Source organism: Phacochoerus africanus, chromosome 9, assembly GCF_016906955.1.
Source record: "Phacochoerus africanus isolate WHEZ1 chromosome 9, ROS_Pafr_v1, whole genome shotgun sequence".
NCBI classification, from domain to species: Eukaryota; Metazoa; Chordata; class Mammalia; order Artiodactyla; family Suidae; genus Phacochoerus; species Phacochoerus africanus.
Window position 1 is genome coordinate 107,698,977 of NC_062552.1, and position 144,179 is coordinate 107,843,155.

Genomic DNA, 144,179 nt, shown 5'->3' on the forward strand with positions numbered 1-144,179 from the left:
TGAACTCAATCCTGTGTTCCTCCCAGGTGGAAAAATCACAGCCTACTAGCTGAATTCAGTCTGGGGCCTATTTTTATATAGCCTGTGACTTCAGAATTTTTTTACATTATTAAAGAGTTGTTAAAATAAATAACAGACTGCATGTGTCCTATAAAGCAAAAAAAAAAAAATCTCTGGTTCTTCACAGAAAAACTTTACTGACTCACAGATTATAAAGACTTCTTCCTTTGTTGTATAACCACAGGGTTTGAGATGCTCAACCAAAGTCTATTTTGCTAACAGAGATGCAAGGAAAATATAATCTTTGATTATTGAAAGCAGATTCTAGAAACGACTATCATTTTTTTACACTGTTAGTATTTTAATATTCTACAGAAAAGGGAAATCAGTGGAGCATAAATGACAGTATTTTGTTTAAAAAAATTGATTTTAACTGTAGTTTAACAATGGTGACCAAAATATAGTGTTTGTGTATAAGTAGCAAATTGTTTCCTAGCATATGTAGATGGTATCCCCAACTCTGCTATCAATGATTAGTTTAAGCCAGTAAAGCTTGCCTGATCCAGGGATAACATGTGTATTAATTTAGTTCAATCAGACCAAAGTAAGTAATTTACATTCCATGGACCTTAACAAAATGTACTGTACCTGCAATTTGGACTTTGTTTGTAATATTATAAATCAACTATATGTCAATTAAAAAAATCTGAAATTCATTATAATAGTCATTAACAGGTTTATTAGATACTTATTTGTAACCATGCCTTTTGTTCCAATCAATAGGCTTTGGAAAAGCCCTAGAAATTTCCTGATTAAATCACCTCATGATTGTCTAAACCTGATTATATAAGTTAGTGCTCCAGGTCCAATGGCTGTAGTTGTAGAGATCTTTTAGAAGTTTCCCAGTTAGTAGTTTTCATCCTATGCTAGGCCTGGCCTTCACTGACAAGCATATGAACTAGTTGGTATAAATCAGAGAAACTAGGTTCATAAATTTGAGTGGCTACATGAAATTCTTCAGCAAATCTGGGAGGATACTCAGTTTCTGTGGGAAAATTTTTGATGATGGTTTTATTCAGCTTTGTTCCAGAAATACAGGGACATTAAGAGTTTAGCCTCTGCATCCTTGGAAGTCTTAATTTTAAAGGGGTAGGTTCGGAATTCCAGAGGAAAAGATTGGGGTGAGTTTTAGAGAAAATGACAAGAGCAGTGAGAATTAACATGGGGGATGTGAGGGTATAGAAGAGGTGTAGATGCATAGAAGGGAGAGAGGAAGATGGTTCTAGGTAGAAGCATGAGACAAGCCAAGGAAGTGGAGTTTGAGGCTTTAGGAATCATTTTATTTTTGTTTGCCTCAGTTTATCTTAAAATGCTATGTTGCAGAGGCAATTTTGGAATTCTAATAACATTTATAAGCCTCAAAATATCAACCAAAATAGAAATTTTTGAGATATTGTAGTCCAATTCAGTTTTAAGGAAACTGAGTTTGGGGATTTCAAAGGTTCCTCTAAGAGCCATTGATAGTCTGAATTGCCTTCGGTATGGTCAGTCCATTTAGTTAGAAATGCACATGAAGAAGGACATACTTTTAAAACATAAAATTGGCTGGAGTCTCTGTAAAGGTGCCCTCTAAATATTTATATAACTGGAATCCCATTTCTCAGAGGTTTTCTCTAGAGTAAAAGAGTGATTTTCAAACAATTTAAACAGCTTACAGCTCAACTCAATTCAAACAGCTTGCAAGCTAATCTCAGCCAATTCTAAGGAAACAGATTGGTCCCAGAGGAACCAGGCATAAGGCTTTTCAGCCATTTTCCAGAGAAGAACCCCTTCCAAAAGAATAGGCTAAAGGCTGAAAAGCTGCCAGTTTCAATGAAGCAGTCTCTCTTCTGGAAAAAATGGGCTGAAGGTGTTTTTAGCCAGCCTAGGTTGAAATAGTCTGATCTTAAAATCAGACAAACATGCCAAATGAGTACTCATATATAGAAATGGGCCTTTATCCAAAAGAAAAAGCCTTTAAAATAGTACTTGAATAAAAGTTAGAGAGCTTCAAATGTAGAGAGGGTGTGATTCTGCATCTGGGAGGAAGATGTACCTTCAAACTCCAAGGTCGGTAAGAAGGCAGTGTGTGAGGATGAACTCAGTTCTGGTTACTGCGCCTGTTTGTTCACTACTCCTGAAGGCTTCAAGGTCTCCTCTGATCCCCATACAGGCCACTAAAGAATTGACTTGAAGTAAATAAATTGCCAGATATTTCTGAAGGAAGGAAAAAAGAAAGAAATAGACTTATTGAGATCAGCAGAGAATTTCAGTTCAGCATCTACAATCATGATGAGCCACATGCAAGTCCTTATATGGCAAGGGAAAAAGGACTCCTTTATAGAAGTGAAAAAGAAGTTGGGAGGGCTATAGAGAACATAGTCCATGGCTATTCATTGGTTGAGTTGTTGCCAGGGCAAAAAAAAAAAGGGGGGGAAGGAATCTTACTGCCAGGCTCTAGTGGGAGAACTTCTCCTTCTGGTCTCATTTCTGTTTAATTTTTTATAGTTTTATTCTGAGACTGATAGCATTTCTTTGAATAGGAATGGTTGTAAATAATAGAAATGTGAAGGTTTATTTTGTTTATTGCTCTTTGAAATAGAGACAGCTTATCTCCATTTCTTTAGAATGTCCTTTGCTGACATTGTCATGAGGCCTTGTTCTTGACAATGGTCAATATCCAGGACAGTCATGGGTGAGAGAGATTTCCTTTTCTATTTCTTAAAATTTTCAGAATTAAAAATGGCATTATAAGAACCTGCTTTAATACAGGGGCTGTTAACCAGTGGTCAGTTGATTCCCAGTGAATTCACAAATAGCATTTAAGGAATATCTTGAAACTATATGCACTGAATATGTATATGTTGGGTAGTGAGCATTACATTTTGGCATTTTCAGAGAGAGGCTTGCAAACAGTAATACAAAATGATTCTAACTATTCATTGTACAGATGGACAAAAGGTGGCACCAGTGATGATGGGACTGACTGATCACCTAACTAAAGTTCTGTGTTAGGACCACAATGAAGGACATGTGCCTTCCAGTCTAAGTTTCTTGTTAAATGAGGAAAATTTATGAGGGAAGAAGGGCGAAAGAAAAGGAATGGGGTTCTTAGACATATTAATTCCCCAACTCCATGAGAGTCTCTGTGTAGGGTAGGCTTTCCAGAAACGTGACTGATTTTTACATGCGGCTTGGGAAACCTGCTTTGTTGTTCCATATGCCCAACCCTGATATTTGACAGGGTTGAGCCCATTATTGTAGTGAGTACATTAACAGATGATGTCATAGCTTTAAACATTTAAATTTAAACCTACAAAACTTAAAATTGAACTTAAAAATTAACTATCATTTAAGTTGCCATCTGTAGATAAGTTAAAACCTGTGCCAGTCTAATTAGCAATCAGGAATATGGTAATTGCTTTTGGCACATGAATGTGAATGTGTAAAATAATGCCAAGTTGTGCATTTCTGAGTCTTTTTTCTTTCAAATCAACAGTGTCATGTTAATATTCTAATAATATATTCCTTGGCATTCTGAGTCATTTTTTGTTTACATTTTTAACAGAAGAATATTATCATTACCATCATCATCATCTACCTATCTCCTTAAGTCTAGAGATAAATTTCTTGAGTGGGCACTGTTAGCATTTTGAAAAAGGTAATTCTTTGTTATGGGGAACTGTCTTATACATTATAGCATGCGTAGCAGCAGCTCTTGCCAACATCCACTAGATGCTAGAACCCTTTCCTTCCATAATCATGACACCAAAAATATCTTTAGTTGTTCCTGGATAGGAATGCAGCATAGAGAATTTATTCTATATTCTTTAATTTCTTGACCATATAGAACACATGATTAATGCTGCTGAGAAAATGGCTTTCTCGAGTTAACAGAAAAAAATGTTAGGCCTTAGACCCACTACAGATATCAAGTTGTCTCAGGAAATCACATTTTATTTTTTTTTGATATATACATGCATCATGTTTCCTATCTAAAGGGTCAATAATTATAGTTTATATTATTATTGTTTTACTGTAGGCATTTGACTTTTACGAGATTCATATTATTCACACTGTATTTTCACAACTAAAATTCCTTTCACAGAGTAAAATTATATGATTTTTAAAGATTAGCAGAATAATCATGATTGTGAATATTGCACAATTGCACAGGGTGAGTCTTTACTGAAGTAGGGGCTATTTGTGGTTAGGTTGATGCCCTTAGCTATTAGAATGGCCACCCCACAGGTAACACTTTAGATGTTTACCTGGGTGAGGACCTTGACCTTTGCAGAGATTCTTTTCTATATGCCAGGTTGCTAGGAAACAAGAAGGGATAGATTCCCAGGAGAAATGAATATGTATTTTGTTACACCAATAGGCAATCTTAGAAAAGAGCCTCCATTTCTACCACCCATCTCCTTTTAAATGTATATTTCCATTTAACCGTCAGAGACACTTTCAAGGGCTTTTTCAGGAAAATGTTTTGTAAGAAAGTAGAGAATGGCTCTTTCTTTATATTATATAAATTACTGAGCAGATTTAAATCTTTTTCCCCCAGTGTCCCTTATGGTCAGGCCTTTGTGATGTCTATGTTTTCTTCTGGACTCTTCCTTGATATTATGGTACTTAATCTGAGAGTGATTTCTCAAGTAGCAGTTCTTAGCTATTTGGCTATGAACATTCCCCACACACCCCCCACTTTGGAAAGCAATTTCATCTTTCTTTGTTTCTTTGTGTCACCTTCTTTGAGGAGCAATGAAATCCAATTATCCTTTACAATGATTTGTGAAGTAGCAAATGGAGTTGACATCTGTTCAGCAAATTCTAAAGACAGTCTATTTTTATTTTCCCCCCTGCGGAGCTAAAGTCATCACAGATTTTGTCCTTTGGCCTTCTTTTAGTCCCTTGTTAAAGCCTTGTGCTAGTCTATACAAGGGTGATTTTTAAAATGAGAGTTATATATACACATGTACAACAGAATCAGTCTGTTGTACAGCAGAAATTAATAACATGGTAAATCAAGTATATTTCAATAAAACTTTAAAAATGAAAAAAATGAAAGAGAAACACAGAATAAGAAAGAAATTCCTTTACGTTATTCAATGGTAGGGGCAGTATTTGGCCTTAAGCATTTGAGAGGTCAGGATAATTAAGCAATAGAAGTAAACCTTGTGGAAATTTATTATTTAACTCTATTTATTGAACTGCTATAGAGTTCCAAGAATTTTTCTAGGTATGGAAGACAGGGCCATGAGTAAAATATACAATTTCTCTATTCTCACGGAGCATATACACAATAAAGAACTAAATCCATGATAAAGGTAATTACTGATATTAAAAATTGCAATGAAGAAAGTAAGAAACACTGAGACAGTCTGGAAGGTGGGACCATTTGCTACAATGCCTCTGCATGGACAAACTGCTTCTGGGGCAACAAAATACAAAGATACTATATGGGACTAAAAATAACTCTTATTCATGTGCAGCTGGGGAATATTATGTACAACAAGATACAAAAAGACCAGTAGAACCCAACTGCCATTTTGAAGAGCCAGGAGCAAAAAAAGTAGGATACTGTGCGTGCACCCTGCACACACCACCACCAAAGGTGGGGTGGAGGGACAAACAACCTAAGCCATCTCTCTTGCCTGACCCCTGGACCTGCCCCTACACTTAACCCATACAAGGAACCAGTTCGTGCCCCACCTCAGTGAGTGAGCAAGGGAATTTTTTTTTTCATTATTGCTCCCCCTGCTGCAGCAAGATCACCCAATAAAGCCTTGACTGAATTTCTTATCTGGCCTTTATCAATTTCTATCTATCTATTTTACTTTATTTTTATTTTTTGCTTTTTAGGGCCACATCTGCAGCATATGGAAGTTCCCAGGCTTAAATCAGAGCTGCAGCTGCCAGCCCACATGCCACAGAAACACAAGATCCCAGCCACATCTGTGACTTACACCATTGCTCATGGTAAAGCCAGATCCTTAACCCACTGAGCAAGTTCAGGGATCAAACCTGCATCGTTAAGGATATTTCTGCTGAGCCACAACAGGAACTCCATCAATTTCTATTGAGTAAGGAAGACCAAGAACCCTGGTCAGTAACAGATTTATAGTGCCCAACATGAAACAGTTGTCCCCCTTCTGGGAGAGGATCTAGGTGGCTCTGGGACCACTGAATGCAGCTTCCCTGTGGGTAGCAATTGGCCACCTGAACCTCTTGTTTCATCATTACCCCATTTGTAATGTCTGTCTTTCTGGCCCTTGGGGGCCTCAGTACCTTCATCTGGGCAATACTTTCCCCCTCCTGATCTCTCTCTTGTTCTCCTTTCTCTGTCCTCTGCTATTTCTCTGTTCTGTCCTTCCAAGTGGATGGCAGGCAGCTACAGTATCACTCCTCTCAGCTTGTGAGACCATGCTCTCCCTCTGGCTGGCAACTGTTCACCGTAATGGGTGACAGGTAGAGGTGGGAGAAGCTCACTGCACACTATGTCGATCCTGGTCCAGCACACTCTCCCTGATGGGAGATTTATAAGAGTGATAGAATTTCAAACCTCATATCATATGGTGGCTGTAAATCTGATCATCTCAATAGTCTCACCTTAATTTTACTGCTGTGTCTCTCTTCTTTTTCAGGCTTTTCTGTACTTCCTCCCTTTACCTCTCCTTTGATCCTTACACCTGCACTCTTATCCCCCTTATCCTGAAAACTTCTTGTTTTTGATTTTAGGTTTGTCATTGGTATCTGTTTTGGGTAGTTTTCTCTGTCCAACTGTTCCTGCAAGTCTCTGCCAAATTGTGGGCATAAAACTGAAAGACCAACACAACTCACATTGCCTGAGACTTCAGCCTTGGGTGGAATTTTAAAGAACAAAAAAGGGAAAAAAGAGGAGCTTGCATTTTTCTTTTCTGCCTCTTCAATTTAACTATTTTGCCTGGGCTCTCAGAAACTCTCTAATCCATTTGTGGTCCCTCAGACTGAGGGGAAAAAAAGGGAGATCTTTTTAAATTCAAGCTGAAAAATCATGAGATCTCTGGTTCTGCCTGTTTTTAGGTAAAAATTAACTTGTAAATGAGCTATAATTAAATGGCTTAAAGGAAAGTGAGAACTTTTATATATATAATCTCAGAAATATAAAACTCACCAGAATACATTTCATGTAATTTGGAAAATATTCAATATTGAATTAATATCTGATATTAAAACTAGCTTAAGCTTGTGGATTTGATTAATGCAGACTTATCCGTAGAGTATTCAACATTAAAGACTTTTATTGTTCCTAAGGTTACTGGAGGTCAGTAAGTACATATTTCTTCAGCTGTAAAATCTATCAACAAGGTAAATACCTGGATATAATTAAATTTTTTAAGTAAATATAATTGAGATAAGAACTTTTTGGTAGACTCTGTAGGAATAATTATGTTCTGGAAACGTCCAATGAAAGTAATCCCTTCAAATTTTGGTAACTTGAAACTAAATTAAGTTAAATGATAGGAATTCATTGAACATTCAGGTCATGTCAAATAAGATAACATATTAACCATTAATTGATGAACTGGTCTATATGTACCAACATTTGTCTTCCTATGAGAGAGAAACTAAAGATGTATGGTGCCACTAAAGATATTCTCTACTTAATAGTATGTTAATGTAAAATATGGTTCATATTTGCTTAAGAAAGGTAGGATGTGTGTTTTCAGTAAAGAAGATATAAGAAATGGAAATATGTTTTGTTAAAGGAAAGAGGTGATTTTGTCCTAAAGCTGTTTGTTTCTGAATGGGAAAAGAATAGGACCAAAATAATATGGGTACAGAAAGTTGCAGAAGGTTTGCAGAACGGAAATGTTGGGAAAGCAATTTTGTATGTGGTCAGGATTTTCCAAGGTTTGATTAAATTTATTAGATAAATGGATTTTGAAATAGGCTGATGCAAGCCTGGATTTGCCTTCTCCCTCTCATAAGAGAACAAAGTTTTCCTGGAATGCTGCTTTTGATAACAGATCATGTGAGTGAGTTTCTCTGACCTCCCTATGTCCCTTTTTATCATCCATTGTCCAAGGAAGGACAATGGTCCCTCTGAGTTAACTCATAGTGGAAATTCCTATTACCCAGGATCAGTGAAAAAATATATTTTAAAGAGAATAAACAAAGAGAAGAGGCAAATGATGAAGGGACACTTAGTGTTCATGTGCCCTTCTCTTTAACTGACTTAGTCCCAGGAGAGTAAAGACTGGGCTGATTTTCTCAAGACCCTCGTAAATTTGCTAAAGGGTTTCAGGCCCTAACTCTGGCCTTTGATTTAAATTGGAAGGATGTCCAAATAGTCAATCATTGCTGTACCCTGGAGAAAAAAAAAAAAAAAAGAATTTGGACTGCCATCTAGGGCATGGTGACCAGCTTGCCATGGACTAAACTCTTTTTCTTTTTGCTTTGTAGAGCCGTATCTGTGGCATGGGGTTGTTCCCAGGCGAGGGCTCAAATCAGAGCTACAGCTACCAGCCTACAACACAGCCATAGCAATGTGGGATCCGAGCTGCATCTGTGACCTACACCACAGCTCATGGCATGCCAGATCCTTAACCCTCTGAGCAAAACCAGAGGTGAAACGCTCATCCTCATGGATACTAGTCAGGCTCGTTACCACTGAGCCACAGCGGGAACTTCCTAAACTCAATGTTTTGTTATAGGTGGAGGCGCAGTACCACATCAGGAGCCCTGTCGGGATTGTAATTTCTCAGAGGGAACAGAAGCCAGAAACCACATGATCCAATATGTATTAAAAGGGATTGGGAAGTGTTATCAAAAAGCCAGGTAAATATGAAAAGGTTAAAGGAGCGACTCAAGAAGGAAGAAGAAACTCCAGCCCTCTTTCAGAGAGGGTTTGTGGAGGATTTTAAAAAATTTACTAATATTGATCCCTCTACCCCCAGGAGTCAGTCCCTACTGGGACAACATTTTATCAATAAGTCTATTCTGATATTGGGCAGAAATTCCAAAAGTTACAATTAGACCCACAAACCCCTATGCTCAACTCCTAGAGGTGGTCTTTGGGGTATTTAATAATCAAGATCAAGTTGAGGAGGAAGAGAGAACCCAACATGCAGAATAGTCAGGCTAGGGCTCATGCTAAACTGCTGAGGATGTTATAACCCAAGGGAGCAAAGGAAGCTTATCCATCTACTTGGAGGTAAAACCAACAAGGAAAGATACCTCAATCCACCTTCCAATGGGCCTAGAAGTGCCAGAAAGAGCCTCCATGGTCCATGCCCAGTCTGAAAATAAATAGGTCATTGGAAATGAGACAGTTCCTAGTCCCAAAGGGGAAGAGGGATTCCTGTTCCTGAGATGGCTAATGCTGGATGACTGAGGTGGCCCAGTGATTCTGGTGGCTCCCCCTACCCCAATGAGATGTCTATATCCATTGAGGAGCCCTGGGTGGTCCTTGCTGTGGCAGATAAGAAAATCAACAATTTTAATTGATAGGGGAGCCGCTTACTTACCCTGTCCTGATTTCTTATGCTGGGCCCCTTTCCTCCAAAAGCTGCATAGTTACCAGATAGAAAGCCTCACACCCATTACTTCACCAAGCCCCTCACTTGTAAGTATGAACAGTGTTTGATTCTACATGGTTTCTTAGTTGTGCCTGAGTGTCCCACTCCACTACTAGGGAGATACCTCCTGGGTCCCCTTGGAACCATATTACAGTTAGGATGCTCTGAGCAGCCCCATTTCTTAACTCTAAGACAAAGCAACCAGAAAGAACAAGGGCCTTTTCCTAGCCATATTCATCAAGCAGTAAGCTGAAGTTTGGAACAAAGGAATCCCTGTGAAGGCTGTAAATGTTCAACATGTAAAAATTAGCCTTAAGCCAGAGGTCACTTGTCCTAACAAGAGAAAATATGGCATAAATTTGGAAGCAAAAAAGGTTTGATCCCTCATAGATAAACTCTTAAAATATGGCCTCTTAGTCCGCTGTCAGTCTCCATGCAATATTCTTATTCTGCCAGTTGGTTAAGCCAAATGGGGGATACCGAATAGCATGAGACCTTAGAGCAGTAAGTGATGCAGCTGTCTCTACAATCTCTTGTGGCTCATCCCTTTAACATATATCCCAGGTTCGCAGAGAGGCCAACTATTTACTGTGCTTGACCTCAAGGATGCCTTCCTTTGCATCCCAATTCATCCTTCATCACACTATCTATTTAGAGTGGACTAACCCCCACTCAGGCCAAATGCAACAATATAGCTGCATAGTATTGCTTCAGGAGTTTGGGGACAGCCCACACTTGTTTTTCCAGAAACTAGGAAAAGAACTAAAGGGAATACACCTAAAAGAAAGGGCTATTTTACAGTATGGTGATGATATATTAAGATGTGGCCCCACCACAGAGGTCTCAGATCAGAATACGATTGATGTCCTTAGTTCCTTGGGGCCAAGGGCTCCAGGATCTCCCAGAAAAGGGCACAAATCTCAAAGCAACAAGTTAACTATCAGAGATAAAGCAAGCTCTATTATGCCTAAGTACCCCAAAGGCAAAGAAATATCTCTGAATTCCAGGATTTGAGCTAATGGGTAAGCCTCTATCCAAAACCACTTAAGGCCCACATATGGAACAATTATGTTGGACTGGGGAATGAGAAAATGCTTTTAATGATATCAAAGCTCTTGCACTGGGTTTTCCCAATTTACAAAAGACCATTTATCTTCACAATTTTTTTTTAAAAAGGTACATAGCTGAAAAGCAGGGGCCAGCTCTGGAGGGTCCTTGTACCAAAGCTAGGAGAAGTTCCTCAGTTGACGAGATTCTGTGGCCTGAAGTTGTCCTGGCTGCCCCTGGGCAGTAGCTGCCACTACTTTATTAGTGGAAGAAGATAACAAGCTTACTACCTTCGGACAGTCACTGCAAGTCCTCATCAAATACAAGGGATTCTGGAAATTAAAAGCCATCATTAGCTAACTGGCGGTTACCTTACTAAGTACTATGCTTTACTGCTTGACTCCACAGGGTTAACACCTCAAATCCACACCCTCAATCCAACTACCCTGATGCCTACTGAAAGTCCAAAACTAACCCATTCCTTCCAAGAAACCCTTGACCAATGTTATGCCTGTAGGCTTGTCAGGCCATAAAAAACCCGAAGGAGGAATGGTTGACTGACGGCAGCAGTTTCATTAAAGACAGAGACAGGAGGGCAGGTATGCTATTGTGAGTGCTCAGTGTCATAGAAATAAAACCTTTGCCCCCCAACACTTCACCCCAGAGGTCTGAAATGATAGCCCTAACTTGAGGGGAAGGAAAATTTGTAAAGATAGACATAGACTCAAAATATGCTTGCCTTGTCTTACATGTCCATGAAGCTATTTGGAAAGGAGGAGGACTTTTAAATGCAAAAAAATTCCCCTGACATGTATGGGCCTTGAATTTTACATCTCATAGAAATGGCTCAAAAACCAAAACAAGTAGCAGTCATTCATTGCTTGGGTACCAAAAGGAAATTTCTCAAATACTCAAGGGAAGAATGGGGAAGATCTGGGACCAAAGAAAGCAGCCCTGATGCCCATAGCAGAAATTACTTTAATCCCATTCCTTACCCCTTCTAACGTTATAACCAGGTACTCAATTTGAGAAAGCCTGGACACAGGATGGAAGGGGGAGCTAAAGGAATAGATGACTAGTGGAACATAGATCAAAAATTTCTCATACTCCTTTTGATCAATGGAAAATTATTAAAGGCTTATATGATTTTCTTCATCTAGGGAGGGATGCAATGTATATACAATTGTTTTCTGATGTTTCACAGGAAAAGTACTTGCAGGCACAATCTACAGAGTTCATAGTCAACCAGATTGATAAATCTTTACTAATTTACAGAAGTCTCCAGATTCCTTGGCCAGGGTAATACTTGACAACCAACTGGCCCTGAATTACCTATTGGCAGAAAAAGGAGGAATATGTGTAATTGCTAATACCTCTTGTGGCACATGTGCCAAAATCTCTTCCCATGTAGAAACCAACATAGAGAAAATTCAACAAGTCACCTGGTTTTGGCAGAAAATTAACCACTAATCCTCATTATTCAACATGGGTGCAGAAATTGAAAACTGATTCTCTAGTTTGTTCTCTTGGATCCCACAAGGTATAAAAAACTTTTTGGCAGGAGGTTTTCATTTTATAATAACCCTTCTAGTCTCTACAGTGATTTATGCTATATTTTATCTAGTGCTACATTGTCTTCCCTACTGTTGTAAATCTGTGGCTAAGACTCTTCAGTCCAATAAGTAACCTGGGACCAATAGGTCCAGGCCTTCCATTCTAAAATAGAAAAACATTTTAAACCCTTAGATTAAAAATACATATATACGCCCACGCAGAATGGCTTCACAACTTTGACAGGGGCAATATTGCCTCCACTCTCTGTTCAAGAGTTTAGGAAGCCCTCTCAAAGTTAAACCAGTTTTGTCCCTTGTATGTTTATGTTTTGGATATTTTTGTGTCATTTAGGGTCCAACGTTTTGAAATAAGGCTCATGATGGCTCAAGGAATTCAACCCATTCCCACAGAAAGTAGCCCAGGTGCCTACAGGTCCTTAGATCAGTGAAGGACTTCTCCACCTCTAGGGTAGGCTAGGGTCTGTGCTGGCCCCTATACAACAAGAAGAAGTTTCAGAAGAAAAGACCTTCAGCCTTTTAAGAATCAGGGGTGTAAAATCTCTCAGGGAAGATTGAGAGAGGCTGGGATCTGAGATTCCTTGCTGCAGTGCTTACATCTGAACAAACCTCTCCTGGAGCAACAATACAAAGAAACCACAGAATTAAAAATAACTGTATGCATGTGTAGTTGGGGCACATTATGGACAATAAGATACAGAAAGACCGAGAAAACCCAACTGCCACTTCTGAAGAGCTGGGAGAAAAAGTAGGGTACTGTACATGCATCCTGCAGGGACACAACCAAAAGGGTGGGCCAGCAACCTAAGCGACCCCTCTGGCCTGACCCCTGGACCAGGCCCCTACCCTCACCCCATTTAATGAGCCTATTTACCCCACCACAAGTAACAAGTTGCTTGTTTTGGCTTCCTCTGCAGCAAAAGGAGCCCTTAATACCAGCCTTGCCTAAATTTCTTGTCTAGACTCTTAATCAATAGAAATTGATAAGGGCAATGAAGAACCCTGGTCAGTAACAAGACTCCCATGATAAAGATGGAAGCAACTGCTCCTTCTTCAGGGGAATCAGTAAACGATATATAAGTTGACTTCTGAATTGAAAGAAGTCAACCCTCCAAATTCTGGAGCAGATGAATGGGACAAGATTATATTACTCTAATATATACCATTTTGACATAGTATTATTTTAAGCTAAAGACAACTGAGAAAGGATAAGAGAACTCATGCCCTCCCCCCTTTCTGCCTAAAAAAAAATTCCTTTCTGTAAGGATAACAAATTTTCATTTTTAAATGGAAAAGGAGAAAAACTCAGAGAGGATTCTTAGACTTATTAATGCAGTCAGCACCAATAATCTCTGCATAACAAAACTTATTAAACAACCCTAACTTTCCGTACATTTCCTGGTCACTTGTTAACAATTTACCTTCTCTAGAAGGCCAACTTCTCTGTCTACTCACTTCTTCAAAATTTATTGCCCTTTGTTGAAATAATATATGTGTCTGGTTCTATTTAAAATTTTTGTTTCTGTGTGTCTTATGTAAATGTGAAATTTTAGGGAAGGATCAAGATGGCAGAGGAGTAAGACATGGTGCTCACTCTATCCCAAACACACACATGAAAAAAAAAACCTACATGTAGAAAGATTTGCACAGAACATCAGAGAGTGGGGTGCCTCTGGTGCAAGCTACTGGTGGCAAAGTGCCACTTGCAGGGGCTATGGGGGACAGAGCACCTCTTGCGTGAGCTAAGGGCAGTGGGGGGCCAAGTGTGGCATGGCACCTCTTGTGTTGTCTGCAGGCAGCAGGGGCAAACCACAGCAATCACCGCAGACATGAGAGGTGGGTGCTGCCTGCCACCACTAGGGGTCAGAACAGGCACCTCTGTGGCCACAGGCACCTCAGAGGTCAGCAAAGAAGAGGGCACTGCATCAAAGCACCATCACTGTTTTTCTCACTCGCATGGGAACACAACCACCCTGCTGCTGCTAAATGCTCTGGGCAGCACCTACACCTGACTGAACACTGTCACTCCCCAGGGCCCTGCAACTAGGAGCAGTATGTGCCACCTTCCCACAGGTCCTTGCTGCTGTCAAGGGTCCAGCAACTAGGAACTAGCTACTAGCCCTGCCCATTGCTACCATCTCCCTGGAAGTACACACAGGACCCTAAAAATAAAAAAGATCTCACAAAATACCCAGGTATACAGTCCTCCAAGACTACAGCAGTTGTTTTCCCTAAACTCACAGAATAAGAAAATTAAGAGCAAAATGAAGAAGACCAGGAACAATTCCCAGTTAAAAAACAGGAGAATTCACCTGAAGCAGCAAAAAAAGAAACAGACTTAGGTCTAACAGGCACCTAGTTAAAAAAAGGAGATGGTGAAAATACTGATGGAATTAAGAGTGGATATGAACACTAATGCAGATTACTTTAGAAAGAAACTAGAAAATACAAGGAGCCAAGAAAAATTAGAAAATTCATTTGCAGAGATGCAAGCTGAGTTACTGCACTGAAGAGCAGAATAAATAATGCAGAGGAACAAATTAGTGACTTAGATATAAGTCACATTATTAGATATAATAATGGAAATCACCCAGTCAGGACAGCAGACAGAAAACCAAATGAGAAAAAAAACAAAACAAAAAAAACAAAACATGAAAGCAATATAAGAGATCTATGGGATAATATAAAGCAGGCCAATCCACACATAATAGGGACTCCAGAAGAAGAAAAGGGAATTGAACATATATTTGAAGAAATTATGGCTGAAAACTTTCCACATCTAAAGGAAACAGATATCAAGATACAGGAAACAGGAGTTCCCGTCGTGGCGCAGTGGTTGACGAATCCGACTAGGAACCATGAGGTTGCGGGTTCGATCCCTGCCCTTGCTCAGTGGGTTAACAATCCGGCGTTGCCGTGAGCTGTGGTGTAGGTTGCAGACGCGCCTTGGATCTTGCGTTGCTGTGGCTCTAGCGTAGGCCGGTGGCTACAGCTCCGATTCGACCTATAGCCTGGGAACATCCATATGCCGTGGGAGCAGCCCAAGAAATGGCAAAAAGACAAAAAAAGACAAAAAAAAAAGAAGAAGATACAGGAAACACAGAGGGCCTCAAATAAGTTGAACCCAAATAGCCCCACACCAAGACAGATTATAATAAAAAGGGCAAAAGTTAAAGAGAGGATTCTAAAGGCAGCAAGAAAAATAACAACAACAACAACAAAGAGTTAATTATAAGAGGACCCCCATAAGGCTATCAGCTGATTTCTCTACAGAAAAACTACAGGCCAGTAGAGAGTGGCAAGATATATTCAAAGTTCTAAAAGGGAAAAATTTGCAGCCTAGAATACTCTATCCATCAAGGATATCATTTAAAATGGAGAATTGAAGATTTTCTCCAGCAAACAAAAACTAATAGAGTATAGCAACACTAAACCCATTCTAAAACAAATTCTGAAAGAGCTCCTCCATAAAAGAAGAAGAAATAGGATAAAGGGAATCACAATTGGAAAGCAATCAAATAAGTCAGTATACAGATTTAAAAAAACAAACTAATGTAAAAGCAATGATAAACACAAGCAACAGCAAAAGGATAAACATGTAGATGATAAAAAAGGACATAAAATTCATAAAATCATAAAATGTGGAAAAGAAAGGTAAGAAAATCTCGATTTTTTTTTTTTTTAGAGTATGTTTGAACCTATATGACTATCAGGCTGAAGCAAGCAGATAGCAGATATAGCAAGGTGTTAATGTACTTGAAAAACAGGGCAACCACAAATCGAAACCAAACATTACATTCACAAAAACTAAAAAGTACACAAGCACAAAATAAATGGAAATCAAACAAAAAAGGAACAAAGGAAAAATATAGAATCAACTGGGAAAAAAGGTTTAAAATGGAAATACATATTTATCAATAATTACCTTAAATGTCAATGGACTGAATGCTCCAATCAAAAGACCTAGAATGGAAGGTTGCATAAAAAAGCAAGAGCCTAAAATATGTTGTCTACTAAGAGACTCACTTTAGGGCAAAGGACACATATAAAATGAAAGTGAGGGGATGGAAAGAGATATTTCATGTGACTAGAACACACAAAAAAGCAGGAGTTGTAATAATCATATTAGACAAAATAGACTTTAAAATTAAGGCCATAAAGACAAAGAAAGGTGCTATATAATGATAAAAGGATCCATTCAAAAAGAAGATATTATAATCGTCAATATATATGCCCCTAACATAGGAGCACCCAGATACATACACAAAGACCAGAAGACATAAAAGGAGAAATTGATGAGAGTACAATAAGAGTAGGAGAATATAACACTCCACTCACATCAATGGTCAGATCCTCTAGACAGAAAATAAGGCAACAGAGAGCCTAGATGACACAATAGAAAAGTTAAACTTAATTGATATTTTCAGGATGTTACATCCAAAAAATTCAGAATATACATTCTTTTCAAGTGCACATGGAACATTCTTAAGGATTGACCATATACTGGGGCACAAAACTAACCTCAACAAATTTTATAGAAATTATTTCAAGCATCTTCTCTGACCAGAGTGGCATGAAACTAGAATTCAACCACAGGAATAGAAATGAGAAAAAACTGATAACATAGAGACTAAACAATGTGCTACTAAAAAAACAATAGGTTAAAAAGAAAATCAAAAGAGAAATTAAAAAATACCTCCTGAGACAAATGATAACAAAAACACAACCATTCAAAATCTATGGGATGCCACAAAACAGAGCTTAGAGGGAAGCTCATACTGATAAAAGCATTCATCAGAAAAGAAGAAAAAACTCTCAAATCAACAACTTAAACCACCACCTAAATGAATTGGAAAAAGAAGAGCAAACAAGACCTAAAACCAACAGAAGGAAGGAAATTACAAAAATTGGAGAGGAAATCAACAAAATAGAGATTCAAAAAACAATTGAAAAAATTTAAAAAACCAGGAGCTGGTTCTCTGAAAGGGTGAATAAAACTGACAACCCTATGGCCAGACTCACCAAGAAGAGGAGAGAAAGAACTCAAATGAACAAAATAAGAACTGAAAAAGGAGAAATCTCAATGGATACTGCAGAAATACAAAAAACCATAAGAAAATACAATGAACAATTATATGCCAACAAATTTGACAACTTAAGAGAAATGGACAACATTCTAAAGACTTAAAGCCTGCCAAAACTGAATCAAGAAGAAAGAAATCAATTGAACATAACAATCACTAAAAATGAAATTGAATATGTAATAAAAAACACTCCATGCAAACCAAAGTCGAGGACCAGATGGCTTCACAGGTGAATTCTACCAAATATACAAATAAGAACTTATACTGATCCCCCTTAAACTTTTCCAAAAGATTGAAGAAGAAACACTCCCAAAGACATTCAGGAAGCCACCCTCATACTAAAACCAGACAGATACTACCAAAAAAAAAATTATAGGCCAATATCTGATGAATATAGACACAAAAATTCCCAATGATATTTTAGCCAAACCGAATCCAGCAACATATCAAAAAGATCATACACCATGACCAAGAGGGATTCATCCCAAGTTCACAAGGATGGTTACACATATGTAAACCAATAAACATCATATACCATATTAACAAAAGAAAGGTCAGAAACCACATGATCATCTCAATAGATGCAGAAAAAACATTTCACAAAATCCAACACCCACTCATGGCAAAAATTCTTACCAAAGTGGGTATAGAGGGAACATAAACATAATCGAGGCCATTTATAACAAACCATAGCCAATATAATACTCAACAGAATAAAGTTGAAAGACTTCCCAGCAAAATATGGAACAAGACAAGGATGCCCACTCTCACTACTTTTATTCAAAATACTATTGGAAGTCCTAGCCATAGCAATCAGACAAACAAAAGAAATAAAATGTATCCAGATTGGAAGAGAAGAGGTAAAATCATCACTGTATGCAGATGATATGCTACTGTATATAGAAAACCCTAAGGACTCCACACAAAAGCTTGAACTGATCAATGCATTGAGCCAGGTAGCAGGTTACAAGATTAATTTTCAGAAATCGGTTGCATTTCTCCATGCTAATAATGAAATGTTAGAAAAAGAATATGAAAATATAATACCTCTTAAAATCACACACCCAAAAAATTTACATACCAAGGAGTAAACCTGAATAAGGGGGTACAAGCCTTATATGCTAAAACTATAAAATATTAAAAAAATTTAAAAGGATTCAAAAAAAAAAGGAAAGATACTCCACACTCTTGGATTGGAAGAATTAATATAAATGGCCATACTACCCAAAGCAACCTACAGATTTGACGTAATCCCTATCAAATTACCCATGACATTTTTCACAGAACTAGAAAAACCAACCCCAAAATTTATATGGAACCATAAAAGACCCAGAATTGCCAAAGCAATCCTAAGGAGCAAAAACCAAGCAGAAGTCATAACTCTCTCAGACTTCAGACAATTTTTCAAAGTTCCAGTAATCAAGACAGTGTGGTACTGGTACAAAAATAGACATACAGACCAATGGAACAGAATAGACAAAGTAGAAATAAATCCAGACACCTATGGCCAATTAATCTTTGACAAAGGAGGCAAGAATATAAAATGGAAAAAAGACAGTCCCTTCAACAAGCCATGCTGGGAAAACTGGACAGCTGCACGTAAATAAATGAAAATAGAACACACCCTCACACCATACACAAAAATAAACTCAAAATAGCTTAAATACTTAGGAAGAAGACAATACACAATAGAACTCTTAGAAGAAAACATAGATAAAGCATTCTCTGACATCAATTGTAGAAAAATTTTCTTAGGTCAGACTCCCAAAGCAATAGAAATAAAAAGAGTAATAAACAAATGGGACCTAATCATACTTAAAAGGTTTTGCACAGCAAATGAAATCATTACAAAAAAAAATACAAACTATAGCATGGGTGAAAATAGTTGCAAACGATGCAACTGACAAGGACTTAATCTCCAAAATATGCAATCAACCCATACAACTCAACAGCAAAAAACCCCAAACATCCCATTGAAAAATGGGCAGAAGACCTAAATAGACATTTCTCCAAAGAAGACATAAGGATGGCAAACAGGCAAATGAAAAAATGCTCAACATCACTAATTATTAGAGTAATGCAAACCAAAACTAAAATGAGGTAACACCTCACACTGGTCAGAATGGCCATCATTAAGTCAGCAACAAAAGCTGGAGAGGGTGTAGAGAAAAGGTAACTCTTTTACACTGTTGGTGGGAATGTAAATTGGTACAATCACTATGGAAAAGTGTATGGAGGTACCTCAGAAAACTAAAATATTGAACTATCATATGACCCAGCCATCCCACTCTTGGGCATGCATCCAGACAAATCTTTCATTGATGCATGCATCCGTATGTTCATTGCAACACTATTCACAATAGCCAAGACCTAAATATCCATCGACAGATGATTGGGTTGGGAAGATGTAGTATATATACACAGTGGAATACTACTCAGCCATAAAAAGAACAAAATAATGCCATTTGCAGCAAAATGCATGGAACTAGAGACTCTCATACTGAGTGAAGTCATAAAGAGAAAGACAAATACCATATATCTCTTATGTCCAAAATCTAATATTCAGTACAAATGAACCCATCTACAGAAAAGAAACAAACTCATGGACTTCAAGAACAGATTTATGGTTGCCGAGGTGGAGGGAGTGGGATGGACTGGGAGTTTGGACTTAATAGATGCAAACTATTACATTTGCAGTGGATAAGCAATTAGATTCTGCTGTGCAGCACAGGGAACTATATCTGGCCATTTGTGATGGATCATTACGAAGAATAATGTGAGGAAAAGAATGTCATATATATATGACTAGGTCACTTTGATGCATAGCAGAAATTGACAGAAGATTGTAAATCAAGTATAATAGAAAAAATGCAAATCTTAAATAAATGTAGAATTTAAAACATCAATTAAGTTTGTGTTCTTTTTCTTCTGTTAATCTCTTGTTTGCTTAATTCGTGGTTCCCAGGCACAGAGTTTAGGGAGGTGGAGGAAGGGTATTTTCCCTCTTCTACAGCAAAGGAACTTTTCCAAAAAGAGGGAAATCATGAGTGGAAAATATCTGAATCAAAATCTACCTTGATATGCTTAAAAAGAAGTTCAGTGGTGGGGGGGGTTAGAAATGTAGGAAGGGGCCAGAGTATGGATAGCTTTGTAATCTATGGAAAGACACTTGGGTATATATGTGTATATATGAATGTAAGTTTTTATCTAATTGTGAGAAGACCTGACTGGGGAAGCTAAGTAGGAGGATAAACATTTTTTTTTAAACATTACACTGGTTATTCTGAGAAGATTAACTGGAAGATGAAGGTATCTGGGAAAACAACAACAGTGTCAGATGAGGTTTTTCATCTCCACATTGCCTCATAAAAACAGAACAACCTGATATCAAAACAAAAGTCTGGACAACATTTAAAACAAAATCAGGAGTTCCTGTCGTGGTGCAGTGGTTAACGAATCCAACTGGGAAACATGAGGTTTCGGGTTTGATCCCTGGCCTTGCTCAGTGGGTTAAGGATCCGGCGTTGCCGTGTAGGTTGCAGACACGGCTCGGATCCCGCGTTGCTGTGGCTCTGGCGTAGGCCGGCGGCTACAGCTCCGATTGGACCCCTAGCCTGGGAATCTCCATTTGCCACGGGAGCGGCCCTAGAAAAGGCAAAAAGACAAAAAAAAATCATATTGAAAATTATTCCCAAGCATCTCCAGATACCAAAGGGTGTAAAGACAACCCACTTGCACACCAGTGGCATGTGCTTACATGAAGGAGTTGAGGAAAGCAGTGAAGTAGGTCAGTTGAGTTTACGGGACTGCATTAAGAAGGCTTGAACAGGTTGAACAGTCTAGTCCCTCTCAGTTGACTTGCTTGGTTCCTTCCTGGGACTGGTCCCCAACACTGGGGAGACACTGCTCCAGGTGTAGAATCAAAATCAAGCAGAGTAGAGACAACAGTGATGTAGGCAGGGGACAGTTTAGATCAAAATGAGGGAGAGGAACAGAGCTGTGACATCTCAGAAAACAGAAGAGGGAGGCCTGTGAAGCTTGAGAACCTACTTATTGCCTTTAAAAGTTCTGTAAAACTAATTTCAGATTCCAAATATTTATAGTGATAAAGCCTCATTGTTGCTTAAAGGGTAAGTAAATGTGGATAAAATATAGGTGGTGATGATGGAGCAGATGCTATAGGTGAGTTTTAAAAAATGCACTGGTTAACAGAGTCTAGAGACCAAATGCTTCTTTAGATAAATCCTATTTAATGCACTTAGAAAAATAATTTATTGATTTATTCACTTCAGCTCCTAGTAAGCTGTGATTTGGGAAAGCTGCCTCACGTAGATGGGTGCCTTTTGTAACCACTGCATATTCTTGCAGACTGTTTCATTTAACTGCAAATTTTGTTTTTGAATAGAAGTCTGGAGGTTATACAGCATTTGCATTCACCTTTCATTCAATCTCAGCAATTTTTCAGCCAAGGAAGTGTGCATCACAGGAATCCTTGGCAGTATAAGCTAAGGAAAGCAATGTTTTTCTATTTTAATGTTGTGTTAGACCTGAATTTTTGTCAAAGCTGAAATGTTACAGTTTAGGTATTGATTCCTACACTAAATGATCATCATTTGAATTTCCTTTTGAATGTTTTTTGTCCCTTTTTACCTAACTTGAACTAGCCAATTGTGGTTTTCTTTTATGTGCAGATGAACTTTTTAATACAAATTTTCTGTTACAAAGCCTGTAATGTGTTCTCCTTCAAAATGTTCTACCACACAATAAGCAGTTTCTAAGCTATTGGGCAGAATGGGCAAATTTAAGTGAGAAAAACATTAGCAAGATATAAAAAGAAATGCTAGAAGTTTTTACACTTAACAACTGATCTGTGAGTTATCTACTTATGTAGACAAACAACTGCTGCCCTTTTTGCACCTCACACAGATGTTCCCAAGTGTCTTTCAGTTTTTTTTGCACCTCACACAGATGTTCCCAAGTGTCTTTCAGTGAAGCCCCCACCACTGCTATCAAGGGACAAAGGGAGCTACTGGAATGGTACTCTCTGCCCAAGGAAGCCAATGGCTGTGAGGTCTGGGTACCAATACCTAAGAGGTTTTCCCCTCTGCTGGGAGACACAACCATCCTTTCCACCCTAGGGGCCAACCTTCCTCAAGCTCTACTAGTACGTGTTAGGGTCTTCTGACTTACCAATCTTTCTTATCCCATAGGAAGTAGCCCCTTCTGCATTTCCTCCCACTACTATCATTTTCCATCTCATGGCCTATCCTGGCACCTTTTCTGAAGATCTGTTGTAAGCAGAAACCATTTAATTTCAAATATTCTGTTCATTTACCATGTCATGGAGAATACCATGTATCCTGCCTTTTGATTCAGAAAATGTGCTTACTCCATCTATGATATCCACTCAATATGGATGAAGGGGAAAGTCTGTTCACACTGTGATGTATTGGTCCTTTTATGTTAGTGTAGGAGAGATACAGTACCTGAGATTTATTCCTGATATTCTCTGTTGGAACCTGGGTTGTATTTTCCCACAGAAATTATGATAGTTTTTTAGTTACATAGGGTTATAGTTCTTTCCTAAATAATTTCATTTATGCTATTATTTTAGGGACGAGTAAGTTTCAAAACTCAAGTAATAACCTGTCAAACACCATTTGGAAGATAGTCCAATCATTAGCTTCAAAGAGCTCTTCCTATGCCTCTTCCTTATGTTGATAATACAATCACCTATGTCATCATGCATGTAGCCTAAATATATACAGGGTAGAAGTTCAAAAAACATATTGTTTAAGTATTACCAAAGAATAATTTTGTAACCTTATCAGAGATATGTAAATGAATAAAGATTTTATGCTATCCTCAGAAAGCTCATTTTGGGGGGGACAAACTCGCATCAATAGGCAATAATAAAATAAAAGGAAAGTACCTTAAGTAAAATAATTTTTGCTATGGGAACATACTAAAAGATTAATTATGCCTTCTGGGATTGAGAAAAACTTCATAGAGGACTAATCATTTAAGTCAGGTGTCCAAGTATAAACGTGAGTCCACCAGAAGGAAGAAGGGGGACAGGGTATACCAGGCCTGAGCAAATACAGCAGATGTGTATTTTTTGAAATGTGACTCATCTTCTACTGATCATCTCCAATATTTTAGCTATTTCAGTCCAAAAACTGCTATACTTTTCGTTATTTTTTTCCCAGTTCCTTTACATGTTTCAAATAGCCAAAGACAGTATTATACTGTATCATAAGTGCTTACATCATTGATTAAAATTTTCCAGAGATAGCTTGATCCTAAAAGGCAATGGGGTCCTATTCTGCTTCTCCCCACTGTTCCCTACCAAAGCTTTCCAGGCATGTATCAAGATGGGGACAAAAAAGCTATCCTGGCTAAGTTTCTTTCAGCCATCCCTTGTGAACTGTTCTCTGGTATCAACATACACCTTGCTTTCTTTCCCCCAAAATTTTGCACACCTTGTTCCTTCTGCCTTGAGTATTTTCCATCACCATTTAGCTTAGCTTTTTCTCTGCTTATGGTACAAAATGTAATTTTGGAGTTCTCTACTTTGAGTAGCCTTCCTTGAATTTCCAAACCTAGCAGAATATTGTATATTAGGTATCTCTGCTTTCTGCATTCCTTATACATTTCTCCTATAAAATAACTCTGTATTATAACTGCTTGTTTAATTGTTGCTACAGGACTGCAGATTCCTTCAGTGTAAAAACTGTCCATCCTCTTTATTAAATTCCCAGCATCTACCTATGCCCCTATAAAATAACTGTTCACTAAGTATTTGTTGAACAGATTAATGGAATTGTGCAATACTACCAATATTTTTTATTTACTTACCATTTTTTTTACAGATAATGTTAAATGTATTTAATTTTCATACAATTTTTGAGAGCTATTATTATGCACATTTTTAGATAAGGAAACATACTTGGAGAGGAGACTCATCAGCAATTTCACTGTTTAAAATGGGGCCACTCTGGGTGTTCTACGAAGGTTCTATTTGTTCCCCCAAATATGCTTCTCTTTAAACATTCTTTAGCCTAATAATATCACATAGCTATAACTCTGTGATAACTCTTTATAAAATCTTTTTCTAGAAATAGAAAAGTACATTTGCCAAGAATCAATGAACAGGTATCTCAAGTGGTTCCAACTTGAAAGGTAGATATCAGAAGCTTTGAGATACATTTAACCTTGATATTCTTCCATCCTAATTGACAAGCCTGGTGTTGGTTACTTGCTGAGATGAGTGGGATTTTCAGTGTATAATATGCAGGTCATTGGTTTTAAGTTGGGTCCATTATAATTTATTGGAGTCCTGGCAGTTCTAGGTGATATAAAGAAGAAAGATTGGTTTTATTAGGTGATTTTACCATCTTCAGTAGTACTACTTTAATAGATAATAATGGTTAACAACTTGATGACATTTCCCTGATTTTATTTTAGCATTTGGAAGGTGATGAATTCTAGGACTCACTAATGTTAGAATGAGCTCATCATCCTAACAGAATAGTGAGCCTGGGAGTTACAAAAAGTCCATTTCCCCTAAACTTTAGCCCATGGCTTTAGCTCTGAGCCTCTCCAAGTACAGTCTGACATTTGGGTTTGATTGGTTGAGTGCTCTTAGTAGCAATTAAGAGTACACTTTAATACCTATCCAAATGTTCTAACTAAATATATTTCAACAGAAACATAAAGCCTAAGTGGTTTGCCAAGTATGGAAAGAAGGCTTTTGATACCAGTTCATATTTAGAACCAGCCCTATATTCAAGCTTGGTTACCTCCTTTCTGATTAAATTTCAATACAGGCAAGTGCCTTGTCTCTCAGTAGCTCCTCTAGTTTATTTCCAAATCCCAGGACTAGACCATGGTAAAAATTTTCCATGTCATGTTTATAGGTGAGGCTGCAAACAACCATAGAAATACCAACCCTTTGGCTTAGGTTTATTATTAGACATATGTAATCATGATAGATCTTCCCCTGCAAGATCTTTGATAGGGTAAGAAGAGTGAAGGAACATTAGAGTCTTGGTCAGATGAAATCAGAAAAGAGAAAGCTGTTTCACTGAAGACAAGATGGCCATTTTATATTTTTGCTAAGAGCTACCACTGTCCACTCCCATTCATTTCTATTCTTCCTTCCTTTCTTCTTTGGTCTTGACATCATCTCTCTTCCAACTTTCTCTGCAGCTTTTATGATACAGCTTGTTCTTCATTCGAAATGGCTGATATGGCAGGCAAAATTCAAAGCATGATCTGCCCAGAGACCCTTCCCTTTGAGTATAGGTGAAACTTGTGAATATGATGTACATTATCTTGTGATTATCCTGTGATTATATTATGACATATGGTAAGTTTTAGCCTAAACTAATCATGTGATTGCTTTAAAAGTAGTTTTCTCCAGCTTGTGGAAGACAGAAAGTGAGGTCAGAGTTTCAAAGTACAAGAGGGAAATAATGTCCTGAAGATGGAGGGGCCATATGATAAGGAATGCTGGTAGCCTTTTGGAGAAGGAAGTGGCTCAAGGCTGACTGCTAGAAAGGAAATGGGGTCCTCACTCCTACAACTGAAAGCAACCTGATTCTGCCAACAGCTGAGCAAACATGTGTGTGGATTCTTTCCAAATCCTTCAGAGAAGAGCCCAGTTCAGTCAACACTTTGATTTCAGCCTTGTGAGACCCTAATAAAAGAGCCCATTTGAACCTATCTAGACTCCTGACCCAGAGAACTATGAGGTAACAATTAGATATTATTTTAAACTGCCAAATTTGTGGTAATTGGTTATGCAGCAATAGAAAACTAACACAAGTGGTACTTTATTTCTTCCTCATCCATAGAAATGTTTGCCGATTTGTACTGTGATTCACAAATCCAAGTTCTCAGCTATTAAAAGACATTATATTGTCTATAATTTTTGATGAAGTGTTACTGTGTTATTTTCAGTTTTGGTTATAGATAACTTTTTTATGTAGTTAAAATTGTGGGTTTTTTTCCAAAGAACACTTCTGTATGTACATTTGTATCAATGAAAATGGTAAGCACTGAAATGCATGCTGATATGAAATTAGTACTATGTATCATCATAACCATCATTATCACTTTTTTGATACTAGCCTTTTTCAACTGTGGTGTAATTATGGGATCTTAGAATTGAGGGACTTAAAAGACATAGGATCCAGTGGATGCTCAGCCTGGGTAAAAAGAGAATTACCCCTACAATAGCATATCAGTGTCCTTTGTGAAGAATTACGTGAGAGGGGACTTTTAAACCTCAATTTTTATCATTTGTATCCTCTTGTGAAAAAACACCAAGTAGTCAGACATCTTTTATTTTTTAGAGATGAAACAAATCCAGAAAGGTAAAATAACCTGTACAAAACTGTACCATAGTTATAGGAGTAGAACCAATTTTAAGGGTCAGAGTTTCTTCTATATTGTGCTTTCCTATCTCTGTTTTTTTTCAGGCCTCCCAGATTATAAACTCAGTGTATCACATTCTCAATTCTTCCAGGGCAAAAGGGATTACCCAGAATTGAATCCATCTATGAGTTGCTTATGAAAACCATCAGTGTCAGCATCACTTCTTATCCCTGCAAAGTCAAGAAGTTCTGGATTATTTAGAACAGGTCCCATTTATGCCTTTAAAAGCAGAAAAATAACTCCTGGCTTCCTTCTTCATAAGAGTCACCAAAGACTTCTAATATTCTAATTCAGTTTTGTCTTTGAATAAAAAATATATTTAAAGACCACAGGAGAAATAAATTATGTTTCTAATAATAGAAAAAAAATATGTCCATGGAAAAAGTGTAGACAAGGGTTAATAAAATCACTGGTTGATGACCAAAGTAAAATAACATGTTTCCTTACATCTTCCCATCCAAAGAATTAAGTGTCAAGAATATATATTACAATGTTTGAACTTCAGTATACATTAGTATCACATGGAAGGCTTATTAAACTACAGCTTACTGTACCACACATCTAGAGTTCTTGGTTCAGTAGGCTTGGGGAAAGGCCTAACTTTGTAGTTCTATCAGTCTCCCAGGTGATGCTGCTGCTGATCAGGAAATCACACTTTGAAGAGGTGCTGGGGTACTGAAACCGCTCAGCTATTTCACAAGGACTAGCTCAACTCCAGATGGATTTAGAGCCTTTCAGAGCATGGTGAGAAGTTTGTAAATCCAAATATCTCTAGGAAAAGGGTGATGTGTTGTTGATTTTCCAAAACTTTACTCTCTTGCTAGCATCATGGATAAAGTCAGTATCCCAATCTGAGAAAGAGGAACACAGACAACAAAATATAATATAATGTGGTAACTCTAAAGATAGAAATGAGTACATTGTATTCTAGAATGAGAAAGTTGCAGCCACCCAAAGTATCAAGGAAAGAATGGGTCATGAGCTGATTATTAACTTGCAGTAAAGTAGCTGATACATAGAGAACTATGTACTTAGATGCTATTCTAAACATAATTAACATATTTGACATTCATGAGCACATGCATGTACACACACACACGACTTTAGAATTAAATATTATTAACCTTTGTTCTAGATTTTTCCCTTCTTGACTACTCAGGGACATGTCATAAATGTCCTTTCATTTCTGGTTCCATTATCAGATTATCTTTTTCTGTTAGATTACATCCAACAGCAGAGCTACCTGTTATTAATCCTCCCATATGAAAAAAAAAAAAAGAAAAAGAAACCTCTTTTGGCCAAATTTTATTCTCTAATGGTGATTCATGTCTCTCCTTTGCTCTCCAGAAACTACTTAAAAATCTATACTTGACAATCTCTCTTTTTGAACTTTTGCTAAAGATTGAAGACTACTACTCCACCTAAATTATTCTTACCATCAGTGATTTCTATTGTGCTGTATCTAATGTTTAGCTCTCAGTCACTAGAATTTGTCACAGTAGATCACCATCTTCTGTGACCTCAACTCTGAAATATTTTAATGTTTCAGATCTACCTTGAAACACTTCCTTTACTTGGTTCCTGGGCCACCGTAATTTCCTAATTATGATAATCTCTTACCTCATTGACTATTTCCTCTAAGTTTCTTTGCTAATTCTTCTTCATCTTTAAAACTCTTAAAATGTGAACTCTATTTCATTGAGAATTTTTAGAAAATATTTGTGCATAAAAATTATGTCTATTTTTACAAATGTATATACCTATAACCAACACCCAATGAAGGAGATATGTTTCTTTCACCTTTGGAATTTACTGCCTGTCACTGTCCTGACTTTTAAAATCATAGTTTTGCCTATTTTTGACCGTCATATCAATGGAAAATATGTAATCTGACTTCTTATTCCCAATATACACTTCTGAGGTCTCTCTGCATTGGTGCATGGTAATAGCAGTTTATTCTTATTGTTTAGTATTACATTGTATGTTGTTCTCTGTACATGGATAGGCATTCGAGTTGTTACCCAAATATGGCTCTTACAAATGGAGCAGATTAGGGAATTGTTCTCCAAGTGTTTTTGGAGAATTTCTGTATGGACATCTTTTTTTGTTTGTTTGTTTTGGTCTTTTGTCTTTTAGGGCCCAACTGTGGCACGTGGAGGTTCCCAGGCTCCCAGGCTGAGGGTCAAATTGGAGCTGCAGCTGCCAGCCTATGCTACAGCTACAGCAATGGAGGATCTGAGCTGTGTCTCTGACCTACACCACAGCTCACAGCAATTCTGGATCCTTAACCTACTGAGTGAGGCCAGGAATCAAACCCACCTCATGGTTACTAGCCAGGTTTGTTAACCACTGTGCCACAACAGGAACTCCGTGGACATCTGTTTTTAATTCAATTTATTTAACTTTATAAGAAGTTGACAGGGAGTTCTCTGATGACTTAGTGGGTTAAAGCTCCTGCATTTTCATTGCTATGGCTCTGGTCACTGCTGTGTGGCACAGGTTTGATCCCTGGCCTGTGAACGTCCACACACAGTCAGGCTGGCAAAAAAAAAAGAAAGAAAAGAAAAGGAAAAAAGAGAGAGAGAATCTGAAATACATGTTGCAACTCTCATTTAAAAAAAAAAAAAACAGGATTGATCACATTCTGGAGTACAAATAAAGCCTCGGTAACTTTAAGAAAATTGAAATCGCATCAACCATCTTTTCTGACCATAATGCTATACAACTAGAAATCAACAAGAAAAAAACTGCAAAAACTACAAACGCATGGAGACTACACAACATGATACTAAACAACCAATGGATCACTGAAGAAATCAAAGAGGAAATTAAAAATACCTAGAAGCAAATGACAACAAAGGTATGACACTCCAAAACCTATGGGATTCATCAAAAGCAGTTCTAAGAGGGAAGTTTATAGCAATACAAGCCTACCTCAGGAAACAAGAAAAAGCTCAAATAAACAACCTAACCTTACATCTAAAGCAGCTAGAGAGAGAATAACAGACAAGACCTAAAGTTAGCAGAAGAAAAGGAATCATAAAGATCAGAGCAGAAATAAATGAAATAGAAATGAAGAAAACAATAGAAAATATCAATGAAACTAAAAGCTGTTTCTTTGAAAAGATCAACAAAATTGATAAACCCTTAGCCAGACTTTTCAAAAAAAAGAATCCAAATCAATAAAATTAGAAATGAAAAATAAGAAGTTACCATGGACATTACAGAAATACAAAACGTCATAAGACACTACTACATACAACTATGCCAAAAAAAATGGACAACCTAGAAGAAATGGACAAATTCTTAGAAAAGTACAATCTTCTAAGACTAAGCCAAGATGAAATAGAAAAGATGAACAGATCAGTCACAAGTACTGAAATTGAAACTGTGATTTAAAAACTTCCAACAAACAAAAGTCCAGGACTAGATGGCTTCACAGGTGACTTCTACCCAAACATTTAGAGAATAGCATAACACCTATCCTTCTGAAACTATTCCAAAATATTACAGAGGAAGGAACACTCCCAAAATCATTCTAGGATGCCACCATCACCCTGATACCAAAACCAGAGAAAGATACTGCAAAGAAAGAAAATTATAGTCCAATTCACTAATGAACATAGATGCAAAAATCTTCAACAAAATACTAGCAAACCAAATCCAACAATACACTAAAAGGATTGTACATCATGATCAAGTGGGATTTATCCCAGGGATGCAAGGATTCTTCAATATTTGCAAATCCATCAGTGTGATACACCACATTAACAAACTGAAGAATACAAACCATATGATCCTCTCAATAGATGTGGAAAAAGCCTTTGACAAAATCCAACACCCATTTCTGATAAAAACCCTTCAGAAAGTGGGCATAGAGGGAAACTACCTCAACATAATAAAGGCCATATATGAAAAACCCAGACCTAGCATCATTCTCAATGGTGAAAAGAAAGAATTCCCACTGAGATTAGGAACAAGACAAGGATGTCTGCTCTCACGCACCTACAGTCAACTAATCTATAATGAAGGAGGCAAGAATATACAATGGAGAAGAGACAGTCCCTTCAATAAGCAGTGCTGGGAAAACTGGACAGCCACATGTAAAAGATGGAAATTAAAATATTTCCTAACACCATATGCAAAGATAAACTCAAAATGGATTAAAGACCTACATATAAAACTGGATACTCTTAAACTCTTAGAGGAAAACATAGGCTGAACACTCTCGGACATAAATCACAGCAATGTCTTCTCAGATCCACCTCCTAGAGTAATGACAATAAAAACATAAATAAACAAATGGGACTTAATTAAAGTTAAAAGTTTCTGCACAGCAAAGGAAACCCTAAACAAGACAAAAAGACAACCTTTAGAATGGGAGAAAATATTTTCAAATGAAGCAACTGACAAGAAATTAATCTCCAAAATTTATAAATATCTTCTGCAGATCAATACCAAAAAAAAAATAACCCCATTAAAAAATGGGCAGAATATCTAAACACAATTTTCCAAAGATGACATACAGATAGCCAAAAAACACATGAAAAGATGTTCAACATCACTCATTATTAGAGAAATGCAAATCAAAACCATTAGGTATCACCTTACACCAGTCAGAATGGCCATCATCAAAAAGTCTACAAACAATAAATGCTTGAGAGGGTGTGGGGAAAAGGGAACCCTATCCCACTGTTGGTAGGAATGTAAATTGGTGCAACTGCTGTGTAAAACAGTATGAAAATTCCTCAGAAAACTAAAAATAGAATTACCATTTGATCCAGCAATCCCACTCCTGGGCATCTAACCAGAGAAAACCATTACTCAAAAGGATACATGCACCACTATATACGATAGCCAAGACATGGAAACAACCTAAATGTCCATTGACAGAGGGGTGGATAAAGAAGATGTGGTACATATACACAATGGAATATTACTCAGCCATTAAAGGGAAAGCAATTACCACATTTGCAGCAATATGGATGGACCTAGAAATTATCATGCTAAGTGAAGTTAGCCAGATGGTGAGATAACCAACATCAAATGCTATCACGTACATGTGGAATCTTAAAAAAAAAAAGGTACAATGAACCTCTTTGCAGAACAGATACTGACTCACAGAATTTGAAAAACTTATGGTTTCCAGGAGTTCCCTGGTGGCTCAGTGGTTAACGAATCCGACTAGGAACCATGAGGTTGCAGGTTTGATCCCTGGCCTTGCTCAGTGGGTTAAGGATCCGGCATTGCTGTGAGCTCTGGTGTAGGTTGTAGATGCGACTTGGATCCCGCATTGCTGTGGCTCTGGCATGGGCTGGTGGCTACAGCTCCGATTGGACCCCTAACCTGGAAACCTTCATATGCCATGGGAGTGGCCCTAGAAAAGGCAAAAAGACCAAAAAAAAAGAAAGAGCAAAGAAAAAAAGGAAAACTTACCGTTTCCAAATGAGACAGGTTGGGGTGTGGGGGTATGCACTGGAGGTTTGGGATGGAAGTGCTATAAAATTGAGTTGTGATGATCATTGTACAACTGTAAGTGTAATAAAATTCATTGAGTAATTTAATAAAAATTAAAAATTAAAAAAACAAGTTGACAATTTTCCAAAGTGGATGCACCTTAGACTCCCATGTACAAGAGCTATTTTTTATCTCAAAACTACTCTGTCTGTATTTATATAGCCACACCAATTTTCTTTGATTTCTTTCTTTTAAATCTCTCCGTGATCTTATATTTAAAATTTCTCTCTTAAAAACATTTTATATTTATTTTTTTATTTTTGTCTGGTCTGATAATCTCTTTTAATTGGAGTACGTAAGCTATTTAGATTTAATATACTTACAAATTTGGTTAGCCTTTTAAGCCTACCATCTTGCTGTTGTTTTAATCCCATCTGTTTGTTGCTGTTTCTCTTTTTCTGTATATGTTTAAATTAATTTAGTATTCCATTTTATCTTTCCTGTTGCTCTTTAGCTATGTCTTTGTTTTATTTTCACTCCTGTGATTGCTAAAGGGAATAGAATATGCATTCTTAACTCATCATGGTTTACTTTAATACAATAAAACTTTACAAACAAGAAATGAGCATTGCAACAGTATAATTCCGTTTAACCCTAGTTTTGTCCCTTTCTCTCTTGTTGTTCTTCATTTTATTTTTACCTATTTTATAATTTCTTGGCTTCTAAATATTGGAGGTGCCTGGGAATAAATCCTTGTATCTTTGCATTTAAAAAAATGTATTCTGGTATAGTTAATTTACAATGTTGTATTAGTTCTAGGTTTACAGCAGAGTAAATCAGTTATACCTGTACATATACGTATTCTTTTTTCCCATATAGGTTATTACAGAACATTGAGTAGGCCTCCCTGTTCTATACAGAAGGTCCTTGTTATTTATCTACCCCATCCACCCAGTTTATACCTCCCCCCTATGGTTTCCCCCTTGATAACCCTAAGTTTGACCTCAAAAACTTTGAGTCTGTCTCTGTCCTATAAACAAGTTTTTTTGGTATCATTTTTATTAGATTCCACATATAAGTAATTTCATGATATTTGTCTTTCTCTGCCTGGCTTACTTAATATGATCATCTCTAGGTCCATCTTTGTTGCTGCAAATGGCAATATTTCATTATTTTTTATGGCTGAGTAATATTGTATGTATAAACACACACACACACAACTACACGTATTCTCCTAGTGGTCTGATGCAGACTCAAGTCTTCAAATATGCCGATGACCTCCAAGTATATATGAAAGTCTAACCTCTTCCATGAATTCCAGGCTTATGTATTGGGCCTACTACTGGACATATTAATTTTGATTTCTAATAGGAATGAAATATTTCCTAATAGTGCTGTTCTCACAATGTTCACAATTTCATGTAACTATAATTACGTTCTTACAGTTGCTCAGAACCAGAGCCTGTTGTCCTTGACTATTCTTTTTCTCTCATATCTACAACTACTCCCTCAACAAAGGAGATGTTTGATTTTCCCCATGTACTTGGAATCTGCCTACTTAAAAAATTTTTTTTCATTTTATGGCCACACCTGCAGCATACACAAGTTCCCAGGCCAGGGGTCAAATCAGAGCTGCAGCTGCTGGCCTACATCACAGTCATAGCAACTGGATCTGAGCCACATCTGTGACCGACACTGCAGCTTACAGCAACACTGGTTCCTTAACCCACTGAGCAAGGCCAGCCATTGAATTCGCATCCTCACAGACATGTCGGCTTCTTCACCTGCCGAGCCACCATGGGAACTCCCAGCCTCTGACTACTTTTAATCACCTCCACTACTATTTCCCTGACCCAAGTCACCATCATCAAACTCCTCATTATTGCAGTGGTCTCCAAAAGTGATCTTTTCCCTTATGCTCTTACCCTCCTTCAATTTAGAAGTCATAGAAAGGCTTTTAAAATTTTAGTTGGATCACAGCCTTCCAACAGAGCTTCATCTCAGTGTAAAATCCGAAGTCCTCATAGTGACCTCTGAGGTCCTACGTGATCTGATTCCTGTTACCTCTCTGTCCTTATGCTGCCTTCTGCATTACTCACTCTGCTCCTCCTGCACTAGCTGCCTCCCTCAGGGCACTTGCTCTTCACCATGCCTGAACTGCTTTTCCCAAGGTGTATTCATATAATTCACATTTCATCTCCTTTAGAGGTGACTTAAGGTATTTACTGGTGTGTACAGTCAACATGTTCTCTGATGATCCTCCCTAATACTTCTAGCTGCCTGTGTTGCATGATTTTATTTGGAAGTGCTTATCACTCCCTGACATACTTGTTTTTTCCTTGTTTGATTTATTTATTCATTCATTCATTTGGCTGATCCTGTAGCATGCAGAAGTTCCCAGGCCAGGGATCAAACCTGTACCACAGCAATGACAATGCTGAGTCCTTAACTGTTAGGCCTCCTCTAATTCTCTACTTGTATTATTAATTACATCTTCCACTAAGATAAAAACTCCATGAGGGCAGGCATGTTTGTCTGTTTTGTTCATTGCTGTAGAAGATCAGCAAATATTTTTGGATGCATAAATTAATAGAAGAGTGGATCCTCAATTTACATATGAACAAACTTGAGTCTTAGAGAGTTTAACTAACTTTCCAAAATCCATAAATTAGTAAGTATTGGAATCTAAATAAGCAGAATAACTAAATGAAGGACAGTTGCCAGTCCCTTATTAGTTGCAGCAGTGTCAACAATTCCAAGGAAACTGGGTAATGGATTATTCATGGGAGGTGGACAGAATACCTTCTAGGGAGCTTGGATTAAGATATGGCAGAGGATGTTAAGAAATGGAGTAAAATGATCCTGCTTTTACAGAGGAAAGAAAGCAACGAATTATGTTTTGAGCAACAAACTTACATAAGTCTGTTCAATAGGTTTTCTATTGTTGTTCAGGATAATGTTTGAAGAAGGACCACATAAATGTTTACATATCTATTATTAAATTGACTCTATACTTTAAATTAAAAATATAATAGTAATTTGTATATCTTGTAATAACATTGATTACAAGGAACTCAGACATTCCAAAATGTCCTCATTCTTACCTTGTCTGCTGATGTAATTTTCAAGAACTTTCCTTGGACAATGTGCTATAATCTGCAGAACCCTAGTGCCTTGGGGCTACAAACCATGACTCTTTCCAGCTCTGGTCACTCATTGCTGTCAAGCTTGAATCTTAGGTGCTGGCCTTTTTTTAGACAGATAGATACATAATGGGGGGGGGGGCAGGTTTAGACTCCCCCTGGACATTTGTAAAATGATACCCATATCCAAGTTTCAAGTTCTCCAGGATACTCTCTCACTGTTGCCCTAATCTTGTTCTAGGTATGGAACACATTTTGTTGACATGGATGATAATTTGAGTTCCCACAATGCTATTTAGTTCTATGCTACCATTATACTGGGTATAGTATGTAGAGTCCCTGACTTTCCCCACCCTTGAACTAAACATATGTTTTTTGTTTGTTTGTTTCTGTTTTTGTCCTACAGGCTGAAAGGAACAGAGAAATTCCCTCTTCCTCTCCTTCAAACCTCCACTCACCTTCTATCTACCTGTTATCCCTTCAACCATCCCAAACTCAGAAGAATCTCCATACTTTCTTTGCTACTTCTGAACTCCAACATAATTTTCCATTTAAGCCTGTCTAACTAAAATTCAACTATCCATATAAATAGCAAACACTGAACTATATCTGATTATTTTTAACCTGGCTATTTAGCATCATCCAAATACTCAACTATTCCTATATGACTGCCCCCCTTCATACCCCCATTCTGCTCCTTGGACATCATCTAAAAATTAATATAGAAAACATTAACTTGATACTAGGTATTCTACTAGACACTTAAAATACAAAACAAAACAAAAAACCCTAAAACTCTGGTATTCCTTTAATGAGATAATCTCTTACCAATTAACATTTAAATATATATGTATAACTTACAAATATTTTCATGTACATTATTTTTTTCAAAGAAGTGATCAGTACGGTAGATGCAGCAATGTTATCTGATGATCCCTGTTTTAAAGATAAGGAATCTGAATCTCAAGGTGGTGAAGGAACTCTTCCAGTGTCACAGGCTAATAAGCACAGAGCTGTCATAAACCAAAGGATGGTTTTCTTATGTAGCTCTGCCTCAGTATTGGAAGGTGTGGAAAGGAGATAATCAAGTGTTCTGTAATAGGGTTATTTTGATTTTTTGCAGAGGAAAGACTACAGCATCCACAGGAGTTGAATTCAGGATCTTGGATGACAACACAGCACCTCATTGCTTCCTTTATCATCAGTAGGTGCCTTGGCTGCCTGTGCCTGTGGTTTGGATGAGGTTTTTATGGCAGTGTGTACTCCATGACATGGGTATAACTTTTTAAGTGAGTCACTTACTTGTGTTTGGGGATTCAGTACTGCACAGTGTAGCTTACACACCTCAACTCCCCACGGCCATTTAGAGAAAACCTCAGCATGATGACAACCCTTCAACTCCCAGTAGTTTCACCTCCTAGACATAATGTCAATACATCAGAGGCTGATTGAGGACCATTTCCTGTTGCTACCTAACAGGGAAACCATTTATTTTCCAGGCAGGAGACATGAATATTCTGACAATATTCTATTATGATGTTATCTCAAATGAGATAATTCAATTTGATAAATTCAAAAGAAGAAGATTGGCAGTTGCTACATTTTTTTTCCCTTTCGAAAAGACTTGAACTTTTAAAGGGAATTCAGTTTATGTAAATAATGTCAGATCCCCAATCCCTTTAGCAGGAACAGTAACCTTGCCTGCAACCTTCTTGTTATCCTGAATCCTAGGAACTAGTCTTTATCCTTCATTTAACGAAGTCTTCTAAAACTTCATGTACCTCTCTGTGTAACACCTCACCCTCTACCCTCCCTTCCTCTGGCCTCCACCACCAAGTCAATGAACAGATGAAATAGAATTATTAAAACTGGATATGTGATATTATTTATAGTAAAAAAAAGTAACCATGTGATCAGCAATGGTTTCATTGTAGCTTTACTAGTTAGTACTATGATCATGAAGAAAGAAAAAAACTTTTACTATATATTCCTACCTCTTGGCTTTTAGATATCACAAAGCAAAGGTTTTAGCTTGAAGACTGGAATGGGGAATTGTCAATGAAATAGAAATATTATTTTGTCTCTGCACTTTTCATAGCATTTCACAAAAATATGTATTCAATGTGTTTGTTTAAATGATTTCCAGGATGAGATTAAAATGGCAGAGTGGAAGGACTGGAGCTCACTTCTCTCATAAAAGCAACAAAATTACAACCAACTGCTGAACAACCTTTAACCAAAATGACTGCAAACTATCAAAAAAAAAAAGGGATATTCTGCTCCAGAGGATAAAGAGGAGGCCACATCAAGATGACAGAGGGGCATTTATGTGACAGAAGCAATCCCATAACCACCAAGCGGACACAGACTGGAAAATAACTGTATTGCAGAGACTTATGCACAGGAGTGAGAGTTCTGAGCCCCATGTCAGGTTCCCACACCTGTGGATTTGGCATTGGAAGGAGGAGCCCCTGGAGCATTTGGCATTGAGGGCCAGAGGGACTTATGCACAGGAGCTTCATAGGACTGGGGTAAATGGAGATGTCATTCTTGAGAGTCGCAAACAGGATTTTATGTGCACTGGGTCCCAGGGCAAAGCAGAGACTCCATAGGAATCTGAGTCAGACCTGAGTGTGGTTCCTGGAGCATCTCCTGGAAAAAAAGGGGGTGAAGAAAGAGTACAGTAATACTAAACCCTTTCTAAAAGAAATACTGAAAGGGCTTCTCTAAATAAAAAAGAAGTAAGAAGAAACAGGATGAAGGAAATCACAATTGGAAAGCAATGACTTAAATAAGCCAGTATACAGATCTACAAGGAAAAAAAAAAAGCTATTGTAAAAGGGATGATAAACACAAGGAACAGCAAAGGGACAAACATGAAGATGTTAAAAAAGGACTTCAAAATAATAGAATGTGGGAAAGGAGAGTAAGAATATGTAGAATCTTTTTTTTTTTTTTTAGAATGTGTTTGAGCCAATATGAATATCAGGCTAAAGCAAGCAGATATATGAAGAGAATAACATACTTGAAAAACGGGACAAGTAGAAATCAAAACCAAATATTACATTCATAAAAACCCAAAAGAAAAGGACACAAGCATAAAAGGAAATCATCCAAAGAAGGAAAACAAAGGAGAAACATAGAATCAACTGGAAAACAAGGTTTGAAATGGCAATAAATACATATCTATCAATAATTACGTTAAGTGTCAATGGACTGAATGCTCTGCTCAAAAGACATGGAGTGGCAGATTTGGTAAAAAAGCAAGAGCCTAAAATATGCTGTCTATAAGAGACTCACATTAGGGCAAAGGACACATAAAGATTGAAAGTGAGGGGATGGGCAAAGATGTTTCCTGTTTCAACAGGAAAGCAGGAGTTGCAATACACATATCAGACAAAATAGATTTTAAAATGAAATCCATAAAGACAGACAAGGACACTATTTAATGATAAAAGATTCCATTCAAGAAGATGATATTATACTCATCAATATATATGCCCGTAATATAGAAGTATCCAGATACATACAACAAATATTAACAGACATAAAAGGAGAACTTAAAGGGAATACAATAATAGTAGGAGACTTTAACACCCCACTCATATTAATGGACATATCCTAGAGACAGAAAATCAGTAAGGCAGCAGAGATCCTAAATGATGCAATGGAAAAGTTAGAACTGCATTGATATTTTCAGGACACTACTTCCAAAAAAATCAGAATATACATTCTTTTCAAGTGCACATGGAACAATCTCAAAGACTGACCACATATTGGGACACAAAACTAATGTCAACAAATTTAAGTGTATGGAAATTATTTCAAGTATCTTGTCTGACGACAATGGATGAAACTAGAATTCAACCACAGGAAAAGAAATGAGAAAAAACTTACTACATGGCAACTAAAATACATGCTATGAAAAAATCAATGTGTCAATGAGGAAATCAAAAGGGAAATTAAAAAAAAAAATCTTGAGACAAAAGATAACGAAGACAAAACCATTCAAGAACTATGTGATGCTGCAACAGCAGTGCTTAGATGGAAGTTCATAGTGATGCAGGCATTCCTCAAAAAAGAAAAATCTCAAATTGACAATTTAACCCACCTCCTAAATGAGTGAGAAAAAGAAGAACAACAAAAATGACCAAAAAACAAAGCAGAAGGAAGGAAATCATAAAGATCAGAGAGGAAATCAACAAAACAGAGATTGCAAAAACAACAGGAAAAAAAAATCCAAGAGCTGATTCTTTGAAAAGGTGAACAAAACTGACAAAACTATGGCCAGACTCAACAAGAAGAGGTGAGAAAGAACCTAAATAAACAAAATAAGAAAAGAAAAAGAAGAACTCTCAACAGATACTGCAGAAATACAAAAAACTGTAAGAGAATATACTGAATAATTATATAACAACAACTTTGACAACCTAGAAGAATCGGACAACTTTCTAAAGACTTATAACCTGCCAAAACTGAATCAAGAAGAAACAGATGAATTGAATGGAATGATCACTAGAAATGAAATATGTAATAAAAACACTCCCTGCAAACAAAAGCCCAGAACCAGATGTATTCACAGCTGAATTCTACCAAACATAAAAAGAAGGACTTATAACCATCCTTCTTAAAATTTCTGAAAGGTTTAAGAAGGAACACTCCCAAAGACATTCTATGAAGCCACCTTCACCCTAATACTAAAACCAGTCAAAGATACTACCAAAGAGAAAATTACAGGCCAATATTTTTGATGACTAAAGATGCAAAAATTCACAACAAAACTTTAACCAATCAAATTCAACAACGTATCAAAAAGATCATTCACCACAACTAAGTGGGATTCATCCCAGGTTCACAAGGATGTTTCAACATACACAAATCAATCAACATCATATACCACATTAACAGAAGCAAAGTAAGAAACTACATGATCATCTCAATAGATGCAGAAAAAACATTTGACAAAATACAATATCCATTCATGATTAAAAACTCTTATCAAAGTGGATAGAGAGGCAACATATCTTAGCATAATCAAAGCCATTTATGACAAACCCAGAGCCAATATAATACTCAAGCCTTCCTGCTAAAATCTGGACAAGACAGGGATGCCCACTCTTACCCCTTTTCTCAACATAGTACTGGAAGTCCTAGCCTTAGCAATCAGACAAACAAAATAAGTAAAATGTATCCAAATTGGAAGAGAAGAGGTAACATTGTCACTGTATGCAGATGACATGATACTATATGTAGAAAACCCTAAGGACTCCACACAAAAACTGCTTACACTGATCAACGAATTCAGCCAAGTAGCAGGATACAAGATCAACTTTCAGAAATTGGTTACAATTCTCTAGGATGACAATGAAATATTAGAAAAGGAATAGAAAAATACAATAACTTTTAAAAATCACACTCAGAAAAGTTAAATACTTGACCAAGGAGGTAAAGGCCTTATATGTTGATAACTATAAAATATTAATCAAGGAAACTAAAAAGAATTCAAAGAAATGGAAAGATATTCCATGCTCCTGTGTTGGGAAAATTAAAATCATAAAAAATGGTGGAGTTCCCATCATGGTGCAGAGGAAACGAATCCGACTAGGAACCACGAGGTTGGGGGTTCTATCCCTGGCCTCGCTCAGTGGGTTAAGGGTCCGACGTTGCCATTAGCTATGGTGTAGGTCACAGATGCAGCTTGCATCTTGTGTTACTGTGGCATAGGCCAGCAGCTACAGCTCCAATTAGACCCCTGGCCTGGGAACCTCCATATGCCATGGGTGTGGCCCTAAAATGACAAAGGCCAAGAAAAAAAAAAAAAAAGACTATACTACCCAAAGCAATCTACAGATTCAATGCAATTCCTGTCAAATTACCCAAGACATTTTTCACCAAATTAGAACAACAATCCAAAAATTTATTTGGAAACATAAAAGACCCAGAATTGCCAAAGTCATCCTGAGGAACAAAAACCAAGCAGGAGACATAACTCTCCCAGATTTCGGGCAATATTACAAAGCCACAGTAATCAAGACAGTGTAGTACTGGTACCAAAACAGACATACAGACCAATGGAACAGAAAAGAGAACGCAGAAATAAACCCAGACACCTATGGTCAATTAATCTTTGACAAAGGAGTCAAGAATATAAAATGGGAAAAAGATAGTCTTTTCAGCAAGTGGTGCTGGGAAAACTGGGCAGCCACAAGTAAATCAATGAAACTGAAACAAACCTTCACACTATGCACAAAAATAAATGCAAAATGGCTTAACGATTTAAACATAAGAGAAGACACGAACATAAGGAAAACATTCTCTGATATCAACAGTAAAAATGTTTTCTTAGTCAGTTTCCCAAGGCAACAGAAATATAAGCAAAAATAAACAAATAGGGCCTAATCAAACTGACAAGATATTGCAAAGCAAAGGAAACCATGAAACAATAAAAAAAAAAGCCCTATGGAATGGGATAAAAAAGTTTTAAATGATGCAACTGACAAGGACTTAATCTCTAAAATATACAAGCAACTTATACAACTCAACAGCAAAAACTCAATTGAAAAATGGTCAAAACACCTAAATAGACATTTCTCCAAAGTTACACAGATGGCCTATAAGCACATGAAACAATGCTTATCATCACTGATTATTAGAGAAATGCAAATCAAAACGCCTGTCAGAATGACTATCATTAACAAGTAAACAAATAACAAATGCTGGAGAGGGTGTGAAGAAAAAGGTACCCTCCCCACACTCTTGATAGGAATGTAAATTGATACAACCACTATGGAAAACCATACGGGGGTACCTCAGAAAATTAAATATGATCCAGCAATCCAATTATTGGGCATATATCCAGACAAAACTTTCATTGAAAAAGATACATCCTGGAGTTCCCGTCGTGGCGCAGTGGTTAACGAATCCAACTAGGAACCATGAGGTTGCGGGTTTGGTCCCTGCCCTTGCTCAGTGGGTTAACGATCTGGCGTTGCCGTGAGCTGTGGTGTAGGTTGCAGACGCAGCTCGGATCCCACGTTGCTGTGGCTCTGGCATAGGCCAGCGGTTGCAGCTCTGATTCGACGCCTTATCTGGGAACCTCCATATGCCGCAGGAGCGGCCCAAAGAAATAGCAAAAAGGCAAAAAAAAAAAAATACATCCACCTGTATATTCATTGCAGCACTATTCACAATAGCCAAGACATGGAAACAACCTAAATGTATACCGACAGATGAATGGATTAAGAAGGTGTGGTGTATATACACAATGAATACTATTCAGCCATAAAAAGGAGCAAAATAATGCCATTTGCAGCAACATGGATGGAAATGGAAACACTCATACTAAGTGAAGTAAGCCAGAAAAAGAAAGACAAATACCATATGATATCATTTATATCTGGAATCTAATATAAGGTACAAATGAACCTTTCCACAGAAAAGAAGTGCACGGACTTGGAGAACACACTTGTGGTTGGCAAGGGGGAGAGGTAGGGAGTTGGATGGTCTGGGAGTTTGGGGTTAGTAGATGTGCACCATAGCATTTGGAATGGATAACAATGAGATCCTGCTGTATAGCACAGGGAACTTTATGAAGTCACTTGTGATAGAACATGATGGAGGATAACGTAAGGAAAATAATGTGTATATATATATGTGTGTGTGTGTGACTGCGTCACTTGAGAAAACTGCAGAACACTGTAAGCCATCTATAATGGAAAAATAAAAATCATTAAAAAAGTAAAATTCTTTTAAATTCAGCTGTCCAGTAAAAAAATAAAAAATAAACACCTCCTGCAGCTCAATACCAAAAAACAAACAACCACAGCAATAACTGGGCAGAATAGCTAAATAGTCATTTCTCCAAAGAAGACATACAGATGACCAAAAAAACACATGAAAAGATGTTCAACATCACTAATTATTAGAGAAATGAAAATAAAAAGTACTGTGCAAATCAAAACTACATTCTTGCACCAGTCAGAATCAAAAAGTCTACAAACAATAAATGCTTGAGAGGGTGTGGGGAAAAGGGAACCCCATCCCACTGTTGGTGGGAATGTAAATTGGTGCAACCACTATGGAAACAGGATGGAGATTCCTCAAAAACTAAAAATAGAATTACCATTGCTGATCCAGCAATCCCACTCCAGGCATCTATCCGGAGAAAACCATGTCTCGAAGAAATACATGTGCTCCAATGATCACTGCCTCACTATATACAATAGCCAAGATATGGAAGCAACATAATTGTCCATCAACAGAAGAGTGGATAAAGATGTGGTACATATATACACAATGGAATATTACTCAGCTATAAAAGGGATGAAATGATGGCATTTTTAGTAACAAGGATAGACCTAGAAATTATCATGCTAAGTGACGTTAGTCAGTGAGACACAAATGTCATATACTATCTTTTATATGTGGAATCTAAAAGGATACAGCGAATTTTGCAGAAGAGATACTGACTCACAGCTATTGAAAAACTTATCAAAGGAGACAGGTTGAGGGGGGAAGGATGGGATGGGCTGAGGTTTTGGGATGGAAATGCTATAAAAGTGGGTTGTGATGATCATTGTACAACTATAAATATAATAAAATTTGGAGTTCCCGTTGTGGCTCAGTGGTTAACGAATCTGACTAGGAACCATGAGGTTGCGGGTTTGATCCCTGGCCTTGCTCAGTGGGTTAAGGATCCGGCATTGCTGTGAGCTGTGGTGTAGGTTGCAGACGCGGCTCAGATCTTGCGTTGCTGTGGCTCTTGCGTAGGCCAGCAGCTACAGCTCCAATTCGACCCCTAGCCTGGGAACCTCCCTATGCCGCGGGAGCAGCTCAAGACATGGCAAAAAGACTATATATATATATAAAATAAAATTTATTGAGTTTAAATAAAATTTATTGAGTTTAAATAAAAATAAGAAAAGCAGAGCTGGCAACAATAAATTCAGGCAAAGTAGAATTCACGGCAAAAAGCATTATACAGAGAGAACAAAGATATAGCAACGATGAACCTTATATGCCAAATAACTTAGTGTTGATATTTATAAGGAAGAAACTGTCAGAAACTCATTGACAGGCTCACATTAATTTTATAGCTTTTTAGAGATGTTAATACACCTCTATCAGATAACACATATAAAAATAAGAGGGTGTATCTGATTTTAATAATATAATCAATAAAGTTAGGTTAATACAAATATATTGAACCTTAAAAAAAGAATTTCTCCATATTTTTCGTGATTAAAAAGCCTGTATGAGTAACTATCAAATGATAATATCAGTTGATGACAACTAGGGAACTTTATTTTATTCTGTCCCATTATTCAGATGAGAGAGCTGTGGCTCAGAGACATTACATGATTTGTCCAAAGTCATACAGCTTTTCAAAGACTGAGATGGGATTAGAAGTGTTCAGGCCAGAAATTTATGCGACTCTAAGACACTAAGGTAGACACTCGGTTCTTTATTAAATAATCAGTAATAGGTTATTAATATGCCATTTCTATAGATTTTTATGTTGAAACATTATCTATGTCTAATTCTTAGTTCTTAGAACTGAGACATAAAAGATTATCCTATCAGCAAGAAACAAAATCTCCATTTCTGGATTTATTACTAATCCTAAATTATTACATAGTTTTGGGTTTTTTAAGTTATATTAATATTTGTGAGAACAAAGTTTAATTCATGGTTCTCATTTTTCTCTTCCTACTCAATTCCTAAAGTTATTTTGTTTTATTAACTTTTGTATTTAGAGAATTTCTTTTTTACTAATAATACATATAAACACAATTAAGTGCTATTTATTTCTTTAAAGGAAGAAATCAAATCTTAAAGGAATACATTCTAACCATGAGGATACTGTTTCCTTACTAGAAATGGGAATGAAGTACAGTCAGCCATTCCTTGGAGGATGACCTGGGGGAAGGGATGGGTATTGTGAGAATTAGAGGCATCAGTGAAGCGAAATATCCCATTTTCCCCTTCGTACTAATGGCATAAATGTATCTGTGATTGTGGTGAAGGCCATTTCTCATAAGGCTAATAGCTGTGCTGTGTCTCCATAATGATTCACTACCATTTCTACTCACAGGCCAAATTACTCCTGAGTTTTAGATGATTCAGTTTCCTGAATGTGTAAATGTAGTCAGTTCTAGTCGGTGTAATATTAGGGAAAGTCAGCATTACCTGCCACTAAGCTATAATCATGTGATGACAGAAATAGTAAGCTGCTTCTCCATATTTTTAGATAAAATGCTTATCTACCTCCTTTCATGACACCCGGAGGAATTTTAAAATGTGACAAGTCATGGAATCAGCTGTTAAAGGAAGACCTGCTTCTGGCTTACGTATTGAGCCAATTTGCATTCTGACTCAAGAACAATATGGCCACAAATGCCAGTGCATAAATTAGACCTGGATGTAGGCGGAAACACTTTCTTGCAAGCTGACAGAGTATCACCCCAAAATATCTCTGATAGCTTATAAATAAAGAAGTCTGCTTTTCTGAACCAGTATAGGCAATCAAGTGCAACAGAAAAAGAAAAAAAAAAAAAAGGCACTTCTGAGTCTCTTAGTCCAAACTGGGGTTCATACCAGGTTTGCTATTTTTGTGTGTGATCTATTACAAGTCAGTTAACTCTGTAAACTTCAGTTTTTCTCATCTGAAATCTTAGGAGTTGGGTAAAATTAGTCACCATGTAGTACAATTGTGAAAAATGACTAAATGTTTATAAATATTCGTTGTTACCTAATGCTAGTTCCTCTCCCAACCTGTTCATATTGAAGGTTGTTTCTTGCAGAAGCCAGATTCTGATTTGGTAAAGATTGGTGTAAGAGAAATTTAAGGATTATTTCAAAAATATTGCTCTTATGACTATGCTATTTACCAACTGTTCAGTTTATGCTATGCAATAAGAAAAATTTCTAACATATACTGATCCCTCACAAAACCCTACTATACAGTATCCCTATTTTGCAGTAAAGAAGGCACAGGTGTAAGTGGGTACAGTTCGACTTACTGTCAATTAATAATTTAAAAGCTTATTCTATAGATATTTATGGAGCCTTCCATGCATCAGAATATATGATCCATGGTGAATACACTGGAAACACAACAAGGAAATGTCAGAGCTGTGCCATTTCCTATGCAGATGAGAAAGTACAAAGGAAGCGAAAAAATTGTGATCAAGCCTATGGAAGAAGCAGCAGGCTGCTATGGAAGTAGGTTACAAACATAGTAAGAGGGTAGAGAAGAATGATAGACACTGGAATGAGCCCCAGGCACACTAACCATGCTGCCTTCTCCCAGGAAGGAGCAAATGCAAGAAAGAAGCAAATGGCAATTCTGAAACCTACAGGGATCTTTCTTAAGGATATCCTGCCACTAGGGGAAGGAGTTTCTAGGAGAACACTGAATTCCCTGGATTCAATGCAAAGACTGAAGGAAAGAGTCAGAGATCATTCAAAAGGAAGAAGGACCTTTGTTAAGTCGTGATGACTCAGGGCTATCATAAAGGCATCTGATTGAAGAGGGAAAGAGGAGGCATTCTAGACCTGAATGGTTCTGCTTGGGTCCTAACTGGCTGGGGTTCAATGAAAAATGCCCTAAATTTACAGGCCGCCAGACTGTTACACGTAGGCAAAATGTCTTTGCTCTATTATGTGAAAGATATGATCATCAACAGGACACAGTTATAAAGACGATTCACAGTTCCTTTGGTGCTACTAAACCCCAAACATTCAACTCCCAAATCAATGTGCTCGTTTTCAAAGAGAGTGTGGATTGTAACTATTTCCATACAAAGTGCTTTTCACACAATATGTGGGAGTTTGCCAGTTGGCTTTACACATTTTAATCTTGGTACCTGCCCTCTGTCCTTCAGGTTTGTCATTTCTCTTTTGTCTGGGGAGCTGATCTTTAAAAAAAGGTCATTTTCTTTTTAGCAGACATACTGATCTGCCAGCAGATGCTGCCCTCCTGCACAAAACTGAGCAAATCCATTTATCTGGCAGCCTGAACTATCATCAGTTCCCAGCTAAGCCAGCTGTGGGGGATGACAAACACACTCAAGGGCACTTGAGGTTTTAAAGAGCAAAGTGCTACCAAAAGAGTCTTTCAATTTCTCAGATATATTTTGACTTACATGTCAGTCTCTTGCTGGGAAATATTAAGAGTGAATCTCCTGAGTTTATTAGAGAAAAGCTGGAGGAACATTATATTCTCAGGCAGGAGGTTGAAATGAAATATAAATAAAACAATGCATGATCAGTCAGGAGAAAAACTCCACATGCACAGAGTGTCAAGTGATCCAGAACCCAATTTCAAGGGACAGAGAGACCTGATTCTCCCAAAGTTGAGCTGTGTGTGACTTTGGGCAAGTTACTTCATGGTATGCAGCTTCATTCTTTGTATTTCTTTTGAGAGTAAAGTAAAATAACATATAAAATTGTTAGTATAGTGACAGATCAATAGTAATTACTCAACAATTTTAGTTTGTTTACATTGCCCTCAAATATAATTGTAATGATTACTGTTATCAAAGTGTCAAGTAACAAGAAAAATGATGTCTTGAGACAATCATGTGGTCTTTGGATTATCCATATGGAAAGATTTGAGTATGTGTTTAATTTTCTAAATAAAGCACCAGAAATTATGTGGGAAAAAGTCTGCTTACTGTGCGGTCAGTAATCATATGACCCCTTAATCTTCTTTCCAATCTTAGTTTGTTTTTTAGCACTATTTAGTGAATTTTAGATTTGCAAATAAAGAAGACCTGAATTCTGATAATGAGCTTCCTGCTAATCCTAAATAAACAATTGTGGTCTCATCTCACTCGGCCACTCTTTAGCAGGGTGGAAAACCAACCTCTTGGTTTCTCAATTTCTGAATATTTATTTCAGAAATAACAGTCTCTACCTATGGTTTGGAGATAGACAGTTTTTACGACACAATTAAAATGACAACAAAATCTGAACTTTGGCTAGACAAACATATTTTTAATAGTATAAGAGTGGGATTATTTGTTTTAATCCAAAAAAAAAGAATTACCTTCCTCGGGAATAAAAACAAAATATCTACGAAGATGCTTAATTCATTTGTGCATAATTGGCATATAAAAGACCACAAAAATATTACTTTGTAAATGGATGCTTTTACTTGGTGATGAGATCCTAAAAAGTGCTATTCTAGCATCTATAAATTTTAGTGATAAAAGTAGAGGTTAAAAGCAGAGGCTAAAAGCACATAAGACTGGTGAGAGGGTATGATTCATGTAGAGAAGATGGGTAGCATGGGAAGCCCTACAAAGAAAGAAACCAATATTTATAAAAATGTAAGATGTTATATATTATGTGTATATATATATAATGTAAGCATACATGTAAATTTTATGTATACTATATATATTATATAAAATATAAAATTTTACCTTAGAAAAATTTAAAGCCTGACTCTGGTGAACAGCAAATTCCTTTTCTAGAAGTAGCATTTTGATATGATATCCACTTACATTTGAGTGAGTCTCAGATTCTTTTACAACAGTTAAGTGCAGGTGTGCATTAACTTGAAGAAAAAAAGAGGAACGTCAAGAAATCTAGTCTTTGAAACAAAGCAAACCCTACCCAAATATTAGAGACATAACAAGTAATAGATTGTAATTTTGAATCAAAGGAAAAATATCAGTAAAAGGGAGCTAAAGGAAGGAAAATATTTGGAAATTAATTACATTATTTGGAGCCACAAAATTTGTCTACATAGATTTCCAAACTCATGTTTGAAAGGGAAAAACCATCATTTAAAATATAGTGCCTCCTAAATATAATTAAAAATCTATTTAAATGATTTTAATACAATTAAAAATCAACTTTAAAACAATATTACACTTAAACTTTTTATATTTAAAATCAATAGTACAAGTGCTAAACTTATATACTCCCACAATTGTCTGAGTAAGGAAAGAGAGAGAGAGAAAGTCATAGGAGTGTGTAAAACCACAGAATTTTTCCATGAGTAAAATGAATATAAATCTCTAGTCAAACACCTTTCAGGCTCTGAAGGTCCCATCTCCCGTATCTGTGGGGCAGTGATGGGTTGGGTGACTGCATTACTTTCTGCATCCCATGAATAATTATCTCTGTCCTGAGTGCTTGCCAGCATGACACATCTTCATTTCATTAAGAGAAAGAAGGACAGGCTGGAATTGGCAGTGGCAGAATTCATTTATCACATTTTAATGGAGAAGCAGCTCAGGAAGGGCGGGCCTAATGAGATATTTCTAAAGAAATTAGCTGGTTTCGATTAAAGGGCCATCTCCCCTCTGTCCGCGGTGGTGATGGACAGGAGGGGCACAGCGCAGGGAGACTTCCTGCTCTTCCTTCTGCTTTGTTTTCTGAGGCGCACGATTATTTTTGGATGATTCATCTTTCAAGTGCTTGAATTAATCATAATCACAAAATTGTACCAATTCTAATGTGGAAAAAAAGGTACTTGGTTTGATTTTCTGAATTTAATTTATGGAGAGAGACATATCTGTAGACCTGCATTTGTCCCAACACTAACACTGCTAAACTGCATGTCTCAAGCCTGCAAAATACAAATAGTTTTCTCGCTTTTTGTTATTTTACTCCTTATTTTGGAGTATACACAACTAAAATTATTCTGACAGAATCCCTTTCTGAAATTTCTGAAGATGACCAAAAAAATGCTTTAATTGCATTTTGATTCAAACTTAATTTCCCAAAGCATAATATGTGTGATACTTGTATCAGATGGTATCCTAAGCTTGCATGCTCTAATTCTCCCCATTATTGTTCCAAAGTGACTAGCAATAAGAAATCCTCAAGTATATCATATAAATGTGAATGAGTAATTGACTGTATGCCTGATTCACTACTGTTGTTCTTCTACTGGGAAAGAAGTTTTATTCTGAGATTCTTATGCAGTAATTTACATAAAATTGGTAATAAAGATCAAAAAGTTAATACAGATTCCTTTCACAAAGACTTAAGAAATATGATTGATTGTAGTCCGGGCTAAAAAGCGAGGGGGCCATACCTTTGGTGATTTATTTCCCCAACAAATATTTATTGAATGTTTACTTTAGGCCAGAGACTCCACTAGACAACAGGAAGATATTAGTGAATAAACAAAGACCCTGACCCTAAAAAACTTACATTCTCATGAAGAACACACACAGCAAACAAACCAAAATAAGCAAAGTGTTGGCTAACTCATGCTACACACTTCACTGGGTTGTTTACATATTAGTTGTGGGAATGCTTTAAAAATCAAACATTTATATTGGTATGAAATATTGTTAGTATGGCCAATAATGAATCAAAAGTTGGACATGGGTAGATTTTTTAGTACCTGAACTTGAAAAGAAAATTTAAAAAGTATATGAATTTATAGTGTATTTCAAAGTCAAAAAAGGCCCAACTTACCACTGGGAAGAGTTTCAAAGCCCCTTCCCCCTCCCCCACAAAAAAGGAAAGATAAAAAATGAGGACTATTTCATATTTAGGGGAAAAAAATATAAATAAGATCCTGGGGCAAGAAATCAGAGAGACAGACAAATTGGCAAGAAGGAGCAGTGATCTTGGCACAAATGTGTTGGATAGATTCAAATAAAATGTGAACACAGCTAGGAAACAGAAGGTTATAATAGGCAAAGCTGGAAATGTGTTGGGTATGAACTAATTGTTTGGCTTTCTGCCCTATCAGGTTTCCATCTGTTGTCCAAACTTTGCAGATTCTCAATAAACCCTATGTCTTGACATCTTTATCCTACAAAAATGCATATTTTTCTTGGGTCACCCCCGAGTCTTTAGGGGCTGTCCAATATGACAGTTCTCAGACACAGGTGGCTTTAAAAAAATTTATATGCAAATAAAAAGAATGCCTTAGTCACACTAGTCACATTTCCAGTGTCCAATAGCCGCAAGTGGCTTAGAAGCTGCATAGTGGACCAGGCAGAAATTATAGGCAGTTTCTACCATTATAGAAAATACTTTCAGACAGTGCTGCTTTGAGGGACTCAGACAATTTAGCATATCTTTCACAGAGTGGAGCTTAGTGGGCCTATTAAATGGGTACTGAATAAACATAATGCAAACTGCTAAAACATCATCTCAGAGGTCAGACTTGGAGCAGATTCTATGCAGCATGCTACTTTTGCCTGCTGTATTTCTCTATATTCTTTATAGAATATAATTAGTAATTATGCCATTAATATGTAATATCTGCCTCCCCCAAATAATTGCATAAATATGACAATAAAAGTCCATCTCCTCTTTTTTGTGCTCTTTCCTACCTCTTAACATTATGAACTGCAAGGTTGTGTTTTATTAATGAAGAAATTTAAAAGTGATACAGGGGAATTCCCATTGTGGCTCAGCACGTAAGAACCCGACTAGTATCCATGAGGATTGGGTTTGATCCCTGGCCTCACTCAGCGGGTTAAGGATCTGGCATTGATGTGAGCCATGGCATGAGTGATGGAGACAGTTGAGATCCTGAGTTGCTGCGGTTGTGGTGCAGGCCATCAGCTTAGCCTGGGAACTTCCATATGCTGTGGGTGTGGCCCAAAAAATCCAAAAAATTAAAAAAAAATGAAACAGGAAAGGATGGTATATTCTGAACCTGAACCATGGTGAAGAACAAGTAGCCACTGAGTAGAAGCCGAATGTACATTTTGCAGATGCTAATCTTCAGGAGACAAGTCTAAGGCAAGGGAAGTGTGCTCCCTGGTCTATGCAGTGACCACTGGGAAGTGCCAGGGAAGTACCATCCTACATAATGACTAATTATTCAAGAAAATACTGTCCCAACCTTGTGCTATATCAAGTAGAGAGTTTACAGTAACATTTTCCAGGGTTCTCTGAGTTCTGACATAATACGACATGTGGTCACAGGAAGCATTGAGGCCCTGGCTGGAAAAGGTCAGTACCACTGGGTTCTTGAACACTGCTTTGAAAAAGAGCATAAAGCTTCCACCTGTCAGGAAAAACAGAAGGAGCAAACTCTGTGAAAGAGCTGACAGAAAAAGATGCTACAGTATATGGGGAAGTGTGGTGCTGTGCTGGCAGCAGAGGCATATCCTGGCAATTTTTTAGAAATGCAGATTCTTATGACTCTGGGGATGTGGTCCAGTGATGTGTCTGAACAAGTTCCCATGTGGTTCTGAGGAGTCCTGAAGATTGAGGACCACTGGGTTAGAGGGCAATGAAATGCTGCTACATCCCTGCTCAAACAAGGGTTGGGGATCAGAGCCCAGTGTTGGAGGCTCTGTCCACTGCTGCTGCTCCTGCTCCCACAGCATGCTGAAGAATTCATTTTTTAGCATAGCCTTGAGGAAAGATCATTTCCTGGCATCGCATTCCAAAGATTTCCTTGATTGAGATTGGAGAAGGAGAGCTTCTGAAGATGTTTTCCCAGGTAGGGGCAAATTGATGCCAGGGCTTAAGCTGGTGCCAGGAGCACTGGGTCAGGATTTATTCTAGCACCTGGTATGCTGGGAACTGAGGAACACTACTTTTCCTGTTCCACAATAATCCTCTCCTTTTTGAGATAGAGTAGCTTCTGTTTTTCAAGTCCGTAACCCCAAATATATTTTAATATTGTCACTCTGTTCCTGAAAAATCTACTCTTCAACTTCTTTCAGTATTTCAAAATGGTATTTTGTCCCTGTCAATCCTATACAGTTAACTAGCTTGTCTTTCTGGAGTGAAAGAAGATGAAACACCAAAACCAAACCCAAACCAAAAAACCATCAATTTACTCTTGGGTGTGGGCTAATGTTCTTGTAGGAAAAAAAAAATTGAACTCAACAGAATCAATCTTTTTCTCCATCTTATTTCAGTGTGCTTGAAGATCTAGCTGTCACTTCCTCATGCCTATATCTATGAAATAAAATTTCAGAGCTTGGTTATATATCTCAGTCAGTAAATTAATCCAATCCAACCTAAAGTCCTGATCTGAATAATTTCTGCCTCTATCTTCACAGTCAGCACTTAGTGGAGAAAGGAAACAGCTGGATAGCATCTTATATGTGATTGCTCTAGGAACTGACTTACTTTTGGCAACAAAGTTGTTTAATCATTGGCTGTGGGAGAGGTTTTAGGGATGGACACTTGGAAAATGACACTGGATCTTAATCAAAAAACTTTCCTGGGAAATTTTGATCAGTTCCCTGATGGCGAGATGATTATAATCATTTGAGAATAAGAATCAAATGGAAAGGTGATCATGACCACATTCTCATGGTAAGCTCCATCTGGACATAAGTGATTCCTTTGAGAAAAACAAGTATGATAAACTCCATGGAGAGAACCTTACACACCATGGCAATTTCATTTCAGCTAACATAGAACATGATATCAAAACACTCCAGTTTTCAAAAAGTGATAACCTCTTACTATAATGCAAAGAACAGAAGACAATGGCTCTGTTTCTCTTTTGATATTCCTGTGATGTCATGGGTCTAATCCAATAGACATTTTTTAGAAATTATTGTAGGTTAGAGGAAAGGGTCATTGTGTCAAAGTCCCTTAAAACAGAATCCTTGTAACAGGATCTCTTAAGCATCTAAGTTTTCTTCTGTTACAGTATTAGCGTTCAAGGAAAATTAATATTCAAAAGATGACCCGAGATTTTATGAGACCCTTTAGTATCAAAGAAAGATTAAATTACTCTCATTGAACTATATCTGTAAAGGAAGAAAAAGGGGAATATGAAATTTTCAAGAAATTTGCAAAAAAAAAAAAGGTGGAGTAAAAATAAAGAGAATAGGATTATCAATGGTTGCTAAAAGTATTAGGTAAATATTAGAAGATGGGATTGTCACAGAATGTCAAAATATTATCCCATAGATATTTTGACAATTGTAAAAGGAAATGTATACCAGACATATCTGGCAATGGCCACCTTAACAACATCATCAAAGTTAGTCCTGCTGATAACAGAGCAACTTGATAGTCCACGTCTTCCAATGTGATTGAACTTGAAGTTTACAGCATTTCCATTAAAATTTTTGCCAAAAGTGCTTAGCCTAAATCTCACCAAACCTTAATGATACACTGACCTTAGTCCTTGAGATTAATTTTGGACTTCCGGTCTCACACTGTAAGAGAATAAATTTGTTTTTATTAAACCACTAAGTTTGTAATACTGTGTTATAGTGGCCATCAGAAATACATACAGAAGGAAAAAAAAAGATGTGTGGGGAGGTGGTCCTTTTCTGGTTTAAGAGGATAAAAAGATACTAGCAAATAAATATAGTTCCCAAATCCTGACTAGAGTCCTAATTTATCAAAAGCAGCTATAAAACATAATTTTTGAAATACTTGAGAATTCAAGTGTGAATTAGCCATTAAATGATTATATTAACATCATTGCCATTATTTTCCTATCTTAAGGGATAAATTCTGAAATATTTAGAGACAAAAACATCCTCATTTATGTATCTTATGTTTACATTTTTTAATTACATAAATATATACAGAGAGAAAAATTATAAAGCAAATGTGACATAATATTCAAAATTACTGAACCCAATTGATGGTGTGTGGATTTATTACACCATCTTTTGGTTTTATTGTATTTTGAAGCTTATTCTTAATTTTAGAAAATCTTCAATAAAAAATACACAGTAAATTCTTAAAAAGTTAATCACTTGAAAGTATTCATTAAACATAATGTCATCATATTACTTAGGGTATGCTAACTCAAAACATGGACATTTCAGCAGCTAAACAAAATGAAATTTCATTTCTCTATCATACAACAGTTCAAAGTGGATTTCTGGTCTGAAAAATCTCCTGGGCAATTTCTCTGAAAGTGATGTCACAGGGTTCCTGGCACTTTCCACTTTATACTCCCACCATTACCCAAAATCTTTTATAGCTAGTAGCAGGGGACAGAAGGAATCAAGGATTACACAGAAAGTTCTCCATCATCTGCCCTGGAAATGTGGCTCATTACTTCATCCTATATTCCATTAGCTATGACTTAGCTACACCATGAGCCACATATCCAATTGCACAGGAGTTCAACTTTGGTCTCCACTGGTATCTTCAGAAGAAGAAGAAAAAAAAAGCCCTTGTTAATATCTAGTAGTCATTGCTCAAATATCTTTTTTTCATATAAGAGTGTAGAATCTCCCAGGTGATTTCCTCCAAGGATGTAAGAAAAATCTAAACTGCCCACAGCCTTTTACTGACCACAAATCTAAAGTAAAATCATTGAGAATAGTCATTAAAATAAGCCTACTGGAAATTCTTTTTAGTGTTGCATCCTGTATTTCCTGAGAATGAAAGAGTTATTGAATTAGGTTACTATTGTGCATCACTTTATAGACATATGTATGACCACATACACACTCAAACAGCTGACAAAATGAAAATGCTTTTTGGGATATTACCGAAGTTTTTTCTGAAATCATGTTAAGTGTACCACATTTGACTAATGATTCATAGAACAACTGATAAGCTCTCTCGGTTCTGTGCTTCCCTTAGTTATATAGTCTTCCTGGCTTCCATTTTGCAGCTTGAGCTATAACCTCTGACATTTGTTCCACCTCCTTCAGTCTTACAAGTATTTCAGAATCTGCAGTTGAACGGTATGGTAGGAGCCCTGTTGAGAGTAGTAAAATTTCTATTTCCATTAAAAAAAAGTTGAAGGGAATTTGGGCTATAAAAGTAAAGTGACAAACATGATAGTATTTTAAGGTGTCTTCATAGCTACAGATGCAGAATGAAAATAAGAGTTGTCAATTCTATGGGAATGGACTGAAATCAAGAAACTTGCTCGTAGAGTTCCTTTGTGGTGCAGTAGGTTAAGGGTCTGGCATTGCCTGTGCAGTGGCTCAGGTTGCTGTGGTGGTGCAGGTTTGATCCCTTTCATCCCTGGCCCAGGAACTTCCACATGCCACAGGCACAGCCAAAAAAAAAAAATTCTAGAGACAGTGATGCTGAAAAGGAGTTTTTAAATAAGAATATGGTATTTTCTAGGCTAATCAATGAAAAAGTTATGAAGTTATTTGGGGTAAAATTTTACTTAGCATGTAAATGTCTTCTATAGAGTGATGCTAATATTCCCTTCTGGGTGATGAGATTTCTCTATACATCACTTCTTTTGGTAATTTTCTGAGCATTATCTGCGAGTATTTAGTATTACCTTTTTAAAGTAAGGAAAAATTAGACACAGAAGGTTAAGAAAACTGCTCAAGGGCAGGTAGCTATTAAATGTCAGAGATAAATTTTGAATCTAATCTCTTTCTAGAAATTTTGCCCTTTTTACCATACTTAACGGCATCTCCAATAATATACAAGTTTATTATGTTGATAAAAAGAGTATAGGATCATTTGTTTAATAAGTGACATGAGGCAAAACAGTTGTAACTTCACATGAATTGATTTATATTGTTTTGCAATTTATCTTACAAACATAATCCCTCATGGCAAGCTGCCTCTTTGCTTTAGCATTCCAATTTTGCAAATATACAGGAATAGACTAATAAATTGTACAGAAAATTATGAGTACATAGGGAAGGGGGTTCAATTTATTGTGTTAAGAGGAAATACAATCTTGGTCCACCCAAATTTTTTTGTTTTTAATAAAAAGGAGACAGATGTGGCATTGCAGAAACGAATCCGACTAGGAACCAAGAGTTTGTGAGTTCAATCCCTTGCCTCACTCAATGGGTTAAGGATCCTCTGTTGCCGTGAGCTGTGGTGTAGGTCGTGAACACAGCTCAGATCTGGCATTGCTGTGGCTGTGGTGGAGGGCTAGCATCTATAGCTCCGATTAGACCCCTAGCCTGGGAAACTCCATATGCCATAGGTGTGGCTCTAAAAAGCAAAAAAAATGGGGAGACAGTATACAGTTAGCAAAATTTTCCGACTTGTCTGAGTCCCTAGAAATAAGTCTGAAGACCATAAACATTCTTGCACATGAACCCATCTCTGATTTTTGCTTCCTATGATCCCACTTTTAGAAATGTAGCACAATCCATTAAACACCACCAGGTTGGGGAGTCAAAACTTAACACCTTTATCTGAGCATCTCGTCTCTACCAGGAGTTTACACCATTGCTTGTTTTACAGTTTATGGCATAGTATTTATAAATAAAAATATCTCTTTAATAAGGTTTTCTATTTTTATGAGGTTTATGGAAAAAGTTTTGTCTCTTACATTTTAGAACTTCTAGCCTTGCTATAGAAACTTGTCATAAAGGATGGCATGTCCAGATGAGGGTAATGAACCATAGTTAACAATTTCCACACTTGACTTGAGTCACCCTCAAGTACACTCAAGACTGAGGGATTGGCTTGGCTCAAATTCAGTCCTTTTGTTCCATGAAACTTTTCTCCCATGGTTTGTCTTTTTCTACATCATCTATGATCTTTGTAATTTACTCTTTAGATTTAACTAAAATATAGATGTACTAAAGAAGTGAAGTCAACATAAGCTCTGTGCAGAAGTCTCCTGATGGCAGCAGAGAATTGGGTGAATTTGACAACCACTGACACTTGTTTTTACAATGGTGATCACACTCACCAGGGCTGTGGGCCCAATTTCCAACCAAGAATAATGAACCAGGGACTCTTCAAACCCCGGATAGTCAATTTATGAAAGCGATAAAGTGAATCACAATTATTGTGAAAAATACAGCTTTCAAAAGTATCAAAATCAAGAATGGAAATTTTAGGAAACAACTAATAAAAATGTACAATGAACGTAAAAACTGAGATCTTTTAAAAATAATTTAACTTTCATGTATTTGTCAATATACTATAATAAAAGTTTTTGATGAGTTCATTCCTTCTGCAGAATTATGTTCCATCTAGGAATTATTCATTTAAAAGGCATGGGAATTTCTATAAGAGTCTTAAAACCAATTCTTTTTGTTTTTGGCTTGTGGTCAGAGAAAGTGTCAGTGAGGATGTAATGTGAATTAAAAGACTAACCTGAGATGTAATATAAATGATTGCACGTAGAAAATTGAAGAGAAAAAAGTCATTATCAACTTTTTGTATTAAAAATGTATAAATAAATGAGAAAATGAAGAATCCTGGGGAAGAACCATCAGTTGGCAAAACAATAAGTCAAAGTGTGTACCATGTATTTCGATAAAATCCATTTAAGGAACATATCACCCCATTTAGAGCCATTTACTTATCGATAGCTACTTGTAAAACAGACTATCTTCTTCTCTCATCCTTAATCTAAACTTGCAATTTAGAACAAGTTTATGTTCTGCCTTATTTTTTTTCTTGAATCATTCCCATCAGCAAGGGAGTGATCCCATACAAAGGCAGACAAAATCCACTGTTACTTGTTTTCAGGCTACATTGATCTCAGTTTGAAATAAATTGTTGATATCCTGTTTTGTGCTAGAGGAAGTTTATTTTTCTCTACAGCTGATTAGTGTCTCTTTTGTATTTATTTATCAAGGTTTACACTTTTTCCCAAAGTTTAGAAGTCACACTTGTCACACTGGTTTAGCAACACATTATTTTAAGACTCAAGGGAAAATTTCTTCTTCTACTGCCGTAACTGTAGGAAGCAGCTATTATTTACCAAATTTTTATGGATTAGAAAAAGCGTAGCAGTAATAATTTCCCCATAAGTAGTTCCTAATTTGGGGCACCTTTGGCCTGAAAATTATTGAAGAGAAATCTTTGCATTCATCTCTTTACCTGAATAAACATACAGGGCATTTGTTCAGTTATTAGAAATACTGATACCTCAGAGTAACAATGGCAGGGAAAAGGAATGTTTTCTTCCTTTAAAGCCACTTTTTTGAGCTGTTGTGAATTTTTTACACCATCTACTACAAATATGCATTGAAAACATGTAAGCAGAAAATTATGAAAATGACCTGTTCCATTTTTTTTTTCTATATAATTAAACACTTTTATTGTTCCATGTAATATTATGGAAAAGCCCTACCCTACAGTCAGGAAAAAAGTCTACAAATGACAAGATTTCTATAGTTTTAAAGAATAGCCTGCACTATTATAATGGATAAATAAATTTTGTGTGATATTCTCACAATAAAATACTATACAGCAATGAAAATAAACACTAAAACTATAACCCATGATACAGATGGATTCTCACAGACATAATATTGAACAAAAGCAGCTCCATCGAAAAGAAGATATATGCCCAACTCCAGTGGTATAAAGTATAACAACTAAAAATGCTTTTAGAAGTTGAGATAGTAGTTATTCTTGAGGAGTGGCTTATAACTTGAAAGGGGAAGAATAAAGTGGGACTCTGCAGTGCTGTTTATATTCTGTTTCCTAACCTTGGGTTGGGTTATTTAGATGTATCCAAGGTGTGAAAATGTGTCAGTTTTTTAACACTCATGTTATAGACACTTTTTTCATATAATAGATTAAAAATGGGCATAAATGCTTTATTACTTTTCTCATAGAGGGTTAGTATCTATTTTCACTCCTCTTGAAGGTGGGCTAGTGGACTTATTTAACCAAGAGAAGGCAGAATATGTGATATTCTGAGATATTTAAGACTAAATCACAAAAAGCCTTGCCGATTTTACCCAGGCTTGTTGGAAAACAATTTTTAGACTCCTGGGACATCCTATAGCTCTCATTACCTTAAGGCTGCCATGTTGTGAAGGTACCCATGTCACATGGAGAAGCCACAGGTAGGCTGCCTTGATGTCTTCCAGTCATTACCAGTAAGGCAAAGACATGTGAGCAAAGTTGTTTCAAATCCTCCAAATCCTCCATCTGTGCACTGATTATCACTGAGTGACTGAGTTGATGTCATTAAAAAAAAAAAAAAAAGAATCACTTAGTTGATTGCTAAGCAAAATCCTGTCCCTCAAAATCAAATGATACATGTTAAAATAGCTCTTGGTTTAAGCCAGGTTTTAAAGTAGGAGGTAGTTTGCAACATAGCAGTAGATAACTAAAACATATATTTTACTTTTAATAAAAAAGTTATTTTTTAATCTCAAGGAAGTAATTTAATATATTTTAAAATGTAAATTGCCCTTTGACCAACAGAAGGCTGCTAGTTTATAGGGTGCTAAAAAAGTTTTCAACTAAAAGTACATGCAATCCATTGAAATTACTTTGACACTACCATTTAGATCAAGAGATTGTTTTTCCATGTTATCACGATTGCAGAAATAAGTTATTTGATCAATATTTTTGACAAAAGTTATAGAAAAAGCCTAAATTCAATGCATACCAAATCACCTATGGCAAATTTCACCATTGATAATTAAATTACAGTTAACAATGGAGTTTTTTTGTTTTGTTGTGTTTTTTAGGGCTGCACCTGAGGCATATAGGAGTTCCCAGGCTAGGGTTCAAATTGGAGCTACAGCTGCCAGCCTATGCTACAGCAACCTGGGATCTGAGTTGCATCTGCAACTTAACACGACAGCTCACAGCAATGTTGGATCCTTAACTCACTGAGCAAGGCCAGGGATCAAACCTGCATCCTCATAGATGCTAGTCAGGTTCATTAACCATTAAGCCATGATGGGAACTCCAACAATGAAGTTTTTATCATCATATCAAGACCGCAAACTTCAGATGATTTAGCAACAGTTGATATGATTTTTCTGTTTGACATTGTGATTTTTTTTTACCTTAAAAATGTTAGCCATCACCCTTATTTGGTCAAAATTATTCTATAAATTTGAAAATATTGATATAATCAGGCTTCTTTGACTCCTAAATTTTCATTTTTTAAAAAAATAACCTTAGAATAATTCATAGTAATAGAATTTGAATTTTTTCCTATTTATAAATAAAATGTTTTTGATCTCGACAAATTGTATTTTAAAAGAGGTTAACTAAGAATAGAAAGTCTCAAATTCATATTATTAAAAGGAAAAGAGAATAATTAGATGTTATAAACTTTCTGTGAAAGTAGTAATAGAGTATAAATGACTTTGAAGTGTTATACTAATGCTTTTATGGACCTAGAGGTAGGACAGAAAATGACCTTAAAGTAAAATACTACCTGCTGGCCATTACCCTGCTTTTGGTCTACATGTCCTGTACTTTCATGAGAGCTGGAATTGATAAACTTGCTGCAACACTGCAACAGAATGAAACTCCAGATGTTCACAGATGGTAAGCCTACAAACTTAATTAAAACTCATGCTTTATTATCCCAAAACAGGGAAATTGAGAAAGCCTTGCCCAAAGAAAATGTTTATGTTTTCTGTCTCACATCTCCAACCATCCAGAAAACTTTAGGAGTCATGGAAATGGAAAAAAAAAACAACAAACACACTTGTTGCCAAGTAAGGGAGTAAATGAGAGTTTTAGACTATTAACCTAAATACTGCTTCAAATTCAAATTAAACAAACAGTTATGAATTGTGTACTATGTACCTACCCCTGTATTATTGATTTAATAAAGGTTTCATGAGAATATTATAAAAATGAATTAAATACAAGCATCCATCACCAAATATGTATTGACAATTTATCATATTCTGGATACAATATATGTTGGTTGTAAATTTTTCTTATAATTGTTGAGGGCAAAATTTTACTTTCTCATCAAAGATACTGAACTGAGATTAACTAAACAGCCTATGTGTATTACTTTTCACTTTAGACTCAGTCTCTAAAAGGGTTTTTTTCCATTATATTGCAAAACTGATTATGTTTTTTACATAGACTCATACCTAGGTAAATAATATTGAAATTTAAAGACTGTGTTTATTGGCGATTGCAGTTGCTTGTTTCTCTGGATGCTCCCTGTGCACTTGGTTATTCTATAGCTAGAAGAGGAGAATAAAGAAAGAACAATTCTCTCATAGGTCCACTTCCTTGAAAGGTTTTATGGTCTGCTAGATCGTGCTTTATTTAGTCAGTTATCAAGGAAGAGGTGTGTCAATTTAAAATAGGATTACCTCTATTTAAAATAAACACCCTATTCACCCTATTAGCTCATATTTCATAGAAATATGAAAATATATAGTTGTTTTCTTTTTGTTTACAGGTTACATATAATGTGCTAGCTATAAATTTTTTCCCAAAACCCTGACAGTCATATTTGTAGGCATCAAGAAGAGCAGAACTCACTTTATGCCAATTACTCAAAACTTTAATGAAAAGTTACTAATCTGAACATCCAGATTCTATATTATCAAGTTATTTTAATATACTTAAATCTACTGATTTGTTAAAGATTAGTTTTGAAGATAGTCACAGATTTAAACCATCTTATCTACTTTGATGATTTCTTTTATCTTTAAAAACATTCCTGTTTTTTTACACTCAACTCTGATTTAAAAAAAAAATTTAAAGATACGTACTGTATTTTCTAAGCAGAATACCTTATTTTAGTTGTTTGTTCATTTATGTTTCATTTTTTTCCAGCTGTAGAATCTAATTCCTAATAATGATTTTTGTCTTCACTTTCCCAATATTTCTATATTTAATTTCATTTTCTTTCTTCATTATGTGACTAGCAGTTCCAGAAAAATAGTAGTGATAATTCTAAATGTTTTTTGTCTTTCCCTTATTGCAATGAGAATGGATGTACTGTTTCACAATTTTAAATGCTCACTGGGAGGCATATACTCAACATCAGAGTGCTTGATGATCATGGATAAACTTTTATGGGACTGTGTATGATAGATTTATTTATAAGAATCCCAAGTTGAAAATAATCAAAATGTCTATCAAAGATGGAATGTATTTTAAAATTTGTGTTATATTCATATATTGAAAAACTACACATCAGTAAAAATAAAAGCAAACTACTGATACTGCATATATAAAATCTCAAAAAGTTACATTAAGGAAACACAAAGGACAAATATTTTATAATTACATTTATATGAAATTCAAGAATAGATAACATTAATTGTTGGAGAAAAAGTTTAGAATACGGGTTCCCTATAGGGTGGAGGATGTTATTCAAGACTAAAAGGAGTCTCTCAGGACCTTCTGTGATGCAAGAAATATTCAACAATTTAATATTTTGATCTGGGGAAAGTTATGCAAGTGCATAATTAAATTTGTTTAACTGAATACAATTTATGCATGTTAGTATGTAGAGTTTACCCAAAAATGAGTAAAACCAATGACAGAAGAAAAATGCAGAAAAACCTTCTCTTCTAGCTAAATGAAATAGCTTGTGGTAGATAAGTGAACCCACTTTTAAAGAAAAACAAAAACTAGACAGACCATATAGAATTAGCAAAAAGAACAATTTTTTTATTGCATCTGTGAGCTTCCAAGGCAACTAGAACTTGAAGAGCCAAGACCTGCACATTCTATGAGCCACTTTTTCTTAGGGACAGTTGCAATTTATGGAAAACAAGGGGTGGAGAAATCCAGGTGGAAGTTCATGGCTGACAGGTAGAAAAACCAACAGAACTTTTGAGGGATGACATAAGTCTGAGTAAATCAAAACAGAAGTACAGTGAAGCAGAGCAGCTAAGACTTAAAGGTCCAAGATCATGGTGGGTCAATCTTAAACAATGGTTTTCCTTTTTTATGTATTTTCATATCATTTGTTTCAATACAGGAACTAAAGAGATAAGCAGAAACCCAGTAAAAAGTAGAGCAATTTATATATACTCTCACAGAGCTTGTTACTCAACCAAATTTGGATCCATTTGCCCAATTTGCAGCAAAGCCAATCTACTAATAGCCAGTTGTGGTGAAGGAAAGTACAGCATTTATTGCAAGGCCAAGCCAAGGAGAATGAGCAGGTCCCAGTCAAAAAACCTAAACTCCCTGATGGCTTCTAGGGAAGGGTTTTTCTTTAAGGATAGTTTGAGGAAGATGGTGGTGGGGCTGGTGATCAGCTCAGGCTCAATTCCCTGATTGGTTGATAGTGAACTACCATGGTAACATTCATGAGACTTAGTCATCAATATTTTGGTTCCAGCTCATCTGAAGTCTATGTACTTGTGGTCAGCATGCAGTTAACTTTTAGGTGGTGAGGATTTTAGTATATTTTATATGTTTTAAGGATATGGCTCAGGATATTATTTATAGGCCTAGAGGAGCAACTCTTAGGTCCTTGATTTTGTTTTTTGGGTTTTTTGGGTTTTTTTTTTTTTTGCTAAACTATTACTGTTTTGTCTTGCTTGACTGTTTTGTTTCTACATTTTCTTATTTCTCTGATTAAATTTGCTTGGAGAAAAATGGAACTTGGAGAAAGGTTAGGAGGATAGAGCTTTCTTATAGTTAAAAGGTGGGAGATATGGGAGGGTCTGTCCCTGGAAATGTCCCACATGGTCCTGTTTGATTTCCAACTGAAGAGATTAAAAAAGTGGAATACACAGATAACCAAATAAGAGAAGCCATAGTTATTACCTGAGACATTCAGGTGGGATTCCCTGGAGAGCTACTCCTTAGTAGTGAATGTGTATAAGATGTTGGTAAAGTTGACCTCTAAATCAGTCCAATCACTAGTTTAGTATCATCCCCTCCAAGAAATCTATCAGAGGATAAAATGAACCTTCTCTAGATAAATAATACATCTTCTAGGACTTTCATAATTTTATATATGATGGTTGACATTAAAAATAATTCCAAGTATACAAACAACCAAAATAAAAGTGAAATATTTAAAGAAACTAAGTCACCAAAGACCCATTATTAAAACGATTGGACATAGATATTAAAATAACTATGATTAGTTGATTGAATGAAAATAGAATACAAGGTGTATTACACCAGACTCACAGAACACATAAATATAAAAGAAAATAAAGTTAATTCTAGAATGAAAAATGAAGGTATCAATAATGGTTCATTAGTTGTGATAAATGTACCATACTAAAGGTAAGATGTTAGCAATAGAGGAAATCGGATGTGGAATATATAGGAATTATCTCTCTGATTTTTGCAACTTTTATGTAAGTCTAAAATTTCTCTAAAAGTTTATAGAAAATAATTTGAAATTATGAGCTCAAATATGAGTTAAAAACAAATTTTATAGAGAAAAAGAAATGATTTATCAAAGAATAAGTCAGCAGAAAATATCTAGATTGAAGAATGAAGACAAATGAATGGAAAATTCAGAAAAGAATATAACTAAGGAAAAAAGTGAAAAATTCTAACTTTTGTAATTGAAGCCCCATATAAATAGAAGAGAGAGAAACAATATTGGAAGAATGATCAACAAGGATTTTCCAAAACCAAAGACATCAAACCACAGATTCAAAGGCTCTACAAAACAATCAGGATAAACATAAAGATCACACTCGGGCATATCAACGTATTACTATTGTAAAGCAAATACAAAAAGAAAATTAAAAGCATCCAGAAAATCAGAAAAACTGATAATGACTTCTCAACAAAAATGGAGAATAGGGAGTTCCCATCATGGTTAACGAACCCGACAAGGATCCATGAGGATGCGGATTCGATCCCTGGCCTTGCTCAGTGGATTAAGGATCTGGCATTGCCATGAGCTGTGGTGTGGGTTAAAGATTCAATTTGGATCCTGTGTTGCTGTGGCTGTGGTGTAGGCCAGCAGCTGTAGCTTCAATTTGACCCCTAACCTGGGAACTTCTGCCTGCTGCAGGTGTGGCCCTAAAAAGTAATAAATACATAAATACGTTTTTTATTAAAAAGAATAGAGGATAATAACATCTTTAAAATTCTAAAAAAAAAATCAGCCATACTAAAATTCTAGACTCAAAATATCCTACAAAAGTGAAAACATTAACTATCTGTGGTCTTTTGTGTCGCTATACAAATTTTAAAAAGTTTCGTTCTAGTTCTGTGAAGAATACCATTAGTAATTTGATAGGGATTGCACTGAATCTGCAGATTGCCTTGGGTACTTTAGCCATTTTAACAATATTGATTCTTCCAATCCAACATCATATATTTTTCTAATCCAACAACATTGTATATTTTTCCATCTGTTTGTGTCATCCTCAATTTTTTCATCAGTATCTTATAGTTTTGAGAATGTGTATTTTTGCCTCATTACATAGACTTCTTCCTAGTTATTTTATTTTTGATGCAATGGTAAATGGGATTGTTTCCTTGACTGCTCTTTCTGATCTTTTTGTTGTTAGTGTATAGAAATGTAAGAGATTTATGTGTATTAATTTTACATTCTGCAACTTTACCAAACTCATTGGTGAACTCTAGTAGTTTTCTGAGAGTATTTTTAGGATTTTCTATGTATAGCATCATTGTCATCAGCAAACAGTGACCATTTTACTTCTTTTCCAAATGGGATATTTTTTTCTTTTTCTTCTTTGATTGCCATGACTAGAACTTCTAAGACTGTGTTGAGAGTTGACATCTTTGTGTTTTGTTTCTGATCTTAGAGAAAATACTTTCAGTTTTTCCACTGCCGAGAATGATGTTAGCTGTGGGTTTTTCATATACGGCCTTTATTAAATTGAGGTGGGTTCCCTACATGCCCACTTCCTGAAGAGATTTTTTTATCATAAATGGATGTTGAATTTTCTCAAAAGCTTTTTCTGCATTTCTTGAAATGATCATATGGTTTTTATTATTCAGTTTGGAAAGCAATACTGAGAAAGAAAAATGGAGTTAGAGGAATCTGGCTCCCTGACTTCAGGTTGTATTACAAAGCTACGGTAATCAAAAGAGTATGGTACTGGCACAAAAGCAGACACATGGATCGAGATCAATGAAACAGGATAGAAAGCTCATAAATAAACCCATGCGTGTGTGGTCAATTAATCTATAACAAAAGAAGCAAGAATACATGATGGAAAAAAGACAGTCTCTTCAATAAGTAGTGCTTGGAAAAATGGACAGTTACATGTCAAAGAATGAAACTAGAACATTCTCAGAGTTCCCGTGGTGGCTCAATGGAAATTAATCTGACTAGGAACCATGAGGTTGCAGGTTTGATTCCTGGCCTTACTCAGTGGGTTAAGGATCCGGCATTGCCATGAGCTGTGGTATAGGTTGCAGATATGGCTCGGATTCCACATTGTTGTGGCTGTGGTGTAGGCTGGTGGCTACAGCTCCATTTCGACCCCCAGCCTAGGAACTTCCATATGCCAGAAGTGCAGCCCTAAAAAGCAATAAATAAATAAATAAATAATACACCTAGAACAATCTCAAACACCATTAACAAAAGTATGCTGAAAATGGACTTAAGACCTAAATGTAAAGCCAGACACTATAAAATTCCCAAAAGAAAACACAGGCAGAAATGCTTTTTGATATAAATCACAGCAGTTTTTTTTGAACTGCCTCTTAGAGTTTTGAAAATAAAACAAAAATAAACAAATGGGAACTAATTAAACTTAAAATATTTTCTATGACAAAGGAAACCATAAAAAAAATGAAAAGACAACCCATGGAACAGGAGAAAATGTTTACAAATGAAGAGGTTGACAAAAGATTGATATCCAAGATATACAAACAGCATAGGCAACTCCACATTATCAAAAAACAAACAAACAAAAACAGTAAAAAAATAGGCAGAAGATCCAAATAAACATTTCTCTAAAGCAGACAGATGGACAAAATGCACATGAAAAGATGCTCAAAATCACTATTAGAAAAATGCAAATCATAATTACAATGAAGTATCACTTCACACTGATCACAATGGCCATCATCAAAAAGTCTACAAACAGTAAATGCTGGCAAGGGTGTGGATAAAAGGGAACCCTCCTATGCTGTTTATGGAAGTGTAATTTAGTACAACTAATATGGAGAACAGTTTGGAGGTTCCTTCAAAAACTAAAATTGAACTACCAGATCCAGCAGTTCTTACTCCTGGGCATTTATCTGGAGAAACCCACCATTTGAAAAGATAACATGTACCTCAATGTTCACTGCAGCACTGTCTGCAATAGCCAAGACTTAGAAATGATCCAACTGCCCACTGACAGAAGAATGGGTGAAGAAGGTGTGGTACATATCATACATACAATGGAATATTACTCCACCATAAAAAAGAACAAAATAATGCCATGTGCAGCAACATGGAGGGACTTACAGATCATCATATAAAGTGAAGTAAGTCAAGGACAGATATCCTATGATGTCACATATATAGAATCTAATAAAAATGCTACAAAATAACTTATTTATAGAACAGAAACAGACTCACAGATTTTAAAACCAAACTTACATTTACCAAGGGGGAAATGTGGTAGGAGGGATAAATTAGTAGTTTAGAATAAATACACATTACTGTATATAAAATAGATAATCAACAAGGATGCACTATATAGCACAGGAAATTCTACTCAATATTCTGTAATAATCTAAATGGGGAAATAATCTTAAAAAGAATTTATATGTCTATGTATAACTAAATAACTTTGCTGTACATACGAAACTAACACAACATTGTAAAGCAACTATACTCAGAAAGAATAATTTAAAAAGTAAAATCATTTTATTTCCCCATCCCCCCAAAAAAGGATGTCATTAAAAAAGAGAAAGCAAAAGACGGTATTTCTAAATAAACAAAAACTGCGAAAAAATTTTCACAAGCACATTCTGCTGGAAAGTTTAAATGGAGTTCAAAAAAAGGAAAGTCATAAAAGATGGAAAAATGGAAATGAACACTGCAAAAATTAGGTGAATATTGATATAAAATCATAATATGAATATTAATGGTATAAAGTAATAATAAGTACAATAGAGGATTTAAATACAAAAACATACTATATGCATATATATATGTATATATATATAATTTTATGACTGCAATAATATAAAAATTAGGACTGGGGATAAAGTGTTCTAAAATCCATGTGTTGCCCACTGAATGGAAAATTAACGAATTTGAAGTGCATTGAAATTTTATATATATATATATATATATATATAATATAGTAAAATATATAGAGAGACTATATAGTAAAATATATAGAGAGATTAAATCTATCCATTTTAATATAGTAAACTATATATATATATATATTATTCCCTGGCAATGACAGGGATAAATATATCACGATTCTGAGAGGATGGAATGATAAGTTATCTGGGTAGATGGTTCTAAGGAGCCTCATTCTTAGAGTTACCTGCTTCTCCTCTAGCACAGAGCACTCATTGCTTTACAGTGGAACTCTAATCTTGAAGAGAACATTGGAGTCAGGAGATGTGTGTCCATTCCTATGCCCTATCTTTGCAATAATTTTAAAGCACATATGTCTTTCAAATAATTGTATTGGATTTGATGGTGATAACAGGAGATCAGTAAATATATACATGCTAGAAAGAAGAGATAGAAATATATTAAGAGGAAAATCCCAAATCACAGCAATAAATTCTCACAGAGCTGAACATAAAAAGGAATTCCTTCAGAGGAGCTTATATCAGCAACCCTTGGAAATGTGTAAAAGTTTCCGTTTGCGTACTTTTTTCTTTCTTTTTAAATAATATAACAGAAAAATCTTTGAAAACTTGTCAGAAATTGTGTATTAGTTTACAAGATTCCACTTATAATTCAGTGCAATTCAAAGAGAGAAATTGGAGAGATGTTTATCTGGTAATTTTTGCATTCTCTATGCTTAGGGTGACTCATGACCTGTGAGAATCCATGAATCTTTATTAAGTATGTTCACAGCTTGCTGCCTTCCATGCCTCTCCCAGCACCTTATGCATGCCTGGACCATAGAACTGACAATGCTTACTTCCACTGCAACTCTGAGTTCCTTAAGGATAAAGATTATTTCTTCATTCAGCTCTGAATTTCTAGCATCTAACAGAGTACTCACTCCAAGAAGAAATCAATAAAAGATTCCTAAATAAATGATTAAAAGAAATTTTAACTTTGGGTAGAATATGGTACATTGTGTCTAATATGTCAAGGAATACCTGAATTTTGGCATATATTTTCATAAACTTGTTTAGAAGATAAGATCAAGAAAAATGAGATAAAACCAGGAGTGAGACATAAAAGGTGGTGTTCAGAGATAATAAGGTATTTTGAGATCAACATCTATTAACTCAGACCCTTATTCTTGATGAATACGTACCACCAAATATTCTGGATTTGGAAATTAGCTTAGTGAAAGATATTTACACAGTAGAGATAGAGTGTTGAGGGAGGCAAACATTATAAAACATACCTTCTAGAGGAGGAAGATAAACCATTGACCTCTTGTCAGCACATACACAGACAAGGGAATTAGATGCTGATAAATGCTATGAAGATAAAAGAGAGTGAGGTGAGAGGCATCACAGCTAGTGTGGTTTGGCAAGTGCTCTCCGAAGAGGTGGCATTTGATTAGAGGGAGAAACAGCTAAATGAAGATATGGGAAAAGAGTTTTTGAAATAGGAAGAACAAATGGGAAGGGTTGATATTGAAAGAAACTACATTTGCTCCAAATACAGGGAAAAAAAATGCCCCTGTGAATGAGTTTGTTGATAAAGGGATAGAATGGGTAGATATCAAGTTGAAGAGGGATACATACCATAGGTCTTAGTGGGTGTTTACATTCAGGGCTACTATTTGCTAGTATGTACTTAGGGGGTGCCAGTTAAGTTGTGGAAATATTTTGTACAAAAGCCCTCAAAATGCCTACTTTGGTGATGTCAGTCCATATCTGGGACCACAGAGTTATCCTCATGATGTGGCGAGTAAAGGGTAAATGAGATCTATCACAGGCAGCCTCTATTTCCCCGCCTCTGCACTCTCACCTGTGCACAGTCTGATTGCTAGTGTTCATGCTGTACCCAGTGATACAATATCTTGAATATCACTTCTGGTTTGGGGCAATGTAGGACGATATATACAGATTTTATGCAAAGAGCAATGGGAAGCTATTGGAGATTTTCACATAAAATAGAACAGTGACCTGATTTAAACTTTAAAGAGATTACTCTGGCTTCTATATGGAGAGTAAACAGCCAGTAGAAGGAACTAGAAATGGGACCCTTAGTAAGAGTAGATTATTTATCGGTAAGAGGTGATGGCAGCTTAGATTTGTTATTTTTTAGCAGTAGATATGACAAAAGATCAGATTCAGGATATAATTTAGAGACAGCTGTTTATTTTTTAAAATTAAATTTTGAGACGGGATTGGAAAGACAGGAATCATGAATGATTCTTTATCGAGCTGAGCAACTGGGTGTGTAGTATGCATTTTACTGAGGTTGAAAAAAAGCATGGGGAATCAGGAGCAAGTTTTTAGAGGGAAAAGAATCCACATTTGTATACCCAAGTTAGGTTTGAAATACCTATTAGATATCTGATTAGAAATGTTGAGTTGGTGTTAGGTCTTCAGGGATAGGTTCAAGCAGCAGCAAAGAAAATAAGTCCTATACACGGAGAAAATATACACAGGAATTATAAATATGGGATTAATACAAAGATGGTGTTTGAAGCTGTGGGGATTCCTATCAACTTATTCCCACAGAGTACATGTACATAGGAAGAAAGGAAAGTCACAGATCGTTTCTCCAGTATTTAAATACAAAGGAAACTAGTAAAGGAGATTGAGAAGGAGACACTAGGGAGGCAGGTACACAATCTGATAAGTGATGTCTTTAAATAAAATGAAGTAAGTATCAAAAGTTTGAGATCACTTTGAATTTCAGAATTTGATATTTTACCCTAGTGTTCATCTTTCTCAATTTCAGCATCAGTGCCATTTCCATGCAGTGTGAGCTGGGAGTATTGCCACTTAGCTAGAAACTACATTTTCTGGACCACTTTCTACCCAAGTGAAGTTCTGGCCAGTGAGATAAGACCACCATGATTGGTAATGTGTGCAATGTTTGGATCAAATACTTTAGGAAGTGTTTTCCCTTTTAACTTTCTTTCCATTTTATGGCATCTTTTATCATTTTTCATTCATTTGTTCATTTATTCATCAATTATTGTCTATGAGTATGTCACATATACAAGGATTTATGCTTTCAGAGAGTATGCAGTAAAGGAAAGATAAGAAAGAAAAGTGAAAAGTTGAGTTCAAACCCTCATTAACTACTTAGGTGTTTTATTATTTTAATAAAATTTATTTTTAATATTTTAAATGACATATAGAGAATACCATCAAAGCTGAATGTTCAACCTACCAGAAACAGAGACCAATGATGAGCTCCCAATATGGCATGACTGCTTGAGAAGATAAACTAGTCACTTAATGGCAAATTGATTATGTAAGCATATTCCAAAAGCAGACAGATCCTCAGCCAGCATCATATCCAAGGGCTTATTATATGTTTGATCTACTGGCATGGGATCCCTTAAAACATCACATTACACTAAGCAACTGACTGCACAGCAAAAACACTTCGTAAAAGGACCCACAACCATAATTATCTGGTGGGAATATCACATACTGCACTCCCAAGAAACTATCAAAAAGGGCATTGCAATAGGCGGATGAAGTTAAAGCTAAAGCACCAGATTAGAGGAAATACTTTTTAGAAATAGGAAACCACCTTCTAGAACACAATGCATACCTTCAATCGAGCTTCATATTCTACTTTTTTCCCCCAGTAGGAAGACTACATGGGTTCAAGATGCTCTCATGTCTTCTCACTTACCATTACTTCCAATGGCTCACTTGGGAAATATGTGCTTCCTATTCCCACAACTCTGGATTGAGTAGGCTTAGAGGTCTTGGTCCCCAGTGGGGCATGTGTGCTAGAGGACACAGCAGGAGAGTCACTGAATTATAACCATGCCTTCTAGCAGGGCCCTTGGTTCCTTGTGTTCAAGGACTTCCAGGCAAGAAGGCACATCATTATATTGGATTACTAAGCATTGATTATCAAAAAGATAGCAGAATTTTTGTTGCACAATAAAGATAGGGCCATAGTGAGGATCCAAGCTATCCTCCACTTGACTTTTTATTGCTTTGCCCAATTGTCATGGTAAATGGTCTTGCTCAGTAATTATAGCCTGTTATGGGCAAAATTGCGTCCCTGACCTCCTTGTGACTTTAAGAAAGGGTCTGTGGGGAAGTGGTAAAAATTGAGGTGTTGGATTGGTATCCTTCTAAGAAAAGGAAGAGAGCTGGAGATCTTACTCTCTCCACATGCACACAGAGACGAAACCAGGAAAGGCCACAGAGAGAAGGTTGTCATCTACAAGCCAAGAAAAGGCACCTCATCAGAAACCAGCTCCAAAAGAATCTTGATCTTAAGAGTTGCCAGCCTCCGTAACTGTTAGAAAATAAGTTTGTGACATTTAAAGCACTTGCTCTGTGGTATTCTGTTATCATAGCCTAACAAGACTAATACAAAACTTTAGGAGGGCATGATGGCCAGGAATTCAGAGAGAGTCTGGGTAATATCACCAGCAAAGGCACTGCAGCAAGCAGAATTGTCCTTTGAGCATCAGGACTGGCTCACTCATCAGACTGCCTGTGACTACGGGGGCTGAAGCTTGTTTCAACTTTTATCCTCTAAGTTTCCTGTAGTAAGAGAGGCCCACCAGAAACCTGGAGAATCTACTCCCTGGATATGTATGAAGAAGTGGGTTTGAGCAATACAAGAGGTAGACTGCAGTCAACAGGGAGAGGCAGCAGCCTCTTGATGCCCCAGCTGCTAGGAGGGTGGTTAGCAAATTGCCTTCAATGGTCAGCTTGCCAAGGATGGCCCCAACTGCAGAAAACTGCCGAGAGCAAGGCTATGCCGTTCCAGCAGAAGCCTATGGCTTATATCTGTTGAAGGCAGAAATAAAAAGACCTGGCCAGTATGGTTCAAGATAGGACACCTGTGAAACGCCACCTGTGCTTCCCATGGCATTATGTGAAGTCATTGGGTTTTAATCAAAGCTCCATTTCTCTTTCTACCTGGTTCTGCTTCCTTTTCTCCCCCCTTAATGATGCTTTCAAGGTCACTTCCTAGTAAATTTTCTCAGCAATAAACTGTCTCAGAATCTGCCACCTGGAGAACCCAAACTATGCCATGCTATGAATGACCTCAGTGATACAAACTATCATTTAGTCCAGTCCTTGAAACTATTCCCTAAGTAATGCTTCATATAAAATACCCAGATTAAATATTTTTCTTTAAAAAGTCAGGATAAGGACATTTTTATACTTTTATTTGAAGGTTAGTACTGAAATTTATATGAATAAAGCTTACATCTAATGATAAAGTTTCTATTAAAAAATTCACTCAAGAGAAAAACAGTATTACAAAAACATTCATTTTTCAAAATAATTTTTAAGTATTAAGCCATCTAATATGAAATGTATATAATTTATATTTTCTACTTTGTAATTTGCAAAGAAAGGTAACATCCTATTTAGGATAGACTAAGCCAAATTTTCATACAAATTCAAAAATAAGATGCAATTTATGTTTTGGGTCAAAGATCATATGCATTCCTTTATGTCAAATCTTTACTTAATTGCATCCTAATATTTATAGCATAACAGCCCATATGGTGTTAACTGCACAATATATTTATCAAGTGGCAATTTTTCACATGAGATGTGTTAATTTTCTAAGAACAGATAACTTTCTTTAGTTACTATGGTTGCTCCTATTTGCTACTTTGGAAATTTCCTTCTCAATTTAAATCTACTGGGACATAGTTCTTCTGTGCAAGGCAGTAACTCTAAGCTTCAATACATATTTGCATATGTAAAGTAGAACTCATGTTTGCACTCCATGCTTTTTACAATTAGGAATCTCAGGCAAATCCATCATAAAGCAACTTTTCATGTACATTTATAGAAATCACAGGTATATGGACAGAGTACTTTTTTCTTTAGAGTAATTGCAAAGATTTATGAGATTCTTAGTAAAGGTTACTATGCAGAAAGAGTCCATACAAACAAAACAAGGCAGATGCCAGAGCTTTATTACGCTTCAACATATAAACAGAACTGTCCCTCTCAGGATTTATCATAAGTATTATTTGATTTTCTCCACAACTAAGAAATAAATTCTCAGCGAGTTTGAACTTGCTTGGATCATGCAGACTCTATAGGTTCTGAATTCATTTCTTTGGTTTCATATTCAGAAGTGTGTAGTGGTAAAAGAAAAAGAAAAGGTCAGGATATGAACAATCTGAATATAGACCGAAAGAATAGACATGAAATATTTGAGTTCTTGGGGCACAAAGACTGCACACAGCCTGGGTCTCTATAAGTTAGAGGTATTCAATCAAATGCAGTTTAAAAAAAAAAAAAAAAAGAGTAATGCTTCTACAAGTCTTTCTCAGTGAGGCAACGCTGAGGACCCCTACTAATCTACCCAAACCCAATTTTATTACTGATGAGATTTTTTTTACTGATAAGATTTCTGAGTACAGTGATTGCAGAGGCTATAATATTGAAAATTTTTTTTCCTAAGGAATTTGAAGGGAATGGTCTGGAGATTAATTTCCTGACACCTAATTTGGAGTTGTTTCTTTCAGAGGTTAATGTCTTTGTGATTGAACAAAGTTTGTTCACTTCAACTGGACATTCTCAAATTCCATTTAGGATTTAACAACTATTTTCTTTGTTTCTTTCTCTGTTTCTTTCCTTATTTCTTTGTTTCTTTCTTTGTCATTTTAGGGCCACACGTGGGGCATGTGGAAGTTCCCAGGCTAGGGGTTCAGTCGGAGCTGTAACTGCTGGCCTACACCACAGCCACAGAAATCCAGGATCCTAGCCACATCTGCAACCTAAACCACAGCTCACAGCAACCCTGTATTCTTAACCCACTGAGCAAGGCCAGGATGGAACCCACATCATCATGAATACAAGTCCGATCCGTTTCCACTGCACCACAGTGAGAACTCCAAGATTTAATGATTATTTTCAAATGCAACTGTGATGTATTAGATTGCATTGTATTTACTACCATCTAAGCCCCTTAGATCTACAAGAAGTTAGATATTCTTTCCTGGGGTATCCAGATTGTGAGGCAAATATGATACATGATGTCAGAAAGAAATTCTGTTTATATATTTCCATTGGAGAAAAATAATTTCTGTTTGAGCAATTCTATTAATTTCCCTATGTGCTGGCATTTTTAGTTTCTAAGTCAGGCATGTCGATGCACAAGGGAAAAAAAAGCAATTTACAACTCTGCAGAGAAATACAGCCTTTTCCACTTCATTTGTGTTTCGTCTTGATTATCAACACATTTGTCATCCCCCTGTAATTTATTCATTATTTTTACCAGAGGAATATGAAGGGGAAAAAAGAAGATAAGTGCACTTGTCAAAATGTGAAACAGATGCTCTAACAATGATTGGAGACAATTAATGTTCTCAGAAAGAAGCAACAGGCTGGGTTTGTGTTTAGCTTCAGATTTTACAGCAAACAGACTTGGGAAAAATGCAAATGTGAAATAAAGGTTTTATTTTCCAGCCAAAGGAAAACAGCATCTTCTGACTACATTGTTGTGCATTTCTGTTATGATCTGACAGTTTAGATCTTTTTTGAAAAATCATTAAGAACAATGGGCACAAAATGCAAATTGAGCAGCTCTGAAGAGTGATTCAATGACTTTTCCTTCTGAATCACCAAATTGAAAATGTCCTACAATTTAAATGGCTGTGGGATGGTGGACTGACAAGCAGAATGAAGATAAATGTTTGTGTCTGATTACACTTTAATTCCAACTGGGCACAATGAAGTAAGAGTACCTCCATTCACCTTTGCAGTATTTCCATTTGTTCTTTCTCTTACTGAAATGAAGAGATTTCAGTTCCACCACCTGGACTTTGACAATCATTTCCTCCACCTCATCTGGAAGCCTAGTCCTATAATCTTACTATAGACCTTGTAATCAGTAAAATCTCATTTCCTGACCATTACCTCTTATACGTATAGTTCACTTATCCCTTTCACTCACTCCAGTACACCCGTGTAATAATTTTCCAACCATATGGAATTCATTATTGCTGAATGCAATATCCTATTATCCTCTACTTGAAGATTCCTGGGAGGATCACGCCACCCCAGAATTCACAACTTGACTCTCTCCAGAGTTTTGATTACAAATACCAATGTGCCCTCAACACCTGAGAGCTGTTCGGAGGTGTTAAGATAGGTTAGGCTGTGTGAAAAATATATACAATGGTTCAATAAAAGTTCAGTTGTCATTGAATAACAGTCCAAATGGACTCCTCTGCAGGTCATGAGACTCTCCTCTACTGATGATCCTTACCAGAGACTTAGTTATTGCCTGTGTCCATCTGGCAAAAAGACAAGAGAAGGCCTAGAGAGGGTTTCTCTGCTTCTTAGATGTCTTATCTAAAAGCAGCACATGCTTACAGGCTGAGTTCATTTTATAGCAACCATCTGAAAAATGTAGTCTAGGTCTGAGACCAGGAAGAAGAAAAAATTAAAAGTATATTGATGAAAAGCTGACAATCTCCATCACATATTTTACTCTAATTATCTGAAATTACATTTTTCTATTATCTTAGAAAACTACTCATTTTCTTTCTTCAACTCATAAACCTTCTAAAATGACCTGGCTTAACTGAGTGGGTAGATACATTCAGGTAAGAATGCCCATTTTCTTCTCATCTTCTGAGCTTCCTATGAGCCTACATGCTTGATTTTCCCTTCCCTCATACCAGAGTAAATATCCCTGCATGATCTAAAGACAAGGCCTCTTTTTGTTCCCTGGGTAGAATTTCTTCTGTATTTCTCAAGGACTTTACCTCTCCAGTCACCCTTTTTCTAACCTCATCAATTTATTCTGTTCATTTAATAACAGTAGTATGCAAACATGCCCAATATCATTTAGATTCACACAAGTAAGAAAAAAATATCCTTTACCCCACATCCCTCTCCATTCATTGCCTCATTTTTCTACTAACCTTCATGGAAAATTGGTAAACATTCTAGTACATTATTGTTTCCATGCTTATACCTCCCATCTTGATCACCCTTCAATCAGGATTTCATGCAAATCATTCCAATCAAACAGTTCCTGTCAAAGTTACCAATTATCTACATCTTGCTCATGTCACTGGCAATTGCATGTGCTTAGACTACCTCTAGAAACATCAGACATGCATCATCTAGCTAAAACAAGTTTAAGATGGTCCATGGTAAGGAACACATTTACTTTCTAAATTTAGTATTTGAGCAATATTTACCTGAGGTTAATCTATTTTACTCACTTATATTCTGGTATTAGGTAAATTCTATGATTTTCCAAAGGACAACCAGTGTTTCTTTGATAAAAAATGCCATACTCAACCCAAGTATAGTAATATTTTGCAGACAAGGGAAACTTCAATTTTGTTTCGAGGCACCTCTTGGAGTCCCTATGAACATAATGCCAGATGATTTGGTTTCACCAATCAGAACATCATTCTAGTCAATGGGGTGGTAGAATTCTTTTCAGTACCATAAATGAACATGCATACATATTCATCACCGAATTTGATGCTCTAGGTATTATGAAAATGATTAACTGAGCTCAAGAAAACTAATCTAAAGAAACATACAAACATATATTCATCTTATGAAAACTGAGAAAGTACTTCTTATGAGACTGGTTCCATGTATGTTACAGCAGATTGTATTTCCTAAATGCAGCTGCAACTATGATTCTCATCTTGCATGGTCTTGAACACACCTGGAGTTTATCTCTCTACCCCCTTGAAACTCGGTGGTCCTTCTGGCATTTTTAACCAGTAGAATATTGATGCTTTGCAAATTCTGGTTGTCGCTCTATATACTTTGGCAGTTTCTGCTCCCTCCATTTGAAATCTCACTGCATTCCACTCTTGATATATCATTCTTGGTACCCAGCTATGATTCTGTTAGAAGCTCAAGCCAAATGAAATAACCAAGTGTAGACTCTTTGAAAGAGAGCCACCAATAAGATTCCAACTGATATCCAGCACCAGTGGTCAGCCAGATGGGCGGGTCATCCCCAATGTTCGCCCTTCACCTGATTACAACAAGAGCATCCAAGTGAACTGAGTGAAAGCCCAAGTGAGAAAATGCACAGATGAAACCAGTCAACCTACAGAATCATGAGGCAAAGTAATAGTCTATTGATTTGACTATTAGATTTTTGGCTGGTTTGTTGGGCAGGAATAGATAATCTGAAGGTTAAGCCTGAGCAACTTAAATTATTTAGGTATATTTTCTACACCTGGGAAACCACAGGCCAATGAGGACTTTAAGGAATTCATTAAAATGTGAATCTAAGGAAGTTGTGATGAGTAATATATGAGAGGTATGATTGCATGTGGAGAGAATAGGAATGATTTGTTTAGAAAAGTACCATTTGAGTTAGAATTTGTAATAGGTTTGGACATTTTCTAATTGCTGTTTGATCAGGTAGAAACTGTTAGACAATTCTACAAAGAGAAAACATCTTGGGAAAAGAAATCAATGGTGGCCAAAAGGTGAGTAATATTAGCCTGATTAAATTGTTACAAAAGTTACTTCTCTTTATCATAACCATCTAGCCAAAAAAAAAAAAAAAAAGGAGTTAAATCATGGCTCAAACATTGTACTAGAAACTTAGACTCTTTCCAGTACCTACCATACTTCAAGAAAGGGATAAAAAGAAAACTGTGAAGAATCATTTAAGTGGTTGGTTGGTCCACTACAATAAAGTTGAAGGCCCTGCAAAAGCTAAGTATTCAATCACAGAAGCCAAATGGACCCACTAAAGATTTCTCAGTAGGGAAAAACTCATGTTTTTATTCTACATAAAATAGTCATATCATTTCCTTTTTTAACATTGTTTTCCGATTTGACTGTGTAGACTTTTAATTTATATGCAGTCCTTGGTTTCTTATTTGAGCAACAGAAATATCTTTTAGTAATAATTTGATATTTTCAAAAGTTAGGGTAAGAGACTCTCTAAACTTATGAAAAGTGAGAACTGAGTACTATATAACATTTTAAGTTAATAAAACATGCCATCTCTTCTCAATATTCATTATATTAATGAAAACATTAAAACAATTAAGTTTAAGCATTACTAAATTTGGGGGCAAAAGGTAATTCAAACATTTTCTGAGTAACTGATTTAAATCTTTATATACAATCTTGGTTGATTTCACAGCATTAACACATCTAAAAATTTCTATTTTATTCTTTTCATTTTTTAGATAGGAATATTTGAGCTCAAAACTGTTAAGGGTCACACAAAGTAGCAACAACAATGATGGAGAAAACAACTAATTAACTAGGAAACAAAGTAATCCAAGTAATCTCACTTTCATCTAAGGGTCTTGCTATGTTAAGCTTACTTATTTTTAAAGATATTTCTTAAGTCATCTATTTGTCTCTCCCTGAATAAATAACAATATTAGGAAAATAAGCATATCTTTGATTTTCACAATTAATTTCTAAGGCCTGACAAAAGACTCAGTTACTGTGATTTGAAATTACAGATAGGGGGTTCCCATTATGGCTCAGTGGTAACGAACCTGCCTAGTATCCATGAGGACATGGGTTCGATCCCTGGCCTGATTAAGGATCTGGCATTGCAATGAGCTGTGGTGTAGTTCTCACATGTGGCTCAGATCCCGTGTTGCTGTGGTATAGGCCAGCAGTTACAGCTCTGATTCACCGTCTAGCCTGGGATCTTCCATGTGCTGCGGGTGAACCCTTAAAAAATACAAAAAAAATTGATAAATAATAAAATTACAGGTACACAAGTTGGAAAAAAAAAAAAAAACACCTTTAGTAGAGTTGTATAAGTTGCCTGTACATTCTAGAGATTAAGCCCTTGTCCCTTGCATCATTTGAAAGTATTTTCTCCCATTCTATAAATTGTCTTTTTGGTTTCTTTTTGGTTTCCTTTGCTGTGCAAAAAACCTGTCAGTTTGATTAGGTCCCTTTTTTTTTTTTCTTTTACTTCTGTTGCTTTGGGAGACTGACCTGAGAAAATATTCGTGAGGTTGATGTCAGAGAATGTTTTGCCTACGTTCTCTTCCAGGAGTTTGATGGTGTCTTGTCTTATATTTAAGTCTTTCAGCCATTTTTAGTTTATTTTTGTGCATGGTGTGAGGGTGTGTTCTAGCAACAGCAAAAAAACTGACCACCCAATGGAAAAATGGGCAAAAGACCCGAATAGACTGTTCTCCAAGGAAGATATACAGATGGCCAACAAGCACATGAAAAAATGCTCAACATCCTTGATTATAAGGGAAATGCAAATCAAAACTACCATGAGATACCATCTCACACCAGTCAGAATGGCCATCATTAATAAGTTCATAAATAATAAGTGCTGGAGGGAGTGTGGAGAAAAAGGAACCCTCCTGCACTGTTGGTGGGAATGTAAACTGGTACAACCACTATGGAGAACAGTATGGAGGTACCTTAGAAATCTATACATAGAACTTCCATATTACCCAGAAATCCCACTCTTGGGCATATATCCAGACAAAACTTTCCTTAAAAATTCACATGCACTCACATGTTAATTGCAGCACTATTCACAATAGCCATGACATGAAACAACCCAAATGTCCATCAACAGATGATTGGATTAGGAAGATGATCAGATTAGGAAGATGCATACATAATGGCATACTACTCAGCCATAAAAAAGAACGAAATAATGCCTTTGAAGCAACATGGATGGAACTAGAGACTCTCATCCTGAGTGAAGTCAGAAAGAGAAAGACAGATACCATATGATATTACTTATAACTGGAATCTAATATACAGCACAAATGAACCTTTCCACATAAAAGAATATCATGGACTTGGAGAATAGACTTGTGGCTGCCCAGGGGGAGAGGGAGGGAGTGGGAGGGATTGGGAGCTTGGGGTTAATGGATCCAAACTATTGCTTATGGAATGGATTTACAGTGAGATCCTGCTGTGTAGCACTGAGAACTATATCTAGATACTTACATCACAACACAATGGGAGGAAAAATTATGTATACATGTATGTGTAACTTCGTCCCCATGCTGTACAGTGGGGGAAAAAAAAAACCTTTAGTAAATCTACACTGGCTTGTGGCCATACCTTGGAAGTAAATTTAGGTGTTTATTTAAAAGATTCCCCCATATAGTCTCTTTTTTCTCTTCTGTTCTTTAGTGCAGGAGTTTAATTTATGGGACTCTATTTGCATTTTTCTTTTGTAATAAAAAATACTGTATTGTTTACTATAAAAGTAAAGCATGACTAGAATAGAAAATGTGGAAAATACAAGGGTATAAAAAATAATCACATCTAACCTGTGCACCTGGGTATGACAGCCTCAAACAGTTTTGTTTATTCCCTATTATTATCAGCTGACATGTCTTATTCCTTGTGTATCCAGAGTTTATATCATGTTGATTATTATGTCTCCAAACACTACCACAGTTTCAGGTGTATAGTAAGAGATCAAAAATGTATTTTGGGTAGAAAATAATGGAATTCATTCCCCAATCTCTTTCTGAAAATTTTAGCTTAGAGTTGGCATTACTCTGTATTAATGAACTTATGTTCATCCAAATCTTTTGCTCAACATACTATCTCTCATATCATATTATATACCATACAGTTCCTTCATATGGATACATCAAATATATGAATAATACCCTCATTTTAATCATTTAGATGGGTTATGTTTGCTAGTATAAATCATTTAGTTTTCAGAAACTATAGATGGAAACTACTTTTTATCCCCCTAAATCCATTATTCAGCCCCATCTTTATTTCCATTTTAATTGAGTTGTAATCAATTAGTTGATCATTCAGGAAGTGTGATTTCCAATTTCTCCCTTGCAGCAAGGTGGATCCATGTAACTAAGTTCTGGCCAACAAAATACGAGTGAAAGTGTTCTGTGCTTCCTTCAGAACAAGACTTTATACATGAGAGATAAACAATTAGGGTGTCTAAATTTCCACTTATCTCTGATGATGATAAACAAGGAACTCTGTTCTTGAACAAACATTGAGTCTCTTGTAAGAGAAGCGAGTTATTCCTAGTAACTAATACCATCATACACCCCATCACAAAATAGCTTTCAGCTTGTACTAATAGCTGGATCACCTGTTGTGATCTTGACTCACAAGTATTCCTGTCTAAAGGAAGAAATTATGCTTCCAAGAGTCATTTCTGTGCTGTTTCAGGTTAACCTTTACCACTAAATGAACAGTAATCCAGGTATCGATTTTCACCTGGAAGTCTGCAGAATGGGAATGTGACTGACTACTTGCCTTGATGGCTGAGGAATACTAGAACAATGGCTCTTAAATTTTAGTTTGTGTCAGAATCACCTGAAGGGATTTTTTATTTTTAATTTATTTTCTATTTATCAAAAAATTTTGTCTTTTTCTAGGGCTGTACCTGCAGCATATGGAGGTTCCCAGGCTAGGGGTCTAATCTGATCTGTTGCTGCTGGTCTTTACCAGGTCCATGGCAATGCCAGATCTGAGCTGCATCTGCAACCTACACCACAGCTCACGGCAATGCCAGATCCTTAACCCACTGAGCGTGGCCAGGGATCGAAACCACAACCTCATGGTTCCTAGTTGTATTCATTAATCACTGAGCCATGACAGGAACACCCCTGGAGGGATGTTAAAGCACAGATTGCTAAGTGCACCCCCAGAATTTCTGATTCAGTAGATATAGGGTGGGTTTGATTAGTATGTTTTTTTTTTTCCTTTTTTGGCTGCCCCATGGCATGTGGAGTTCCTGGGCCAGGGATCAAATCCAAGCTATAGTTGTGACCCAAGCCACGGCCGCAGCAACACAGTATCCTTTAACCCACTGTGCTGGCAGGGGATTTAAACTGCATTCCAGCATTCCCAAGATGCTTTGGATCCTGTTGTGCCACAGCAGGAACTCCTGATAGCATGTATTTTTAATATGTTCTCAGGTGATGCTGATGTTGCCGGTCCTGAGATTGCATCTCAAGAAACTCTGTTCTTGAGGAAACACAACTCGATTCTGTAAAAATGGCAAAGAAGAGAGGAGACAAAGAAAACCTTCCTAAATTTCTCTAAGTTTGAAAGGAATTTTAGAAAAGTCAGCCTTTTCTCCACTGACTATTCAAGCTATTTAACTTGTATTTATATCCCTAAATATGGACAAATACTTCAAATATGCATTCTGACTGCTTCCTTTGTTTTTTCTTCCCTGAAGCAGCTCTAGCAAGCATGTGGAGGAACTAATGCTGCTGAAACCAAATGATCTACATATCTACTGGATCACTGGTCTGTGACAGAGGCTGCTTTTTCCCTACTAGGTTGTATCAATCATTAGATGGTTAGCTTATCACTGATGCTTAACACTTTAAATGATTCACTTGTCAAGTAGGACTATTAATCTTCATAGTTTAACAGAGGATTCTAGACATCAGAAAATGGAAGAGACTCTCCTCTGACCACTGAAACCACAGCACAATAGTTTTCACTCCTGTATTTGGCCATTTTACTTGTTGGCTAATAGAACAAAACTCCCTAGTTCAGGGTGTGGGAAAGCAACATTGAGAGACCTATCTCAAGTCTGCAAAAGCTGATGCCCTTCAGGTAAGATGCTAGATAGGTTCTCTAAGGTTTTAGGCTGCAAGAGTATTTACACCTTTGTGAATCATGTCACGTTCCCATTCAGGAGACTACACTGTCATTCCTACCGTTCCCTGAATCAGAGTGGTTTTCCTCTGTCATTTTTCTGTCAAATCAGGATACGGTGATAGAGAGGGTATCTCATATCAATCATTAATACCAGCTAACACTACAATGACTCAAGAATTCATAACAATAATACAAAACAGATATCGGTGCTTATTTTCAGTCCAATCTTTATTCTCTGCAGAAAATATGCCATAAATAAAACAATCAGTATTATATAATGCTTCAGGAAATAAAGAGATAGTTACTTATAAAAATGAACTGAAAATCTTTGTGCTTTCTGATTAAAACTCACCTATTTTAGGTATGAAAGAAAGTTATTTTGCCAAGAAAGTTATTTTCCCTTTACAATATTATATGTGATTGTATGCTCCATACTCTAGGCGGGCCAGTACATGGGAAGGAAAACACTGTTGGCAACTGTGAAGCTTTTATTGGACAAAAAAATCTCAGAGAAGTAGCACATCATGGGTTTATAATTCAGACCTTTTAATTACATACATTTTACTTTCTGAATCTTCATACTCTTTATTTGAATCTAATTCCAAGTTAGGTTCTTGCCCTAAAAATGAGGCAAAGTCACAGCCATCCTATATCTATAGGCCTTTTATCCCAGGTTAGTAGTATGACCAAGATTGAAAAATCATCATAGCTTTCCTTTTAAAATATTTAAACAGTTCACAGTAGTAGTGACAGTTATTGGCATTTGACATATATCCCAGAGGCATCAAAAGTCTATCTGCGTATAAATGGCCAAAGGCACAGAAACTGAATCACAAATCTATGAGACCAGTTGCAATGATCCAGTAAGCCTATGTCTAGATTGTTCAGTAATGACAAGTCTCACTGGGAGTAGATCTCTAATAGGACACCCAACACCTGTTATCCTGCAACCATAACTAAAATATTTAATTCAAAGGGAAAGTAATAATAATTGTACTATATGTTTGGTGCGAATTATTTGAGTATATTGGGAGTTTAGGTCTGCTGACATTTCTATCACATCCTTCTGAAAGTTAGGACTGATTCATTTTTAGCATGTTTCAAGACACCATCTTAATATAAAGAATGAACTTTCTAATATTATGTCTTATTGGACAAGCCCTTGATATTGTCCCATCACAAGTCATCCACAGCTCTGGTGGCAGATTTCTGGGGATTGGGATCTATGTATAGCCACATACAAGCTATCTGGCCTTGGGCAAATAACTTAAATCCCCTGATTTGTGTCAAACATATGATTTTTGTAGGATGAGATAATGAAGGAACCGAATAGAGCATAGTGCCTAATGCAAAACAGTGCTATACAGATTTAGCCAGTGTTATTAGAACATGGCTAGTTATTTTTGGTTTGGTTTTTCCTAAATGTACGTAAGGTTATTTGAGGGAGACAAGAAAATGTCACTGATAAATACGTCTTTTTCTTTTTTTTCTTTTTAGTGCCACACCTGTGGCATATGGAAGTTCCCAGGCTAGAGTTTGAATTGGAGCTGCAGCTGCCAGCCTATGCCACAGCAACACCAAATCCTTAACCCAATGATTAAGGGCAGGGATCAAACCCTCATCTGCACAGATAGTACATTGGTTCTTAACCTGCTGAGCCACAATGGGAACTCCAATGTCTTTTTCACTGAGCAGTTGTTTACACAATAAAGTTGCTTTGGTTAAAGGAAATCTAACATGTAGATAGATACAACTGAATCTACAAAACTTTAGTTGTTATCAGTTATGTATCTCTTTTAAGATAATTTTCTTAATTTCAGATAGAAGAATGAGATAAGAACAAATGTTATTAAAGGGAGAGAAGGATCTTGAAACTATGTCCACAGGATGATTTGGCACATGGTTAAGCAAACCCTTTTTGCTTCAGTCATTTATCTAGTACATAACTGTTGAGAGATGGTTATGTGCTACCCAAATATGCAAAACATCTGGGGTAAAACCATACATATTGCACATTAACGCCTATTCTCACGGCATTTGCGCTCTACTTCAAAAGGTTTTCTAAGTGCTATCCCAGTTGAATCTGATACTTTAATCTCCACTAATGTATGAATTGTACATTTTCTATTCTAATTGTCAGAGAATCTTCAGCTGAGGCTTTTTATTTAAGGAAACGGAATGAATGCTCTTATTTGATAAATACTCATTATTGCTTACTCTGCTACAAAGTGGCAGTAACAATTTTTCACTTTATAAATGTTAAATGTTTTCTGTTTTCATAGCAAACATATTAGGTAGGTATTATTTTTACCCCTATTTTACAGATGGGAAACTGAAACACAGAAAAATTAAGTAACTTGCAAAAAAAGTCACACAGCTAGTAAGTGGTAGGGTCACAATTCAAAATCCAGGGAATCTGATTCAAAAGTTGGGATCTGAACCATTAAACTTGTACAGGCAATGCTATTCTTGATTCCAGTGTGAACTAAAAATGTTGGTTTCAGAAAGGTAAAAATTTGTTCAATGTCATTGGGAATCTCAATCTCTCTTGTTTGACTAAATATACTCATAACTCTATAGTACAGAGTACCACTGACAGATACTGGACATATCTCTGCATTTTCTTTTTCTTTTTCCCCAAACATCTTCTATAGGAATATATGAGTTTTTTTGAGTGTTAAAATGCTTGTCACTCTAAACATTATTGTTGGCATTTGCTTCTTATAATTTACTCCAAACATTTCTTGTTTTCTTTCTTGACGTCAAAATTCAGTTTGTGTTTCCCTCACATCATATGAAGAGGCGGCTTTTTTTTAGCTTGTACTGGCACTAGAATAAGTGATTGATCTGTTTAATTCTCACAATACTTCATAAAGTTCAGATTTGCTTTGGTTTACATTTTTAGAGGTTATAAAATTGATACATTTAAATACAAATAAGTACACTGAAATATTCTATAAAATGTTTTGGCATATAGGATGGAAAACAGAGCTGTCAGAATTTGAATACAAGTTCATTAGATGCCAAAGCCCAAACCCTTAACCAATGGTGATACTTCAAAAGCAAAGACCTGACTTTTTGTCTGGTCCTAACTAGATAGCATGTTCTTAGTGAGTTAGAGTATCTGCCTTTCAGTTTAGCTATCTTTAAAATACAAAGCATTGCTTCATTGATTATACATTCATTCATTATTACCACCCTATGCCAAAACCTGTGCTATAAATAGATGGTACAAGGACAAATAAAGTAACTTTCATTAATGAAGTTTGATGGTTTAATGGTAATACAGTATTTACACTTATGGAAAGATTGAATAAATCAACAGACAAGCTCTTCAGAATAATGGAAAGATTGAATAAATCAACAGACAAGCTCTTCAGAATAATGTCCATATTATGATGATACACACACATACATGCATTATTAATATACTGGTAAGGACTAACTAAAAATGTGTTTGTATGAGGTTCTTATCCATCTAGATAAGGCATCTGTTTGCCTTCCAAGTACATGGCAGAAATCCATGCCAAGGAGAACACTTTGAATGATACACAAGGTCAGTTTTGAAAATACTCGTCTCCATGCTGTTTGCCATAAAGACACACATCTACAGGGAATGATACTTGGCACTTCCCAACTACATTTCAGGGAGGATGTAATAATATAGGTGGTGATATATGCCAGGTTGCATGCAGTATATCTTTAGTTTGCTAGACACATTTATAGCTTACACAGGTAACTAGGATTCTTAGTTAAGAGATTTTTAAATAGTTTTATAATTTCAGTATTAGTAAGGATTGATGAATGATTAAATGTGAGTTAAGGTAGCTATAATGTGTTTGGTGATATATTAGAAACTGAAGACCATTTACTAGATATTACAGCATCATTAACAAAGAATACTAAGCATCTGACGAAATACAGATATCTGTATTATCTCTTCAGAGTCTTCAAATGATTATTTTAAGAAGTTTTGCAGAGAAATCTAAGTAACTTCCACGAATGATTATTTAAATTAAAGGTATTTTATGCAGATATTAATATAAATATCATTGTCCTCAAGAAATACTTCACATAATTCATCATTTATGTTAAATTTAGATAAATTTTGACCCGTACTTACTAGTTCTAAATTGGTATTTCAAAACAATTCTTAAAGCACTTTCAACAAACCATGAGAATTACAAAGAAAGAATTAATGGCAACATATTTAAAAATAGCCATCACTTTGATTTTAAAAAAGAAAAACAAAATAGGTGATATTTTCCCCTGTTATCTGGCTTGTTTGGTTTGGTTTGGTAGCTGATTCTACTTCCTCTCATGTACTTGGCTTTAACCTTTGGACTTCATTCCCTTTGAGTTCACTGTTTAATTATAGGGCACAGAATCCTCTGGGCTTCATCATCAACCTCTGCAGTTCTCTCCTCACTTGACCTCACTGGCAGACTCAGAGCTTCCCTTTCTAATCTTGACCTTGAGTTGAAGGGATTAACAAGAGAAGCCCAACTTCCTTGGGCTTGCATTTCTTCAATTATGCTACTAGTATGGTCCTGCCTATTTGACACCTTCTTTCTGATCTTTCTGATTCTGGGTCCTGCCCAGTTGAATCAGTTTCTCTATTATTTTCTCTGCATCTGAGTCCCTTATTTTAAGTGATATCAAGCAAGGCAATGATTCACAAACTTTAATTTTAGTGCCACTATCATGATTTTTACCATTCAAGTTTCACTTATATTGTTATTTACGTGGTACAATATTTTTAAATTAAATGAATCACATTTTTACTAGCTTTTTAAAAACTCTAATTTGTTTGAAAAGCAAACCTCATATCCCTCTGCTACATGGGAAATAATTATTCCTCACCTTAAAAAAATACTGAATTTCAATGAAGACAAAAATTATGTGGTTAAAGTCTCTTCAGGCATTGTTGCAGGTCTGAGGATTGTTCTTTGTTTGATAACAGGAGAGACTAGTAGAAGATGGAGGGATGTTACTGAACAGATGACAATAAACTGAGTTTTCTTCCTTCTACAATCCAAAGGACTCAAAGATAACCAAAATCTGAGGTGAAGGTGACAAATTGAGGCTGCAGTGAATAATCTTGCTACACTTAAATTCCTAACACCATTTTAAAAATCAGCAATAAACATTAAATATAATAATCATTAACAATGAAATAAAGAAAGGAGCATGAGAATGCAATCAACTTCCCAAATTAATGACAGGGGCAGGAGGTTTGCAGGAGGTCCTGCAACAGGGTAGAAAGATGCAGAAGGGCTTAGCTTCTTACCCCAACCCTGGTCCACAGAAGCCATAGTGAGGAGATGATTCTCCTTACTTCCATGTATGAGTAGAAATGAACAGTTTTTTTAATACTATTCTACTTTAAGAGATAAATGATTCCTAGTTTATAACTATGTACATTTTATATAGGATGCGCTAGTAAGCTTTCAGCATTTTTTTTCAATGATTCTTCATAAAAACACACAATATAAAAATTATTAAGATAAGTCCTGGCCATAAGGAAGGTTATGTACTGACCATTTCTGTGATTAATTGAAAGTCTTTATACTACAAAATGCTTGCCTATGTGGTCTCTGAAGTTCATTTTAATTTATATACCCTAAACATGCTCAGTTTCAGTTACAAAATCCTTTAATAAAATGAGTTGCCAAAATTTTACGCTATTCAAAAGGAAGTCCTTCCAAACTCAAGTTTTACAAAGCACATCTTATAGGTGATGATATATTAAATAAAAGGTTACTTTAATAATAATTTTTTGCCAGCACAGCTTCAATGCCATATAAATGTTTCCTATTCAATTACCTGCTCACATTTTTCATCCTCACTGATTTTGCAATGATCAGAATATTTCTCTTAAACCTCACTACATTAATCTATCAAAGTGCTTTTTTCATTAGGTGATGAAGTTTCCCACCCAGAATATTGCCAGGGAAGATGATGACATTTCCTATTGTTCTGCCTTTAGACTGCTACTTGTGAGGATATTTTTATTCCTCTAACCTCCCATTATTTAAGAAGCATAAGGGGTTTACTGAGCAGAAGGGAAAATTGGAAACCAACTAGTATCAGACTCCTTAAATCCTTCAAAAGAATCTTTTCCACCTATCCTCAGTCCCTTGCAGATTTACTTAATTACATTTCTATTGATTACTCAATGCATTTAATAAACTGGGATGCACATTCGGTAAACTGGAATGTTCATTAATGCAGAGTCAAGCTCAAAATTAAAAAAAAATAAACAATTGGCATTGTAGTAAGCATTAGAATATCAAGCAAAAAAGATATCAGAGTTCTCGTTGTGGCTCAGCAGAAACTAATCTGACTAGAAACCATGAGGAAGCAGGTTCAATCCCTGGCCTCACTCAGTGGGTTCAGGACTCAGCTTTGCCATGAGCTATGGCATAGGTCATAAAGGCAACAAAGATCTGACATTGTTGTGGCTGTGATATTGGCCTGAGGCTACAGCTCTGACTAGACCCCTAGCCTGGGAACCTCCATATGCTTTGGGTGTGTCCCTAAATAGAGCTCCTCTAAGAAGGTTAATGGCTTAAAAGGATAAACAAAATCTCTTAAAAGAGCAAACTCAAGCAGGAGCTTGACATTTTTCCTAAGGCAGGAGTGGACCACCACAGCTTAGCTGTTGGAGAAAGGTGGATCCAGTATACAATCACCAAGAAAGCAGAGTGAAGACAACTGGAAAGAAGCTGTCATAACTGAGTGTCTTCTGGAAGAATGCTGGTCTGTAAGACAATGAAAGCAAGGTACATAGCACAGTGTCTGGCATACAGAAAGCACTGAATAAACAAACTGAAAGACTAAATAAAAAGGACCAAGATGACAGGGGAGTAAGACATGATGCTCACCTTCTCCCACAAACACATTAAAAAAAATCTACATGTAAAACGATTCACACAGAACACTTACTAAATGATGACAGAAGACATTAAATTTCCAAAAAGAGCAAGAAATCTTCCACTTAACTGCACAGAACAAAATGAAAAAATAAAGGAGAGACAGAGAGACAGAAAAGGAATCAGAATGTGACCAGCACTCCTGAGAGGGAGCTGAGAAGAAGGAAAGGAACCCACACCCTGGGAAGCCACCTGACTGGGAGATGAGCAGAGACGGAAGGACCTCAAAACCACAGAGAAAGATGCAGCTGTTGGACTGAGAAGAGCAAAGCAGAGAGAGAGCCACAAAGACCATCAGTAACACCCCCAGACACCACAGCCTGAGATGCATGGTTTGGGGGCTGTGTGCTGATACTCAGGATCTGGAGGTCAGTTCCTGGGAGAGAACTAGGGTTGGTGGTGTGGAGACAGCCTGAGGGAGCTAGGAAGTATTGTGCCAAGGGCTGGGGAGTGAAGTACCACAGCCAAGGGAACCCAGGAGGAGATCTGGGCACATAGGAAAAGCAAGGCACCATTGTAGGGGAAGGCAAGAGGAGGAAGGGTGGACTGCCATAGGAATTTCTTTCCCTGTGCTCTCTGAATCTCAGAGGGTTGGGCAATGAGCACCAAAGTGCCACTTGTGCTGGAGATGGCCCCTCCTGCACCAGCTACAGGTGGTAGCACCACCTATGTGGGCTAAGAGAGACAGGGTGTCTCTTGTGTGGCCTACAGGTGCCAGGGGCAAGCCACCAAAATTATCTCTGACTACAGAGGAGTGTGTGGTCTGCCAGTAATAGGAGTCTGAGAAGAGGCACCACTTGAAGTCCCAGTCACCACAGAGGGCAGCAGAGAGGAGGTCATAGCAACCAAGCAAGACCTGTTTTGCTCTCACTCCCCAGAGAATGCACACACTTCACCACTGACAAAGCTTCAGACACTGCCTAAACATGCTTGAGGCTCATCACCACTTCCCAGGGCCCTGCAATTAGGAGCAGCCTGCAGCACTTTCCCATGGGTCATTGCTACTTTCAAGGGCTCAGAAAGAAGGCAATGGCTACTAGCCTTGCCCATTGCCTCCATCTCCCTGGAAGCACATGCAACACCCTAGCAAGCAGATAACAGCCTGCTCACACTGAACAAAGAGACAAAGAGACAGAAAGTATCCAAACCCTTATACCCAAAAATAAATAGTAAGCATCCACAAAATGCAAAGTGGAGCTCTTGCATATAAATAGCTCTCGAAGACTACAGGAGTTGGTTTCCTTTAACTCACAGAATAAGTCAAATATAAGCAAAATGAAGAAGCTCAGGAACTATTCCCAGTTAAAAGAATAGGAGAATTAACCTGAAGCAGCAAACAAGGAAACAGACATTGACAGTCTAACAGGCATCTAGTTAAAAAAGGAGAAAATGAAAATAATGAAGGAATTAAGAGTGAATATGAAGGATTTAATGGCACATATGAACAGTAATCCATATTACTTTAGAAAAAAACTAAAAAATATAAGGAAGAGCCAAGAAAAATTAGAAAATTCATTTTCAGTGACATAAACTGAGTTATAGGCACAGAAGAGCAGAATGAATACAGAGGAATGAATCAGTGACTTGGAAGATAGAATAATGGAAATTACCCAATCATCAGGACAGCAGACAGAAAACAAAAAAACAAACAAAAAAAAAAAAACATGAAAGCAATGTAAGAGATCTATTGGATAATAAATATAAAGCAAGCCAATCCATGCATAAGAGGGATTCCAGAAGGATAAGAAAAAGAAAAGGGGATTGAAAATATATTTGAAGAAATTGTGGCTGATATATTTTCAAATCTAAAGAAAATGGATATTAAGATACAGGAAGCAGAGAGGGCTTCAAACAAGTTGAACCCAAACAGGCCCACAGCAAGACATATTATAATAAAAAGGGCAAAATTTAAAGAGAGGATTCTAAAGGCACCAAGAGAAAATTGAAAAATTAATTATAAGGGAATCCATAAGGCTGTCAGCTGATTTCTCCACAGAAACACTACAGGCCAGAATAGAGTGGTGAGAGATATTCAAATTTGCAAAAGGGAAAATTTTGCATCCTAGAATATTCTCTCCATCAATAATATCATTTAGAATAGAAGGAAAAATAAAGAATTTCTCCAACCAACAAAAACTGAAAGAGTACAGCAATACTAAACCCATTATAAAATAAATATTCAAAGGGCTTCTCTAAATACAAAAAGAAGTAACAGGAAATAGGATGGAGGAAATCACAATTGGAAAGCAATCACTTAAATAAGCCAGTACACAGATCTAAAAAGAAAAAAAAAAGTTTTGTAAAAGCAATAAGAAACACAAGGAATGGCAAAAGGATAAACATGAAGATATTAAAAGAGGATATGAAATTCATAAAATGTGGGGAAGGAAAGTAAGAAAATCTAGACTCTTTATTTTCTAAAATATATGACCATCAGGCTAAATGTAAGCAGATATAGGAAGGGGTTAACATACTTGAAAAACATGGCAACCACAAATGAAAACCAAACAATCCATTCACAACAACTAAAAAGAGGACACAAGCATGAAATAAAAGGAAAGCATCCAACAGAAAAAGAAAAAAACAAAGGAGAAACAGAATCAACAGGAAAACAAGGTTTAAAATGGTAATAAGTACAGTTTTATCAATAATTACTTTAGGAGTTCCCATCGTGGTGCAGCAGTTAACAAATCCGACTAGGAACCATGAGGTTGCGGGTTCAATCCCTGCCCTTGCTCAGTGGGTTAAGGATCCGGCGTTGCCATGAGCTGTGGTGTAGGTTGCAGATGCAGCTCAGATCTTGCGTTGCTGTGGCTCTGGTGTAGGCCAGTGGCTGCAGCTCCGATTCAACCCCTAGCCTGGGAACCTCCATATGCCATGGGAGCAGCCCAAGAAACGGCAAAAAGACAAAAAAAAAATTAGTTTAAATGTTAATGGACTGAATGCTCTACTCAAAAGACTCAGAGTGGTGGGTTGAATTTAAAAAAAAAAGAGCCTACAAAATGTTGCCTACTTTAGGGCAAAGCATACATATAAACTGAAAGTGAGGGGATGGAAAGAGAGATTTCATACCAATGGAAAAGACAGGAAAGTAGAAGATGCTATATTTATATCAGACAAAATATACTTTAAAATGAAGGCCATAATGAAGACAAAGAAGGACACTATTTACTGATAAAAGGATCCATTCAAAAAGGGGATATTACACTCAATATATATGCCCCTAATATAGGAGCACCCAAATACATATAACAAATACTAACAGATATAAAAGGAGAAATTGATGGGAATACAATAATAGTAGGAGACTTTAAAACCCCACTCACATCAATGGATAGATCCTCTACACAGAAAAATCAATAAGGCAACAGAGATCATAAATGACAAAAATAGAAAAGTTAGACTTCTTTGACATTTCCAGGACATTATATCCAAAAAAAAAAAAAAAAAGAGTACACATTCTATTCAACTGCATATGGAACATTCTCAAGGATTGACCACATGCTGGGGTACAAAACTAACTTCAACAAATTTAAGAGTGCAGAAAATCTTACAAACATCTATGACCATGATGACATGAAATTAGAAATCAACCACAGGAAAAGAAATGAGAAAAAACGGACCACACAAATGCTAAACAACGTGCTACTAACAAACCAATGCATCAATGAGGAAATCAAAAGGGAAATTAAAAAAATACCTCCTGAGGCAAATGATAAGGAAACACAAGCATTCAAAAATCTATGAAAGGCTGCAAAAACAGTGTTTAGAGAGGGACACAGGCATTCCTCAGAAAAGAGGAAAAATCTCAAATTAATGACTTAGAAGAACAAATAAAACCTAAAATCAGCAGAAGGAAGGAAATCAGAAATATCAGAAAGGAAATCAATAAAATAGAGACCAAAAAATAATAGAAAAAAACCAATAAATTCAAGAGCTGGATAATTGAAAGGGTACCCAAAATGGATAAACTTCTGGCCAGACTCACCAAGAAGAGGAGATAAAGAATTCAAATAAACAAAACAAGAAATATGTACAGATGGCCAACAAGAACATGAAAAAAGGCTCAACATCACTGATTATCAGAGAAATACAAATCAAAACTACCACAAAATACCACCTCACACCAGTCAGAATGGCCGTCATTAATAAGTCCACAAATGCTGGAGGGGTGTGGAGAAAAGGGAACTCTCCTGCACTGTTGGTGGGAATGTAAGCTGGTACAGCCACTATGGAGAACAGTTTGGAGATACCTTAGAAATCTATACATAGAACTACCACATGACCCAGCAATCACACTCTTGGGCATATATCTAGACAAAATTTTCCTTAAAAAAGACACATGCACCCCTATGTTCACTGCAACACTATTCACAATAGCCAAGATATGGAAACAACCCAAATGTCCATTGAGAGATGATTGGACTAGGAAGATGAGGTATTTATACACAATGGAATACTACTCAGCCATAAAAAAGAACAAAATAATGCTATTTGCAGCAACATGGATGGAATTAGAGACTCTCAGTGAAGTAAGTCAGAAAGAGAAAGAAACACCATATGACATCACTTATAACTGGAATCTAATATAGGGCACAAATGAACCTTTCCACAGAAAAGAAAATCATGGACTTGGACAACAGACCTGTGCTTGCCGAGGGGAGGGGGAGGGAGTGGGATGGATTGGGAGCTTGGGTTAATGGGTAGAGACTATTGTCTTAAGAATGGATTAGCAATGAGATCCTGCTGTGTAGCACTGGGAACTATGTCTAGTCACTTATGATGGAGCATGATAATGTGAGAAAATAGAATGTGTACATGTATGTAACTGGGTCACCATCCTGTACAGTAGAAAAAAATATATTGGGGAAATAATTTAAAAAATAAAATTAAAAAAATAAAGAGAAATATTAACAGATACTGCAGAAACACAAGGAAAAAAAAAACATGAGAACACTATGAACAATTGTATGCCAACAAATTTGACAACCTAGAAGAAATGGACAACTTTCTAAAGAAAAAAGTCCTGCCAAAACTGAATCAAGAAGAAAGAGATCAATTGAACTAACTGATCACAAGAACAGAAATTGAATATGTAATAAAAACATTCCCTAAAAACAAAAGTCCAGGACCTGATGGCTACATATGTGAATTCTACCAAACATATGAAGAACTTATGCCCATACTTCTTAAAATGTTCCAAAAGGTTGAAGAAGAAGGAACACTCCCCCAAAACATTCTATGAAGCCAACTATCACCCTAACGCCAAAACCAAAGATACTACCGAAGGCAAATATATTTGATGAATATAAATGAAGAAATTCTCAAAACTTTAGCCTACCGAATCTGACAACATATAAAAAAGACCATACACCATGACCAAGTGGAATTCATCCCAACTTCCCAAGGATATTTCAACATACACAAATCAGTCCACTTCATATACCACATTAACAAAAGAAATGTCAGAAACCACATGATCATCTCAAGTGATGCAGCAAAAGCATTTGACAAAATCCAACATCCATTCAAGACAAAAACTCTTACCATAGCAGATACAGAGGCAACATACCCTAAGACAATCAAAGCCATTTATGACAAACCTATAGCCAATTTAATACTCAATGGAGAAAAGCTGAAAGCCTTCCCACTAAAATCTAGAATAAGACAAGGATGCACACTCTCACCACTTTTATTCAACGTAGTATTGGAAGTCCTAGCCACAGCAATCAGACAAACAAAAGACATAAAATTTATCCAAATTGGAAGAGAAGAGGGTAAAATTTTCACTCTATGCAGATGACATTATACTGTATATAGAAAACCTTGAGGACTCTACACAAAAACTACTGATTAATGAATCAAGCCTAGTAGCAGGATAGAAGATTCAGAAATTGGTTGCATTTCTATATACTGACAATGAAATATTAGAAAAGAAACATAAAAGTACAATACCTTTTAAAATCATGCCCCAAATAATAAAATACCTAAGAATAAACCTGACTAAGGAGGTGAAAGGCTTATATGCTGAGATCCATAAAATAATAATCAAGGAAATTAAAAAGGATTCAAAGAAATGTAAAAATAACACATGCTCTTAGATTAGAAGACTTAATATCATTAAAATGGCCATACTACCCATGGCAATCTACAGATTCCATGCAATCCCTTTCAAATTACCCATGACATTTTTCACAGAACTACAACAATCTAAACATTTATATGGAAACATAAAAGACCCAGAATTGCCAAAGCAATCCTGAGGAACAAAAACCAGGCTGGGCACAACTCTCCCAGACTTCAGACAATATTACAAAGCTACAGTAATCAAGTCAGTGTGACATTGTTACCAAAACAGACATATAGACCAATGGAACAGAATAGACAACCCAGAAATAAATCCAGACACCGATGGTCAACTAATCTTCAACAAAGGAGGTAAGATTATAAAATGGGAAAAAAATTCTCTTCAAATGTCCATGCTGGGAAAACTGGATAGCGACATATAAATCAATGAAACTAGAACACCCCCCGCACACCATGCACAAAAATAAATTCAAAATGGCTTAAAGACTTAAACAGAAGACAAGACACCATAGAACTCCTAGAAGAAAACTAAGGCAAAACATTCTCTGAAAACATTTGAAAATGCGTAGGTAAAATGTGATGGGCTTTATCAAAAGATAGTGACTTAGGGGAGAAGGCTAAGATGGTCAGTAGCAGGATGTAAGGCTCATCTACTCCCATTAACTGTACAAATATTTTTAGGTCAGTCTTCCAAGGCAATAGAAATAAAAACGATAATAATCCAAAGGGACCTAATTAAGCCTAAAATATTTTACACAGCAAGGAAACCATAAAAACAAAACAAAAAGACAACCTATGGCATGGGAAAAATAGTTGCAAAGGCTGCAACTGTCATGGGCTTAATCTTCAAATTATACAATCAACTCAACAGCAAAAAAAAAAGAAAAAGAAAAAAAATCCCATTGAAAAAATGAGAAGACCTAAGTAGACATTTCTCCAAAGAAGACAAAAAGATAGCCAATAGGCACATGAAAAAATGCTCAATATCACTAATTATTACAGAAATGCAAATCAAAATTATATTGAGGTACCTCCTCACACTGGTCAGAATGATCACCATTAGTAAGTCAACAAATAAATGCTGGAGAGGGTGTGGAGAAAAGGGAACCCTCTTTCACTGTTGGTAGGAATGTAAATTGGTATAACTGCTATGGAAAACAGTATGGAGGTACCTCAGAAAGCTAAACATAGAACCACTATATGATCCAGCAATCACACTTCAATATCCACACTATTCACAATAGCCAAGACATAGAAACAACCTAAATGTCCAATGACAGATTTATGGATTGAGAAGATATAGTACATTTATGTGGTAGAAAGCTACTCAGACATAAAGGTGGGAAGGGTGGTGCCATTTGTAGCAACATGGATGGGACTGGAGACTCTCATGCTAAGTGGAGTGGGTTAGAAGGAGAGGGACAAATATATAATATCACTTATATCTGGAATCAAATAGAACAGATGAACTTATCTGCAGAAAAGAAACTCATGGACATGGAGAACAGACTTGTGGCTACCAGGAGGGAGAGGGAGAGAGTGGGAGGGACTGGGAGTTTGGGGTTGATGGATACAAGCTATTGCATTTGAAATGAATAGGTAGTGGGATTCTGCTGCATAGCACAGAGAACAATCTGATCACTTGTGATGGAACATGATGGAAGATAATGTGAAAAAAAGAATGTATATGGATGTATGGCTGGGTCACTTTGCTGTGCAGCAGAGGGTGACATAACATTGTAAATCAAATATAATAAAATAAATTTGTAAAGACTAAACTCAATAATACACCCCCTTATACCAGAATGTAGGCAATAAACTCATTTCTTTGAGTTAACTTTCATGTTGTTGGTTTCTTCTTTTATTTATTGTTTCATTAACATTTTGATAAAACAATTAATGAGTTTGCCAGGAAAATCCACTATGCCAGGAAACTCCTATGTTTCTATCATTGCCTCTTTAACATCTCAGTGAAAGTTTACACACCTTGACCTTTTGACAGACTGGGAGAGTACTTGATGTGGGGGGCTAGGTCAAGTTTCACCAATGTGTTACTCTGAAAAAGAAAGAACAGGACCATAGGAAATCTGAAGTACTACCTCATCCATTTTACAATTTGTCTTAGATCAGTTTTGTTGAATCAACAATCCCTCAAGTAATAGGTATTTACTGAGTTCTGTATGGTAAGGTATGCTACTGCAGAAAGGGCCTGCTTTATCTACAAAAATACATATTAGCTAAGAAAATGCATAGGTAAAATGTGATGGGCTATATCAAAAGAGAGTGACTCAGGGGAGAAGGCTAAGATGGTGAGTAGCAGAATATAAGTCTCATCTATTCCCACAAATACACTAAAAATACAACTATATGTGGAACTAATCATACAAATTTGTGAAAAACTGACTAAAAGACCTCCAATTATGATAGAACAAGAAAAACATTACCAAACCAGACAGGACATAAGAAAGAAGAAGAACAAGAGAAAAAGGAGTAAAAGGAAACAAGATAGAACAGCTTTCCTGGGGGTAGATGGAAAGAGAATAGCTCCTGTACCCCAAGACATTACCCCACCAGCAAGGAGACCAGCCAAAAATGGAGGAGGAACTCTAAACAAATGGTCAGAAGCAGTTAAAGAAACAGTCCTCCACAAATGGTCAGAGCTACAGGCAATGGGCAACTGTAGGCAGGTGCCAGAAGGTGCTGGGAACTAAAACTCTGGCCTTAGAAATCAGACCCAAAGATGGAGCTGGGACCGGCTATGTGGAGAAAAATCTGGGGTTGTGATATGGAAACAGCCTGGAGGGACTAGAGTATAGGCCAACTGCAATGGAGAACATCTAATAGAGGCAATCTAGTCAGGCTTAGAGACTAGATGCCATTGTTTGGAGGTACTGGAAAGAAGGGGCAAGATACACCACTATAGCCTTGTTCACTAAGCCCACTTTCTCAAGCTGCAGGACACTGCCTGCCTCAGCTCAGAAACCACTTGGCTGTAATAGCTGCCTAGTAACAGCTGGTAAGCAGCCCCACCCTTAAAGCTACAGACTTCTTGGAGCAAGTGGAGTAACTGCCTAAGGGAGTAACACAAGTTCCTGGTTCCTGCCAGTGGGGGCCCTGTGCTAGATGAGTCCAATCTGTTACAGAAGAGCTGCTGGTTGTGGTGGGGCTCACACCCCAAGAGATCAGGTAAAGCACAAGTGCTTTAGCTCCACCCAGATAATCTGCAGGGTCTTTGACCACCAGGGCAGCACCCACTTCCTGCAAAAGCAGTGACCTGCTTGAGCAGGGAAAACACAGGAGTCTCAGCTCTGTCCAGAGAGGCAGTGCCCATTTCCATGAGAGGGCCGCTGGTGCCTGTTCCCTGTTGATCAGGGGAAATGCAGGTGTCTTGCCTCCACCCAGAGACTCTACAGAGGCTTGTGTCAGCAAAGCAGTGCCAGAAAAGCTGCTGGTGGCAGTGCCCATTTTCACAAGTAGGCTGCCAGTGCCTGCTTTCTAATGGAGCTGTGGGCTTCCCAACTGGAGAAAAGCACAAGATACAAGACCCCTGCCAGTGGCCCTGTGAAGGCTCATATCAGTGGCACTCTGTACACACCAAGGGAGCCAGGGGAGGCCCATTAACCCACATTCCAGTCTGGAGGGCTGGAGAGAACACTTCTACCACCAGAAGAGCAGTGGGGGGGGGACCACCAGAAACACACATTCTATAGCTACAGAGAGAGCCTGTGAGCAACGATTAGGGTGAAGCCCCCACCCCTGAGGCTTTACAGAGAGATCCCTAGAGTGACCAAGCAGGGAGAGTGCTGGTAGAATAGTGGAATCTGCTTTTATATCTACAGAGGACAGTCCCTAGAGTCTACCCAGCAAAGTACATGTGAACCAATACGACCCCTGAGAACTCCAGGACTAGGCACCTGCTTCAACACCAACATTCCAATTGTCAAGGAGACAATAAACAGAAAGGTAGACACTATGAGATATCAAAGAAGCAGCTTTCAGATAAAGGAACAAGACAAAAACACACAAAAATCAGTAAATGATGAGGAGATAGGCAATTTACCAGAAAAAGAATTCAGAGTGATGATAGTAAAAATGATCCAAGGTCTCAGGGAAAAAAATGGAGACAGATCAAGAACTTAAAAGAAATGCTTAACAGAGAGCTAGAAGATCTAAGGACCAAAATGAATAGTGCAATAGCTGAAATGAAAAATAATCTAGGGAGTTCCCATCGTGGCTCAGTGGTTAACGAATCTGACTAGGAACCATGAGGTTGCGCGTTCAATCCCTGGCCTTGCTCAGTGGGTCAAGGATCTGGCGTTATTGTGAGCTGTGGTGTAGGTCGCAGACACGGCTTGGATCCTGCATTGCTGTGGCTGTGGCGTAGGTGGGTGGCTACAGCTCCAATTCTACCCCTAGCCTGGGAACCTCCATACGCCGCAGGAGCAGCCCTAGGAATGGCAAAAAGACAAAAAAAAATTTAAAAAAGAAAAATAATCTAGAAGGAATCAGTAACAGCTTAATGGAAGCAGAACAAATAAGTGAGATGGAAGACAGAGTGGGGAAAATCACTGTTACAGAAAAGAATAAAGAAAAAAGAATGAAAAAATTGAGGAGAGTCTGAGACATCTGGGACAACATTAAACACCAACATTCACATAATAGGGGTTCCAGAAGGGGAAGAGAGAGTAAAAGAACCAGAGAAAATATTTGAAGAGATTATAACTGAAAATTTTCCAAATATGGGAAAGAAAACCCAAAGTGGAAGAAGCACAGAGAATTCCATACAAAATAAACCCAAGAAATATAGCAAGCTACAGTATTTCTACAGTAGGTGTGGTATTAAGACACATACTAATCAATTTGACAAAAGTTAAGTTCAAAGAAAACTATTAAGAGCCGCATGGGAGAAACAACGAATCACATATAAAGGAATTCCCATAAGAATAACAGCTGATCTCATGGCAGAAACTCTACAAGCCAGAAGGGAGTAGCAAAATATATCTGAGGTGATGAAGAGGAGGAACCTAGAACCAAGAATACTCTACTCAACAAAGCTCTCATTCATATTTGATGGAGAGATAAAAAAATTTCATAGACACACAAAAGCTCAGAGAATTCAGCACCTCCAAACCAGCTCTACATCAACTACTAAAAGAATTTCTCTAAGCATAAAAGGAAAAGCCACAATTAGAAATAAGAATATAAAAAATGAATAAGCTCACTGGTAAAGGCAAAGATAATTTAAAGGTAAGAAATTACCCATTGACAAATATGATGTCTAAACTAGCAAGCTAAGAAAAACCAAGCCAAACATGACACTAAATATGGTTGGCAAATCACAAGACAACAAAAAGACAAAGAGAAAAGACCTAAAATAGCAATCTCCCCAAAAATTTTTTTAAGTAAATGACAATAAATACATACTTATCCACAATCACATCGAATGTAAATGGATTAAATGCTCCAACTAAAAGAAAAAGACTAGGAGTTCCCGTCGTGGCACAGTGGTTAACAAATCCGACTAGGAACCATGAGGTTGCGGGTTCAATCCCTGCCCTTGCTCAGTGGGTTAATGATCTGGCGTTGCCGTGAGCTGTGGTGTAGGTTGCAGAGGTGGCTCGGATCCCGTGTTGCTGTGGCTCTGGCCTAGGCCGACAGCTACAGCTCTGAATGGACCCCTAGACTGGGATCCTTCATATGCCATGGGAGCGGCCCAAGAAATAGCAAAAAGACAAAAAAAAAAGAAAGAAAGATAGAAAAAGACTAGCTGTATGGATTCAAAAACAAGACCTATATATATGCAGGAGACCCATCTCAGATCTAAGGACACATACAGACTTAAAGTGAGTGAATGGAATAAAATATTACATGCAAATGGAAATTATAGAAAAGCAGTAGAAATACTCATGTTAGAGACAGTAGATTTTAAAATAAGGTACATCATAAGAGAGAAATAACATGACATAATAATCAAAGGATCAATACAAGAAGAAGAAATAATTTTAAACATATATACACCCAACAAAGAGCAGCACAATATATAAGGCAACTGCTAACACCCATAAAACGGGAAATTTACAGTAACATAAATGGGTATGTTACCCAATGGGGACTTTAATACCCTACTTACAGCAAATGGACGGATCATCCAGACAGAAAATGAGCAAGAAAACATAGGCCTTGAATGATACACTAGACGTAACTGATATCTATAGAACTTTTCACCCCAAAGCAGTAAATATACTTTCAAGTGCACACAGAACATTCTCCTAGATAGATCACATCCTGGGCCACAGATCAAGGCATGAAACAGTTTAAAAAATTGCAATTATTGCAAGCATTTTCTCTGATCACAATGCTATGATACTAGATATAAACTACAAGAAAAAATGGCAAAAGAAACCCAGAAACTCTTCAAAGCTAAACAATATGCTACTAAACAACCAATGGATCGTTGAAAAAAATCAAAGAGGAAATTAAAAGATACATGGAGACAAATGACAATGAAGATACGATAATCAAAAACCTATGGGACACAACAAAAGCAGTTCTGAGAGTGAAGTTTATAGCAATACAATCTTGTCTCAGAAAGAAGAAAAACTGCAAATAAACAACCTAACCTTACACCTTAAACAATTAGAGAAGAAAGAACAGACAAAGCCCAAAATTAGTAGAAGGGAAGAAATCAAAGATTAGAGTAGAAATTAATAAAATAGAGACAAATAAAACAATTGAGAAAATCAATGAAACCAAAAGTTGGTTCTTTGAAAAGATCAACAAAATTGATAAACTGTTAGTCAGACTCATCAAGAAAAAAAGGGAGAGGAGTCAAATCAATAAAATTAGAAATGAAAAAGAAGTTACAACTGGCATTGTAGAAATACAAAGAATGATGAGAGACTACTATGAGCAACTGTATGCCAATAAAATGGATGACCTAGAAGAAATGGACAGATTCTTATAAAGGTACAACCTACCAAGACTGAACCAGGATGAAATAGAAATATGAATAGACCAATCACAAATACTTAAATTGAAAATGTGATTTAAAAACTTCCAAAAAATGAAAGTCCAGGGCCTAAAGGCTTCACAGCTGAGTCCTACCAAATATTCAGAGAAGATTTAACACCTCTTCTCTGAATTTTCCAGAAAATTTCAGAGGAACATTTCTAAGCTCATTCTATGAAGCCACAATTACCCTGATACCAAAACCCAACAACGATATCACAAAATAAGAAAATTACAGGCCAATATCACTGATGAACATAGATGCAAAATCCTCAACAAAATATTAGCAAAATGCATACAAATATATATTAAAAAGATGATACACCATGATCAAGTAGGATTTATCCAAGGGATGCAAGGATTCTTCAATATCCACAAATCTATCAATGTGATAAACCGCATCAACAAACCAACAAATAAAAACCATTTGATCATCTCAAGATATGCAGAGAAAGCTTTTGACAATATTCAACACCCATCCCTAATAAAAACCCTCCAGAGAGTGGGCATGGAGGGGAACTACCTCAATATATTAAAAGCCGTTTATAACAAACCCACAGCTAACATCATTCTCCATGGTGAAAAACTAAAAGCATTTCCGCTAAGATCAGGAACAAGACAAGGATGTCCTCTTACACTAATGTTATTCAACATACTCTTGGAAGTCCTAGCCACAGTAGAGAGAAAAACAAATAAAAGGAATCTAAATTGGAAAAGTAAAACTATCACTGTTTGCAGATGACATGACACTAACAGAAAACTATTAGAGCTCATCAATGAATTTGGTAAAGTAGCAGGATACAAAATTAATACATAAAAATCAATTGCATTTCTCCATACTAACAATGAAAATCAGAAAGTGAAATTAACAAAACAATCCCACTTACCATTGCTTCGAAAAGAATAAAATACCTAGGAATAAACATATGTAAAGAGACAAAAGACCTGCACTCTGAAAACTATTAAGACACTGGTGAAATAAATCAAAGAAGGCACAAACTGATGGAAAAATATGCCATGCTCTTGGATTGGAAGATTTAATATAGTCAAAATGACAATACTACCTAAAGTAATCTACAGATTAATGTAATCCCTATCAAATTACCAATGACATTCTTTACAGAACTAGAACAAAATATTTTAAAATTTGTATGGAAACACAAAAGACCTCAAATAGCCAAAGCAATATTAAAAAAAAAAAAAGCAACTGGAGTAATCAGGCTCCCTGACTTCAGATCCTACTACAAAGCTACAGTCATCAAGGTGGTATGGTACTGGCACAAAAATAGAAATATGGATCAGTGGAACAGGATAGAAAGCCCAGAAATAAACCCGAACACCTAAGGTCAATTAATCTATGACAAAGGAGGCAAGAACATGCAGTGAAGAAAAGATTGTCTCTTCAATAAATGGTGCTGGGAAAACTGGACAACTTCATGTAAGAGAGCATGTAATCAGAATATTATCTAACACCATATGAAAAAATAAACTCGAAATGGATTAAAGACCTAAATGTAAAGTGAGACACTATAAAACTCCTAGAGGAAAACATAGAAAGAACACTCTTTGACATAAATCATAGCAATATATTTTTGATCCACCTCCTAGAATAAAGACAATAAAGACAAAAATAAACAATGAGACCTAATTAAACTCAAAAGCGTCTGCATAGCAAAGGAAACCATTTTTTAAAAAATGAAAGACAACCCACAGAATGGGAGACAATTTTTGCAAATGACTCAACTGACAAAGTTTTAATCTCCAAAATATACAAACAACTTATATAGTTCAACAGCAAAAAAAACCAACAACCCAACTGAAAAATGGGCAAAAGACGTAAAGAGATATTTCACCAAAGAAGACATACAGATGGCAAGCAGGCACACAAAAAAAATGCTCAACATCACTAATTATTACAGAAGTGCAAATCAAAACTATATTGAGGTACCATCTCACACCAATTAGAGTGGGTATCATTTACAAGTCAGCAAATAACAAATGAGAGGGTGTGGAGAAAAGAGAACCCTCTCAAACTGTTGGTGGGAATATAAATTGGCACAACCATTACAGAAAACAGTAAGGTGATACCTCAGAAAACTAAATATAGAGCTACCATATGACCCAGAAATCCCACTCCTGGGCATATATCCAGAAAAAAATTTCATTGAAAAAAGATACATGCACCTGTATGTTCATCACAGCACTATTCACAATAGCCAAGACATGGAAACAACCTAAATGTCCATCGAGGGATGAATGGATTAGAAAGTTGGGGTGCATATCTACAATGGAATACTACTCAGCCACAAAAAGGACAAAATAATGCCATTTGCAGAAACATGGATGGAACTGTGTTTCTCTAGAGACTCTCATACTGAGTGAAGTCAGAAAGACAGACACCATATGATATCACTTATATGTGAAGTCTAAAATATGGCACAAATGATCAACAAAACAGAAACAGATCATGGACATGTAGGACAGATTTGTGTTTGCTGGGGGGAGGAGAAGAGATTGAGATGGATTAGGAATCTGGGATTAGTAGATGAAAACCCTTGCATTTGGAGTGGATGGGCAATGATATCCTGCTGTATAGCACAGGGAACTATATATCTCATCACTTGTAATGGAACATAATGGAGTATAATGTGAGAAAAAGAATGTATATTTACTTGGAAAAGTAACAGTTAACCAGGCCTTGCTACACAAGTAGAGTTTTTTCGTTAGGGACAATATTTTGCATGTATTGGAAATGAGATAGGAGGGCAGAATGAGGACACAAAAGGAGCGTGGAATCCTAATAATGGTTACAACTTGGCAGAGCAATTTTTACTTTCTCAGGTCTAGATTTAAATCCTGAAGCCTTGTCTGCATTATGGAAGGAAGAGAAAAAAATCGGGCTTTAGATAGTTGATAAAAATGGCTACAGGAAGCATCCAATTTCATTTATTAGGTGAATGTGTACTTGGTTAATTATTGAATAGAGGTAGATATTCATGACTTGATGGATGAAATAGGACCAGGAATAACCCAAAACTTTATGCTTGAAATATAGTAAATAGTTCATTGGAATATGCTAAATTTGTTGCTCTGAACTTCAAACTCTGCTAAGGCCTAGTAGGTCTTCTGACAAATTCTACAGATTTTTAAAAAAAATTTTTCTGGGTTTCAGTTTTTTTCTTGTGAAGATGATTTCAGTATTAGAAGCTATTGTATTGAGTGCTGCTAAAGAAATTGAAAGGGAACCAGGTTACAAGGATAGATACTCAATACAAGAGATTAAATATAAGCACACAAACACAAGATTAGACATATGTGCACCAGAAGAAACAACCTAGATTCAAAAGGCACATGAAAAATGCTGAGTTTGTTTTATATATATATATGTATATACATATATATATATATGTATATGTGAGTGTGCACTTGTGTTTAATATTGGCGATTATTAACAGGGTAAATCTAGGGAGTAGCTCCCCCACCCCCTATTTCACATCATTTAGGCCTTTAGGAAGATTTTCCTGATTCTCATTATAAGGTTTTAACTCTTAATCACCCCCCAGGATCAAATCCATAACCCTCTCTAGCATATCTCCCTGAGATATTTCTTCATAACAGTATCACTGTGAGGTTGTATCATTTATTTTTTTTCTTTCAGAGTAAAATAAAACTCTATGAAAAAAGAGACTTTGGATCTAGAATAGTGTCAGATGCTTTGTAAGCATTTAATAAATATTTTCTGAGTTAATATATTTTCTTGATCCCTTCTTTTAGAAAGAATGTGGGAAAATAACTGAATCAGTAGTAACAACTTCTTGATGGTTCTTTACCATAAAAACAATACAGAAAAACATAGAGGATAAAGGTATAATCTGTTTTGAAAAACAAAGAGGATGAATGATAGTAACAGACACAAAGAGATGGAATAGTATTAGAAAAAGGAAATTGAAAAATCAAGCCTGACCCAAGGTAGGGGCTCATTAAGTGCATAAGTGGCTTTAACACTTCTAATTCCAAAAGTCGCAGAGTGCCTTACAATTTCCAATTGGTTATACTACTTGTTTGACTGGTCTGGCCTTAAAAAAATCCTACCCTTAAAATTCAGAATTTAGTACTGCAAGATTTATTAAAACACCTTCTCTAATGCAGAGAACTTATACAGTCTTATCTAGGACATACCCTTATATGAAAAGACTTTAACCAATCTCCTTCACCACTGTTTCAAAAGTCTTTAAAAGATTATCTGACACATTGAAGGGCTTGATTTCAGTCAAATTAAAATACTAGTTAGTCAGACTGTATACTGTGGTAAATTCAGCCTTAAGAACAAACCTCCTAGTAGTTTAGGGGAAAAGAGCCCAATAAATTATATAATCTCTACACCACAAAACTATATGATTTAATTGTTTCTTTTTAAAACAGCATTATAACTTAAAACAGGATTTTTAAGATATATCTTAAGAACATCATGGAATTTTTGAGGTAGTAAGCCTAATTAGTTAGGGTTGGCCTGACTTTTAATCATTGACCTTGAGACAAATTACTTTTAGGTTTAAAAAAAACTGCCTGCTTAAAAAACTTTTGAGTGACTTAAATATTTTAAGTTACTGTTGCTTTGATTTTTTTCTTTCATATCCAATTTTAGGCTCTGGACAAAAACCTCAAAATTTACAACTGAAATTTTATAGCAGGGCCTAATATTTTAAGGATTATTCAATTTGTGAGATTTAAGACTTGTAGACAGGTTGAACTAGGCTTTTCTAACACAACATCAGTGAAAAAATAAAATGATATTTTTAAGGAAAACTGAATTTCCTCCTACCAATAAAACTTCTAAAAGTCAATACATATGACTTTGTTTTCAAAAACAAACATTAAAAATAGTAGATATAAGGCTATTCAGGCAAAGACTGAAAACAGAAGATAAAGGAAATTGGCTGAAATAGAAACATTTCTCTAGTGGAATTCGCAATGAAAGTGTCACAGGTTAGGTCCAGGGAAATGGTCCATGCATCTAAGATTTGAGTGCAGTGGGGTTTACTGGGGAGAGGCTCAGGAAACTCTAAAGAAAGGCTTAAAGAAAGCAGAACTGGGTAGGGCAAGTTGAAGACTGTTGAAAAAGAGTCCTCAGACAATTCCATGGGGAGTTCCAGACCTGGCACCATTCTTCAAAAGTTGCCCCAGTTTGAGGTCAAGGGCCAGTCCCTTACACTGCCTCATGGAGCAGTCATGAGGCTAGGATTGCCTTTGTTTGGGGGGGGGCGGTCATAGTGGGTCCAACTGAAGATAAGCCCTGAAGAGGGACTCAGCTCCCACAACCATCAGCCCATACCACCACCAGCTCAGGGAATAAACAATCAGTTCTGGCACAGAATCTAGGCCACACAGCATAGCCAGAGAGTATTACTGAAAATGGTAATATTTACAAAATCTGTCTTTCAATTTTACTCAAGAAGCTTTAGCGTGCACACACACACAAATGATATAAAAAAAGACATGTTGCCACTTCAAAAAAAATAATAGGAAAGAAAAGAAAATGCACAGCATAGTTGCCTCAATGTAAGCTCCTTGAGATAAAGGACTCTAGTTTACGACTTAAGAGTGCTTGAAAATAGCCTGATATATACAAGTGTTCAAATCTTAGTGTTTGACATAATAAATACATTAATTATTCTGAGGCTTTTCTAAAATCAACAAAAACATTTTCCATTAAAACAATAGAAAGGAATTATTTTTTGCTTGTTTGGCTGGAACTTTTTAGCCTCCCTTTCTGTAATGAAGAGCTTTTTTTCCCACTAGAAACAACCCAAGCCAATTGAGCTGTTTCAGTACCCTTCTCAGAAAGGAAAGGAAAGAATCATCTAAAAGTATGATTATGGGTTTTCTTTAGGCTCATGTTACCTTCCCCAGTGCTCTGCATCAGAGTGTGGTTTCAAACTGTGGCTCAATAACATACAGCTCTGAGACCAAAAGCAAGTTTCTCATCCTCTGTCTCAGTTTCCTGAATACAAAGGTGGAATGTTAGCACAAACCTCACAGGCTTGTTGTGAACTTTATTTAAAGCCATTTGCAAAGCTAAAAGAATACTTGGGAAATTTTGTTAATAATTATAATGAAGTGTGAATTTTCTCTACAAATCACAGAACCTAGAAATCATAAAAACTAACTTCGTAGAGAGCTTTAATTTATAAAACAAGAAAATAGTTATAATATTTAAGAGAAGGCTAGCATTTTAAATACATCAAAGCATTTTATGAAATACTGAAGACACAGAAAGATCAGGATGGTGGAGGAGCAAGATGTGGCACTCACCTTTTCCCACAAACACATAAAAAAATCTCCATGTAGAATGATTTGCACAGAAGATCTACTGAACACGAGCAGAAGAATTTTAACCTCCAAAAAGGGCAAGAAATCCTCCATATAACTGGGTAGAACAAAAGAATAAAAGAGAGAGAAAAAAGGAATCTGGATGGGACTAGCTTTCCTGAGAGGGAGCTGTTAAAGAGGAAAGGAACCCCCACCCTGGGAGGCCACATAACTGACTGGGAGATTTTAGCCAAGATGGAGGAACCTCAAAGTCTTGGAGAAAAGTGAAGCAGCTGAACCAAGTAGGGCAAAGCAGAGTGAGAGCCACACAGATCATAGGTACACTGCCCCCAGAACTATAGCCTGACACACTTGAGCAAGAGCTAAGTGATGAGACTCAGGCTCTGGAGGTCATTTCCTGGGAGAGGACTAGGGTTGGTGGTATTGGAACAGCTTGAGAGGCTAGGGAGCAATGCACCTCAGGCTGGTGAGCAGAGCACCACAGTCAAGGGAAACTGGGAGGAAATCTGGGCCTGTAGGAGAAGCAAGGCACCATTGTTGGGAAGGGTGAAAGGTCAAGGGGCAAATCGCCATAGGAATATCATTTCCTGTGCACATGTGGACTCTCAGATGGTGGGGAGCCTCCTGTTCAGGCTATGGGTGGCTGGACACCTCTTGCACGGGCTAAGGCCAAGGGGGTTAGAAAGTGTGATATGACACCTCTGGCATGGTCTACAGGCAAGGGGTGGGGAGGGAAAGCCGCAGTGTTCATCTCAGACACCAGAGGTGGGCATGGCCTGCTACGAGAGGTCTATTAACAGGAACCTGCTGCAGCTGAGTCATCTCAGAGGGTGGCAAAGAAGAGGGCAATGAGCATCATCCATTGTTTCTCTCACTCCCCTGGAAATACACATGCCCTGCTGCTGCCATTACCAAATGTTCTGAGTGCCATGTACACCTGCCTGAGGATCCCTATTACTTCCCAGGGCCCTGAAACTAGGAGCAGCCTGTGCAACTTTCTCATAGGTCCTTAACACAGTCAAGGGCCCAACAAACAGGCACTAGCCACTAGCCCTTCCCATTGCCTCCATGTTCCTGGAAGCACACACAACACCCTATCAAGGAAAGAGACAGCAAGCATCCAAACTCACACCAAAAATAAGTAGTAAGCATCCACAAAAGCATCTTGCACATAAAAAAACTCTACAAGACCATAGGAGTTGGAGTCCCTAAACTCACAGAATAAAACAAATACAAGAAAAATGAGGAAGCTCAGGAAACTGTTCCAGTTAGAAGAACAGGAGAGTGCACCTGAAACAATGAAACAGACCTTGGCAGTCTAACAGATGCCAAGTTCAAAAAGAAGATAGTTAGATTTCCCATCATGGCTCAGTGGTTAACGAATCCAACTAGGAACCATGAGGTTGTGGGTTCAATCCCTGGCCTCGCTCAGTGGGTTAAGGATCCAGCATTGCCATGAATGGTGGTGTAGGTCATGGACACGGCTTGGATGCCCCATTACTGTGGCTCTGGCATGGGCTGGCAGCTACAGCTCCGATTGGACCCCTAGCCTGGAAACCCCCATGTGCCATGAGAGTGGCCCTAGAAAAGGAAAAAAGACAAAAAAAAAGATAGTGAAAATACCAAAGGAATTAGAGTGAATATGAACAGTAATGTAGAATGATTTAGAAAGGAACTAGAAAATACGAGGAGCCAAGAAAAATTAGAAAATTCATTTGCAGATATACAAACTGAGATAAAGGCGCTAAAGAGCAGAATGAATTATGCAGAAGAACAAATTAGTGACTTAGAAGATAGAATAATGGAAATCATGCAGTCAGGATAGCAGACAGAAAACCAACTGAAAAACATGATATCAATATAATAGATCTATTGAATAATATAAATGGGACAATCCATGCATAATAGGATGCCAGAAGGAGAAGAAAAAGAAAAGGGAATTGAAAATACATTTGAAGAAAGTATGGCTGATATCTTTCCAAATCTAAAGGAAACAGATATCAAGAATACAGGAAGCAAGAGAGCCCCAATAAGTTGAACCCAAACAAGCCCATACCAAGACATATTATAATGAAAAGGACAAAAGTTAAAGATAAAGAGGACCCTAAAGGCAGCAAGAGAAACAAAGAGTTAACTATAAGGGAACCCGCCATAAGGCTATCAGCTGATTTCCAGAAACACTACAGGCCAGAAGAGAGTAGTGAGATATATTCAAAGTTCCAAAAGGAAAATTTTGCTGCCTAGAATACTCTATCCATCAAGAATATCATTTAAAATAGAAGGAAAAATAAAGAATTTCACCAAAAACCAAAAACTGAAAGAGTACAGCAATACTGAACCCATTCTAAAAGAAACACTGAAAGGGCTTCTCTAAATAAAAAAGTAAGAAGAAATAGGATGGAAGAAATCACAATTGCAAAGCAGTCACTTAAATAAGCCAGTATACAGATCTAAAAGAAAAAAAAAGTTTTGTAAAAGCAACAAGAAACACAAGGAATGGCAAAAGGACAAACACGAGGATGTTAAAAAGGACATCAAATTCATAAAATGTGGAGAAGGAAAGTAAGAAAATGTAGATTCTTTTTTTTAGAATGTGTTTGAGCCTATATGACTATCAGGTTAAAGCAAACAGATATAGGAATGGGTTAATATACTTGAAAAACAGGGCAACTGCAAGTCAAAACCAAACAACAACACATTCACAAAAACTAAAAAGAGAAGGATGCGAGCATAAAATAAACGGAAATCATCCAGCCAAAAAAAAAGAAAAAAGAAAGGAAAAAAGGAGAAACATAAAATAGGAAAACAAGGTTTAAAATGGAAAAATAAATATTTATCAATAGTTACCTTAAATGTCAGTGGACTGAGTGCTCCAATCAAAAGGTTTATGGTGGCAGACTGGAAATAAAAGAAGAGCACAGAATATGTTGCCTACTGGAGACTCACCCTAGGGCAAAGCGCACATATAAACTGGAAGTGAGGGAATGCAAAGAGATAATTCATGTGAATGGAAAAGACAGGAAAATAGAAGTTGCAATACTGGTATCAGAGAAAATAGACTTTAAAATGAAGACCATAAAGAGAGACAAAAAAGGGGCACTATTTAATAATAAAGGATCCATTCAGAAAGAGGATGTTACACTCATTAATATATATGCCCTAATGTAGGATCAGCCAAAAACATCCAAAAATACTAACAGATATAAAAAGAGAAATTGATGGGAACAAAATAATATCAGGAGACTTAACACCCCACTCACATCAATGGACATATCCTTGAAACAGAAAAATCAGTAAGGCAACAGAAATCCTGAAGGACACAATAGAAAAGTTAGACTTCATTGACATTTTCAGGATACTACATCCGAAAATATCAAAATACACATTATTTTCAAGTGCATATGGAACATTCTCAAGGATTGACAACATACTGGGGGGCACAAAACTAACCTCAACAGATTTATGAGTATATAAATTATTTCAATTATTTCTTCTCTGACCTCAATGGCATGAAATCAACTGCAGGAAAAGAAGCAAGAAATAAATGACAACATAGAGACTAAACAACATGCTACTAAAAACCCCGTGCATCAAAGAGGAAATCAAAAAGAGAAATTAAAAAAATATCTCCTGAGACAAATGATAATGAAAACAACCACTCAAAATTTATGGGATGCCTCAAAAGCAGTGCTTAGAGGGAAGTTCATAGTGATAAAGACCTCTCTCAGAAAAGAAAAAGCTCAAATTGACAACTTAACCTACCACCTAAAAGAATTAGAAAGAGAACAAACAAAACCTGAAGTCAACAAAAGGACAAAAATCATAAAGATCAGGGAGGAAATCAATCAAGTACAGATCCAAAACAAAAAATAGAAAAAAAAAAATCAATAAATCCAAGAGCTGGCTCTTTAAGAGGGTAAACTAAATTGACATACCTCTTGCCAGACTCACCAAGAAGAGGAGAGAAAAAATTAAAAATAAGATTTAAAAAAAACCTCGATGGATAACTGCAGAAATGCAAAAAACCATAAGAGAATCTATGAATAACTATATGACAACAAATTTGACAACCTAGAATGGCAAACTTCCTAGAGACATAGAGCCCACCAAGAAAGAATCAAGAAGGGAATCAATTGAAATTACCAATCACTAGAAATTAAATTGAATTTGTGATAAAAACATTCCCTGAAAAAAAAAATCCAGCACCAGACAGCTTCATAATAGAATTCTACCAAAAAGAATTTATACCCATCCTTCTTAAACTTTTCCAAAAGGTTGAAGAAGAAGGAACACTCCCAGAGACTTTCTATGAAGCTACCATCACCCTAACACCAAAACCAGACAAAGATACTACCAAAAAAGAAAATTATAGGCCAATATCTTTGATGAGTACAGATGCAAAAATTCTCAACAAAATTTTAGCCAACTGAATCCAACAACGTATAAAAAATATCATACACCACGGCCAAGTGGGATTGATCCCAAGTTGACAAGGATAGTTCAACATGCTAATCAATCAATGTCATATACCACATTAACAAAAGAAAAGTCATAAACCACATGATCATCTAAATAGATGCAGAAAAAGCATTTGACAAAATCCAACATCCACTCAAGATTAAGATTCTTACCAAAGTGGCTATAAGGGCAACATACATTAACATCATTAAAGCCATCTGTGACAAACCCACAGCCAATATAATACTCAACAGAGAAAAGCTGAAAGCCTTCCCACTAAAATATGGAACAAGACAAGGATGCCCACTCTCACTTTTTTTTTTACTATCTTGAATTTAATCATATGGCCACTCTCACCACTTTTATTCAGCATAGTATTCAAAGTCCTAGCCACAGCAATCAGACAAACAAAAAGTATCCAAATTGGAAGAGAAGAGGTAAAATTGTCACTATGCAGATGACATGACACTACATAATAAAACCATAAGGACCACCCCACACAAAAACTACTCGAACTGATCAATGAATTGAGCCAAGTAGCAGGATGCACAATTAACATTCAGTAATTGGTTGCATTTATGTATACTAAAAATGAAATATTTAGAAAAGGAATATAAAAATACCTTTTAAAATCGCATCCCCCAAAGTTAAATACCTGGGGACAAACCTAAGGAGGTAAAAGACTTATATGCTGAACCCATTAATCAAGGAAATTAAAAAGGATTCAAGGAAATGGAAAGATAATCCATGCTCCTGAATTAGAAGAATTAATATCATTGAAATGGCCATATTACCCAAAGGAATCTACAGATTCAATGCAATCCCCATCAAGTTACTCATGATATTTTCCACAGAACTAGAACCAACAACACAAAAATATATATGGAACCATAAAAAACATCCTGGAGGCATAAATTTCCTACTTCAGAAAATATTATAAAGCTACAGTAATCAAGACAGGTGGTACTGGTATAAAAACAGATACGCACTAATGGAACAGAATAGAGAACCCAGAAAGAAACCGAGACACCTATGGTCAATTAATCTTCAACAAAGAAGGCAAGAACATAAAATGGGAAAAGACAGTCTCTTCAACAAGTGGTGCTGGTAATACTGGACAGTATGTGTAAATTGACGAGACTAAAACACATGCTCACACCATGCACAAAAACAAACTCAAAATGGCTTAAACACTTAAACCTAAGACAAGACACCATAGAACTCCTATAAGAGAACATAGGCAAAACATCTCTGACATCAACCATATAAATGTTTTCTTAGATCAGTCTCCCAAGGCAATAGAAATAAAAACAAAATAAACCAATGGAACCTAATCATGCTTAAAAGCTTTTGCACAGTGAAGGAAGGAAACCATTAAAAAAAGACAATTTACAGAATGGGACAAAATAGTTTCAAATGATGCAACTGAGAAGTGCTTAGTCTCCAAAATTTACGAACTACACATATGACAGCAAAAAAAAAAAAAAAAAAAAAAACCAGAAAACAAAAAAACAGCTGGCCAACAGGCACATGAAAAAATGCTCAACATCACAATTACTAGAGAACTTCAAATCAAAAATATAATGATGAGGTAGTACCTCACACTGGTCAGAATGGTGATCATTAATAAGTGTACAAATAACAATACTGGAGAAGGTGTGGAGAAAAGAAAACCCTCCTACACTGCTGATGGTTATGTAAACTGGCACAACTACTATGGAAATCAGTAATGGTTCTAACTCAGAAAACTAAATATAGAACAACCATATGAGCCAGCAATCCTACTCCTGGGCATATGCCCAGACAAAACTTTCCTTGAAAAGGTCACATGCACCCATATGTTCACTGCAGCACTATTCATAATAGCCATGACATGGAAACAATCTAAATGTTCATCAACAGATGATTGGATTAGGAAGATGTGGATAGATACTACTCAGCCATAAAAAGAACAAAATAATGCCATTTGCAGCCACATGGATGGAACTAGAGACTCTCATCCTGAGTGAAGTCAGAAAGAGAAAGACAAATACCATATGATATCACTTATATCTGGAATCTAATATATGGCACAAATGAACCTTTCCACTGAAAAGAAAATCATTGACATGGAGAACAGACTTGTGGTTTCCAAGGGGGAGGGAGAAGGGAATTTTGGGTTGATAGCTGCAAACTATTGTCTTTGTAATGGATAAGCAATGGGATACTGCTGTATAGCACTGGGAAATATGTCTGGTCACTTGTGATGGAGCATGATAATGTGAGAGAAAAGAATATATACAAGTACGTGTAGCTGAGTCAACTTATGTACAGTGAAAAACTGACAGAACATTGTAAACCAGCTGTGATGGAAAAAATCAAAATAAAAAAACAAACAAAAACAAAAAAAAGTGAATATAAAATACTGAGGACAAGACCAAGAACCCAATTAAAGTTTGAGAAAATTACAAATACAGTTCCAAGAAAATAAACCATAAATGATATATAAACATATGGCAACTGTTCATTATAATTCAAACATTAAGGATAAAATATAATTTTTCACTTTTCAAAAAGTAAAAATCTAAAAAAGGAAAAATTTAGATATATTTTGCCAGCGAAGGTCCATTTGTTCATGTTCACGGTTCGTCAAAGTTAAAATTAGTGTGATCTTGTTGGAGAATTATTTGGAAATAGGTATCAAATTTAAAATAAACATATTTTTGACCCAGTAATTTAATTTCCAGGAACACATGTTACTGATAAGTTTATGTCTGTATACATAATTTTTGCAGCATTATTTGTAGCAGGAAAAGAATAAATACAACTTGTGTTTACCTTAGTAAGGCATTCATTCAAAAATATATATATACACATATATGCACACACATTTACATATACACAATATATATGCATATATATATCTATATACACATTTTAGAGGTTAATTTATGTTCTAAAATGCCTAAGAAGTTATTGTATGTGTTGCTATGGAAAGATTTCAAAGTAACTTGTTAAAAAATGAAAGCTATACAGTCTTCCATAACATTTGTCATATAATAATTATAAGAAATTTGTATTTGTAGACAAATTATATTGAAAAGAAAAAAACTGGAGGTTTATTTGCAAACATTTTCTTCAGGGGAAACGGGGACATAGAATGAGAAAAAGACATAATTTTTTTATTATATACACTTTTTACAATTGATTTGTGAAATATATATTTTTTTATATTTTTTAAAAAAATTTTTTGGCTGCACATGCAGTATCTGGAAGTTCCTGGGTCAGGGATTAAATTCTATACTGCAGGTACAACAACACCAGATCCTTAATCCATCATGCCACAGAAGGAACTCCTATGTATTGTTTTTCAATTTTAAACATAATTACTTAAAATGAAAATTTCAGAAAGCATTTACCTAGTCTATTATGTGGAGCTCAGCCTGGAACATAGTAAATATTCAGTATTGTTGACTTAATCCACATTTAAAAACTGCATAGGAAATTTAGGATTCTCACTATATGCCTCTAGCCCATATTTTTGGGTTCTAGAAATGCCTCTCAGCTATGCTTTTGGAACATCTACCCAAATGTCTCATAGCTCTCTCACACTCAAAATCTGGATCCATAGTCACCTCACCTCTAATATCTCCTCTTCATCTTCTAAACTTTATTTCCCTTAATTGTACGAACATCCATTGAAAACACAAGCCAAGATCTGATCCCTTTAATTTTATCTCTAATATTACCAACATTGATTTAACTGACTTGAGCTACTGTGAGAGAATATTTCCTCTCTTCTTCACACTACAGATTTTACAGCTGGAGGGGGATTTCTGAAGTGCAGTTGTCACATAATCCCAGAGTTTACAGTATTTCCCACTACCTGTGAGATAAAGTCCCACCTGCTGCATCTGGCCCGTGTGGCATTCCACATTTGATGTGCTTCCCAACTGTGCAGCCTTGACTATGAGCACTCCTACAAACACTGAACTACTCTTATTCTCCTTGTGACATGTTATTTCATGCCTCTATGCCTTTAGACGCTCTTCTCTCTAGCTAAATTACCCCCTCCCAACTTTTATCCTAGAAAATACTACTCCAACCCTTAATGTAAAGCAAAGGTGTTCTGTCCTTTGAGAAGACATTAGTCAGACCAGCTATTCTCATATTCCCAGATGGGCTTTTATTACCACACTTACAACACAGTGAGGTAACTCTCTGCATGTCTGTTTCTTTACTAGACTATCACTTAGGGGATGACTAATAATAGTTCTGAGCTGAAAGAAAATAGAGAGGGCACTTTATGCAAACATCAGGTGGAAAAATTGAAACTGATGGAATAAGAGCCATAATTTACAGAAAGGAACTAAAATTTATTATCTACTATATGCAAGTCATTGTGATTTCCCTAAAGCCTTCTCAATTTTTTGTTAATAGTACCATTATTAAACTCTCCTGAAATTACCCATTTTGATGGATTCATCTATTTTTTGCCCACAACCTGACTCATACTCAGTCCCATTCTAAACTGATGCTTGTTGAGTTTCACATTCATAGTAATTACTAAGGTATGTTAAATTACTTAACTAATATGTTTTTCATAATAGTTCTTGTTAAAAATAAAGTAATTGCGAGTATACCCTCAGTAACTTTCTGTGAGAAAATTCGTAAGAACTAGTGATCTGTTAATATCTGAGGAGAATTATTGATGTACAAATGGAAAAGGAAACTTTTCATATCTATTGATTACTAGTCAAACTATAATTATACAATCAATTTTAAACAAAGAGCTTTAATTTTTCCTGTCAGTTCCAGGTGAGAACTGATTTTACAACATATTTGATAAAGTTTAAATATAGAAAAATAACACTAAAATGATAAAATTTTAGCTTAACAAAAATAGAATAAAAAACTGTCTTCTATGTAATAAAAAGTAATTAGATTTGTTTCTTTAATGAAATAAAGTTAATATCGGTTTAGCACATTATACTATATACTGTTTAGTTTTTCCATGTATTTCATTTAATTTCCATGGCATTTTCTGAGAAAATATTACTATTTTTCTTTGATTGTTGAAGAAATGATGGCCCAGAGATTTTTAATCTTAATAGCCATAGTGGGCATATATGTATTTCATATATTTATCTGTAAGTTTGGTTTTTGATAGATTGTACATGTAAGTGAAATCACCGTGTATTTTTATTGCTTTTTTCACTAATATAATGTTCTCAATATCCATCCACGCTGTCACAAATGGCAGGATTTCCTTCTTTTTATGGCTGAATAATATTCTATTATATTCATATTTTTATCCATTTATCCATCAATGGAAAATTCACTTTTTCCATATCTTGGCTACTGTAAATAATGCTGCAATAAACATGGAGAAGCATTATCTTTTGGGGTATTTTCATGTTCTTTGGATAAATATACAAGAGTGGAATTGATGGATCATATGATAGGTTTATTTTTAATTTTTTGAGGAAGTCCTATATTGTTTTACATAGTGGCTGCACCAATTTACATTCCTACCAGCAGTGCACATGGGTTCTCTTTTCTCCATATTCTTACCAACACTAATGGTTTTGTTTTTTTTTTAATAAGAACCAGTCCAGCAAGTGTGGGGTGATACCTCATTGTGGTTTGTGTTTACATTTCCCTGATGATTAGTGATGTTGAGTACTTGTTATGTACATTTTGGCCACCTGTATGTCTCCTTTGGAAAGATGTCTATTTAGATGCTCTGCCCATTTTATTTGATTTTTTTGCTATTGAGTTGGATGGATTCTGTATATATTTTGGATATTAACTCCTTATCAGATATAGGATTTGCAAGGAGTTTCTCCTACTCCATAAGTTGCCTTATTTTTGTTAAGAGTTTCCTTTGCTGAGCAGAACATCTTTAGATTGAGGTAGTTCCACTTGTTTATTATTGCTTTTGTTGTCTTTGACTTTGGTATAAAATTCAAAAATAATGATTGCCAAGATTGATGTCAAGGAGCTCTTTACCTATGTTTTAATCTAGAAGTTTTAAGGGTTCAGGCTTTATGTTAAAGTCTTTAATTCATTTTGAGCTGATTCCTGTGATGGTGCAAGAGATAGTGGTCCAGTTTTCATTCTTCTGTATGTGGCTGTCCAATCCTGGCAGTTTGACTATATGTATATTTGTACACATACACACACACACATTTTGTATTCTCCATACTGTATGTACAATAAGGGTGGGGTAAGAAAAAAGCAAGCCCCTGTCTATATCATGCAGTCATCTAAGATTCCAAAATGGAGGCCCTTCTATGTTTAGCATGTAGCTACAAGTTCACTTAAGACATCAATATCAGTTGGCAAAAAGTTATGAGATAGAAATAGAAGGATAGAGAAAAGGTTTACATGAGAGGTTTTATTGGCCAGGCTTGGCAGTAGTGCATGTCAAAACCACATACATTTGCTTAGCTAGAAAATATGGTGATACCTTAAAAAAAAAGAAGGCCTGAAAAAAATGAATCTAGATGTAGGCCCAATGTAAAAAGGAAATGGATGCCAGGACAATTAACTATACATGGGCCATGGGTGACCTGGTGCTTCTTGCAACAGCTATGGGTGGCAGCACCTCCTCTGTGGGCAAAGTGGGACAGGGTGCTTCTTGCAAGGTCTACAGGCAGCAGGGGTAAACCACCACAGGTATCTCTGACTCCAGAGGTGGAAGTGGCCCACCACAACTAGCGGTCTGTGAAAACACACCAACTATAGCCCCATTCACCTCAAAGGTCAACACAGAGGAGGGCACTGCAACCAAATATCAACTGTTGTTGCTCTCACTCCTCAGGGAATGCACACGCCCTACTGCTGCCAATGCCAAAGGCTGCCTAAAACTGCCTGAGGCTCATTGCCACTTCCAAGGGACCTACAAGCTAGGAGCAGCCTGTGCCAACCTTCCTGCGAGTCCTTTGCTACTGTTAACAGCCCAGCAACCAGACACTGGCTACTAGCCCTTCTCATGACTCCATGTCCCTGGAAGCACATGCAGCACTCTATCTGGGGGATAACAATCTTCTAACACTGAGGAAAGAGATAACAAGCATTCAAACTCTCACACCAAAAAATAACTAGTAAGCCTTCACAAAATACCCAGGACACTCATGCATATAAACAGCCCTCAAAAACTAGTTTGTTTTTCCCTAAATTCACAGAATAAGACAAATATAAACAAAATGAAGATCAAGAACCATTCCCAGTTAAAAGAACAGGAGAATTCACCTGAAGCAACAAACACTGAAACAGACATTGGCACTCTAAGTGATCCTGAGTTCAAAAATGAGATAGTGAAAATACTGAAGGAATTAGGAGTGAATATGAAAAGTAATTCAGATTAATTTAGAAAGGAACTAGAAAATATAAGGAGGAGCCAAGAAAAATTAGAAAATTCATTTGCAGAGACACAAACTGAATTAAAGTCACAGAAGAGTAGAATGAATTATGCTGAGGAAAAAATTAGTGACTTGGAAGATAGAATGATGTCCATCACCCAGTCAGGACAATAGTCAGAAAACCAAAAGAAAAAACATGAAAGCAATGTAAGAGATTTATGGGATAATATAAGGCAGGGAAATCTATGTATAATAGGGATTCCAGAAGCAAAAGAAAAACAAAGGGGGATTGAAAATATATTTGAAGAAATTATGGCTGATATCTTTCCAAATATAAAGGAAACAGATATTAAGACACAGGAAGCACATAGGGCCCCAAACAAGTTGAACCTAAGGGCCCATACCAAGACAAAAATTAAAGATTAAGAAAGGATTCTAAAAGCAGCAATAGAAACACAAAGAGTTAATTTTAAGGGAACCCCCAGAAGGCTATGAGCTGATTTCTCTATGGAGACACTACAGGCCAGAAGAGAGTGTCAAGATATATTCAAAGTTCTAAAAGGGAAAAATGTGCAGCAAGAATACTCTCTTCACTGAGGATATCTTTTTAAAAAAGGAGAAATATGTATTTTTTCCAACCAACAAAAACTGAAAGAGTACAGCAACACTAAACACATTCTGAAAGAAATATTGAAAGGGCTCCTCTATATAAAATAGAAGAAGAAATAGGATGGATGAAATCAAAGTTGGAAAGTATCACTTAAATAAGCCAGTACACAGAACTAAAAGGAAAAAGAAAAAGCTATTGTAAAACTGATGATAAACACAAGGAACAGCAAAAGGACAAACATGAAGATGTTAAAAAAAGGACATAAAATAATAAAATATGGGGAAGGAAAGTAAGATAATCTAGACTTTTTTTAGAGTGTGTTTGAGCCTATAGGACTATCAGGCTAAAAGCAAGCAGATATAGGAAGGAGTTAACATATCTGAAAAACAGGGCAACCACAAATCAAAACCAAAAAACACATTCATGAGCACTAAAAAGAAGAGGACACAAGCATAAAATAAAAGTCAATCATCCAACCAAAAAAAAAAAAAAAGGAACAAAAGAGAAACATAAAATCAACTGGAAAACAAAGTTTAAAATGGCCATAAATAGTTATTGATCAAATGTTGATTAAAAAAAAAGTTGAATGCTCCAATCAAAAGATATAGAGTGGCAGACTGGATTAAAAAAAAAAGCCTACAATATGTTGCCTACAGGAGACTCACCTTAAAGCAAAGGTAACACATAAATTTCAAGTGAGGGGATGGAAAGAGATATTTCATGTGAATGGAAAAGACAGGAAAACAGGAGTTGCAGTACTCATATCAGAGAAAATATATTTTAAAATAAAGATGATAATGAAAGATAAAGAAGGACACTATTTAATGATAAAGGATCTTCTCTAGAAGAAATTATACTCATCATAAATATGCCCCTAATATAGGAGCATCCAAATACATCCAAAAATACTAACAGACATGAAAGGAGAAATTGATGGGAATACAAAAATAGTAGGAGAATTTAACACACCACCTCACATCAATGGACATATCCTAGAGATATAAAAGTAAGGCAACAGAGATGCTAAGTGACAAAATAGAAAAGTTAGACTGCATTGATATTTTCAGGACCCTACATCCCAAAATATCAGAATACACATTCTTTTCAAATGCACATGGAACATTCTCAAGGATCAACTACACGCTGGGGCACAAAACTAACCTCAACAAATTTTTAAGAGTATAGAAAATATTACAAGCATCTTCTCTCACCACAGTGGCATGAAACTGCAAATAAACCACAGGAAAAGAAATGAGAAAAAACTGACAACATAGAGACCAAACAACATGCTACTAAAAAAACCTGTGGGTCAAAGAGGAAATCAAAAGGGAAATTAAAAAAATCTCCTGAGACAAATGACAATGAATACACATCCATTCAAAATGTATGGGATGCCACAAAAGCTTAGAAGGAAGTTAATAGCAATAAAGCCTTCCTCAGAAAAAAAAGAGAAAAATCTCAAATTGACAATTTAACCTAAAAGAATTAGAAAAAGAACAAAACCTAAAGTCAGCAAAAGGAAGGAAATCATGAAGATCAGAAAGGAAATCAATAAAAAAGAGATTCAAAAAACAATAGCAAAAAAAGAAAAATCAATAAATCCAAGAGCTGGTTCTTGGAAAGGGTAAGCAAAACTGACAAACCTCTGGCCAGACTCACCAAGAGGAGAGAAAGAACTCAAACAAATTAAGAAATGAAAACAAATCTAATGGATAACTGCAGAAATACAAAAAAAAAGAATACTATGAACAACTATATGACAACAAATTTGACAACCTAGTATGGACAACTTCCTAGAGACACAGAGCCCACCAAGAAAGAATCAAGAAGAAACAGATCAATTGAAAAGACTGACACTAGAAATGAAATTGATTATCTAATAAAAACACTCCTTGCTAACGAAAGTCCAGGACCAGATGTATTCACAGGCAAATTCTATGAAACACAAAAATAATTTATACCGATCCTTATTATACTTTTCCAAAAGATTTAAGAACACTCCCAAAGACATTCTATGAACCCACCTTCACCCTAATACCAAAACCAAGCAAAGACGCTACCAAAAAGAAAACTATAGGCCAATACATTTGATGAATATAGATGCAAAAATTCTCAACAAAATTTGAGCCAACCAAATCCAGCAACATATAAAAAAGATCATACACCACAGCCAAGTGGGATTCATCCCAACTTCACAAGGATGGTTCAACATATGCTAATCAAACATCCTATACCACGTTAAAAAAGAAGAGTCAGAAACCACAGGTTACCTCAATAGATGCAGAAAAAGCATTTGACAAACATCTAATATCCACTCAAGATAAAAATTCTTAAGAAAGTGGATATAGAGGAAACATAACATAATCAAAGCCATCTATGACAAACCCACAGCCAATAAAATACTCAATGGAGAAAAGCTGAAAGCCTTCCCACCAAAAAATGGAATAAGACAAGGATGTCCACTCTCACCACTTTTATTCAACATAATATTGGAAATCTTAGCCACAGCAATCAGACAAAAGAAATAAAAGTTATCCAAATTGAAGAGAAGAATTGTCACTTTATGCAGATGACATGATACTACATATGTAAAACCCTAAGGACTCCACACACAAAAACTACTAGAACTGATCAATGAGTTGAGCCAAGTAGCAGGATACACAATTAACATTCAGTAATTGGTTGCATTTATGTATACTAAAAATGAAGTATTTAGAAAAGGAATACAAAAATATAATACCTTTTAAAATTGCACCCCAAAAAATTAAATACTTAGGAATAAACCTGACCAAGGAGGTGAAAGGCTTATATGCTGAGATCCATAAAACATTAATCAAGGAAATTAAAAAGGATTCAAGGAAATGGAAGGATATTCCATGCTCCTGGATTAGAAAAATTAATGTTAGGAGTTCCCGTCGTGGCACAGTGGTTAACAAATCCGACTAGGAACCATGAGGTTGTGGATTCGATCTCTGGCCTTGCTCAGTGGGTTAACGATCCGGCGTTGCCGTGAGCTGTGGTGTAGGTTGCAGACTCAGCTCGGATCACACGTTGCTGTGGCCCTGGTGTAGGCCAGCGGCTACAGCTCTGATTGGACCCCTAGCCTGGGAACCTTCATGTGCCCTGGGAGCAGCTCAAGAAAAGGCAAAAAGACAAAACAACAACAACAAAAAATGTCCGTATTACCTTAAGTAATCTACAGATTCAATGCAATGCCTATCAAATTACCCATGACTTTTTTTTTCCACAGAACTAAAAAAAAAACAATCCAAAAATTTATATGGAGCCATAAAAGACCCAGAATTGTCAAAGCAATCCTGAGGGAAAAAAAGCAGATTAGAGGCATAACTCTCCCAGAGATCAGAAAACATTTCAAAGCTACAGTGATCAGGACAGTGTGGTACTGGTACAAAACCAGACATAGAGAACCAATGTAATGGAATACAAAACCCAGAAAGAAACCCAAACACTTATGGTAAATTAATCTTCAACAAAGGAGGCAATAATATAAAATGGGAAAAGACAGTCTCTTCAATAAGTGGTGCTAGTAATAATTGACAGTGCATGCAAATAGATGAAACTAAAACATACCCTCACACCATACACAAAAAATAAATGTCTTAAAGACTTAAACATAAGACAGTACACCATAGAAATCCTAGAAGAGAACATAGGCAAAACATTCTCTGACATCAACCATACAAATGTTTTCTTAGGTCAGTCTCCCAAGGCAATAGAACTAAAAACAAAAATAAACCAATGGAACCGAATCATACTTAAAAGCTTTTGCACAGCAAAGGAAACCATAAAGAAAAAAAAGAGACAACCTCCAGAATGGGAGAAAACAGTTGCAAACAATGTAACTGAGAAGTGCTTAATCTCCAAAATATACAAACCACACATAAAACTCAATAGCAAAAAAAAAAAAAAAAAATCTGATAAATGGACAGAAGTCCTGAATAGACATTTCTCCAAAGAAGATATTCAGATGGCCAACTGGTGCATGATAAAATGCTAAACATCACAAATTATTAGAGAAATGCAAATGAAAACTAATGAGGTAGTACCTCACACCAGTCAGAATGGCCATCATTAATAAGTCTACATATAACAAATGCTGGAGAGTGTGTGGAGGAAAGGGAACACAGCTACACTCTTTGCTGGAAAGTAAATTGGTGCAACCACTATGGAAAACAATTTGGAGGTACCTCAGAAATCTAAATAAAGAACTACCATATGACCCAGCAATCTCACTCTTGGACATATATCCAGATAAAGCTTTCATTGAAAAAGGTACATGAACTCCTATGTTCATGGCAGCACTATTCAAGGCATGGAAACAACCTAAATTTCCCAAGACAGATGAATGGATTAAGAAGATGTGCTATATGTACACAATGGAATACTATTCAGCCACAAAAAAAGAACAAAGCAATGCCATTTTCAGCAATACTGATGAAAATAGAGACTCTCATACTGAGTAAAGTAAGTCAGAAAGATAAATACCATATAATATCACTTATCTCTGGAATCTAATATACAGCACAAATGGACCTATCTAGAAAAGAAACTCATGGACTTGGAGAATAGACTTGTGGTTGCCAAGGGGGAAGGGCAGTGAGTGGGATGGAGTGAAATTTTGGGGTTAGTAGATGCACACTATTGCGTTTGGAATAGATAAGCAATGAGATCCAAGGAAACTATATCTAATCACTTGTGATGGAACATGATGAAGGATAATATGAAGAATAAAATGTATATAAATGTATAAGTGGGTCACTTTGCTGTACAGCAGAAATTGACAGAACATTGTAAATCAACTCTAATAAAAAATTTTTAAAAAACCAAGAACAATTAAGTAGTTTCTATCATAAATAATTGGGAACTCTTCACTCAAATTCAGTTATAATATCCTCTTGTAAATTACTAACTTTCCCAATAAACTGTCAATTACATTAATATATAATTCCAATATATCATGGTACAAGGCTAGGTCTATAGGACTGCACCAGCATTGGAGTCCTTAAGAGTTTCCATGACTAGGAGTTCCCATCATGGCCCAATGGTAATGAACCACACCTGTATTCATGAGGATGAGGGTTCTATCCCTGACCTCATTCAGTGGGTTAGGATCTAGCATTTCCATGAGCTGTGGTGTAGGCCAGTAGCTGCAGCTCCAATTCTACCCCTAACCTAGGAACTTCCCTATGCCGCAGGTGCAGCCATAAAAAGAAAAAAAAAAAAGAAAGAAAAAGACAAATTACAAAAAAGTTTCCATGACTGCTTTATTTTGCGGGGGAAGAGTCTCATTAATAATATAGATCTTCTGCTTACCATTAATGTCCTTTAAGGATGCAATAATGACTAGCACTATTTCCAAGTTTATCTATTAGTTGTAATTGTCAATTAAATCTATTAGAAAGCTTGTAAATAGATCTAGGAAATTGATCTATTTCTATCCCCAACCCTCAGTCTAAGAATTTAATTTGTGTGAAGTATTTCAAAAAAGTTAATCATCCTAACTTATTTTGACAGCTTACTAAAATGAATATGTTGAATAAAATACCTTAATTGCTGCCTTTTTCATACTCCTCATGAAAATAGTATCATTATTTAAAAAAGGCGAAAACAAAAGTTGGTCAAATCCTTTTCAATGAAAAGACCAACAGCTCAGCCTCATTAAATATATTTCTTTTCTCACTTGTAATACAAACATTCATTTTTGTTATAGGGGAGATATATCAGATATAAAAATAATCGATCTAATGCAATTCTTGATCTTACTGGATACAATACAAATTCAAAGATATACTGCATATTTTCCATATAACAGAAACATAATGACTTAATTTTTTTGACAAATTAAATTTTCAAATATGCTCATAAAGGAAAAACACTGATCAACAAGTATTCTAGCATTCAGATTCATGATTTGGGCTTAGGATTTGAAAATGGATTTGGCATTAAATCCAAGTTCTTAACGGAATTTGATTTCAAATTCCTGAAGTAAGCTTCTACGACATGAGGGTTTAACTTTTTTCTAGTAGTAAGTGACTGGGGTGAATATGATTTAACCAAAGATCTGCCTGGTTAACCCAAAATTGAGTGGGTTTCATCTTATAGCCATACTTTCCGAGTAGAAGACAATAGTGAATCAACCATTAAGAAACTAAACTTCCTATTGCTTTTAATTTGCTAATCCTTAGAAAGCAAATATATAATTCTTTTTACGATTTTCTAATCTTAAATAAATTTTCTGGTAAGAGTTGCCCTACATCAGCTTGCGTGGTCCACATGGTAGAAATATCCATTTCAAAGGCCATTTCAGTGGAAGTGAAATATGAAAAGACAATGTTCAAGTCTTCGTATCTAAACCCTGAAGATCTGCTTGGAAGAGTAAAAAATACAATGGGCAAGTTACAACAACTACACAAATATCAGTTATCACACAGCTGAACATGTGTGAAAAATTTACTTGGTTTACTTTATCCTAAAGCAGCAGACATTGCTTCATCATGAACAGAATTTTTTTTTTCATAATAGAACACGAGCCCTTTCAGAGCAGACTAAGCACAGCTATTATTGACAGCTGAAAGGGGACTTTTCAAAGGACTAAAATTAAGGTCATTTTTGCCTTTCTCATTTTCTCAGACTTCACAAAAATGCAGGAAATTTACTGGCATTATTTTTTCCTACTATACTTGTAGAAATTAAGTTAGAAAGCTAATGGGTCGATATAATATGAATTTTAGTCTAATATTAATAAAATTATAGAATCTTTTCATTGCTGTTTTGCACTGGCTAACAAGTAATAAAGGGATGACTGATATGTACATTTAACTGAGTTTTTATAACTATCTAAAATAGATGTCTGCAAACCATGGTCCATGGGCCAAACATAGCCATCTACCTGCTTTTTTGCATCCCATGAGCTAAGAGGGGTTTTTACATTTTGATTATTTTATGACATCAAAGTAAGAATATTTCATGAGACATAAGGATTACATGAAGCTCAAGTTCCACTGACCATTAAGGCTTATCAAAACATAACCATAGTAATTCATTTATGTATCATCTATTAGTAATTTTGCTCACAAATGACAAAAGTTGAGTTGTGACAGAAACTATGTGGCCCAGAAAATATTTACTATTTTATCATTTCTAAAAAAAAAATCTGACTTCTCATCTAAAGCAAACTGGAGCCATTTAAAAGCTTATTGAGGGGAGGAGAAAAGATGGCGGAAGAGTAGGGGGACACGCTCGCCCTCTCCCACAAACACAACAACAAAAAAAACACATCTACAGGATAAATGACTCGCACAGAACAGCAACCAATCACTGGCAGAAGAACCTAAACTCCAATAACAGCAAGAAGTTCGTGAATTACTAAGTAAAACAAGAGAAAAGAGGAGAGTGAGAGAAGGTGAATCTGAGCTGGACAGGCGCTCCCGAAAGGGAACTGCAGAGGAGAAAGGGATCCTGCACCCTGGAAAGTCACCTACTTGGGGGAAAGATCAAATGAACTGGAGGAATCTCCAGATGCAGAGAAGAGTGTAGCAGTAAGTTAGAGTTCTGAAAAGTAGATCGAGAACCGAACAGACATCTGAACTATGGGCACAGTCACCAAAAATTGATATGCCTGGCTGGGTGGGTGGGGGCTGGGCACCGAGACCTTGGCTCCGGAGGTTAGTTCCTGGGAAAGGGATGGGGGGGGGGGGTGGAGTGGAGCAGAGACTGCTTGGGAGGTCTAGAAACCAGTCTGTCAAGTTTGAAGGGGCAGAGACTGCCTGGGAGACTAGAAAACATAGCTGTCCCAGAGGAAGGGAGCAATACTCTAGGGGCAGGGAAGTGGAAAGCCACATCAGAGGGAACCTGGGAGAAGAGCCTGGTCTGCGCCCATGCTGGGGAGGGGAGAGACGAAGGAGTGGGTCCCCACAGAATACTCCCCATGCCACAGAGAGCTTACTGGCCTGCTAGCTAGCAGAAAGCTGTGCTTCCCAGTGCATCCTCTCCCCCCACCCCCGCCACCCTCTACACACTCACCAGACCTGGGGCTGCCTGCCATCCAGGAGGGCTGGCCTCAACAATTGCCTGAAGCCTTCCACTGCAGGGGCTGTCCCTGCACAGGCCTGCTTGCCCTTTGAAGGGGCTACACCCCTGCAGAGCAGCACCAAACACCACCAGACCCCAAGAAAAGGCCTGCAGCCCAGAAAAGCTAGAACAAGATTGGCCAGGCCATGAAAAGATCTGCCTAATGCTCGGACAGTCTTTCTGAGTTGGGCTGCCCTGGGGAGGAGCCTCTTGGGTTGGCAGTGGCCCAGCTAGCTGCCCAAGCCCTCAGGGGGTGCCGAACTGTCACAGATCAGTTGCATAGGAATGCCAGCTCCAGGCAGGACCCCCTGCAGCCCAGAAAAGCTACAACAAGCCTGGCTGGGCCGTGAAAAGATCTGCCCACATTCTCAGACCGTCCTTCTGAGTTGGGCTGCCCTGGGGAAGAGCCTCTTGGGTTCACAGTGGCCCAGATAGCTTCTCCAGCCCTCAGGGGGTGCTGCACTCCTGAGGAACAGCTGCCCAACACTGCCAACCCCCTACAAGAACCCCACAGCCCAAAAATATGAAAGCAAGCTCTGCCTGACTGAGTGAAATCTGTTACCATCGTGGGGTGGATCTCCCAGTCCTGTCTGCTCTCAGGAAAACATCCTTTTCTTCAAAGAGACCATGTTAGCCCCATCAACACTCCAGAAAAGCCACACTGCCTCAAAAAAGACTGACCAACAATGTCAGCCCTCAGGAAACATTCCACGGTAGTGACAAGGCAAACACTGCCTGGTGAGAGAGAGTACAACTCCCTCAGGAAAAAGAAAACAACAAGCAAGATGAAGAAGCTGAGAAACCACCCCCAGTCAAACAAACAGGAGAACTCACCTAAAACACAGTCAACAATGAAACAGATCTCTGCAGTCTGACAGACCTGGAGTTCAAAAGAGAAATAGTGAAGATACTGAAGGAATTAAGAGAAGATATGAACAGTAATGCAGACACCCTCAGAAAGCAACTAGAAAACATAAGGAGGAGCCAAGAAAAACTAGAACATTCATTTGCAGAGATGCAAACGGAACTAAGGGCAGTGAAAACCAGAATGAATAATGCAGAAGAATGAATCAGTGATATGGAAGATAGAATAATGGAAATCACTCAATCTGGTCAACAGACACAAAACCGAATCAAAAAACTGGAAAGCAATATAAGAGACCTATGGGATAATATAAAGCAGGCCAATCTACGCATAATAGGAATTCCAGAAGGAGTAGAAGAATATGAGGGGATAGAAAATATATTTGAAGAAATTATCGCTGGAAACTTCCCAAATCTAAAGGATACTGGGTTCAAGATACAAGAAGCACAGAGGGCCCCAAACAAACTGAACACAAACAGACCCACACCAAGACACATCATAATAAAAATGGCAAAAGTTAGTGACAAAGAGAGGATCCTAAAGGCAGCAAGAGAAAAGCAGAATGTTACCTACAAGGGAACCCCCATAAGAATATCAGCTGATTTCTCTACAGAAACACTACAGGCCAGGAGGGAATGGCAAGAGATACTTAAAGTGCTAAAAAGAAAAAATACGCAAGCTAGAATACTCTATCCAGCAAGAATATCATTTAAAATAGAAGGGGAAATAAAAATTTTTTCCAACAAACAAAAACTTAAGGAATACAGCAACACAAAACCCAGGCTAAAAGAAATACTGAAAGGACTTCTCTAAACCAAAAAGAATGGAAGGAAAGGGAAGAAAGAAGAAAAGGAAAAAAAGAAAAAGAAGAGGAAGAACTAAGATTGAGGAAACCACAATCAGAGAGCAGTCACTCAAATAAGCCAGCATACAGATTTAATCATGAACATGCTTCAAACAAAATAAAATTAAAAAGAAAAAAAAAGTCATCAAAATCATAAAATGTGGGCAAGGGATGTTAGGAAATAAATAGACCCTTTTTGTTTGTTTGTATGTTTCTCTTCTAAATTTTAATATAGTAATGAAATGTTCGAACCTACAGGACCATTAGGCTAAAACATACAATTATAGGAAGGGGTTAGCATACTTAAAAAACAGGGCAACCACAAGCCAAAACCAAATATTGCATTCGCAAGAAATGAAGAAAAAAAAAAAAACCACACAAGCAGATAATAACAGGAGACCATCCAACCAAAAAAAAAAAAAAGGAAGAATGGAGAACCACAGAATCAACTGGAACATGAGGTTCAAAATGGCAATAAATAATCATCTATCAATTATCACCTTAAATGTCAATGGACTGAATGCCCCAATCAAAAGACACAGAGTGGATAAAAAAGGCAAAAACCTTCAATATGTTGCCTACAAGAAACTCACCTTAGGACAAAGGATACATATAGATTGAAAGTGAAAGGGTGGGGAAAAATATTTCACACCAATAGACATGACAGAAAAGCAGGAGTTGCAACGCTCATATCAGACAAAATAGACTTTAAAACAAAAGACATAAAGAAAGACACTACTTAATGATTAAGGGATCCATCCAAGGAGAGGATGCTACTATCATCAACATATATGCCCCAAATACAGGAGCACCCAGATACATACAACAAATTTTAACAGACATAAATTAACGTGAGATACTGATGAGAATACAATCATAGTAGGAAACCTTAATACCCCCCTCACACCAATGGACAGATCCTCTAGACAGAAAACCAATAAAGCAACAGAGATCCTAAAGGAAACAATAGAAAAGTTAGACTTAATCGATACCTTCAGGACACTACATCCAAAAAAATCAGAATACACATTCTTCTCAAATGCTCATGGAACATTATCAAGAATCGACAACATATTGGGACACAAAGCTAACCTCAACAAATTTAGGAGCACAGAAATTATCTCAAGTATCTTCTCTGACCACAATGCCATGAAGTTAGAAATCAACCATGCGGAGTTCCCATCGTGGCGCAGTGGTTAACGAATCCGACTAGCAACCATGAGGTTGCGGGTTCGGTCCCTGCCCTTGCTCAGTGGGTTAACGATCCCCCGTTGCCGTGAGCTATGGTGTAGGTTGCAGACGCGGCTCGGATCCCACGTTGCTATGGCTCTGACGTAGGCCGGTGGCTACAGCTCCGATTCAACCCCTAGCCTGGGAACCTCCATATGCCGCGGGAGCGGCCCAAGAAATAGCAACAACAACAACAACAAGACAAAAGACAAAAAAAAAAAGAAAGAAATCAACCATGGGAAAAGGAAAGAGAACAAACCTACTACATGGAGACTAAACAACATGCTACTAAAAAACCAATGGCTCAATGAGGAAATCAAGAAAGAAATTAAAAAATACCTTGAAACAAATGCTAATGAAGACACAACTCCTCCAAATCTATGGGATGCTGCAAAAGCAGTGCTCAGAGGGAAATTTACAGCAAATCAGGCCTTTCTCAAAAAAGAAGAAAGATCCCAAATTGACAACCCTCCACCTAAACAAATTAGAAAAAGAAGAACAAAAAAGACCTAAAGTCAGCAGAAGGAAGGAAATTATAAAGATCAAAGAAGAAATCAATAAAATAGAGACTCAAAAAACAATAGAGAAAATTAATAAAACCAAGAGCTGGTTCTTTGTAAAGGTAAACAAAATTGACAAACCCCTGGCCAGACTCACTAAAAAGAGGAGAGAAAGAATCCAAATAACCAAAATTATAAATGAAAAAGGAGAAATCACAACGGATACAGCAGAAATGCAAAAAAAAAAAAAATAGGAGAATACTATGAACAACTATATGGCAACAAGTTTGACAATCTGGAAGAAATGGACAATTTTCTAAAATCTTACAGCCTGCCAAAACTGAATCAAGAAGAAACAGACCAACTGAACAGACCGATCACTAGAAATGAAATTGAAGAGGTCATAAAATCACTCCCTACAAATAAAAGTCCAGGACCAGATGGCTTCACAGGTGAATTTTATCAAACATATAAAGAGGAATTGGTGCCCATGCTCCTTAAACTCTTTCAAAAGGTCAAAGAAGAAGGAATACTCCCAAAGACAATCTATGATGCCACCATCACCCTCATTCCAAAACCAGACAAAGATAACACCAAAAAAGAAAACTATCGCCCAATATCATTGATGAATATAGATGCAAAAATTCTCAACAAAATCTTAGCCAACCGAATCCAACAACATACCAAAAAAATCATACACCATGACCAGGTAGGGTTCATCCCAGGTTCACAAGGATGAACGTTGCGTTCAACGTACGCAAATCAATCAACCTCATACACCACATTAACAAGACAAAAGTCAAAAATCATATGATCATCTCAGTAGACGCAGAAAAAGCATTTGACAAAGTCCAACATCCATTCATGATCAAGACCCTCGCCAAAGTGAGTGTAGAGGGAACATTCCTGAATATAATCAAAGCCATTTATGAGAAACCCACAGCCCATATAATACTCAATGGAGAAAAACTGAAAGCCTTCTCACTCAAATCTGGAACAAGACAGGGATGCCCACTCTCACCACTGCTCTTCAACATCGTTTTGGAAGTCCTAGCCACAGCAATTAGACAAACAAAAGAAATCAAAGGCATCCATATAGGAAAAGAAGAGATAAAACTCTCACTGTATGCAGATGACATGATACTATACATAGAAAACCCTAAGGACTCAACCCCAAAACTGCTTGAACTGATTCATAAATTCAGCAAAGTAGCAGGATATAAGATTAACATTCAGAAGTCAGTTGCATTTCTGTATACCAGCAATGAAATATTAGAAAAGGAATACAAAGATATAATACCTTTTAAAATTGCACCTCACAAAATCAAATACCTCGGAATACACCTGACCAAGGAGGTAAAGGACCTATATGCCGAGAACTATAAAACTTTCATCAAAGAAATCAAAGAAGATGGAAAGAAATGGAAAGATATTCCATGTTCCCGGATTGGGAAAATCAACATTGTAAAAATGGCCATACTACCCAAAGCAATCTGCAGATTCAATGCAATCCCTATCAAATGACCCATGACATTTTTCACAGAACTAGAACAAACCATCCAAACATTTATATGGAACCACAAAAGACCCAGAATCGCCAAAGCAATCCTGAGAAACAAAAACCAAACAGGAGGCATAACCCTCCCAGACTTCAAGAAATACTACAAAGCCACAGTCATCAAAACAATGTGACACTGGTATCAAAACAGACAGACAGACCAATGGAACAGAATAGAGAACCCGGAATTAAACCCTGACACCTATGGTCAATTAATCTTTGACAAGGGAGGCAAGAACATAAAATGAGAAAAAGACAGTCTATTTAGCAAGCATTGCTGGGAAACCTGGACAGCTGCATGCAAAGCAATGAAACTAGAACACAGCCTCACACCATGCACAAAAATAAACTCCAAATGGCTGAAAGACTTAAATGTAAGACAGGACACCATCAAACTCCTAGAAGAAAACATAGGCAAAACACTCCCTGACATCAACATCATGAATATTTTCCTCAGGTCAGTCTCCCAAAGCAATAGAAATTAGAGCAAAAATAAACTCATGGGATCTCATCAAACTGAAAAGCTTTTGCACAGCAAAGGAAACCCAAAAGAAACCAAAAAGACAACTTACAGAATGGGAGAAAACAGTTTCAAATGATGCAACTGACAAGGGCTTAATCTCTAGAATATATAAACAACTTATACGACTCAACAGCAAAAAAGCCAATCAATCAATGGAAAAATGGGCAAAAGACCTGAGTAGACATTTCTCCAAAGAAGATATACAGATGGCCAGCAAACACATAAAAAAATGCTCAACATCGCTGATTATAAGAGAAATGCAAATCAAAACTACCATGAGATACCACCTCACACCAGTCAGAATGGCCATCATTCATAAATCCACAAATAACAAGTGCTGGAGGGGCTGTGGAGAAAAGGGAACCCTCCTGCACTGCTGGTGGGAATGTAAACTGGTACAGCCACTATGGAGAACAGTTTGGAGATACCTTAGAAATCTATACATAGAACTTCCATATGACCCCGCAATCCCACTCTTGGGCACCTATCCGGACAAAACTCTACTTAAAAGAGACATGTGCACCCGCATGTTCATTGCAGCCCTATTCACAATAGCCAGGACATGGAAACAACCCAAATGTCCATCGACAGATGATTGGATTCGGAAGAGGTGGTATATATACACAATGGAATACTACTCAGCCATAAAAAAGAATGGCATAATGCCATTTGCAGCAACATGGATGGAGCTAGAGAATCTCATACTGAGTGAAATGAGCCAGAAAGACAAAGACAAATACCATATGATATCACTTATAACTGGAATCTAATATCCAGCACAAATGAACATCTCCTCAGAAAAGAAAATCATGGACTTGGAGAAGAGACTTGTGGCTGCCTGATGGGAGGGGGAGGGAGTGGGAGGGATCGGGAGCTTGGGCTTATCAGACACAACTTAGAATAGATTTACAAGGAGATCCTGCTGAGTAGCATTGAGAACTTTGTCTAGATACTCATGTTGCAACAGAACAAAGGGTGGAGGAAAAAAATGTAATTGTAATGTATACATGTAAGGATAACTTGATCCCCTTGCTGTACAGTGGGAAAGTAAAATTTAAAAAAAGAAAAAAATAAATAAAAGCTTATTGAAAAGCCACATCATAGTTTGTCAAAATGGATTAAACTTTTCATCTTTTTCATTCATAAAATGAGGATTCCAGTAGGGTACACGGAAATATGTGCTTTAAAACCAGTAGAATGGCATGACTGTTTGCATTTTATAGAATCGTTCCTTGATGAGTCTCAATAACACTAACCTGATAATTAGTTCCTCACAGCCTCAACTTCTGAATGCCTGAGGAACATTAAATGATGAAGAAGACATGAAAGCAAATAGTCTTGTAAATTACATCTGACATGATATATAGAAATACTACATCTGAATGATATACAGAAATACAATCATATTATCTAATAATATAAGAAACCGAACACATTTTAGGTGGTTATGTTTTTTTAATTGTCATAACTTTTTATAATTAATTTGCCCACATACCTAAAATTGCAGTCAAGATACAGAACATTTTCATAACAAAATGAATTCCACTCATCCACTGGCCAAAACAAAAACAGATTAACTTTCCACCATGAGTTATTAGATAAGTCCTTATTAGAATTTTGCACATATTTAGTCATTCTTTTTTTCCCCCTATCATTTTTCTATTCAAGTTTGGTCTCTATTTTTCCTTTCATATGCATATTTTCATTTAATTTTCCCTCGTATTACCAGTTTCTTTAATGATTTTTATTTTTTGTTATATTTGCTTAGTTTACAAAAATATTCTGATTTGGTACAAAAGATGTTTGTTTTATGAAAGCAACAACTTGATATACTTTCTTAGGGGAATGTACAGCATATTGCATCTGAGAAATGTGTATGAATTTTCTAACAGTGTCAAGAGTGACTGACATAGGAAGATGGTTAAGCAAAATCAAATGAGATAACATAAACAGGTGTCTGAACACACTGCAAAGCTCATTAATTTTGTGGTCCTTTGATGTGGCTTAAATATGTTCATCCATCATTGAAAACCTATAGAAATTCCAGTGTTAATCTAGACTTGCTGACAGTTGTGTGGAAGGAATGGTGTCAAAAATATAGCCATATGCGTTGCACCCTTTAGTTAAATGTCACTCATAGTTTCCAACATGAGCCTTTTATTGACAGAGATTTCACCTCCGAGGTGAAGACTGGCAGCCCAGAATGCCTGGTTGTTTTAGATTGGTTATTTGTTTGATGCAGAGTCAAATAAATGCCCAACTCAATCAAGAAATTTCCAAATGTCTTTGATTTTTTAGGGCATAAATAAAGCTTTGCCTTTGAAAGGACAGCAAATTTAACTTAATGTTACAAGACTCGAATCTATTTCATTAGAAGCACCATTTTTCAAATGGTTCCTAGGTAGACAATTTTTTTTAAAAAGTGAATCCTGGCCAATATTCTGACATTGTTTTTCCTCAGGGATTTAGAACAAAATTGTTGCCATTAGTTCACAATGTGAATTGTTGCTTCTGGATATTTTTAGGGAAGAAAAACTTTAAAACAAGTGAGATATTATATCCATCTAAAAAAGCTGAAGGCAAAAGGTGTTATGCTTTGTGATAAACGGTGATGTGGCTTTTAAATAAGTGGCTTCCAATTTTCAGTTTTAACTCTTCTTGCTGTTATATATGCTGGCGATGACAGGTAAATTGTCTCTAAAGTACACTGTTTATCATTAGTCCCATGATTGGTGCAAACAAATGACTCATCTTACCTTTACATTTAAATGTACAGGTAAAACTCTCAAGTTCCAAAAAATCTGCCCTACATGGTAGCTTGTTACCATGTTTCATCCATGTGAAATAAATGGACTCCTACTGGAAAATATCTTACTTGAATAATACATTCCAAATTGATGTGTTCAGAAATAAAATATAGCCATTACTCAATAACATGATTCTAATGAGATTATTTTATCTAGTTTATTTTAATGAAAATACACTCAGTGTTTTTGTTTAACAGTTCACAAATGATTCCCATCTGAATTATGAAAGCCCAGATTTAACTTCTATGTTACTCAACCAGGCAGAATGATGTTGCAGTTGTGATTAAAACTAGGAGAAGGAAGCTACTATTCCTAATAAAATCATCAAGTAACCCATTTGAGGTCTTACTATGTGCTTAACCCTGTTCTACATAAATACTATTAATATCCCTAATAGAAGTACAATAAATAACCCTATTTCACAGAGGATGACATAGATATTTAGAAAAAATAAGGACCATAGTTAAGATCACACACTAGAAAATGGTATGGATATCAGGAATGACGTGATCCAGTTAATCCAACATTCTGCACAACAGTTATAAATACAGGCTTTTTATGGATTTTAATGCTCAAATGTTTTGGGCTTATTTAACAAAGCATATAATACCAAAGTTAGATTTATAATTATATATTTATTGGCAGAATATCCATAAGAAATAAGTTTTAGATTTATTATGCATACTAGTCATTAAAATTTTCAACTTCTACACATTAACCTTATTGTGTTACCATTCCTGGAGATGAGACCACTTTCAGCAAAGCCAATCTATTGACACCAAGCTGTGATGAAGGAAATAAAGTGTTTATATCAGGGTGTCAAAGCAAGGGCAACAGGCCACTCATGCTCAAAAGATACGAACTCCTCAAGGACTTTCAGGGAAGGGGTTTTAAAGGCAGTGGGAGAGAAGGGGTGGCAGGTGCCTGATCTTGTGCTCAGTTCTCAGACTGGTTGTCATCAAGGTGAAGTTCTGAGCAACATCAACCTTCTGGTTTCAACTGGTCTGGGTCTACATGTTTACAGTAAACAGTTTTAATCTGGTGGGGGTCTGCTTTCTATAAAAAACAACTTTGGGATGTGTGTCATCCTTTTAGATCATTCAAGGAACTGGGAATTTAGTGATTCTGCAATGTAGTGGATTTATAGTCTAAATTACTACCAGTTTTTTCAGCCCAACATCTTTGATTCTCTATCTTCCCATTTATGCCTTTCCTTAATCATTAACTCTTCAGCAAATTTTTGACTCAGAGGAAGCCTGAGAGATGAAAGCTAGAGCTTTTTGCTTCAAAACCCTGGGACACTGGAGCTTGAAAATAGTTTCAACCCCTGTTTTCTTTTATACTCCTCAATCTTGATGGGAGCAGGCTCAGCAGAGGAAAGGGAACATTTTAGATGAAGACATTAATCATAAACTCACCAGAAAAACTTGGTTATAGAGGGATTCAGATTCAATTGTGGTAATAATTTCACAACATAAACATGTATCAAATCATCACATTGCTCACCTTAACATATATATATATATATATATGTCAATAATATTTCAATAAAGCTGGTATAAAGATGAAAAATAAACATGAGAGAAATAACCTGACACATCCTGGGCCATAAGCCCACCACTGGGTGTAACTACTCAGACACCCAAATCCTTAAACAAGGGCAATACAGAGCTAGGCAAACTAGCACAGCAGCCACCTCCAGACACAAACAAACTCAATACAACAGTGGGAAACTAATGTGTACCCTAAAGGAATGTTAGACAAAAGCCAAAAAACCAAATTAACACATGAAGCCTTGGATAATGAATTTTTATAATAAGTAAATTAATAAATAAGAGCATGATAAAATATTCTCAGAAATTTTATAAATGAAGCTGCTTTTAAAATTTTTTTCTAGAAGATGATTCAATTAAGAAAATTAAGTTCAGGAGAAAACTACATGATATATAGAAATAAGGAAAATAAAATAACTTGTAAGTATACTATTGTTTGAAAAGTCAAGGGTAAAATAAAAGAAAAGAAGTATCACCATCTCAATGCCCAGAACTAACTTTAGGTAAAATCAAGCCAAGGTAAGATAGTGGAGGAAAAGGGGTATCAGACTAAGGTACCACACTTAGGGGAGGACATAGTCACTGTAGAATGTATAAAATCAAGATGGCTTAATAAGTTATCATTGTGGGTAATAAATAAACAGCACTTAATAGAAAATGTCATTTTTATATTAGCCAAAAATATAAGCAAATGGAGGCAAATGGAGGAAAGGAGAAAAGAAACATTTAAGCAATAAAAGTATAGGAAACTGAACTCATTACATAAGATGGCAAAGGATTTCTATTATGTCAGTAATTTCAGTAAATATAAAGTTCACATTAACTAATAAACTTCAGAGAATCTCAATTTAATTTAAACTAAAATTGAAGAAAGACTATTAACAAAAATAAATTCTATCAGATGGAATTTATAAAGAAAAGAAAAAATTATATTAGGCAACCGGATAAAGAAAGGAAGAAGTCAGAAAGTAAAAGAAGGGAAGGAAAAGAGCAAGAAAGGATGAAAGTGAGCAAGAAGGAAATTTTAGTATCATTTTAATATCAGAAAATAGAATGCAAGGCAAAAAAACAACATGAGCGACAACAGAGATGGCAATATACTGTTAAATAGAAAATACAGCAAGATCATACAACCCTCCAGGCAATATATAAAACCAAAATAGCATCCAAAGGCTAGCAGCCAGTATTGAAGAGAAATACTCAATAGCTGGATCTAGAAATTGTAGAATTTTCCACTAATAAAGTGATAGAGTCTGTGGAAAAATAAACTTAGAATCTCTGCAAATATCCCTGATTGTGGAGAATCTTTGGCCATCTGTATGCTTTTAGGGAAATGTCTATTTAAATCTTATCCCCATTCACTTATTTATTTTGGTATAGAGTTCCATGAGCTGTCTGTATATTTTAAAATTCAATCCCTTGTTGGGCTCTTCATTTTTCAAGTATTTTCTCCCATTATGTGGGCTTTTCATTTATTTATGGTTTCCTTTGTTGTGTAGAAGATTTAAGGTTTAATTAAGTCCCAGTTTGTTTGGGTTTTTTTTTATTTTCATAACTCTAGGAAGTGGGTTAAAAAGATATTGCTGTGATTTATATCAAAGAGTGTTCTGCCTGTTTTCCTCCAAGAGTTTTATTGTTTCTGGCCTTACATTTAGGTCTTTAATCCATTGTGAGTATATTTCTGTGTATGGTATTAGAGAATGTTCTCATTACATTCTTTGACATGTAGCTGTCCAATTTTTACACCACCACTTATTGAGGAAACTGTCTTTTCACCACTGTATTTCTGGCCTCCTTTGTCACAGATCAATTGTCCAGAGGTGTGTGAGTTTATTTCTGGGCTTTTTATCCTGTTCCATTGATCTATATTTCTTTTTTTGTGCTGGTACCGTACTATTTTGATTACTGTATCTTTGTACTATAATCTGAAGTCAGGAGGCCTGATTCCTCCAGTTCCATTTTTCTTTTTCAAGATTTCAAAAGAAATCTAGCACTACTCATATCAGAGTATGACCTTAAAATATAAACTGTTACAAGAGATAAAGAATGACCCTACATAATGATCCAAGGATCAATCCAAAAAGATAGTAATTTTAAATATATATGCACCCCAAATAAGAGCACCTCAATATACAAGGTGAATACTAACAGTCATAAAAGGAGAAAATGACAGTTAACACAATAGTAGTGGGGGCCTTTAACACCCAACTTAAATCAATTGACAGATTATCCAGACAGAAAAATAACACAAAAATGCAGGTCTTAGGAGTTCCCATCGTGGTGCAGAGGTTAACGAATCCGACTAGGAACCATGAGGTGTCGGGTTCGATCCCTGCTCAGTGGGTTAACAATCCGGCGTTGCCGTGAGCTGTGGTGTGGGTCACAGACGCAGCTCGGATCCTGCGTTGCTGTGGCTCTGGCATAGGCTGGCGGCTACAGCTCCGATTAGTCCCCCAGCCTGGGAAACTCCATATGCTGCAGGAGCGGTCCAAGAAATGGCAAAAAGACAAAAAAATTATATATATATATATATATATATATATATATATATATATATATATATACATACACACACACACAGGTCTTAAATGACACATTAGATCAGAAGAACTTAACTGATATATATAAAATATATAGAACATTCCATTTGAAAGCAACAAAATACACATTCTTCTCAAGTGCATATGG